We start from the raw sequence: 144,179 nt of genomic DNA on the forward strand, positions 1-144,179 counted from the left end.
TGATGGATGAAAGCAAATGAGAAAGCCCATGTCTTACATCCTTGCTAGCATGTCAGATGTTTTAGCAAAGAAGCATGAATCCTTAGCCACGGCTAAAGAGATTAAGGATTCATTAAAAGGAATGTTCGGGCAACCAGAATGGTCTCTAAGACACGAGGCAATCAAATACATTTACATTAAGCGTATGAAGGAGAGGACCTCTGTTAGAGAACATTTTCTGGACATGATGATGCACTTCAATATTGTTGAAGCAGATGGTGGTGCCATCGATGAGGCTAATCAGGTTAGCTTTATCTTAGAGTCTTTTCTGAAGATCTTCATACCATTTCATACAAATGCATCCCTGAACAAGATAGAGTTTAACCTGACAACCCTTCTGAATGAACTCCAGTGTTTCCAAAATCTTACCAAAGGTAAAGGAAAAGAAGTAGAAGCAAATGTTGCTACTACAAAAGGAAAATTTAAAAGAGGATCGTCCTCTAAATCTAAAGCTGGACCCTAAAAATCTAATAGAAAGATTGAAAAGAAGGAAAAGGGGAAGACTCCCAGGCAGAACAAGGATAAGAAGACTAGAGAAAAAGGTAAATGTTACCATTGTGGTGAAAATGGGCACTAGCTGAGAAACTGCCCAAAATACCTTGCTTAGAAAAAAGCAGAAAAAGAAGCACAAGGTAAATATGATTTACTTGTTCTCGAAACATGTTTAGTGGAAAATGAAAATTCTACCTGGATATTAGATTCATGAGCCACTAATCATATTTGTTTCTCATTTTAGTAAAGTAGTTCTTGGAAAAGGCTTTCTAAGGGCGAGATCACTCTCAAAGTTGGAACTGGAGAAATGATCTCAGCTAAAGCAGTGGGAGATTTGAAGTTGTTTTTTAATGATAGATATATCTTACTTAAGAATGTCTTGTATGCACCTCAAATGAAGAGAAATTTGATATCAGAAATTTGATATCTATCTCTTGTTTGTTAAAACATATGTATATAATTTCTTTTGAAATTAATGAAGCATTTATTTTCCAAAAAGGTATTCATATTTGTTCTGCTATGCTTGAAAATAACTTATATAAGTTAAGACCAACACGAGCAAATTTTGTCTTAAATACTGAGATGTTTAGAACAGCTGAAACTCAGAATAAAAGACAAAAAGTTTCTTTCAATGCCTTCTTATGGCACTTAAGACTCGGTCACATTAATCTCAATAGGATTGAGGGATTGGTTAAGAGTGGACTTCTAAGTCAGTTAGAAGATAACTCTCTACCTCCTTGTAATTCCTGTCTTGAAAGAAAAATGACCAAAAGATATTTTACTGGAAAAGGTCTTAAAGCCAAAACACCTTTGGAGCTCGTACATTCGGACCTTTGTGAACCAATGAATGTCAAGGCTCGAGGAGGATACAAATATTTCATTAGTTTCATTGATGATTATTCGAGGTATGGTCATGTTTACCTAATTCAGAACAAGTTTGATTCTTTTGAAAAGTTCAAAAAATATAAGGCTGAAGTTGAAAATGAATCAGTTAAAACAATAAAGACTTTTCGATCAGATCGGGTGGAGAGTATATGGACTTGCGATTCCAAGACTATTTGATAGAACATGAAATCCAATCACAACTCTCTGCACCTAGTACGTTTCAGCAGAACATTGTATCAGAAAGAGGAAACTGAGCTTTGTTAGACATGGTTCGCTCTATGATGAGTTTTGCTCAATTGCCAGATTCTTTTTGGGGATATGCTTTAGAAACAGCTATCTATATTTTGAACAACGTTCCATCTAAAAGTGTTTCTAAAACACCTTATGAGTTGGAAAGGGCGTAAAGATAGTTTACGTCACTTTAGGATTTGGGGATGTCCAACACACGTGTTGGTGCAGAATCCTAAAAAGTTGGAACGTCGTTCAAAATTATGCCTATTTGTAGGTTATCCAAAAGAATCAAAAGGTGGTTTATTTTATGACCCTCAAGAAAATAAAGTATTTGTATCGACAAATGCTATGTTCTTAGAAGAAGACCACATAAGAAATCATCAAACTCGCAGTAAACTAGTATTAGAAGAAATTTCCAAAAATTCTATAGATAGACCTAGTTCATCTACTAAAGTAGTTGATAAAACTAGGAATATTGGTCAAACACATCCTTCTCAAGAGTTGGGAGAGCCTCGTCATAGTGGGAGGGTTATATGACAGCCTAATCGTTATTTGGGTTTAACTGAAGCTCAAATCATCATACCTGATGATGGGATAGAGGATCTATTGACCTAAAAACAGGCAATGAATGATGTGGACTGTGACCAATGGATCAAAGCCATGGACCTCGAAATGGAATCTATGTATTCCAATTCTGTCTGGACTCTAGTAGATCAACCAAATGTTGTAAATGGATCTACAAGAGAAAACGAGACCAAGCTGGTAAGTATAGACATTCAAAGCTCAACTAGTGGCAAAAGGTTACACACAAAAGGAGGGAATAGATTATGAAGAAACTTTCTCTCCTGTTGCCATGATAAAGTCAATTAGAATACTCTTATCCATCAGCACTTTTTATGATTATGAAATTTGGCAGATGGATCTCAAGACAGCCTTTTTGAATGGAAATCTTGAGGAGAGTATCTATATGGTCCAACCATAAGGGTTTATACAAAAGGATCAAGAACAAAAGGTTTGTAAACTTCAAAAATCCATATATAGATTGAAACAAGCATCTAGATCCTGGAATATAAGATTTGATAATGCGATCAAATCTTATGGTTTTGAACAAAATGTTGATGAACCTTGTGTTTACAAAAGAATCATCAAATCTACTGTAGCATTCTTAGTTCTGTATGTAGATGACATTCTACTCATTGGGAATGATATAGGTCATCTAACTGATATTAAGAAATGGCTAGCTACGCAATTTCAAATGAAAGATTTGGGAAATGCACAATATGTTCTTGTTAACCAAATAGTTCAAAACCGAAAGAACAAAACACTAGCCATGTCTCAAACATCTTATATAGACAAAATTTTGTCAAGATATAAGATGCAGAATTCCAAAAAGGGTCTGTTGCTGTACAGACATGGAATTCATTTATCAAAAGAACAATATCCAAAGACACCTCAAGAAGTTGAGGATATGGGTAACATCCCCTATGCTTCTCCTGTTGAGAGCCTGATGTATGCAATGTTATGTACTAGACCTGACATTTGCTATTCAGTGGGGATAGTTAGTAGATATCAGTTCAATCCTAGACGTGATCATTGGACAGTCGTTAAAAATATTCTAAAATATCTTAGAAGAACAAAAGACTACATGCTTGTGTATGGTTCTAAGGATCTGATCCTTACTGGATACACTAACTCCGATTTTCAAACTGATAAAGATGTTAGAAAGTCTACATCAAGATTAGTTTTCACTTTGAATGGAGGAGCAGTAGCATGGAGGAGCATAAAACAATCTTGTATTGCCGACTCCATTACGAAAGCTAAATATGTAGCTGTCTGTGAAGCAGCGAAGGAAGCAGTATGGCTTAAAAAGTTCTTAACGGATTTGGAAGTTGTTCCAAATATGCATCTGCCAATCACCTTATACTGTGACAACAGTGGTGCAGTTGCAAATTCACGAGAACCTAGAAGTCATAAACAAGGAAAGCACATTGAACAAAAGCACCATCTGATCAGGAAAATCGTACATCGAGGAGATGTTACAATAACAAAAATTTCCTTCGAGCAAAACATGGCTGATCCGTTTACAAAAGCTCTCACTGCTAAAGTGTTTGAGAGCCACCTACATGGTTTAGGTCTAAGTAGTTTGTAAACTAGGACAAGTGAGAGATTTATTGGGATTATGTCCTAGTTTATATATGTTTATTGTACTCATATATATACTCTTTTCTCTTTATAAAATTCTAACTTACTTGGAGTTTTAGTCCAAGTGGGAGTTTGTTGGAATTTGTGTCCTAAAACTCGTACTTTGTTATTTGATTCAATAAAATTTATTATTGAATGCTATAATCTTAAAACCAATAAATTAAAATCCCAAGGCTATTTTATTGAGTTTGTCAAATACACTTAAACTTTATGTAGAGACTTAAACATGGATTAAGTTCAAGTTAATAGCCCAAATAGTCTATAGTGTATGAATAAGGTTGGGCGCCTTATTTTGAATAAACACTATGGATGCGGCCCGCTCCGTAGTTAGTACAAACAATGTAATCCTGAATCGTTCATGTAGAGACATAGGAGTGGGGGCATCCTATGTAAATGGTTTGCATAAGACTGAAACTACGAAGTAGTCACTTTTTGTTATAACACCTTAAACTATAAACTGAATATTTCAATTATGATGACCTAGGTAACTTGATCTTAATCCTAAACTAACTATGAACTTTTGTTCAATCGGTAGTATCCTTAGATCTGCATAGGTGAGGGCAGATCATCATCGCTAGCCCAATAAACCTCCCATTTCAAGGATAAGACCGAGTGGATAGCTAGGGACATAAGGTGCAAGATGGAATTCACTTCTATCCATTTTTAGGATAGTAGATAGGTTGTTCCCTTAAGGACTGAATTCAAGTCTTGAACAAGGGGCCCCACCTTCTCATTGGCCCGAGAAGGATTCAGGTTTATAGGTTAGACCTTAAACTAATTGTTCAATAGTGGATCAGTGGGTCTTAAGGAACAAGATGTAATCTCGGGGGTAAAACGGTATTTTGACCCAGCCAAGATTAAGAACAACCTGTAAAGGATCAACTTACTCATCATGGTTATATATAGTGGACAGAAATATATTTATAGTGAGGGGAGTGCAACTAAGAGTTTTTAGTGGAATGACTCTTTACTTAACAATGTTGATTAAGCTTGGTCTAAAAGAGTTTAGTCAGTTAATTTTGAATCGTTGGAGACCATGATCTATAGGTCCATTAGGTTCCCCTACTAGCTCATATGGATTCAACTAAGAACAAAATGTTGAAGTAACTCGATTTGTTCGAATTAAGAAAAGAGAGAGAAACCAACAAATATATAGGATATAAGTCGGTAGAAATAAACTTTAAGCTTTGTGTTTAAATATGATTTAAATAAATATGAATATAGATTCATATTTAAAAGCTTGAAAAGTTTTGAAACGGCCAAAGTTGTAAAAGTCAACTAGTTGACTTTTAACTTTGAGAAACAAAACTTTGACCGGGTTTATATCAAATATAATTTGAATTTTAGAAAAATGAATACAGATTCATACTCGGGAGGTTGAATTAGTCAAGACAGGAAAAATAGTAAAAAGTCAAAAAGTTGACTTTTGACTTTGAAAAGTCAAAGTTTGACTTTGACTATGGTCAATGACCAAAATACCCCTTTGACTAATTATTTTATTAATTATCAGTTAATGAGAAATGTGGCAGATTATTGTGAATTTGAAGCCACTAATTCCATTAAGAATTAATGGATTAATGAGGTGTTGAACATATATGAAATAATTTGCATCTAATTTGCATGAATATTTTATATAAAACATTTCTCATTATAGAATGAGAGAGGATGATGTTCTTCTGAAAAACCACCTAAATGATACACTACCTCCCTTCTCTTAAAGTTTTACTTCACAAACCGAGTCCCACAACTTTGTTTTTTTTTTCCTGAGCATAGTAGGTCAACTTGGTGGTTGTCTTTGTTCGTGATTTTCAGGCCGAGAAGAAAAAAAAAAGGATAAAAGAAGAAGTTTAGAACAATAAAAGGTAAGTTCATAGTTTACCTTTTAGGCTCTTCGTTTAGGTCCATCGCATAGCATGTGCATGTTGATTTCTAAATTGTTTAGATGCATATAGAGTAAAGCATGGTCTTTTTCCTTCCGCTGCAACATGTCTCTTGTTGTTTTTCCTTCATAAATTGCTTAAACGATAAAATTAAATTGATCAAGATTCATGCCTCTTTATAAATTAAGAATCAAAAAATGTGTGGGAGAAATCGCTTCAATTATGCAATTATGATGCTAAAGAAATTGATGCTTAGAATTGGAATGAAGACCAATCAGGGAGATTTCTTTGATTTCACAAAAGAAAGGCTCATTGCATGCTTATGTATGAGATTACAAATTGAATTCAAGAGAATTAATTTGCCCAAGAAATAAAATGTAAATGAATACAAATTGTAAAGAAATCAGTGTGGAGCCAACAATCTCCATCTAGATTTGAATCAAGAATTAAAATAGATAAAAAATTATGAAGAAAATAAAAAATATATATATTTCTTGAGATTTGTACATTGCATACAACACAAAATTGCTAAAATTGATCCAGAATTAATATCCAGAAAATTGAGATCAAGAAAACAAGATACAAATTCTTGAAGAAAGAAATAAAATCACATGTAATTCTCGTAGAAAAAATTCATCCTCAAGTGAAATTTCCAACCCAAATCTCTTAATTAAATTGGGAGAAAATATGACAGAAAATAGAGTGGAAAATTGTGGAAAAAATGATTTGGAGAGAGTTTTTGGTAAAAGATTGTGTTGAATTTTAGAATTGATTGGGAAATTAGAGAAAATTAAGGTATATATATAAAATAAACGGAGATAACCATCCTCAAGATTCCAAGCCAGGATCTATCGATGGAAGAAAGGATATTTTTCGAATTTTTTCTATTTAATTACAAATTTGCCACTAACGAAATCTTCAAAGAAAATAATTTGCTTAGATTAGACCAAGGTTCGAACACGGGATGTCTGAGGCATACACATCATATGAAGGCGACACGTGGCGCGACGGGAATGGGGCAGGCCGACTCGCGTAGATTGAGACAAAAAAATTTCTGAATTGTTTATGAGTCTGTTGAGTTTCAAACCGTTGACGTGGGGCTCTAAAAACTTGATGAAAAATAATACACGACTAGCATTCGATTTTGTGATATTGGAGTGGATCGCGCGCGAAGAGTAATTTGAATCTTTTTGAATATTTACTAAATTGCCCCTGACTTTTAAATTCCTCGTTCTTCTTCATTTGAACTCTGTTTTAGGTGATTTTCATTGCGTTGGGTTCGTAACAGAGTTTACTTTCATATTCTATGCAAAGTTTCAAAATAATTAAAATATGTAGGTTATGGGTTGAGAATAGAACTATTATAAAGAAGTCAAGAATTGCCCCAACAATCTATCTGTCATATCCCACCACGAACACCTACTTACTCGGCCCAATATGTGGCGTTAAGTCAACCAATTTTGCTCCCCTTTTGAACAACACCAGATGCCCCTGACTTTTAAATCCTTTTAACATGCTAAACGTCTTGAGTAAAATAAAGGTTGATGCAACGGTCTAACACCAAAATTCATAACATAAATTAACCCAACTTCTTTAAATAAGTTCGCTTTACAACACAAGGCTTGTTATCAGTATACATAGACATCATTTTAAACTAACAAAAAATTTACAACTAAAAATAATCCCTAAACTTATGTACAACACAAAAGTAAACCTAAGTATTAACCAACAGTAACAAAACTATTAATAACTTGGCACAACAAACTTGGGGAGAATGGTCAGGCTCTCGGAGCACGATCTCTACAAGAAAAGTGGAAAATATTTGGAAAGGGTGAGCTAAATAGTTCAAGAGTGACGATTTTGTAAAACATACTTTAAAATAAATAACCCTAATCTTTTAGGTAAATTATTCATAAAGCATATCATGAGGTAAAATCGTGAAAACATCTTTATGCTAAAGTCTTTCTGACTTTCAAATACTCTTTTATCTCTGTATATTCTACACCGAGGAAAACTCGGTCACAATAGTTTCTAGCTTGACCTATCGTATGTGATTTAATTATCTCAGTCAAGATAGCAGAGCGCCTTCGGTCTTACTCTCCTTCCAATTCTTGGAAGTAGCTAGCTAAGTGGTCAGCAAAGCCCGATACCCCAGACTGTGCACATTGACCGTCGAGAATTTGGTATATAGAATGTGATGATTTTCTCTTTAAAAGTTATTCTCATTAAACTCATGCTTCTCAAATATTTTTCTAAAATAGTAAACAATCCTATCTTAGAAACTCGAGTTTGCTCATAAATCATTACTTGCAAATCTAATAAATACATGTTTTATTAAAAGCTTTCAAATTAAGCATACACAAGTACTTTTTTTAAACTTGCTTGCAAATCAAGATATTAGTATAGCTAAGTAATCAAACAAAGCATATTTACATGGTAGGTTGTAAATCATATTTAGAACCGTCATTTAGAAATCATGTTGTCACTCAGTGATGGTAGCTTAAACCCTTGGTTTGTAAATCTGCCCGATCTCCTCTTAACCTGAAATAACGGAAAATAATTCCCTTTAATTCCTTTTATTCTTAAAAATATCGAAACTTTACTTTAAATTTCCTAAAATATAAAAAACAACCCAAAAACACCCATTTAACATGGTTGGCGCGTAGAGGATGGGCAGCAAGGCTGGCACGCACACGCATGGCCTGGGTAGGCCTGTCGCGTGCTAACCTTGCAAGGGGGCATGCCACGCATGCCTTGCATCTTGTGTGGTCCTTCTAGCGTGGCAGACTTGTTCATGCGCTTGCTTGGCCACGTAGGCTTCCTCGTGGCTTCCTTTGCAAGCTGGCTGTGAGTCTAATTAAGCTCAATGCACACACTAACCTCTTTTAACCTCAAAACACACACCCATTTGGCCTAGCAACCCGTCACACTCGACCAACCACCAACACGGCCTAGAACTCACTTTTTTTTGCCAAAACATTAACTTCACATTAGAGCTTAATATCTTATAATCCAAAACCCAAATGAAAATATTTTCCTCTCTACAGTTGTTGCAAAATATCTTAAATTTCTTACCTCGAAACTTACCTAAAAACTGCTCGTAATGAGTTCTATAGCCTTCTTGAGGTGAAGACTGATCGAATTTCTCCCAAGAAAGACCTTTGTTCCTTGTTTCAACTCAAACTAGACCTCCCTGTCTTCAAATTTAACTAGCAACCCTAAATTAGAAAAGACTCAACTTGTGAACTTTTGGGACTGATTTCAGAGAAAACACATGATTAATTTGGGAGAACTTTACATCAGAATTAACCTATTTATACTAAGTGGTGCATGAAAGTTTCTTGACACCTCCTACTTGCCGAAATTTAACCTATGCATGCACATGACACTTGGAATCCACTTAACTGGCTGACCATCTCATCCAACTTCACTCAAAATGCCTAAGCCCAAATAACAAGAAAAATGCCTTGTTAACCTCTCTTGTCCAAGCCGCAAACCTCTTCTTACATAACCATGCCTTCCACACCTAACTTTCATGTCTTTCTTGCCTAGTCAAAGTGTTCGGCAAACCTCTAAAGACATGCCTTGTTGCATAGCAAGACTATCTCTCCAAGCACACTCAGAGGTTTCTTTTTCCATCCTTCTCGACCATACACACACATGTTGCTTGCCACCTAACCCACCCTCTTCTCACCCAAATAGAGGTTATTTCCTCCTCATCTGGCTTCCTACCAAGGCTAAAATGCTTACACTATGGACTTAGCCAAATTTCACCTTTTTCCACTTTAACTCCTCTTTCACTTTAAAACCAATTCTTCTTAATTCTCATTCTTTTTACTTACCATGACACCCTTTCAATGATACTGCTCAAGTCTACTTTCCTATCTTTACTTCATTTTAAAATATCCTTTCCCACTCTTTGGAGAATCAAAGTTCCTTAGGATTCGGGGTTTACACTATCACAATTATTAATGAGGTGTATGCAAGTAGAGTAGGATCCAATAGCCACAACAGTGTTTGAATCTAGGACCAGGGATTTCATAGCTCAATTTGCCTACATTGCAAATGACTAAACTTCAATAGCCACAACGGGATTATCTTCACGTATTGCACACTTTATCATTTTGTATATATAAATGATCAATTGTTCTAAGTGCCTCCTAGCCCCGTTAGTCCTAGAAAAATTCGTAATATGGATGTAGTGATAGAATTTGTTTAGAGTTTTATTATTGGTAAGGATTGTATTCCATTATAAAGCTCGTGAAGAATTCCTAAATGTTATTGGTTATCATTTCATACAGGTTTAGAAGGATGACATGGTTCTTAACCTCTTGATACTTCCTTCAGGTAGTGACTTACATAATTATCCTCCGGTTGCAAATGGAAGTATCTTCTTGCAAGTAAGTATCTAGTTTTTTTCAATCCATTGCCAAGAAGTATATATTTAAGGCCAAAGCTAGCTATTTTTCCTTTTTATTGCATAACAAGAGAGTATTAATGTTTGTAGGGGAAGGCTAGTTCCATCGTTGCAATAACCCTTCATCCCAAGTCATGATGGGAAGTAAGATCATATCTATTTGTATTTACTATAATTACTCTAATGTTAATAGATTTCATTTTAATGGTTTGTATTATTGAATGTTCTTGATGCATGTTCAGCTCCAGGTAACAAACTGTCTACCTTGCCTCTCTCATTAATGGAAAAGAAAGGCTCATTGCATGTGAATTGAATGAAAGCATGGTCAAACGCTTACAACATACTATTAAACTATCCGGTGCTTCTAGTATCCTTTGTTGATAGTTTTGTCTGTCTCGATTTTTTATACCATATAGCAAGTCTCTATTTATTTGGAATCTTACATTAGATTATTTTTTTTCTATTTGGTTTAGTCACCTTACATGCGAGCCTGCCATTTTAATGGGTTGAAGCCTGACGCATGACGAGTAAGGCGATGATCTCATTTGTGCCATTACCAACTATTTCCCTAAGTTACACGTTACCTTGATTAACCTTAATGGTTTAAGATGTAGACGTTTTGCATGGGAATTTCCTGAATCTTAATCTAAAAGATCCTTCATTATCCATAGTATGCACTTTGGGCTTATATGATAGCTTAAAAAACACCCATGGGCACAACACCATTTAAATTAGTGTTTGTTAAACCATGTCGTCTTCCTATAGAATTAGAACACAAAACTTTTTGGGCTATTAAAAAGTGCAACTTATCCCTTGAAGAAGCCAACAAGAATAGATTGTTAGAACTTAGTGAGTTAGAAGAACATAGACTTGATTCTTATGAGAACTCTAAGATCTATAAGGAAAAAACCAAACTTTACCACGATAGAAAGATTCTTAAAAAAAGAGTTTAAATTAGGGGAAAAAGTGCTTCTTTATAACTCATCTTTATCTTTCATGTCAAGCAAACTTAAAACCAAGTAGATTGACCAATTTGTTGTTTCTAATGTCTTTGACTATGAGGCACTTGAGATTATAAGTGAGAAAATAGGAAAAGTTCTCAAAGTAAATGGGCATAGACTGTAACGCCCCGAAGATCGAGGTAAAATTTTAGTATTTTATGTGAATTTTTCGGGAATTTAGGATTTTTTTGTAAAGCGATAAAATAATAATATAATATTTATTTATATTATTATCATTAGGTAATTTATCATTTTATTTTAATATTAATAATTTTTTTTATTTTATTTATTATTTCTTATTTATTTAAAATACTAATATTATTATTTAATAATTAATTATTTAATAGTAATATTTTAATATAAACTTTAATTAATTTCATTTAATATATTATATTATATTAATATTTTATTATTAATAATTATTATTATTATTTAATTTATATATATATATATATATATATATTTAAAAAAAAAAAAAAGAAAAAGAAGGGAAACCCTCGCGAGCCCCCCATCTTCTTTTCGTCTTCACCATCCTCGCGCGCCGCAGCCATCTCTCTCTCTCTATTCCGTTTCAGCGCCGCCGTCCACCATCCCTTCTCCGTGCACGCCGCGTCTCCACCTGCCCCGCCACGTTCCGTCTCCCTTCCGCCTCCAGCGTCATCAGCTTCATCGTGTTCGTCCGCCGCGGCTCCCCATCCATTTCCGATTCGCTTCCAACCGCCGGCAGCCGATAGCCCTCCCTCTTCCTCCGTCTCTGTCACCGTCGACAGCCCCACTTCAGTCTGTGTTCCCAACGCAGCCCTGAACGCCGAGGAGAGCCACCCACGTCCGCCGTCGACGTCTCACACGAGCGTTGTCGGGTGGAGCAAAAACCAGACCCGAGCCACGGATCCGATTCGAGCAAGCTGCGGGCTAGAGCCGAGTGAGCCGGGTGAGCCGAGCCGAGTCGGGTGAGCCGAGCCGAGCCGAGTGAGCCGAGCCGAGTGAGCCGAGTGAGCCGAGCCACGAGCCGAGCCGCGAGCCGAGTGAGCCGAGCCGCGAGCCGCACTGAGCCGAGCCGCGAGCCGAGTTGAGCCGAGCCGCGAGCCGAGTTGAGCCGAGCCACAAGCCAAGCTGTGAGCCGAGGCCAAGCCGAGCCGAGCCGAGGTGGAGCCGAGCCAAGCCGAGCCGAGCCGAGCCGAATGCCTTCAAGCCGAGCCGAGCTCCTTGTTTCACCAAGCCACCTAAGCCTTCATTCCTCCGCTCCGGGTCACGGTGAGTCTTCGGTAAGGATTGTTTTCGATGAATTCCCTAATGTTGCTACATCCGATTAGAGTTTGAATATTGGAATAAGATATGGCCCTACTTTTCTCCCTTGAAGGTAGTACAGAGTTGACGCTTGAGTTCTCGGGTCTCGCGGTAGGCTTGTTTGGAGGTAGTTTTCCTTTCCTTGGGTAAGTCAACAGATGTCGCTTCTGACCTTTTAAAACGACTTCTACTAAAGTCATCAACTAAAACCTTCGTGTTTCGTTTAGGTGGATCTGTTGAGCGTGGATTCGATCGAGGGGCATAACCGAGTATCAGGTAAGGGTTTTCCTACTACTGGACCTCGGGTCGAGGCCGGAAACGTAGTAATGCACAGGGGATTACACGTTAGTGACTATACTGAATAAGTGTATCTGTGTTGACTGATGAGCACTGTTATTATGTTTCTGTCTGATGTAACTGAACTGCAACCGCTAATTGTAGATTGAGATTTTAGATTGATGGACGTTGATCATGGGATTAGACGGGGAAGGACAGTGAGTTCAGTTGGTTATTTAGCTGTTTGAGTCTTGGGGCTCTTCCATAATTGTATACGAATAGTTGACGCGTATAGCAACTGAGGGTGTAATGGTTTAAGCTTATACTACCTGGCCAGTAAAGCCTTTAGGGAAATTGTAAAATGATTGATGATTGTGGTATGATTGTGGTAGACGATTTAGTATAGACCGAGGGGTAACGGTTAGCTTCATCTATGGGGTAGTGTGCCTTACTGATATGTGCATCCTTCGGGAGCACTAGACTGATGTGTGCATCCTTCGGGAGCACTAAACTGATGTGTGCATCCTCCGGGAGCACTAGACTGATATGTGCATCCTTCGGGAGCACTAGACTGATGTGTGCATCCTTCGGGAGCACTAGACTGATGTGTGCATCCTCCGGGAGCACTAGACTGATATGTGCATCCTTCGGGAACACTAGACTGATGTGTGCAACCTTCGGGAGCACTAGACTGATATGTGCAACCTTCGGGAGCACTAGACTGATATGTGCATCCTTCGGGAGCACTAGACTGATATGTGCGTTCTACGGGACCACTAGACTGTTATGTAGGGTACCCCCGAATAGGAAGTTAACTGCTGTCCCCTAACGGGCCCAGTAGTGGGTCCCTTACTGGGTATGTTTATACTCACCCTTTTCTCTTCTTAAACTTTTCAGGTAAGGGCACAGCGAGGGGCAAACCGACGAGAGGCAGGAAGGACGCGTGAAGGCCATATGGACGCGTCTGGTTTTCTTATCGCTTCCGCTATGTATTTTGTCAGAATATTTGACTTGTGGTTTTGAACTGATAACTTGAGTTTTTATTTGAGACTTTTATGATTGATTTAAAATAGGGCCCGAAACTGTCTTTTTGTAATGTTTCTAATGCTTTTAATGAATCGTAACTGGTCCGTTTTAAATTTTATGTCGAATGGTCGAGTTTTGGTATTTGGTAGTGACCTCAGCTTAGTCCGGAAAGTTGGGTCGTTACATAGACTCAAAATCTTCATTGAAGGAGAACCCACATCTTCTTAAGTGTGCAAGATCACTCTTCCATCCTACCTACACTTGTGTTGTTGAAAGAATAAACGGTCTAGCAACCCGCCTGAAAAATTTGCACATCTTAGAGGCAGCCAAGGGTCAATTTTACTTGCTTTCTTTAAATTCTGTCTTTTTTTCAATTAGAAAGTTTTCTTTCTTTTTTCAGGAATAATCTTACCCAAACAAAACTTTGCATACAAATAAGGATTTAATGCTTTCTCCATACAAGCTTTCCACCAAGCAAACATCAAGATACATCTAGGGGAGTACACTGTTCCCTTTTCCTTTCTCTTTCACTTTACTTTGCTTTTCAAAAGCTTTGAGGAAAAAGCAAATTTTTAAGTGGGGGTGGATAGCATGTTTCTTGAAAATTAGCTTAGCTTGCATGTGTATGAATATGGGGTACTTTTAAAAAATAAAAAATAAAAAATTGCATATCTGCCCAACCTTTAAGCTGAGCTTGGATTTGTGAATTGTCACATTTTGGATATAATTGTCATATTCTGGATATATTTTTTATTTTGAATATTCTGAATAGATTGAGAATAATGAGTTGCTATCTGTTTTTTTAGCCCATTTTAGCCATACCATATTGAGATATGAACGCTTAAATGATAATGATATGTATGTTGTGATTGAATCATTGCATGTATTTTACTATAAGTGTATGGATACATTTCTAGCCTTGTCTTCTTTGTTGCGTTATTATGATATGTCTATGATACACTTAGTCCAAATCTAGCCTAGATAGAGTTCAAAAAGGATAGGAGCTTCTCTTTAGAAATTGAGAAGGTTTTAACACTTTTGTCTTGTTAATATGAATTAAGAACCTCTCGTCTAGCCACAAAAAACTAGGTCCTGTAAAAAAGATTAGGCATTGATGAAACTTATTGTCATCTCGAAAGGAGCAATCAAACTAGAAACTAAGTTTAGATCAATAGAAAGGTAGCCCACTTATTCTAGCAAGGCTTAGTTACCGCACTGCATACCAAAGAAAAATAGAGAGTCTTGCAGAAAGAGCAAATGCATATATTAAAAAAGGTGAGGTAACCAAGAGCTAAAAAATAATACAAAAAAAATGAATGCAGTATGCATAAGAAGAAAGCTCGTAAAAAAGCGAGAAGTCGGGTAGGTCAAGTAATTGTGTTGGGTTCTCTAACTATCAGAACTTTTGGAGGAAAACTTCACTTTTGACCTAAGTAAAACCAGACAACATTCTCGTAGTGTTCTAAACATAACATCTAGTTGGACGAGGATTTTGAAAAGTGGAGGAATCCTTCTCAATCCATAAGTAGGGGAAAACAAGTCTAATGTGTTTTCAATCTTTTCATAGCATGTCTAGCATCAAGTAGCAAAACTTGAGCATCTTTCTAAAACGTGCTTGTTCCGGAATGAACTTCGTTAAACCCAAACCTTAATCGATAATTTGTAATCTCTTTGATAATTTGAACTAAGTTAAAGAATAGATTTGGATAGACTGTTAAGACATTGAGTAACGTCGCTTGGATGACTTGTTATAAATATATCACCTATATACTTGCATGATTGTTTGTTTTTCTTCTTAAGTTGATGTTTGCTACCTGTGCATGCTGCATGGCTGTTTGATATTAGATATTACTTTGCTTGGAACGAACAAAGCTTAAGCGACAATTTGCTGGGACAAATATTAACCCGTTTAAAGATAGCTTAATTTCAATCTATATCATGCATATGTTTATTATTTTGATATTTTTATGAAGAATATGCAAGTAGACTCTGATACGAACCCAACGACACAAAAATCACCTAAATCAATGTTCAAACGAAGGAGAATGGATAAATTGAACATTAGGGGCAAATTGGTAAATGTTTAAGACTCTATTAACCCCTAATTTCAAAAAAAAAAAGAAAAAATAATCAATCCACTATTTTTCCCCCAAATTCTCTCAAAACTCTCCCAATTTCAAGAATCCTATCTATCATTCTGTCATTTTTTTCTCTTTGCAAATTAAATTCTAGATTTCTTGATGACGGAGGGAAAAATTCTTGAGGAAAGTGGGCTTAAGTTTAATTCTTTCTTTGAGAATTTATCTTCTTTAATTTTTCATGTAATTAGGGTTTGATTTAATCTTGATTTTGATGTAAATTTTTGTTGGAATGTCTAATTTTTTTTTATCAAGAATTAAACCCATGTCTCAATTTCAATAATTCTTGTCAAATTCATTCTTGATTTTAATTTTGATTCAATCTTTGTATATGCAAGATACTTAGGTATGACGATTAGTGCAAGACTAATTAGATTACTTTTCTCTACACAAAAATTTACTTGATTCTAGATTGTTTCTCACCAATTCTTGAAATTGAATGATGCTTGATGAATTTCCTTTGTTCTTGGCATTTTCTTTGAAATTAATTGCATATTTTTTTAGTGCACAATTAATTCCCAATTAATTCTTGATTTTCCAAAATTCTGAAGGAAACTTTACTTTTCTTTAAAGAAGAAGTTAAGGGTTTTAGTTAATATCGCAAGAATTAAACTAATTTCCTATGACAATCATCTCTTTTCTTGTCTTCTTGATCAAAATTCTTCCAAGATCAAGCAAGGTGATTGAAGAATCTTGAATCAAGAACCCCTCTTAATTAAGCATGGTTGAATTTTTAATCGTATTTGATTCAATGATAAGAATAGATTAATAGTCTACGCCCATTCCTCACTTTTCTTATTGAGTTTCAATCTCTAATTGCTTTTTCTTGTAAACTAACTTGCAATTTAAAGTTTCCCTTAATTCTTGGTCCTTATTGATTTCCCAAAAAAAAAAAATTCAATGCTTTTCTTTTATTTTTATTACTAATCTCATGTCTTTGAAGCTTTTATTCAAGAAATTTTACTTAGTCTCACTCTCTTGTGTTCGAAACCCATGCTTGCACTTACCTACGGTAAGAGTAAAAGTAAACTACAAACTTCTATTTGTCAAAGCGAATCTAGGTAAGCACCTTTTTTCAAAAATTTTAATTTTAATTTCTGAACATACTTGTGTTTAATAACGAATTTCCTACATTGCATAATTCTTTACGCATACAAAATCACCTTTGTCATTATTCCAATGAAGTTATGATTTGCGGCTCTAGGTTGATAAGCCATCTTTTAGCATGGTCGACTAATGAAAAGCACGAGGCCCTAGGGTTTAACTATTCTTCAGTTACTTGTGAGGTCTAAGGAATTCACAAGTCCATGAAAAATCTCTAGGATGCTTAGGTCGATCCTCCCCATTTGATCCTTTAAAGTTCCCCAAGGGTTATCTCTGGTGCCTCCTCTCCCATTGTATTGTTTAAAATATTCTCTAGGTCGGCTGTAAAAGTCTCTCTAAAGGTGGTTCTACTTCTATGTGAAAATGAGATTCTAAATTATTTGAGCTACTGGCCTTTTTCTTTTAGGGGGTTTGCAAAAATAGCAAAAAAAATTATGATAATAGGGCTCATTCACTACATTTTCTAAATTGCAAAAACAGTAAATTTAAAAGTTGATAGCCCTCTAATAGTCGTCTGATATATTTAATTACTTGTCATATTTGTCATATTTGCAATATGCAAAAAAAAAGAAGAAGAAAAAGGTGTTATGGGCTGCATTTTTCTAAATTTTGTTGTCATCTGATGCAATTTTCCTTTTCTTTTCTATTCTTAGTTTCCTCTCGTGCAATGTAATATCTTCTACAAATTCAAAACTAGATGCATTAGACAACCTAGTCATGCACTAAGGAAAGCAAAGAAAATAAAATAAAATGCAAACTTTTTTATATGTTTTTCTAAATTTTTTTTAGATGCTACAAATGTAGAATACTTTCTAAAGATATATATCTAACAACAAAATATGCAAGCAAGAATCCAAGAAAGTAACCACGTCATCCCACTCCTTGACAACAGTGCCATGTTTGACAAGGCATGAAAAGTGTGTGTAATATGTAGGTGGTAAGGTCACTTAAAGAGTAATCATGCAACAATATATGCTAATTATATATTATGGAAAATGAAATACTAGTTGCAAGTGAAAAGATTAGAAAAGGGTAGAAACTTACCAATTCACCTTGGCAAAAGATTATTTGTAAAGACCCTTACTTATTACCGTATGTGGTGGCAAATGAGGGTGTTGAACCCAAAGGAAGTGGAAGTGATACTAAATTGAATTCAAAGTAGGAAATATTGTTAGACAAACTAAGAAAGCATTAAAAGATTAAGCAAGACATTTAAAGAATCATGTTGTGACAAGTAACAAAGTAAATTTTAAGTTGTTCCAACTCAAGATAATAGAATTATGTGGAAAAACTACTCAATTAATAAAAGTGAGGCAAGAGTATTTGGGCATTTGAAGGTTTTCTTCATCATTCGGGACCTAAAAATGCCAAGTAAAAATTGAGAGGTTTTAAAGGTTCTTGGTCAAATTAATCTTGGAATCAAATTGCTTGACCACCAAAATTAATTTGTTCAAGATCCACATCTTTTTACATAGCAAGAATCGAACTAATATGCATAAAAGAAATTGCTTCATTCACATATCATTTATTTAACAAAAAATATAGGGCATGAATCTATATTCCAAGAAATAGCAAAGCAAAAGATTGCCAATCACAATACTAGAAAATAGTGCTAGAATTAAAAAGATCATCATTCAACAATGTTTACTTTAAATTCACGAAAATAGCATATTGTATACTTTAAATTTAATGACAAATTGAGTTCGAGAAAATTAAATTGGCCAAGAGAAAAGATATCATTGAACACAATTTGTACATAATTTAAAGTAATTCTAGAAATCTCAATTCAAACTATGAACAAGATTCATTAAAGAATCAAGAGTTATCAAAAACTAAACAATTCTCAACTTTATTTCTCTAAAATCAATAGATTGCATATAAAGAAAAATCTTGCTTGAATTTGCAGAATCATTACTTCACAAAAAAATGAACTACAAACAATTTTATAATAGTTCTTGAAGAAACAATGCAAATATTATACAAACTCTTGCAAAAAAAGTAAAAACCCTTAAAACAAAACTCAACCCACTACTCTTTACCTCAAAAAAGTGTTACCCCTCCATGAGAATCACAAAAATTGATGAAGTTTTATAGATTTGGAATGGGATTTGAGAGGGTTTTGGAGGGTATTTTGAATAGTGATTTTTGAGTGAATTTTTAGTGGGAACTTGATGATTGAGTGAATGAGAGTGACGGGAGATATTTATAGGATTTTAGGGCAATGGAAATGTAACTTTCGATGAAAAATGGGTAAAAAAAATGGTGAAGAAGACATAGGAAATTGACTTAAAGCGTCAAATTGGGTATTTCACGCAGATTTGAAGAAGTAGCACGCATTGGACTTGAACTAGCAACCTAGAGGACACGCAGATTGGCCAAAACGACATCGTTTTGGTGTTTAAGAATTTGAAAATTAAATGATGCCCCTTGGATTCGAACGCATGACCCGAAGGACGCACATGCTTCTTTTTTAGTAAATTATAATTGTGCCTCTCAAATCCAATCTGGGATATCCTCCTTGTTTTGGCTCTGTTTTAACTGCTTTTCATTGCGTTAAATCCGTATCGAAGTCTACTATCACATTCTGCATTAAAATATCAAAATAATGAATATATATCTACACTATGGATCGAGAATAAGCTTGTAATAACGGGGTTAAGAATTGTCCCAATAGTGCATGCAAGCAAGGTAAGGCTTTAGGCGTTTTGGGCATGAGGTGAAGTGGAATCCTGTTGCTAAGGTACGAAAACACTTAGATTTTAGTTAATAGGGGGTGTGGAGAGGCAACCACACAAGCTAAAGGTGGCATTTCAAAGCCATGCAAAGGTTCTTATAAATAGGTCATTTAGATATAGTTTCCATTTTACTCGTGCGTTTTCTCTTAAAGCAGTCCCAAAAGCTTCCATTTTGAGTCTAGTTTTTGAGATAGGGATGCCAGTTTAAGAAGGGCAAGAAAGATATCAAATCGATTGAGGAAAGAGCAAGAGATCATTTTCAAAGGAAATCTAGACAATGTTGAGCATTTCGAAGCTACAGAACTCAATGCTTGGGCTTTATGGCTAAATTTGGAGGTAAACTTGTTAAGACATTTCTAAAAAAGAAAATTTTCTTATTAAAGTTATGGATTTTTAGTTATTAACCTTCAAAGATGGGATTAGGTTCTAGATGGAAATCATGCCATCTAGGCAAGTGTGAGTGTGGGTCGAGCATCAAAACGCAAGAGGTTGTGTTGCGCGAAAAAAGAAGTTAAAGTGGTCAAGTGAAAATTGGGAAAATTTATAGGTCGAAGACTTAGATCGTATCTGTGAGTGGAAAAATAAATTTCAAATAAAATTTTCTATACGTATTTGCTAGCCTTAAGTTTCAACATACTTTGAGTTTAATCTTATTTACGAGTTATTTCTGAAGCATGTGAGGTATTTTAAACTATTTGATAAGCATGAATTTTCTTAGGTGTATGCTTGGCTAGCAAAAGGAAATAACATTTAATTATGAGCATTTGCATTTATGACTGTATTTGTTAAACATAAGTTTTTGTGTTTGAGATTTGCTAAATGCAAGAGATTTCTGAAACATGCTGAGTTATTTTTTCAAAAGTTTGACATTTAAACATGTTTTAGTCTATAACAAGGTATCTTGTTATTACTGTAGCCCTAGGGGGTAGGACTTAATGTGTAGAGGAATTTTGAGGTAAGGACACCTTGTTGGGTTTTATGTCCTAAAACTCGTAGATAGTAAATATAATTTATTGACCATTATTAATAAAGTGTTATTATTATAATTTTAATAAAGCGTTATGGACTATATTATAAGTTTGTCTTAATAACCTAAATCCAATAAACTAACATCCTAAGTTATTTGATGAGTCTTGAATAGTATGTAGAGACATACATGAGTCAATGTTCGAGATACAACTTAATGGGTCTAAAGTTTGAGATACAACGTTTCTAATGAACTTATCATGCAACTAAACTTATGCGGTATACTCTATACATTGTGAGAATATGCATAATATAATTTATCCTATTTATATTTACACTAATTCCTTTGGTGGTGCAAGGTGAGCATGGCGGTGTGATGAGATGGACAATGAACTCAATATACAAGAGTGGAAGGAAAGAATGTTTAATTAACTAATCGCAATGGATTGTACTTTAATAGTTCGAGACGATACGAATCATGTATTAACTTTAGAATTAAGGCGGGCAACCTTTCAATGTCTTTACCATACTTGCTCGCCTTTCGGGATCCAAATACTTAAAGTTAAGCTATGATTTTTATCTAAATGTCTTGTTTGTATTATCAATAATTTATCATTAATTAAGGCGAGCAACCTTTCGATGCTTTCGCCGCACACATTAACATCTCTGCGATTTATGCAAAGGACGAATTCGATGACAAGATTGCATTACTACAATCTCCTCACTGCTTGCTTAGTTAACTACGTGCTCTCACTTGTCAGGCGTGATTGCGATCAATATCATTGTCTCTCTCAAATACATAATGTGTTGTCATCCGCGTTTAACTAAACAAAATGTATAAAACAAACAATAAGATTCTCTAGTATTAAAAACACATTTCATTACTCATAAACTAATTAAACAGATTAAAAATGGAAAGTATAAGAGAAATTGAAGAATGAAAGAAGTAATGTAGCAATTTTATAAACTTCAGGCATCTTGTCCATAGAGTACATTTTACAAAGCAATACAAGATAAACTGAAAGTGAAATACAAAGAAATGCATCGAGCTATAGAGTATGACTTCTCATATCCTTGGCTCTTATTTTTGCCTGTTTCTTGAGGGAAAAATGGAGGGGGAAGAACTCTCTCTCTCTCTTTGTTCTAAGCTCTCACCTAAAACTCAAAGGAAGAAGAAAGAATGGACGATATATGAACTTGCTCTCCAACCAAAGAATGCACCCTTGATTTTGAAGTACATGCCCCTATTTATACACGAGGAGTGATGTTGACAGGATATCTATGAGTCATTAATGCTCTTGAAAAGTTGCATCGACGTTGCGTAGATGTCATTTTTTTCCTTTCTCTGACATTCACCAACCAAATTTGTCTGATAGTGCATCCGATCGCCTAGCTTGACTGCTTGTCTCTACGTTGGTTGAATATGTTTCCTCACTAACGTTCTATCGCCAAGCTCTACTTCTTTTTGCCTATTATCATGCGATAAAACATGTAAAATGCGACAAAACAGAGATAAAGTTCTTTTACAAGACGCGATAGACAAGATTTCATTATTTTTCTTTGTTTTCTTTTATTCTTATGTGATAAAACTTCATTATTTTATATAAAAGGCCATAATAATTTATATTTCTACATGTTATCAATCGTATTGATACTACCTACACGATCGTGTATCATTTCCTACACGACCGCGTTCATGATCATTTAGAAGAAGAATTACACATGCGCGTGATTAATCACATGTTGACTATGACATTTTTGGTATTTCACATTGTGGGCCTGTGAGCTTTTTCCGTTTCAAACTTGTTCTATACAGTATAAATATTTTACTGGTTTGTTATATTTTTAAAAAACCCCTTTAGATTTAGTATATAATTTTTTTTCCTTACAACAAGTAGAGTTTTTTTTTTTGTTAATTTATCTTTTTAAAAAAATTATTGAATGTTATGATTTAGATTTTTTCAAAAAAATCTAATTTGATGATTTAAATGAGAATTTACCTAGAATAATCTTATAACCATCAAAATGGATAAATCATATATTCCTCTCCATACCCACTTTTAGATAGTATGGATGTTTAATGTTCAATATTGGGTCCATCCGTGATTTATGTACTGTGGTAGATCGATAGAATTTATGATATATATTATGGTTTATTTCGAACATTGAGCTGATATATGATTTACGTACTGTTGTATAATTAATAAAGATACTTAGTTAAGCAAACATCTTAATATGATGTTTTACGGTACATTTAATCATATATTAAAGGGTAATTTTCATAAATGTAACAAAACACCAAAATATTCACAGGCCCGTGTAACAAAGCTCATCAAGTTAGTCATTTTTAAAATATTCCAGATATGCCCAATCGTCTTTCTTCTCCTCCTCGCGGCAATTTCTTTCATCGTTTTTCACCTTCTTCATTTTTTCCGTTGCGATTTCTTTTCATGTCTTTCTTCTTTTCCTCTTTTTTTTACGTCGTTTAAATTTGGGTAACCAAATCTAAACAACCGTATATAAAAAATAGTAAAATTTAAAAGATCATGTATAAAAAATATTTTTTTCCTCTTCTTGTTTTACGTCGTTTAAATTTGAGTAACCAAATCTAAACGACCGTGTACAGAAAATAGAAAAATTTAAAACATCGTGTATAAAGAATCTTGAAAAAAATCATTTAGATTGGAGTAGCCAAATGTAAATGATCGTGTCAAAAAGATAAACGATCGTATATAAAAAATAAGTCATCGTGTAGACAAATCTAAATGATGGTGTACCAAAAAAATTAAAAAAATCGTTTAGCAAAATCTAAACGATCGTGTACAAAATTTTGAGCTAATCTAAACGATCGTGTACCAAATTTTGAAAAACAATTATTTAAATTTGGGTTCAAATCTAAACGATAGTGTAACCAAATTTAAATGTAACAAAATTAAACGATCGTGTAACAAAATCAAACGATAGGATTGAAAATTAAATTGTAGCCATATTTAAACGACCAAATCTAAACGATCGTATACCAAACAATAGCCAAATCTAAACAATCGTGTATCAAATATATTAGGCGCGCGTTGTTGACGGCGTGGTTGATGGGACATTTTTGGTATTTTCTACGGTGGGCCTATGGGTTTTTTCCATTTTCGGCTAACTTTATAGATTTTGTTACACTGGCCGTAAATATTTTAGTACTCCCAACGCTAAAAAACGTCAGCGAAAATGAAAAATATGTCAGTAAAGGATATGTCGACGTACATCAGGCGTCAGAAAGAACGTTGGGAGAAACGTGTCGGCAAAGGTGGCGTTGGGAATACCTCTTTCCCTACGCCACCTTTCCAACCCACCTCGCGGCATCGGGAATGCCTCTTTTCCGACATTTTTTTCCTGACGTTTCATTGCGTCGGGAATTCCTTTTTATATATTTTTTTAATATTTCATTTCTATTTTTTTCCTTAAAATATTTTGCTCAAACATTCACAACGATGTTCGGATTGCTAAAATATTTTTCTCGACGTTTTGGATTAAATTAAAATAATTTGAATATAAATTAAAATAAATTGAGAAATATACAAACACAAATTAAAAAAAAGAATTAAAATTATTAATACGAATAAGTTCACTACAAAAAATATAGTTCTCGTAATACAAGAAAACACAAACATAACAAAAAGTCTCCCAATGAGGTGCGTATGCGTCATTCTACACCTTCGGTCCTAAAAGTGATATAAAAGTAACTAAGTTTAGTACATAATCATATATTGCAAAAACTTAAGAATAATAGAGACATATTTACGTACCGCAGAGCTAGGGATCATGTGGTGGTCCCTATTGTGCACGAGTTAATTCTTCTATCATCTTTTTCATGCTTTCCACCTGTGAAGCTAACGCTTGGTGATTTCTATCTTGCACTTCAACCCGTTCCAAAGCTTCATGAAGTTTAGCTTGTAATTCAATCTCTTTTTTTGTGGACTGCGAACAAGATGTTGACGAACTGATTGCACTCGCCATTCTGCGGGCCTTCAGCTTAGGTCCCCAACCAAGGCCTTTTGAGTAGCCTGGTCGTCTACCCAACACCTGATCGCATATCTCATCCTCAAAAAGTGGCTGACTACCCTCTAAGGTAGGCTGAGATTGGAGTTCTAACATTTGATTCTGTGACAAATTTAAAAACTATGTTAGGTAATGCGCAAAAATATATAATGAAAGTGGATAATTAATAAGGGCATAACTTACATGTGCATCCTCAGCGGCCTGCAACACAGACATCCTAGCTCGAACGTGTGTTTCCCAGAACAACTCCACACGATCGACCGACTCCCCTTTTCTCTCAGCGAGCTCGTACTATCGTTGTAGAAACGACTTGGACCCGCTACTATGATTGTAAGGCTGCTTCTATCTAGCAGCCTTGTTCGTCCATGATTGCTCCTGCATTAAAACAATTATATTGTTTATTTCTTATACATATTAAAACTTGTTATCATAATTAATCATGAAAAATACCTGGAATGCACGGTTGATATAGTGGTCGCAAAGGAAGTGCCAATCCTCATCATGTCCAACCAGTGCGTTTGGTGGGTTGGCACGAGCCTCCTCCGGGTCGCTATACTTTTTGAAATGTCTGTGACAGTCGGTCCGGAACTCTTTAAAGGTCATGAGCATCTGATGCTCAACAAACCTGTTCATTGCTTGATCATTGAAATCAAGCACAAACAATCGCTACACATTACAAACATAACACATTAGATTGGTTAAAGTTAGATATGTTTCAAATGAAATCATATATAAATGTGTAGTGCACTTAATTACCTGGAGGTCGCCCTTGACGACCTCAATGTATTCTCTCCCAAAGTCCGCCCACTTAAAATAGCGGACGAGAAATATCTTTCGCACGCACACGCCTATCGCCTGGCTGAAGTGAACGGCATGTAGGGAAATAGGCTTCTCCGCTCGAGGGGCGATCGTCATTGGAATGCGCCCATTTATTGCAACATGACGCTCTAACTCCAAGAGTCGAGACTGCGCACGTCTCCTAGGATTCGTAGTCGCATGTTGTTGAGAAGAAGATCCTGCTCAATAAATCAATAATAACATATAAAGTTAGAAAAAAGAACATGAAATAATTGTAAGTTAAAATGAAGAAAATTCTTAGACTCACCCGTATTGTCACCCATAAATGATGACCCTTCTGCGATGTTATCTAAATCGTCCTCAAACTCGATGAACATATCGTCCGTCTCCATAAAATTATTACGTCGATATGAAATAATGGCTGTGGACATAGAAAACAAACATTCAATAAGAAAATACGAACATATAGCTTGAATCAAAATATATAAACTAGATAAATATGTGAGTACGTGGGTTGTCACTATAATTCATCATCGCTTGCATGTGATAAGTGTTCATCCACATCGTGATGAAGTCGTCAGTGACATGATGCATAACCGGTCTTTCAACGATTGTGGGATCAACGTCATTTCTGCATAGAGTTTCATCCTCGATGTGGTCATCCACTTGATGGCTTACAACAACTTCTAGTATATTAATATGGTCATTCTGAACATCCTCCACTTCTGGCACGTCCCATATACGCTTATTTTGGATGACTTGCACAACTTTTCAATTGCTACCATTTTTTGGATCATCTACGTAAAAAACTAGATGTGCTTGAGTTGCAAGAATTACAGTTTCCTCCGTGTACCAAAAATGGATATTGACTTTTGTTGAGAGATTTGTACCCTACTTCAACGTGTGTTCTTTGACTTTTGTTTATGTCGTTGTCATACCACCGACACTTAAATAGCCATACATTTCTTCCTGATGGATATTGTACATGCAACACTTCATCCAGAACACCGTAGAAATTATTTTCGCTAGTTTCACTTGCATCGCTTTCACCAATGACCATTATTCCACTGTTTTGAGTAGTACGTCGGGAATCAAGTTCAATAGTGTGAAATCTTACACCACCTACGATGCATCCATTGTAACAACGAACGTTAAAGGATGGTCCCATCACTAAAGAGAAGAAATCATCAGATAGGTTTGCAGACTCACGCAGTTCTAACGCCTGAAATGAATATGAGAATCATTATAGACTTCTCACGTGCTTAAATACGTTAGTTCTTACATGTCACACTTAAATTTTTTATATACATGTGCTTGAAACCATTCAGGGAATGTCCGTTCATGTATTTTATACAAGTCCATAGAATTTTGAGCATGTTGTCGTTGGAGCCTCAAATGTTTCCTAATAGGGATGAGTTTAATTTCTGTAAGAACAATATATAATAAATATTTAAAAATTACGAAGATGAGGAATATGCTTACTTGCGATACTCCGATATTTCGTCAGCATTGTTCACTACGTACCAATGGAAGAGTCGTTTATCTTCCTGTGATATAGCACGAACACTTGATGCACATAAGGGTTGTACTTTCTGCTTGATAATTTCAAAGTCACCAATTACCTCGTCCTCTACAATGGTATCATCATTTCGCTCATCTCTTGTGAATCGAGTCTCTATACCACGTAGGTAACGTGAACAAAAGGTGCTTGATTCATTCATGACATAGGCTTCTGCAATTGACCCCTCAGGACGTGCTTTGTTTCTAACATATTGCTTTAACGTGCGTAGACTTCTTTCAATCGGATACATCTAACTGTAAGAAACTAGACCAGTAATCTTTGTTTCATATGGTAAGTGAACGACAAGGTGTACCATAACGCTAAAGAAGGCAGGTGGAAATATTCTTTCCAACTTACAAAGTATGATTATGATATCTGCTTGCAATCTGTCTAGATCACTTACTCTTATCGTTCTGGCGCACAAGTCACAAAAAAATTACATAATTCAGTTATAGCAGTGTATACATTCTTTGATAAGAATGATCGAATACCAATTGGTAGCAATCGATGCAATAAAACATGACAATCATGCGTTTTTAGTCCTGATATTTTTCCCTCTCTTTCATGCACACATCTCGATATATTGGAAACAAATCCATCGGAAAACTTAACTGATTTCATAAACTTGCAAAACTCTACTCGTTCACAGCTAGTCAACGTGTAGCTCGCATGTGGCTTTACCAATCGATTACCCACTTCTACAAGATGTAAATCCTTTCTTATCTTCAGATCTTATAGGTCCAACCGAGCATTCGTGGTATCCTTCGTTTTCCTTTTGATGTTCAATAACGTACCAACCAAATTGTCACAAACATTCTTCTCAATGTGCATTACATCAAGTTTGTGACGTAACAGTAGTCTCGACCAGTAAGGAAGATCGAAAAAAGTATTTTTCTTCATCCAATCAAGAGCTCTCTTTCTTTTCTTATCCTGTATTAAAGGATGTTTACTCATAATTAGAAACTCCAACTGATCTAGTTGTTCTAATATTTCATGCCCATTCATCACCACTGGAGGAGCCTTACGCTCTAACTTTCCATCATGTAGCCTACTTCTACACCACACGTGATTCTGTGGAAGATAGCGTCTATGTCCCATGAAAGATATTCTACCTCGTATCCCGAAGGACGATCTATCACCCATGCATATACGACATGCCTGATACCCCTTCGTACTCCACCCTGATAGGTCACCATATGCCGGAAAGTCATTAATCGTCCACAACAAGGCTGCGTATAGCTAAAAAAATTGACCTGTAAGAAAGTCATACGTACGCACCCCCAAAGTCCATAACTCTTTCAATTCCTTAATCAATGGTTGGAGATACACATCAATTTCCCCTGGGAGATTTAGGACCGGGTATGAGCAGTGACATAAAGAAATTTGTCTCTTTCATGTATTTCCATGGTGGCAAATTGTAAGGAAGTAACACAACAGGCCACATACTGTACAAGGTACTCCTTTGACCAAATGGGTTAAACCCATCTCAAGCCAAGCCCAAACGCACCTTCCGTGGATAAGAAGCAAAATCAGGAAATTCAAAATCAAAGTGCTTCCACCCCTCTCCATCAGCTGGATGTCTCAAGACATCATCTGTTTCAACACGTTCATCCCTATTCCATCTCATGTCAGTAGACCCTTCTTGCGATACAAACAAGCGTTGTAATCTAGGTACCAAAGGAAAGTGGTGCAATACCTTATGCAGAATTTTTTTCCTCTATTATGATTAACCTTGTACCTAGCCTTGCCACATGTAGGACAATGTTGCAAATCAGCAAACTCTTTTCAATACAATACACAGTCATACTTGCACGCGTGAATAGTCTCGTATCCCAAGCCCAAGTCACGAAGTTTTCGTTTTGCTTCATAAAATGAACTAGGAATAGTACAACACATTGGAAACGCTGCTCTTAAAAGTTCTAACAACATGTCGAACGACTTGTTACTCCAACCATTTAGAACTTTCACATGCATCAACTTAACCAAAAAATTCAACAACGAGAATTCAGAACAACGAGGGTACAACTCATTACGTACTTGATTCAATAAGTCCTGAAATATATTATTTGTTCTATCTTCATCTATATCTACCCCAACATTCATCAACATTTCATCTTCCAAACAAAACCCCTCTATTTCCTCTTCATGTTCAATAGGGGCTTGTAAATCATTTAGCATACCAAAGATATCACCTTCTTCATTAAATTGCCTACTACTAATTCTTTCATCAAAAGAATTACTACTAGTTCCTTCCTCAAATTTTTCTGTACCTCTAGAGTTTAATGACTCTCCATGATACACCCATTCTGTGTAGTAGGGGTATTCAATTAGTCAGTAGATGTCGTTCGACACCATCTAATGAGCTCCAATTGAAATTCAAACATCTCTTGCATGGACACCTTAATCGTCTGTAGGCATCAACGTGAAACTTGATAAATTCTAAAAATTGGGTCACTCCATGTCTATACTCAAGGGAGAACTTATTTCTAAGTTTCATCCAACCCTTATCTATATTTTAAGTCCCTAAAACATAAATAGGTTTGATTAGAAACAAATCTCTCTCAGTCTTTCACATCCATAACTTACTCCCCTGAATTTTCACTATTTTTCAATAACTAACTTCAAACTATAGAGGCTACCATAACTGCAAGATAGCCAACACAACCTAATTATTAACAACAAAATATTTCAAAATCTTCGCATCCTATAAACCCCTCCAAACTACAGAGGTTACCATAACTGCAGGATAGCCAACACAACCTAATTATTAACAACAAAATACTACAAGCTATCCTACTACCACCCCATGAAACCAGCAAATTCAAAACAAAAAAGGCTACCATAACTGTAGGATAGCCATCCCAAACATAAACAAATTCAAAACAAAAAAGCTACCATAACTGAAAGATAGTCATCTCAAATCAACAATAAAAATATTTAACACAAACAGGCTACCATAACTGCAGGATAGCCAAAACAAATCTTAACACACATATTACATTTTCAATTCAAAACATAACTAACCCCTCTACAAATTTGAATGTAACCATAAGCCCCTACAAATTTAAATGCAACCATAACCATCCCCCCCCCCCCCAAAAAAAAAAAAAAAAAATTCAATTTTCAATTTAACTTAAACCCCTCTCCCCCAATTCAATTTAACTATTAACCCTCTCCCCCTTCCAATTTAAATTTTCAATTCAACTATAAACCCCCTCAATTCAATTTTCAATTTAACTATAAACCTCTCTTCCCAATTCAATTTTCAATTTAACTGCAAACCCCCTCCCCCCAATTCGATTTTAAATTTAACTACAAACCCCCTCCCCCCAATTCAATTTTCAATTTACCTATAAACCTCCCCCCCCCCCCCAATTCAATTTTCAATTTAACAATAAATAACCCTAAATCCTAAACTATTCAAATTTCAATTTAACTATATTAACCCTCCCAATTCAATTTTGAAATTAACTATATATCATAAACCCTAAACCCTTCAAATTTAAATTCAACCATAAATTACACATATTCTATACAAAAATACATTTAACAAACAAAAATCTATTCCAAAAGAAAATCCTAAAATAATTCTCTGAAAAAAACCCTAAAACATAAATTTAAACTAAACATATTTTAATTTTCCACTTACCTAAAGTGGCAGACGGCCACAGAACAGGGGCGAGGGAAGGGTGCGGACCGAAGGCGAGGAACGGCGGCGGAACGACGACGACGGAAGCGCTTCGATCTCTTCTCTTTTCCCCCTCGGCTTCGATCTTATCTCTTTTCCCCTCTCGGTTTTCTCGACGCGGTACCGTGTGTTGGGAAAACCCCCTATTCCTGACGTCGTTCCTGACGCACTGTGCACGACGTCGGGAATAATGTATTTTTTAAATTAATTTGGCCTTTCCCGACGCCTTGTGGCTGATGCGTGTTTTATGCGTCGGAAAAAAGTGTATTCCCAACGCCTCTCCCGATGCAATGTTCATAGCATCGAGAATACGCTTATTCCCGACGTTCTTTATGCCGACGTCTTTTTTGGCATCGGGAATCCTCCATTTTCTTGTAGTTTATACTTATGAAAATTTTCTCTCTTTTTTTTTAATTTGTTTAAGTCCCCAAACTTAAAAACCAAAAAAAAAAATTATTTTTGGTATCTCCAAATAAAAATTTGTTAACTCTTTAATGGAAATGATGATTTGGTTTCTATATTTGATGATTAGGTTCTAGATTTATTATAGAAAAATTTTCATGAAGGTAAAAGAACACCAAACTATTTACGGCCCATGTAACAAAGCCCATAAAATTAGCCATTTTTTAAATATTTCAGGTCTGCCCTTCCGTCTTTCTTCTCCTCCTCGCTACGATTTCTTTCATCGTCTTCCTCCTCGTTGCGATTTCTTTCGTCGTCTTTCTTCTTTTCCTCTTTTCTTTTTTTGCTGCGATTTCTTTCCATCATCTTTATTTTTTTCCTCTTCTTTTTATATGTCGTTTAATGTTTCCATCGTCTTTCTTCTTTTCCTCTTTTCTTTTTTTGTTGCGATTTCTTTCCATCATCTTTATTTTTTTCTCTTCTTTTTTTCCTCTACGATTTCTTTCCATCGTCTTTCTCTTTTCTTCTTCTTTTTTACGTAATTTAAATTTGGGTAACCAAATCTAAACTATCGTGTACAAAAAAATAGCAGAATCTAAAAGATCATGTATAAAAAATCTTGAAAAAAAATCATTTAGATTGGGGTAGCCAAATGTAAACGATCGTGTAAAAAAAAGTAAACGATTGTGTAAAAAAATAAACCATCGTGTAGATAAATCTAGACGATCGCATATCAAAATAATTAAAAAAGTCGTTTATCCAAATTTAAACAATCTTATACTAAAGAATCTTGAAAAAACAAATGATCGTGTATACAAATCTAAACGATCGTGTAAAAAAAGTATAGAATCGCGTACAAAAAAATCATTTAGTCAAATCTAAACGATTGTGTATCAAAAGAAAAACGATTTGCCTACCCAAATCTAAACGATCAAATCTAAATGATCGTGTAACCAATTTTAAACGTAACCAAATTAAACGATCGTGTAGTCGAATTAAACAATAGAATTAAAAAAATAATTGTCAAATTAAATGGCCAAATCGAAACGATCGTGTACCAAATATATTACGCGGGCATTTTGTACCAAATATATTACGCGCGCATTGTAGACGGGACATTTTTGGTATTTTATATGGTGGGCCTATGAGTTTTTTCCGTTTTCGAAATTGTTTTATATAATGTAAATATTTTGCCGCTTTGTTCTATTTGTGAAAAGACCCCTTTATTTGGTTCGGAAGTCAAGGAGAACTGAGAACTCTCTTTCATTCATGAGATCAAGCGGGGACCGTAGATTGCAAGATCATGAAATACCTGCCCTCTCAATCTACTCTCCACCCTGACCTGTTTTCAGAAATTCATAGTGCATGCTTTCCCTTGAGGTGGGCGCCTACAATACTCAGCCCTTTCTGACTATGAAAAAGAGGAAGAAGCATATCATACCAGGCGAGTTTCAAACCCTTCGCTGAGCCTAATTGTAGGGATCAAATTAGACTCTGACTGTCGAGACTGAATCCATCCAACTTCATGAGAGTGCACGGGGCGCGGGCTAGTCCTCCTTTCCCTGATCCTTCGTGATCCTTTCTCCTCTTCTATTGGGGAGTTTCTTCCTCGTGCCTCTACTTGTACCGCTACGTGGGATTACATAAATTGATAAAATAAACAAGAGAGTTTACCAATTTATTTTACAAATCAATTATACCAACACAAACACATAATCAACGTGCTTGAATCAAATAAACCCAAAAAATATAATAAGTACAACCTATATATAAACAATAAACTCTATGAAATTGCAAATTATATTCCATGTAATGAATTATAGAACCAAAAGAAAAACAGAGAGAAGAAAGAATTTAGAGGAAGAGAAAGAAGCACCTCAATGAATCACAAACTGTCTCAAACTCGAAGCATTAAAAAAATATATGAAAAATGCAATTACATCTATAATAAGTTGAGAAAGTAAAGTAGAACATCAATGCCTAAAAATAGTTGCAATCAAAATCTTGAAGGCAAAATGACTTTTGGAATTCTCCAACAAAGCATCAATTTACCATTAGACGAATAATTAAAAATTTAAAGTTCTACATTTTTAAAAGTATATATTATTTTGGCAACCTAGTCATCTTTATCATTGTGTTAAAAAGTTAACATAATTTGTCAAGATACGATATTTTTAAAAGTTCAGAAGCTAAAATAAACATTTGTAAAAGATTAAGGACAAAAATAAAACAATACAGCTAATTTAAGAACTAAAATAGAATTCGTGATTATGAGATAATATAAATTTGAATAATACTAAGATTATAGTTTATTTCTTAATATGAGATATTCAATAAATTATAAATTGTAATTAGATTTTAATCTAATTAGGACCTATTTATAGGATCCTTATGACAAAAGAAAAGAGTCCCATCAATTGGATTCTCATGTATTCTATAGAAAACACTTTGCAACTTTTCTCAACACCCCTCCCAAAATTCTCTCCTTTGACAAACTCCCAAAATTCGATCATCGCCAAGAGATGTAGTAAGGAAGGTGTACGTAATGTAGTATTTAAAGTGTGGTTAGCATAATAAATTAATTAAGTTTTTGGGATTTAGATTTAAAGTTTTATGTTGATAAGAACAATGTAAGCCCCCATTGCTTCTGGGAATTATTGAACAAAGCGTAAGATGGTGGTAAAGAGTTGCTTTTATTAGAAGATTTGAAACAGAAGAGAAAACGGAGCTTGAAATTTTGTTTTGGAAGAATTAGTGAATAAGCACTACACTACAAAATCATAGGCATTGATGAAATGCAATAATAATACTAATAATAATAAAATGTTCCAATGAGGTGACCTAAAATGTTTCTTGTAGTTATGAAGTCCTAAAATTAAAATGTTTTTTAAAAAATTATTGCAACTTCTTTTTTTTTTCTTTTAATTTTAAGAATGTCATATAGGTTAAGCCGAAGGAATTCTAAAGACATGCACCTTTATTTCAAAAATAACATATAAATCCGCAAAAATTTCAAATGATACAAGTAAATGTCAAATTCTTTTAAATAGTAACATAGAGACCGGAAAAAAATTGCAAGATATAATTGAACAGAACTAACTTAGATGTTATATATGTATGTAACTTTGTTTATATACAAAGTTTAGACCCAAAACTGAACCACTGTTCTCAAACGGATGGATGGATTCAAATATAGTACTCACCGGGTTCTGCACAAAGACAGATACCGATAAACGGAGCTGAAAGCATTCACTTCATTGAGCATGGCGGAGAAGACCTGGACATTGTTCTGCTCTCTCCATTTCGAGCTGGCTGTTGAATCACACACGGTCGAAAAGCTTGGGGTTGAGCATCTATAGAACATCGGATGAGTAGAAGCCAAGTAATGCAGTGAAGAACAGTTCTAATTCCAAATGAGAGGATTTTTAAACTGGTTAGCCATTGCCTCCTGAAGAAACTTGACAATGGATGTTCGTTCAACTTCCTTCTCCTTTTTGAGTTCTAGATGTCGAACCTGGATATGCAATGTGATTTATGAGAACAATGCCTTTGTGCAAAATAAGAGAGCAGGCAACAACATACAGAAGACGACTGAGTTAGGAGAACTTATTTACATGCACAACTAATTGAGTCGTTTAAAATGGTTAACTTGGACCATTATAAATAGTCAAGCCCTCCAGAGGGTAGTACTTCCAAAACTTTTCCATCTTATTTGCAATACAATAAAGATTATTTATTTATTTATTTATTTTTAAAAATGATACAGAAATTTCATTAAATAGATGAAAAGAGAGTAGTGCTCAAAAGTACCGATGATTACAACAAAATATTAACAACGTAAAGACCTTTCTGCAAATAGAGAACCAAACTGAACCAAATAAGGAAACCAAGACAGAACAGACTTGTTAAATCGTAATATCCCATAATCAAAACACAGGATAAATTTTGATCAAAAGATTCATCTAATTGCTTTGATAATGATCACCCATAAGAACCAATGCATAGTGCATAACAAATTGCGTAGATGCCTCTCACATTTATAAGTGGAAATTCATCCCAAAGCAAAACTGCGAAGTACCTGACCTCAGTGGGTACAAAATATGCAGGGGCAATACCAGAAGGGAAGGATTGCCAACACATGATCAAGTCCGAGATTAATGAATACTGAATTTCATTTTTATCTTTGAAAAGCATGATTAAGGTGAATAAAGATTAAGAACACTAAATTTCTGTAACACAAATGACCAGATTTTTCTTTATAATGGTGTCATCTTGAGTACACACTAATTATAATTGTAAGTAATTAAAGAAAAAATAGCAAATTGTTCACATGTCATCAAGTCTTTCTTTAAGGTAAAATTGAATACTAGAGAGGATGTAGGATGACACCAAATGCATTATAAAGTGTGCAAGCCATGAATTGATACACCTTCGCATTATAATCAATGGTGGAATGAAGAACTAGTTTGACTAATGCCTTCACTTCCGACATTTTAGCTTTAACTCCTAAATGCTGCTCCAAGAAGTAGAAATTTAGATTAGAAGTTTTACCTTTACTGAACCTGTGTTAGATACACCAGAGTCCGTAATAATAACAAGACATTTTATGTCATGCTCGTTAGCATATTCATATTGCTCCGTGAAGCTGGGATCAGGTGTAGGGACAAGCTGAGCCTGATCAAACAAAAAGGCACTTCTCAATATGAACAATTAAATAGACAGTAGATTATCCGATATACTAATACCAACCTTAATCTTCTCCTCCCATAGCTCCACAACAAGTTCCATGCGTTCCAACAATAGTCCACCCCCTCCTCGTGAACAAATCAGGACACTAGTGCTCCCCTCATTTCTGAAAAGTTCACAACGGAACAAAATGATGATATAGTTGATGTGTTATGGCGAGAGTTTTTTGTATGTTCTGTTATTGTAGTTTCTTACTTAATCCCAACTCATTGTCTGTTTTGTAAGGGTTAGCACACGTCTTTAGTTTGTTTAGAACCAGTCCAGCAGGTTGTAGGTTGGTTATCGAGTACACCTATATATTCTCAGCTATTCTGTTTTGTATGTATTAATTGACATTTTGAAAAAAATTCTTCTTTGCTTTACACTAATTGGTCAAATGGCTGCAAGGTTTCTTCGACTTGAAGCAAAGCCAACCACAGCACCTGATCTTACTCAAAACAAAGAAGCAGAGACACCAGCCACTCTCTGTGAAATCCATGATTAGAAGCTTGCTGTCAGTAAAGACTTGGGAAAGATTAAAAAGAATGATAAAGGACCGATTTTTACCTGATCAATATGAACAGATGGTATAATACAGTTTGTTGCATCGAAACATGATTTTTTATTGTATTAAGGCCCTATGGAGATCAACACAGTTTCCTTGAGTGGTATTCTTATCACGCGGGTTGAAATTTTGGACCTTGGATTTCTTAAAGGTTAGTACACTTTTTCAGTCAATTAATTCTAAGTATTGTGGAGGCTTTTGGATCTTTCATGAATATTTGTTGGGTGTCTACTGTATTTGAAGCTTCTGAGCAAAGATTTCTTTGGCTGGAATTCACCCCATCGAGAATAGGTGAATTTAAAAATCTACTGTTGATCAAAGCTCAAGAGTGGCTTTAAAAATCTACTTGATGATTTTGACCGTAGTAGAAGACTAAATGCAGGTATCCAGGAGAATTTTATTTGCTTGATTCAAAAGAAAGAAGATGTGGTTCTCGTAAAAGATTTCATACCTATCAATCTTACCACCCTAACCTATAAGGTAGTGGCCAAAGTTGTAGCCAAATGGTTGAAATAGATTATGGACACAATTATTAGCCTTTTTCATTGGGGGAAGACAGATTTTAGATCCAGTGTTAATTGCAAATGAGGTAGTAGAAGAGTATCGTGCCAAAAAGAAAGGGTGGGTTTTGAAACTTGACCTTGAAAAAGCTTTCAACCGAGTGAATTGGGGATTCTTAGAAAAGGTAGTGTACAGCAAAAAGTTTGATTCCAAATGGTCTTCTTGGATATTGGGTTGCTTGAAAACCCCCAGATTCTCCATATTCATCAATGGTAAGCCTCGAGGCCTATCTTGGCATCTGGAGGAATCAAACAAAGAGACCCACTGTCCCCATTTTTATTTTTTCTTGTTAGCGAGGTTCTGGGAGCTCTTATAAACAAGCTATTTGAAAATGGGCACTACGAACGCTTTGTGATTGTAAAGGAGAAGATTCATATCCCTACTCTTCAATTTGCTGATGATACTTTTCAATTTTGTAAGTGTGATAAGGAAATGCTTATAAAGCCAAAAAAGGCAATAATGTTGTTTAAATAGTATCAACAGTTGAAAAATTAATTGGGAAAAATCTGCACTTGTGGAGTTTCTTTCGTAAAGAAAAAGTTAGTAGATGATTTCCAAATCAAAGTGTTAGAAATAATGGGCTTGGGTCTTGTTGAAAGCCCGAGGGTAGTTGAGATTTACTTTGCCCTATTTTTTTTTATTATTTTAATTAGGTTCGTTGATGCAAAGCAAGGAGTTAGCAATTGAGATTTACTTAGTTTTCACTAAAATACTCTAAAGGTGGCCTCTTGACTAAGGAGAGCTCCTACTCCTAAACCCGAGACATCTACAATGACTTCAAACTGTTTATCAAAGTTAGTTAATTTTAGAACGGGGGGCTAGCCAATGCCTTTACAATTGCAAGTTGTCTTCTTCGATTTGTCCCCATTGAAAACTATCTTTCTTTAAACAATTTGCCAAGGGGGCTGCAGTAGTGCTGAAATTCCTTATAAACCTTCTATAAAAGGAAGCTAAGCCTAAAAAGCATTGAATATCTTTTGGAACTTTTGGTTGAGGCCAAGAACTAATAGAATCAATCTTCTTAGAGTGACAGCAACACCGTTGCAACTTATGATAAAGCCAAGAAAATGAATGCTATAACACAAAAATTCACATTTTTTAAGGTTAATTTACCGCTCATTTTCCTGTAAGACAGTGAAAAGTAAATGGAGGTGTTTGAGATGATCTTCTTTAGAGGAGCTATAGATAAGTATGTCATCCTTCTTGATGGGTCTTGAAGGTGTGGATGAGCTTCCTTGAAATTTCTAAAAGAGTCCATGGGATTAGTTTTTTGTTGTTGTTTATCCCAATTATTCTTTCTTTGATAAGTCTTGGTTTTCTTGATCTCATCACTCTCTTCAATCTTGGATGCCAAAGAAATAGCATCAGAAAGAAAAGTAAGTTGATGTAAATTGATAATATCTTTAATTTCATGCAACCCGTGAACAAATCTAGAAATTTGTTGGTGTTCGGTTTTAGGGAGATTGTTGCGAGCACTAAGTCGATAGAACTCTTATGTGTAGTCCACGATATTTCAAGAGCCTTGGTGACATTGTTGATATTGATTGTAGAGTACTTGTTGGTAGTTGATTGGTAGAAATCATTTTTTCATTAGCCTTAGCATCTTTGGTCAGCCTCTAATAGTTGCCTGTTATTTTGAAGTTGATCCCACCAAGCACTAGGGTCAAGTTGGAGCTTGAAGGCCACCAACTGGACTTTCTTGTGTTATGGGGTATTGGCATAGTAAAGAAAAATTTCTACATTCTTGACTAAATCAAGAAATTTTTCAACGTCCATTCGGCCATTGAAAGTAGGAAGATCCACCTACATTCTTATTTCTTGATCTTCTTGAAAATATGGTCGAAAACTGAGTCTTCCTTGTGGTTCTTGATGAATATTCAACAAGTTGTCTTCATCGGAAGAGTCGGAATCATCCGAAAGTAGCCTGGTAAGTTGTTTCCATAGAGTTTATTGTTGTGGATGTGAACAGCTTGGTTTCTTGGACATTCTTCATTTGCTGCAGCATGGTTTCTTGGAGGTTAAATTGCTTCTTCTAAAGGTTGTACATGAATTCGAGTGAAGAGGTTAGTAAAATCTACTATTGATTGTTGCTTATCCGATTGTCCTTTTTGGATTTCTTCAATGGCTTGTTCCACCAACTGCAAGCATCGGTTTACGAAGGCTTCCATGTCCATGGTTGGGAATGGTGAAGATTCAAGTTTCTTTGGAAGGAAGTGAACTAGGATCGAGCTCTCTGATACCAATTGATGCAAAGCAAGGGAGATTTTATGATAATACCTCAAGATGTGATTATTAATGAATATGGGAGCCTTTTATAGACCAAAAGTTTAACAAAAATTAGTTAAAAGTTAGTTATTTTTTAACTAACTCAAGATACAAGAATAATAAACCTAAACTTAAATCAAGAAACTTAAAAAATAGCTAAAGAATCATCAAGAACTTAAAGAAACATCAAGATTCTGAGATGCTCTTACATCATTCGTGTTGCCTATAAATATTTTCCCTTGGTACGTTTATTATTATTAGAAAATAATAAGAAACATCTATACCGTGGTTTTTCTTCCTATATTAGGGTTTCCACGTAGACCTTGTGTTTTTTCTTCGACTCTAATTTTTAATATCATATCAGTGTCCCTAGACAACTTGACACTTGATGGAACTCTAATGGGAGAAACAACCACCGGGATCAGAGTCGCCATCGCCGCCGCCGTCGATGCTCAGATCAGCAGCAGCATGGAGGTTCTGTTTTGCCATTTACAGAATCTGCCAGCCAACCCTTCCCTTCAGCCGCAACACTTCGACGAACTTCCTCCCTCAGCCATAGCTTTATGGCCAACCTCCCTCCTCAGCCGCACGGGATGCACGGTGTCTACAACACTACTCGATAGCAGCCCAATTGCAATTGGATATTGGGCTTCCTACATGTGCCACCATTGCTTTTACACACACCACAACTCCATTACCTCCGGCTGCAGACCAATGTCTGGCCGCCACACATTGTTTTCGCTGCTCACATTCATTCAACTTTTGAGGGTGGTGAGTCTTCGGCACAATTAAATCCTCACGTACAAGCTTTAGCTCTGGGAATAGCCCAAAAACAATTGGACATGCTTCGACAACAGATTGCGGCGATTGAAGTGACATTATGAGCCACTTCTACCAACCCTAGTCCTAGCCTTCATACAGTCTCATCAATGTATTCTGAAAATCCAGTAACATCGTTTCCCTCTTTATCCTCTTTCTATATGGCTAATACAGTGGCACAATCAGCATAACATTTTTCAAGAAAAAAGCTAAATGACCAAAACTATTTTTTGTGGTCCCAATCTATCAAAATGATTCTTGAAGGACGCCACAAGTTTGACTTCATGACAAGTGAGATACCTCGTCCTCCAACAAGAAACCCTCCAAAATGGTACTGGAAAGGGGAGAATTCTCTTATTCGGTCCTCATTGATTAACAATATGGAACCAAAATTGACAAATCCTTACTATATGTTACAATTGCTAAAGGATATTAGGGACACGACTCAAAAGTTGTATTCCAAGCATCAGAACACCTCACAATTATACATTCTGCAAAAATAGGTACAAGAATGCAAATAGGGGACAATGCATGTGATATCCTTTTTTAACACTCTTCTATCTTACAAGAAATGGACCTATGTAGAGAAATTGTTTGGAATTGTCCTAGCGAGGGGATACAATACTCCAAGGTCAAGAAGGTTGACAAGATTTGTGTTTTTCTTGCTGGTCTCTAGCCTAAGTTCGATATTGTCTGTAGATATATACTAGACCAGAGACCTATACCCTCCTTAATGGAGGTTTGTTCTGAGCTTCGCCTTGAGGAGGATCCTACCAATGCTATAAGTAGTCTCACAACCCCCACCATTGATTATGCCACCTTCAGTGCAAAATCCCTTAGTGATGACAGTGAAAGGCACAATGGGAAACCGATCCCTATCTGTGAGCATTGCAAAAAACAGTGGCATACCAATGAGCATTGTTGGAAGTTTCATGGTCATCCCCCGAAGGAAAGAGACGTTCTTCCATTGACAAACAGAACTCGGGACGGGCTTATGTGAGTGAGTTTGCCCGTCCTTCTCAGCCACTTGGGGATCCCAGCCCGACTACACTAGGAATTATTGCCCAAACAAGTATATATCAGACCTTTAGTCTTATTAGTGTTGATGGATTTCCTAGACTCAAAATTAAATCACATTTGCCCAGACAAGTGTGTTTCCTCTTCTCTTAGTTTTCCCTTTTCTTCTCCCATCTTCTCTACTACGAGCACCATCTCTAAGGATATTTTTTTCCTTAATTTCTTCTCTTTTTCTTGTGGATCTTCTTTGTTTGTTAGCTTTTTGGTAGATATTGTTGTTTTCTTTAAGCTTATATTATTCATTAAATTCTTTTTATTTCTTTATCTCTTTTCTTGTTTAGTTCACCAAAAGCATTGAACCGACAAAGTCAACCAACTGCTCGTGGTCAATGTCGGTTGGTCCCACAAATGTCATCAAAACCGATTATGGCCCCGATGAAAACCGATACATCGATGGTCGGTGCCGTTTTGTTTACCCAAAATCGACATTGACTAATGATCACCCCTAAACCTAGGAAGGAAATAGAGGAAGCACATGACCTTGATAGAAAAGAAAGCCTACTAACTATTTTCAGTTAGTTGGTGTAAGACCTGCGTTTTGATAAAAGGATTTTTCAAAAAGGCATTTTGAAGTTTTAGGCATTTTGAAGGATAAAATGCGTTGAAGCTAGGCGATGTGATAAGAAAGTACACGTTCAAACTCAGTGAAGCAAGGAAGAAGGCATTTTGGTGTTGCATCGCAAGCGAAAAGAGTTATGAAAATTCAGGAAAATTTCCTAATATTGATTATATTAAACTGCCAATTCACCCAAAAGCTTAAGCTAATAGTTGAAGACAAATTTAATTATATATCACCAACACTCCCCCTCACTTGTGGGCTTGAAATATTTGAAAGGCCCAACAAATGAAAGTCAATATCTCACTTGTGGGCTGAAATATTTTAAAAGGCCCAACAAGTGGAAATTAACTTAAATTGGGGAGGAAACGACAATGCAGGGACTTGACGAGAAAAAGAAGTTCCGGAGTTAGGCACTCAGAAAAAGGAAAACTTAGTTTGTGAGTGATTTTCTATAAGAAAGAATAGTGTTCTAAAGCATTCTTTATGAGTTTTGTATTGTTGTATCACATGTTTAATTTTTTTAATGTTCATGAGAAAGCACGAATGTTTTCTAAGTTAAGGTTTCACGTTTGATGATTGTATGAACTCTATGTATGCGATTAAACCATTACCTTTATTCCTATCATAAGCTAGCTATTATGTGCAAATAATGAGTCAAGACAACCATGGGGTGAAAGGACCACATGACGGTAAGAAGTTGGCCAATGCGTTGGAAGGAGTGTATTGAGTTAACAGCCTGAATAACAGGAAATGAATCGAGAAATTCTCCCACGAATGCAGATGATACAAGAATCACAATAGTCTATGCGTGGGAATAGTTCATGTTCTTGGCGAAAGGAATAAGTAGAAGCTAATGTGAGTGTTTATGTTTTAAAATAGGCGTTGTGAGCCTATTTATGGAAAATGAATTGATTTGATTGCATTGTATGCTCCAAAAGGATTTCTAGAACCTCACTCACTAAGTATTTGACTTGCATTTTAAGTTCCCTTCCCAAGTATCAAGACATTGAGACCAAGTTAAGGGTAAGGCAAGCTAGGCGTTTAAGTGTGAGTCAAAAGAAGTTGTACTAGGTGTTGGAAGCCTTTTTCTTATAGTTATTTGTATTCAAGAAGCATGTATTATGTATTGGAACACAATTTGTTAAGTAATAAAGAGAAGTTGTTTTGTTATCATGCGTTGTGTTTTCTTCTCGCTTAGTAGTTCTAAGAGTTCAAATTCAACCTAAGCGTCAAGTCAAAGGTTTAAGGTTTAAGACCGAGCATTCTAGCGTTTTACCCAGAAGTGCCAAGACTGCTCAAGTCGCGTTTGCCTGCCGCAACGCTAGGGTTAGGACGCGTGGCGGGACGGGGCATGACAGTTGGCCATTTTGGTAGAGATAAAACATTGGGTTTGGTTTCACAAAGATATTTTTAGCCCAATTAAGGAAAGATGTTAGAAAATTTGTCAAATGGATGCTTCATTTCTCGAACAGGCAAATAAACTTCCCCGAATGCCAGTTTATATAGTCCATTACCTGCTCCAACGACTACTTGAGAAGACATCCATGAATTTTGTCCTTGGATTACATTGCACTCAAAAGAATTATTCTTTAGTCATGGTAGTGGTCAATCGTTTTTTTTTTAAGAAGGCTTATTTTCTTGTAGAAAAACTCATGATGTAAAAGACTATGCAAAGCAACAAAACGAAATGTAAAGATTATAAACTGCACCGGATGGGTTTCAAATCTAGAGCAGATTGCTGAATTATAGTCTCTAATGCAATGCTGGTCCCAACGCCGCCAGGAGGGCTACTTTTCTAGCATTGAAAAGGAGCAACATATCTTAAATTTGAACAATAAAGATTACATATAGCCGAAATAAAAAGTCACAAGAAAGCAAGTTTCAAATCTTCTGAACAAAAATATGAGAGGTCAAAACATAAGTGCATCAAATGACAATGAAATCTAAAATTAGAAACAAAGCGTTTTGAGAGTTCATGATCAAAACCTATAACCAATGGATCCAAAAATTCTCTCTGTAAATTACAGGTCACTCTTTTAGGTGTTTCTTTTTGGCACCTCAATTCTTTTCTTCTTGTACTTTTCATTTATTCTTGACCTAAACTCCGAACCTCAAGACCTCATCAGGAATAAAACTCTAATTGACCTAATAAGACCTAGCATTTAGATCCTGTGGAGTGAATAAAGGTTTGGACAAAAAGTACCCTGTATCTTTCCATTTAGTAGAGTCATATGCATAACATGTGTGCAAGGGTGTCCTAAAATAAAGAAAATAAGAATGAAGGATTACTTAAAATATATACCAATATACATGCTATAACAGTTGCCGATGAACTAGCAAAGTAACAAACATCCAGGTCCAGGATAAACATATTGTCCTTACAAGAGGCCCAAGGGAACAAATATTCCAAATTAGTTCAAAGTTAGGATACATCCCAAGTCCTTCTACCAAGGTTTAGAAGCTAGGTAAACGCAAACCTATGACTAGGACAGCCCTTCTAATGACACCCAAGCAAAGCAGTTTAAGTTTATAAAATGTATTTTAATTTCGTAGGAAGTATTTCTGGCTCAGATTAAGGAGAAATAGCCAGGGTTAGATTGTCAAGCTCATTAACTATTAGGTTCTTTTTCCTAGAATCTAAATCATATTATCGCTAGAAAATTATCTTTTATCAGTTTTAAATGATCCTCTTTTCTGCAGCATTCTTCTGTGCCAATATTAACTTTGCTGCATGGATGGAGCATATCAACATAATAGAGAAAGATAAATGAAGATAACTCACATATGAACGGCTCCACATTTGTTGAAGCAAGTAGTCATAGCGGCCACCAATAGCAAGCAATGCACCTTCGGGATGTGATCCAGGATTATTTTCTTTTGTTAAGTATACCTAGTGTAGTTACAACTTAGTTAATGAGACTAAGTCGAGCAAAATACTGCTTGATGTATTACACACTTGGAGAACATAAAATCTAGATTATTTCGATGTATTTCAGAATCATGCCCAATTAACACAAAATAGGCCACTAGAAAGGCAGGCCTGCAAGTGGCAACTAATACTTCAGTGCCAAAAGTGCGTGGATGAGAAGGGAGCTGAAGCTAATAGGTGGGAAGGTTTTCAAAAATAAAATAATAAAGAGAATTAAAATAAAATAAACAATATATGATTTCATCGGGAGACAAGTTCAGTAATCGGCTTTTTGTGCAAATCTTCACAAATTAAGGCCAGCGCCATTAGAAACCATCTAAGTAGTTTTTTTCATAACCTTCTCATTAGGCATACAACCAACATTTATGGGTTTTCCAAATAAAAAAATAAATACAGCAAAGGTCATCCATTGCATTTTCCATACTTGGGAAGGAGGGAAGGAAAACCTGGTACCTGGAAAAATATGTCTCGATGATAACCCTCAGTTGGTGACATTAAGGCATCTATGTAAACATTTGTTTCAAGCCTCCACACTCTCAAGTAGTTGAAAAGGTTTAACAATTCATCAAGTGCTTTACGCATTGGTTTATCTGCAATATATCCATAACAAGGTTCGAAACAATTCGTATCTTATTCCTAATCTTGAACTGTAAGGACATATAACCAACTAGTTGCAACAATACCCGTTGGAAGTGCTCCCCTCAATCTAGGAAGTGCCTGATCCACTGCACCGCAGAACCTAAAAACTACAGTCTGCAATCTATTTACAACAGCTTGTGCTAATTTGAGTTCCTGTAGCAAAATTTCTCCCTCAGAAATAATAGAGATACAAGTTCATGTTAAATGTTCATGAACATGATGGAATGCTGTTTAAATACTAAGTTTGCTCCAATACTTTCAGCTTCTTTTGATCCTTGTTCTTTCAAAATGTCAATTTGTCCCTATACCTTTTAAAACTAACCATTTTGGTCCCTTTCATTTTTTTTCCCCCACTTTTAAGGGGCAAAAAGAGTCACTTTCTAACATACCTAAACTAGAAAAACTTCTTTATTAATAACAACTCAAAGTACAAGAGAGTTATACAATGAGTGTAATAAAGAACCCTAGAGAGCAATAAGCGAGGGAGATCAGAAGGTGGTAATTTCAGGGGATCATTGCAACTCTCTTAGCATTTGGAAAGACTTCCTTCCTTCTTTGTACATTTCATCACCTCCATGTAACCCACTTTCTCTTGCAAATACTTACATATATATATCAAGGCTTATTATAGAATTCTTTAATTATCTCAAACCTAACCTGTAGTAGTTGGCGCCTTATCACAACCCACTTTGATTTCCTCTCAGAAGATTGAGGGCGTAAGGATACCATCATAGAAAGTAGCTGCATTTACAAGAGAGCTTCAGCACGGCCATAAGAAAAAAAAAACAATTAAACAATTATAATAAATAAAACCGTCAAATCGCCAATTGATCAAAAAACTTAAGTTGATGAATTATGGTAAATTTCATTATATCAAATAATAAGTGAGGAAGAAATGTCCAAGTGGAAATCAATATTAAATGGGGAGGAAATGAAACTACAAATGTTTGAACACAAAATCTCCTTCAGTTCTGCTTTGATACCATGTTAGTTAAATCACTGATTAACCAGAAAGCTTAAATTAATGGCTTCTGGTAAACTCAATTATACCAATACTGAAACAGAGAATTAATTTACCTCTGCCACTTTATGTCTATGTTCTGCCTTAACACCAACCCACGACCAAATAGCATTCAACAGATCTCCATGATTTAAGTGTATATCACAAGAATCTGAATTAAAATAATATGAAATAACGTCCACAGTCACCTGTAATATTAGCATATAATGTGAGAACTTTTTGCTAAAAAAAGCAAAATAATGAAAACTTTCTGCTTCTTTCTCTCGAAACTTCAAATATTCCGTAAGGTGATCAATATTTAGAATCTCAAACCAACTTATTCCACATATAATAATTACAAATTCTCATAGAACATTCAATAACCACTCATACACTCTGATTCATCTAAAGAAAACAAAAAACAAAAAACAAAAAAACATATCAAAACAGAAAATAAGAACCCAAAGCCAGAACTCTAACTTAAGAAAACGGAACTTTTCATTTCTAAAGTGAAAAGAGAATAATTCTCAAAGCACAAGGAAAAAAAAATAAATTACCAAAAGAACCAATACAAATACACATAAAAGAAAATGACTATATACGAGAAATGAAGTAACATTGACCAAAGTGAAGAAGAATTAGAGACAAGGGAAAAGATGCTACCCCTTTTTTTGCTCGTGACTGATGGACTTTCACACTTAAATCGTTCAATCTATTCTAAGAAGCTCGTAACAGCTCAGTAATTTTTGGAGAGAGATTGTGCAATAAATGCTGAAAATCCAAAAATTTCTGATCTTCCATGTACTAATAGATTGGCTTGTGCTTTACTAATTCCTCTTTGGAAGGGGCTCCTCTCATTCATGCATTTTGTTTTTCTTTTGAGTTTAATATATTTCTCTTGTTTTCCTTTCAAACAAAATTAAAATTTCGAGTCCGAGTTCATCAAATTTGTACCCTAGCATCTGATCTGGACTCTTGATATTTCAACCCCAGGATCCACGGCTTAGAACAAGATCAACCTACCATGGATGTGGAACCCACCTCCACCCCAAGCTGTGGATCAACACTTTCATGATGCATGGTTTAAATGCACCAAAGTCGTTTAGCCTCCACACCCAACCCCAATTTGTATTAATTGGTATACTTTTGTACCTCAGTTAGTTTATTTATTTTTCTATTTTACTTTTGTGCCTCTATTTGGAAGTTTGGTTCTTTGGACACTTGATTTTTCTGACGTCAATTGTTATTTTTCAAAAATTAGGCTACCTCCTTCATTTTCACAGTTAAGTAAACAGTCAGGCATATGGAATAGTTAGGCACCCCAGCTGCCACCAAATGAGTGTCCAAATGCATTAAACCAATGGAAAGTGTACCTTGATAACTTCTGCCTCAGTCAAAGCCGATGTACCCCCAATGATATCAAAATCACCCTGTTGGAGAAAACAAACAAAATGCATATGACCATAGCACTGAATTATAACATTTTAACCAAGAAAAGCATAGATATGGACATGAAAATGAGACAAGACCATGAAGTTACCCAACTTTCAAAAAGACTGGAATAGGAGCACCATAAAGACGTGAAATTATAGGATTTTACAGCAAAGTTGCAAAGAAACCAAAAATTCAACAGAGGTAACCCTAATTGATTGTCAACTCACTCAACACCTATATCTCCAACTAGTGCTACTTTAGTTTATAGTTCAACCTCCTCACTTTGAGTAACAGAACCAATTCATCTTACAGCATCACATTCGTTGGCCTCATTTCTAAATTTCCAAGTGCCTTAGTTTTCTTGTGGTTAAATGACACGTTTGGTCCTTGTTCGATTAAATTTCTCAAATTGATCCCTGAATTTTAGAAAGTGTCTAAATACCCCTGAATTTTCAATTTTCTCTATGATAAATCCATAAATTTTGAAAATGTCTATCAAATTCTCTAAACTTTTAATGTTATGTCTAATAAGTTCCTAACATATCAGAAATTAAAAAAAATAAAATAAAATAAAGCCCTTATAGATATGAGACTGAATTTTATGTATAATAAGATCCTAAATTTTCAACTGCCTTTTTTTATAAGGAAACAATACTTCATTGATATTAATGAAAAGAGAAAAAACTCAAATTACAATATCACATGAAGCAAAAATTAAACTGAAAAAAAAAACACAAGCCTAAATAAAAGGTACAAAGGGTGCTGATGATCTTATTATTTTTTAATAATTCATAAAGGTACAAAGGGGGAAAATTTATAGGCAACATGAGCCTAATTAAAAGAACAAAAAATTAGGGCAAAGTAAATCTTAACTACCCATGGGCTTTCATCAATACCTAAGCCCATTATTTCTAACAAGTTGTTATCAAGTTCATTTTACTTTTACAAATTGCTGAATGTCCGATTTTGTTTCCTTAGCTAAAGTCAATTCAACTCTACAATAGGTATTAACTGTTAATTGACCCCTAAGGATGATACACAGCCTCCACTAGTCATTTTGCTATATTATAACTTGAACATGTGCACTTGCACGTTTGAACACATCACCTTGGCTACACTACATCCATCTCCATGTAGCTCACTTAAAAGCATGTCGTGGCAAAAAAAACTTTTTTTTTTATTTAAGTTAGTATTTTATCTCCATGTGATAAATGATGGGCTACATAGAGATGGGCGTGACCCAAGTATTACTCTTTGTAAAATGAATGAGCTCTGTTGACCCAATAGTCAACTTTCTCCTTATTGGATAATTTGTTACCGGAAACATAATTCAACACTTGGCTAAAAGAATTTTTTTTTTCTCGAAGTAATAAGTAAGAAAAAAATAAAAAACCACAAGACATGTAAAAGAGTACCTGAAGGTATCGGTTTGGAGGTGAATGTCCAATTGCTCTTCTATAGACGTACGATATATCATATCGTTTAAATGAAGATTTCTGAATAGAAAATCAACAAATCAATTCATGTTCTACAAAAGTACAATTTAAAGTTTTACTAACATAGTGGATGCACAAAGAAAAAAAGAGAAATGACCTAAAAGAAATACAAATCCTATGGTTAGATTTTTCTTCTTCTTCTTCTTCTTCTTCTTCTTCTTCTTCTTCTTTTTTTTTTTTTTTTTTTTGTTGGTTTCCTCCATTTGGAAAGCTTTCTTCTAACAAATGTGATGATATGAATGAAGGAAGGTAATCCTATCGTTATTTGCTTAAAGAAGTATGATGCAATCTTCAGAGTAAACTTCTTTCTCGAAGAAAATCTCAAACTTCTCATTAAAATAGATAAAAAAAAAAAAAAAAACCAATGATGAAACTTGTTTCCTTTTAAAAAAAATTAAAACAAAAATATATGAACTTCAGTGAAAATAAGACGAGAAATCAAAATTACAAAGAAACTATAAAAGCATTCCAAGCTCACTATTTCTGTTAATCATAGGACTCTTAACACTCCTTTTCATTTATTCTTCAATTTGTCACATGTTTATCTTAACTACTATTTTAAAAGTTAAACAAACGTGATTGCTATGCACCAATTAATTTCTTAAATGCCAACTAAAAAAGGTCATAAGAATTGCAACAGGGAGAAACAAAAATTTTCATTTTTTTTTAAAGAAACAAAACTTTTCACCGATGAAATCGAAAGAGGATAATCCTCCAAAATACAAGATAAAAGTAAAAGTATTGAAAACAATACAACAATAACAGAACAATACAAATCAAAGTAAAGAAGAAAATATAAAAGCAGCCCAATTCAGAAAAGGGTTGCTTTCAAAAATAGAAAAATAAACCAACAATGTTACAAAACCCAGCAAAATTTCAAATTCTATCGATGATAGATTCTGACATTTTGCAACATTTCTAAATAGTTTCAATAGTTTTATCATTTGAAATAATTTCCATTCATACAAATATCTTGAATAGAAAAGTTCACGAAAAACTTAGAAAAGGAACACCAAGACAAAGCATTAAGTCTTAACATATTTGCTACTGGACTTCAAAAATTCGATACAAAAGTCATTTAATATCATATAACTCGGTAGGAATTTTATACATCTATGAAATTAGACATGGAACGCAATTTTTCCCCCTTTTAATAGGAACAAAGAACTTCTTGGCTTCTTTTTGGTTGTCTTTGTTTTTTTTTATTATTATTATTATTATTTTGGGGTTGTGTTGTCTTTGCTGTCTTTCCTTGTATCCTTGAGCATTATTCTATTTTCATTCTCCTAATGGAAAGTTCCATAGGCTTTTCTAAAAGTTAGAACAAAGCACTATACACTTAAAATAACAATAATGTGTTGGAAATTCTATATTAGTATATACTTATTGTTCAAATATTTATCCTTTATTGCTTTTATCTTTACTTATTTGTAAAAGGTCTTTCTACCATAACACTTCCAGCACTCCAAGAAGCAGCGTCTGATGGGATTTAAAGGAACTGTACATCGCGGTACCGATGGTCATACAATCCATGCAAACATTGATATCGGTGTAATTATTGCCGAAGAACCTCCTTATGGTCAGTGTCTTCTTTAGGTTCCATGGCTTTGCCTTGTGTTTGGTTAACTTTTGAAAACAAATTTTTTTTTTCTTGGTGTGGAAGCACTGATGTTAATGTTGGTAACAACTAACAAAGTATCTTAAGCTCCAAATAATAGATCTTTCTCCTATATAAGAAGACCTACATTGCATATATTTAATTTTAAGGAAAAACAATTTAAGTCTCTCAAATGTAAGTAAACGTATAACAAAAAGTACCAAAAACACTATATCCCAACTAGTCAAAGTCTCCCTAGCTTTCACTTCGATCCTTTAGAAATCCAGACCCTAAATAAGGCTATATCCCTTTCGATTATGCTAGGGGCAGCTTTGCTAAGTCTAGCACTCTCAGAAAGCACTTCTGCTTCATTAGTTAGACTAAGGGAAAGTTCCATTGCCTAATTCATTGACCATGGAAGAGTTGCTGCCTATGGCATTGGATAAAACATTGATAGGCTTTCTTATTTTTAGTAGGTTTAGTGGCTTTCCTTTTCCTTTCACTTTAGTTTCTTCCATTATTTTGTTCCTTTATTTCTTGCTCCTACCCTAGGCTTTCTTCTTCTACTAAGAGTAACCCTTGAAATATACATGAGTACAAGAGGGCCAAGAAGTTACATCAAGGAACTCCCCTACAATCTGAAGACAGAATTCATCAAGTGAATCATTGTCTAAAGTACAAGCATGATCATTCTACAGCTACTAGTTGAGCAGGCATTATCATATTGGACTAATCTTTTTAGGATTAGTGCAGTCAAATCCATGATTTCAGATTTTGGCTTTGAAATAAACCAATAATTTGAAGACAGGTCCAGAGTTTGGGTGGAGCGTTTTGATTTTGCGTCCTCGCTTTCAATGTTGTTCAGCCATTTCTTCCTTCTAATATTGTTAAACTATGGGATCACAATATTTTATACTTTCTTTAGCTTACTTTTTGTTAGATGATATGTAATTTAAAATGGTATCAGAACAGGTGGTTCAGGGAGGTCCTGTGTTCAATATTGTTATTTCCTCCCCATTTTTAATATTGATTTATTTTCACTTGTTTGGTCTTCATATTTCAAGCTCAAAAATAAGGGAGAATATTAGATCCACGAGCTTAAGCTCTTGGGTCAATCAATGATTTAAGATTTTTTTTCCACTCCAACGAGTTTGTTTCCTTGGAATAATTTTTTAGCTAAAATTACATAAATGAGAAGTACATATCTTATTCAAAAAAACTAACAAAAAAAAATCAATTTAAAAAGTAAATTAATTTTGAGAGAGAGAGAAAGAGAGTAGATACCTGACTGGAGACGAGCCAATTAAGAAAAGGCAAACGCAGCTCATGACAGAGTTCTAGTATATCTCCTCCATGGCTCAAAAGTTTGACCGTGTTCCTTCAAAAGTTGTTTGAAAAGATTAGCCAAATCTAACGTGTAAGAAGCAAACTATGAATTTCTTGAAGAGTACAAACAGTTCGATGAAACATAAAACCTATTGATCTGCGTAGACCCATCCAACAAATACATGGAACTTATTTCTAAATGCTTTGCACAATGCAGCCTGAACATCTCCCTTGTGGCATCAATAACATGATCACGAACTTCAGTGCCCAAATCCGTGTACTGAATAGTGGCAGTAATACAATCATGTCTGTCATCTTTCATAACTAATGTCTCTTCATCAAAAATAGCATTAACAACTCTGTCATATATACTTGAGTCCTCCGATAGTTTCATTGTCCGTAGAATGTCTAGACATGAAGAAAAACTGCTCAGTCAAGCTGGCCAATCAATATTCAAATAGAATATACTTTCTTTCATATATAAATATGGTATTACCCAATTATTGCCCAATTATTGCCCAATTATTACCCAATTATCCAATTAATCCTATTCTTCTTACATCACTGACAAATACAACCACATGACTTGAGTGTGAACCTAAACCAGAAAATACTAACTAGAAGATGAAGATATAAATGCATTCTAATTTAAACTAATATCTTGAATAGAGTAATCTGAAAAGAAATTGGTCAGAGAGCACCATGAAGAAGAATTGCCACGAGCAATTTTATAACAGTCAAACCAAGGAAGTGGCTTGTCATGAAAAATGCAATTGCTCCTTTCAAACAGTAAATCTTTTTTTAAAAAATGTAAATACAGCTTCTCACTGATATGATGAAAAGAGTCTAACACTCAAATACAAAATACCAAGAACAATGCACGGAAACAAAACTAGTAATATACATGATCTTTCTCTTTTTATTCAAATGGAAACAAAGCTTTTAATCGATACATGATTTAGATCAGAGAAATAAAAACATTCCAATTCACACAGATACTTTGTATGGAATAATTAGCATAAACTTTAGAATGAAAACACCAAGAAGCCGTCTTTTGAAAAGGAAACCAGCCTCGACTTGTCTAACTTTCTATGCACTTTATCAATCATGGGCGGCCAAAAAGTAACATGTCTCAAATAACCCCAATGGAAGCCCTAAATATAGAAAGGGCATCTTTTCCACGGAACAGCCCATCTTTTCAGCCATAAGTTTCAGCTCATCCTCTTTTCTTTTCTTTTTCTTTTTTTTTTTTTTAATTTCATTTTTTGAAAACAAGACATAACTTATTAAAATAGATTATCAAAATCAACCTTGAGCACTTCGTGATGCTTGATTAGCCACTGCTTGTGTTTAGGGGGAGAAGGCTGGACAGTAACTTGATGAGTTCTAATCGGATTGGCTCAAGGACTGGCTACCTTGTTCCCGGAACTTGTAGCTGGAAAGGTAGTACTAGAAGACTTGACCATCTCTACAAAGGTAGGTCCGTTCGCTGAAAACTGTGGGGAGGACTTTGGGGAATTACCTGAAAACCAGCTAGTGTAATGGACCTTTTCTACAAATTTAATCAGGATGTTACGAAAGGACCACCATCCTTTCAAATTTTCACCGGAACAAACTACAATATTGGAATGTCCTCCTGAATAGGACCAATAGTCACAACTAAGGATCCGTCCGGAATTTGCTTGAAACTTAGAGACTTTTAGCCGGCCTCTATCAAGGTCTACGTGCTTTTTAAAGAAACAGTCAGCTGGAGAGTTAAGGAGTTCAACAATGGCTTCCTAGAACCATCGGACTTTTCTCATTGGTGTGCTTTTCTCATCCTCTTCCACATTGACTCCACACAAGGTGGATTTTTCCCAATTTATCCTCTGCCAAGAGCACCATTCAAAGAGTGCAATTGTATCCTTCAGTTTCGTTAACATGCTTTCATCATACTTACAAAAAAGAAGAGTATTGTCTTGGAATTGAAGAATCGGAATAGGAACCTTCTATTTACCAACTACAAAGCCTTCATAATGCCCGTTTAAACCTAGCTTATTCAAGAAAGTTCCCACAACCTCGCTTACTAAAAGAAAAAGGAAAGGGGATAGGGGAATCTTGGCATTTTTAGGCAGCCCATAATCCAGGATATCCATTTCTAGTCAAAAAAAATTCTGTACATGACTTTTTCAAGGAAATCCCAATCCACACGATAGAAGGCGTTTTCAAGGTCAAGCTTCAAAATCCACCCTTTGTTCCTCTTAGCTCGATATTCTTCCACAATTTCGTTTGCAATTAAGACTGGATCAAGGATTCGCCTACCTTCAGTGAAAGGGGCTGATGATGTTGGCCATAACAGATTTCAGTCTTTCCACTAAGACTTTTGCTACTACCTTGTAATTTGAGGTTGTGAGGCTGATTGGTCTGAAGTCCTTTATGAGGACCGCATCCTCCTCCTTTTGTATTAGACACAAAATATTGCTGCACACAAGCATTGAGCCTTCCATTCTCATAAAAATCTTCAAATAGAGCAGTGAAAGACTCCTTAACCAAATGCCAATGTTTTAAGAAGAATTCAGCCGTGAAACCATCAGGGCCCGGAGCTTTGTTCTTTCCAATGGCTTTTAAAGCCTTGAAGTTTCTGCTTCAGTAGAAGTGGTGGTAAGAGCCACATTCTGAATTGGAGTAATACACGACCAATCAAAGATAAGAGGTATGTATCTTGGCCTTGGAATTTCCAAGAAGACGTGTTTGAATTGGAATGTTTCTTTAAGATAACACTTTTGAAGAAGGAGCCTTATTCATAAGGACAGATTTCTCTTTTCTAACCCACCAAAGCCAAAAAATGGAGGCCCTTTGAAGATAGAGGATCAAAGAAGGCCCTCCTTGCAAAGTGGATTTGGCGTTCCACCAAGAAAAGGAGGTCCTCTGGATATATATAAATCAAGACTCAATATGGTTCCACCATTTCGATTTAAAAACTTTAGAAAATTGTTGCATGTCTAGTAAAAGTCTATGGGATTACATTCTAAAATCAAGAGACCTTGTCTATGGAAATATACAATTTGTCATTGGTAATGGTTCTTCGACATCATTTTGGCATGATTTATAGACAGATTGCAGAACAGTTATCTTAGTCATCCATATACATCTAAGTCTATTGTTACTTTGTTTGTTAAAGAAATTATTAAATTACATGCGTTTCCTAAGTCCATTATGACAAACAACAATAAGATTTCCATTAGTTACTTTTCGAGCTATTCAGGCCTCAAGGCACACAACTCATGCAAAGGACTGCCTATCATCCCCAGACCAACGACCACACAAAAATTGTGAACAAGATTTTGGAAACTTAACTACGTTGTTTCTATGGGGAGAAACCCAAGCAGGGATCAGAGTGGTCAAGTTAGGTGAAGTACTGGCATATCATGTCATTTCACGCTTTAATCTTCTTTTATTAATATTAATAAAGAGACTCCCTTCTGTTTAAGAAAAAACATGTCGTATCACGTTGCTCTCAAAACAAAGTCGTTTCAAATTTTGTATGGTTGTGTTAGATATTATATTAAATTTGCTTTCACCCATCAATTTAAACTTTTGAGTCAATTGCTGATTTAAGATGGTATCGGAGTAATGTGATCCAAGATGTCCTACTCAAACTCTTGAATTGTTTTTTTTTATTATTTTATTTTATTTTATTTTTGAAATGGAGACAAATTTCTTTATTTATGATATAAACTCAAAGTACAAGAGAGTATACATTGAGTGTAATAAAGAAGCCTAAAAAGTAAAAAGCAGGCGGGATCAGAAGGTGCACCCTGACATCTCAACTAGGTTGAAACCCCATTAGCATCAAAACATCAAATCCCAATTGAAACATGAAGCAAAACGGACGAAGTACAGAGGGCCAAGGTTGCATTGTTTATTTCCTCCCTACTTTTTAATCTTGATTTCCACTTGTTATGTCTTCTCCATATTTCGAACCCAAAAGCAAGGGGGAGTGTTAAATATTATATTAAATTTACCTTCACCCATCAGCTTAAGCTTTTAGGTCAATGGGTGATTTAAGAGGTGGTTCCCCTCCAACCTTAGCGTTTTATGGGAGCCAAAGGACTTCAAATGCCACCCTGGATGAGAAGTTAAAAGTGACATTGTTTTGCAGAACCTCAAAAGTTGGGATGCGTACCATTTTGTAGGGTCATTAGGGTTGGAGGAACAATATAATTTAGTGACCACTCGAGAGATATCCATGTGAGATTTGATCGTTCCTAAGATACTATGCATCCTTATGAGCTTATGTTACAGTCTCTTTTGTAATTATCCATTACATCTTAGTTCTTTTCATTGGAGGCCACTTTGTACTTTGTCTCTCTGGACTTATATTTTGTATTCCCTAGTAGTCTTTCCTTTCTTTTCTCGATAAAAGCCTAACTATTCATTAAACAACAAATTTATAATGAAAAGCTAAAATGATGTTCAACAGAAACAAACCCTAAAAAGAAGTGAAAGAAAACTACAAAAATAACCTTTCTTCCTTAGTTTTTTATTTTTCTATAAAGAAAATTTATGCTTTTGGACTCTAAGAATGATTTAGGGTGTATTTGGGTCTCGAGTTTTCAAACTCAATAATTTTACCCTAAGAATTGCATTTGGTAGCATTTTTGGTCCTTTTGTCAGTTTATCTTTTAATTAGTAAGAAAAAAACTAACGAGCATTTATTTTCTATAACAAGAGTACCTTTCCTAATTTTTTAATTAATGAATTTTTAAACAAAATCATTTTTCTCTTCTTTTTCTTTTTTCCTTTTTTCTTTATTCTTCTTTCTTCCTCTCTTCCTTCCATCTGCTTCCATTGTTCTATTCTAAGCAACTGTCATCATCAATCGTGACAATGGCAGACGATGGTTGCTCTGCATGGAAGAAGGGAAAAATGAAAGGAGTGGGAGAAAGAAAAAGGACAGGAAAGATGAAGACCTCCTTTTAACTTTTGGCTTGAAAAAACTTGAGGTCACACTTGAGCGTATACAAAAGACTACAAACCACATAACAGAATAACCAACTTACTATCTAACAATTGGTACTCCATCCTTGGAGGAAAGGCATGCTGGAGAAGTTCCAAGGCTGAAGGACGCTCAGATGGACTCTGAGACATTAAACGTCGTAACAATGATGCTTGTTCAGAAAATTCAGCGACCCATGCAGCTGGCAGGTCTCCTTTCTGCTTTAAATCAGATAGAACAACGTGTCTTTCCATCGCAGTTGCAAAAGGGTGCCAGAGTTCAAAAAACACAATCCCTAAACTGTACATATCAGCCTGTAATCCACAAAAGACTCAACATCAACCAACCATGCCCAGATACATGAAAATATAATTGCCAATTCAAAGTGAACCTAAGTAGAAACTTACTTTTTCATCAATTTTTGGCCATCCTTGTTCAATTTCAGGGGCTGTGTAAAAGTAGGTCCCAACTTGACCAGTACCATCAATTGAAACTCCAGTTGTATCGAGAGGAACACCAACATCCTGATCTAATTGCTCCAGCTTCAAGAACTTGGCTGAAAAAACAGGGACAAGATAGTGATTTAGCTCAAACAGCTGGAAGACTCATGAGCCTGTGAGCACTAAACAGACACGTCAGGAAGACATTATCATCCCAGCGGCTTTGAAAGTGTCAAGAAAAGAGAGGGGTTTGCCATTGCAACTTATGTACATCAAACAACGGTTCCTATAGTTCTAATCGATATTCAAATAGCTAGCAATACAGTGCCATACACATGAAACAGATAAAGATGATTTCAGATCGCAAGATCTTCTGGGAATGAGACCATGATTGCTCCACTCTTTGTTATAGTGAAAAGATTCTATCAATACCTTGTTCCAACAATATCTTTTATTTTTTTGATCTTTATTGGTGCGTCCGGTAGTACCCTTAAGTTTGGTTGGCTTTTGTGTTTGCGTTTTTTGGACTCTGTGGGTCTAATATAATGGTTGTAATTTCAGGGACACTTTCTCGTCTTTTGATCATTTATGAATTTGGTTGTCTACCGTGTTTTATTGGTGTAAAAATAAGCATTCATTTAGTCATTTTAGTTCAATTGGAGATTATTGTTGTAATCACCTACAGGTGTTGGAATTTCCCTTATTTCATTTATCAACCAAAGATTTCTTTATAGATAAAACTTATAAAAGATATCAAAATTTGGGGAAAATTATCCCAACTTAAGGGTACCAGTTATGTTTAATCTTAAGCTTTTAATTTTGTAAAATTGGAATGAGTGATTAGATTTGTTTTGATGATTGTGGGTACGCCAACTTGCACTCATCTTAACTATTTTTTTGAGACAACTCCTTGACCTTATATATTTGCTTTTTAATTTTTCATCATCAACAATTCCAACTAGCTATGATATCTTGTTTTGGCCACAGCAAATGATATCATTTTAATTTTTCACCGTCAACAAATTCCAACAACCCACCCAAGAGACCAGAATAATAAGACTGCAAGAATGTGCATAAGTCTCAAGCTTGCCTTCCTGCATACTGGCCATGTCACTTTTCTACCAGAAGAGTCTTACAAGGAAAAGTAAGCTCACAGTAAGAAAAATATAAGCGTAGAAAGTTAACATCGCATTGAAGGACATAAATCATACCAAGACCAAAATCCCCGATTTTGATATCATTGCGGGCATCAAAGAATATGTTACTTGGAGTTAAATCTCGATGAATGATCCCTTGTCCGTGTATATGTGCCAGACCTTCCACAATTTGATGGAATAAATGCCATGCTAATTCTTTATCAAAATGAGTATATGATTCAAAAACCTGGCGGAGAGTCCTTCAAACAATAGAAAGGAGCAAGACAATAATGTGGACAAAAAATTAATGCCAATAAATCCATTTTAAATAATCCAACAAATAGCATCTGACTAGCAATACGGTGAAGACAGTTACAACAAAAAAAAAAAGAAGCAAGCAAGAGACTGCAATTAGTAAAGAACAAATATTATAAACTAAATGATGTAATTCAAAGTTGAAGCTAATTTCCAAATGAATTCTCTGCCAAAAATGGCTAAGAGATGGGGTATTTATTGAGAGGTTTGAAAGTTTGTTACAAGGTAGTTATGGGGGAGTTGTTACAAAACAGTTAGGATGGTTAGGGAGTTAACTAATCAGAATAGCTGATTAGTTTTAACTGTATTAACTATCTTTATTCTACTTGTTACATCATTCCACCCCCTTACAATGGATTCACCCATGAGTGCATTAGTCAGCCATTGTGAAGCCGTCTGGTGCGTGGTATGGTTTTAGGTCAGCAACGTTAAATACTGGGTGTATATGTAGGTTCGGCAGTAGTTCTACTTTGAAAGCATTATCTCCATACTTCTCTAGGATGCGAAATGGGCCAAGCTATCTGTCTTTTAGCTTGTTGTAGGTGCCGGTTGGAAATCTGTTTTTTCGAAGGTGAATCATTTCTAAGTCGCCTTCAGAAAAGTTGGCTTGTCATTCTTTTCTTGTCTTTTGTTCTTTTATAGGAATTTGCAGTTTGCACAAGGTGATTGTGGACTTCTTTATGGAGTTTTTCAATGTTCTCTATCATGCTTTTTGCTTCTTTATTGAGGTCCACAGTTGTGGGGAGTGAGGCAAGGTCAAAAGTTAACCATGGTTGTTTGGTGTATACAATTTCAAACGGGCATTTGCTGGTTAAGCGGTTCTTCGTATTGTTGAAGGCAAACTCGGCTTGTGCAAGAGCTAGATCCCACTGCTTAGGTTTTGTTCCACTTAGACAATTAGGTTGCCCAATGTTCTGTTGGTTACTTTAGTCTATCCGTTTGTCTGTGGGTGGGCCATGGTATTGTATTTTAAAGTTGTGTCAAATTTCTTCCGTAGAGTTCTCCAAAGTGGCTTAGGAATTTGACATCTCTATTGGAAACAATGGTTTTAGGTACCCCATGTAGGCAAACAATCTCTCTAAAAAAGAGGTTGGCTATGTAGATTGCATCAACTGTCTTCTTGCAAGCTATGAAGTGAGTCATCTCGCTGAATCTGTCTACTACCACAATTACTGAATCATAGTGCCTTTGAGTCTTAGGTAGCCCGACCACAAAGTCAACTGATAGATCCTCCCAAATAGAGGTTGGAATAGGTAGTGGTGAATATAATCCAGCATTGTTGCATAAACCTTTAGCTCTTTGGCAAAGAGGGCATCCCTTTACGAAGTTCTTTGAATCTCTCCTTAGTTGAGGCCAGTAGTATCTTTTGGAGACGATTTCAAATGTTTTATCTTGCCCAAAATGTCCAGCTAATCCATCGGAGTGAGCTTCTTTCAATAGAGCTTCCCGTAGAGAAGTGTGAGGGATGCACAATTGTTCTCCTTTGAATAGGAAGCCGTCAACAATGTGGTAGTCATCGGTCTTCAAGTAGTTAGAGCATTTGTACCAAATGTCTCCAAAGTCAGTGTCTTCTTCATATAGACAAGGGAGGTGTTTAAATGCCACAATTTCTGAAGAGAGAAGTGTAAGCAAGGAACTCTTTCTGCTGAGGGCATCGGCTACTTTATTTTCTTTACCAGCTCGATGTTTGATCTCAAAGTCAAACCTTTGTAGGAAAGAAATCCAGCGTGCATGCATTCTGCTGATGTTTTTTTGACATCGAACATATTTTAGGGAGAAATGGTCGGTTATAAATACGAACTCCTTGGAAAGTAGGTAGTGTTCCATTGTTTCAATGCTCGAACAAGGGCATATAATTCCTGCTCATAGGGACTCCAAGTCTGTCTAGATGGGCTTAGTTTTTGCTAAAATATTCAATTGGATGTCCTTGTAGAGATAGGACAACCCCAATTCCTGTGCCACAAGCATCATCTGCTACTTCAAATGGTGAAGTAAAGTCTGGTAGTTGCAATATAGGACTGGAAGTCAACTTTCTTTTGATGTCATCGAAGCTTTCTTGTTGTATTAGGGTCCATTTGACGTTTCCCCTTCTCAAACAATTAGTAAGTGGTGCTGCAAGTGAGCAGAAATTTCTGATGAACTTCCTATAACAGGAAGCTAAGCCAAGGAAGGCTTGTATCTCTTTAATGGAAGTTGGAGTTGGCCAAGTACTGAGTGCTTCAATCTTTTTAGGTTCCATTCTTATTCTTCCTTCCTTAATCATGAACCCGAGAAAGGCCATCTCCTTTCATAAGAATGTGCACTTCTTATGGTTGATGTATAAGTGTTTTTCTGTTAGGACTTGAAAGAGTTTTCGTAATCACTGTTGGTGTTGTACACGAGTATATCATCAAAATAAACTACAATAAATCTGTTGAGGAAGGGATGAAGCACTTGGTTCATTAGCCTCATGAAGGTGCTAGGAGCATTAGATAGCCCAAAGGACATGACTAGCCATTCGAATAAGCATTTGTTTGTCTTAAAAGTTGTTTTCCATTCATCCTCGGGTCTAAAGCATATTTGGTGATAGTCACTCTTCAGATCAATCTTTAAGAAAATGGTGGTTTTGTCAAGTTGGTCTAAGAGATTACCAATGCGTGGAATAGGAAAACGATACTTTACTGTGATTCGGTTAATGACTCTATTGTCTAAACACATTCTCCAGTTGCCATCCTTCTTTGGTGTGAGTAAAGCGGGTACAGCACAAGGGCTCAAACTCGTTTTGATATGTCCCTTTTTTTAGTAAGTCTTCAATGTGGTTGTGGAGGATTTGGTATTCTTCGAGGCTCATTCTATAATGAGGTAGATTTGGTAGGGATGTACCTGAAATAAGATCTATGTGATGTTGTATATCACGAAGAGGTGGTAGTCCCTCGGGTTCTTTCTTTAAGTGTGGAAATTCATCAAACAGCTGCGGTAAACTTTGGTTCCACAACCTTAGGTAGTTCTTCTTTGGACTTATGTTGACAATCAGCCCTAGAAGATCTTGTTCTCTTTCTTTGAGTAGCTTTTTCCCGCTAACAGTAATTAATAGATGCCCTTCAGTTTTATGGTGTTTTGCTCCTTCACCATGTCTTTTTGTTAATGGGGGTAGAACTACTTTCTTTCCCATCCAATGGAATTCATATGTATTTTCTCTCCCTTTATGTAAGGCTCGAGTACCATATTGCCAAGGTCTTCCTAGAAGAAGGTGACACACGTCCATCTCAATGACATCACATGCAATTTGATCTTTACATCCACTCCCAATGGAAAGAGGGATTGTACAGATTTCGTTAACCATGGCTTCTCCTCCTTTTTTCACCCATGGATTTGGATGAGGTTCAGCTTTCAAATTCAAGGTAGTCACTAGTTTCTTTGCCACAAAGTTCTCCCTACTGCCGCTATCTATGATCACTATTTAAAGCAATAAACACGAAATCAAGCTTAATGGAAAACCCGAAAACCGAGAGAAAAACCACAATGTTCTTAGTTTTATTATTTTTTGATAATCATACAATAGGTACAAGAGGGGAATAAATAGAAAAGTACAAAGAGATAAAAAAGGAAAGAATATTTAGGGTAAATCTCCCCAATTGGCTAAACCCACTAATTCTAACACTCCCCTCAAGTTGGGACGTAAATATCAATGAGGTCAAACTTGCTAACACAAAAGTCGAAGTTTGGTTTGAGAAGTCCCTTCGTGAAGACATCAGCAACCTGTCGGCTCGAAGGGAATTACGGAATGCATATGCTCCCACTGTCAAGTCTTTCTTTGATGAAATGTTGATCAATCTCAACATGTTTAGTTCTATCATGTTGAACTGGGTTGTTAGCAATACTAATATCGGCTTTATTATCACAAAAGAGCTTCAATGGAATCTCACATTCCTGAAAAAGATTAGACAGGACTTTCTAGAGCCAAATTTCTTTACATATTCCCAAACTCATAGCTCTATATTCAGCCTCAGCACTGCTCCTGGCCACAACACTTTGCTTCTACTCCTCCAAGTTACAAGATTGCCTCAAACAAATATACAATAACCGAAGGTAGGCTTTCTGTCAACAACAGATCTTGCCCAGTCCAAGTCAGTATATGCCTCAATGGTCTTTCTGTCTATCATTCTAAACATCAACCCTTTACCAGGTGTCGTTTTTAAGTATCTTAGAATTCTTTTGACAGCTTCCATGTGTTCCTTATAGGGAACCTGCATAAATTGACTAACACTCACAGCAAAAGAAATATCAAGACGAGTATAGGATAAGTAAATCAATTTACCCACAAGACGCTGATATTGTTCTTTATTAGCTATAACTTGATCATCAGAGTTTTCAAGTTTACAGTTGAATTCAATAGGAGTGTCAGCAGAATGACATCCCAACATACCTGTCACAGTTAGCAAATTAAGGGTGTATTTTCTTTGAGACACGGAGATGCCTTCTTTAGATCTAGCCATCTCCATTCCAAGGAAATATTTCAAATTTTTCAAATCCTTGATTTCAAATTCATTACCCTTTCTCTGTTTAAGTCGACTGATTTCTACCTGATCATCTCTAGACAAAACGATGTCATCCATATAAACTATGAGAACTAAAATCTTCCCTGTCTTTGAAACTTTTGTAAATAAAGTATGATCACAATGTCCCTGACTGTACCTTTGGGACTTGACAAAGGTAGTGAATCTATCAAACTATGCTCTCGGTGACTGTTTTAAACCATATAAGGATTTCTGGAGCTTACAAACCTGCTGATCAAACTGGGCTTCAAAGCTAGGTGGGAGGCTCATGTAGACCTCCTTTACTACATCTCCGTTCAAAAAAGCATTTTTAACATCTAGCTAATTTAGAGACTAATCTTTGTTTACAGTAACAGAAAGAAGGGCTCTGACAGTATTCAACTTAGCAACAGGAGAAAAAGTTTCTGAATAATCAACACCATAGGTCAAAGTAAACTCTTTTGCAACTAACCTTGCCTTGCGTCTATCAAGTGTTCCATCTACTTTGTATTTGAGAGTGAACACCCATTTGCATCCCAAAGGCTTATGTCCCTTAGGTAGAGCACAAATCTCCCAAGTGTTATTCTTTTCAAAAGTTTTCATCTCTTCCATGACAGCATTCTTCCATTCAGGACACTCTAAAGCAATGTGGATATTTTTCGGTATTATGGTAGAGTCAAGACTGGCAGTAAAGGCTCTAAACTATAGTTAGAGATTCTTGTATGACACGTAATCAGAACTGTCATTCTCACTCATTGTATTATTAGTGCAAGGTTCAGTAGGATTTTCCATACCTTGATCTCGAAGAGGTTCAGAGTCTTGGACTGAAGTCGGCGGCTGACTAGTAGGGGACCCGACTTCCTTTCTAAGATTTCTCCTGTAATACGTTTTCCAAGGAACTTGGTTTGTGGGTAGGATTATAAGATGAGGATTAATATCAGACACGGTACTAGGAATAGGTTCGATAAATTCAAAGGTGTTGTTAGACTCTTTACTCATACTCTCCCCCTGAAGATGGCTAATGGAAAAATAGGGTCAGTCCTCACAGAAAGTAACATTCATAGTGACAAAGTATTTTTCCTAGACAGTGGGTGAAAACATTTATAACCACCTAGTGAAGGGGATACCCAACAAACACACAAGCCTGAGCCCGAGGGGTAAATTTGGTCTGATTAGGGCCAAAATTGTGGACATAAGCGATACACCCAAACACACGAAGAGGAACCTCAGAAACAAGACGAGTAGAGGGGTAGGACTCCTTAAGACATTCTAAGGGAGTCTGAAGGTGGAGGATACGAGAAGGCGTTCTATTGGTTAAATGAGCTGCTGTAAGAGTAGCCTCTCCACACAGGTATGAAAGAAATGAAATGGAAAGCACAAGGGAACGGGCTACTTCCAGAAGGTGATGGTTTTGTCGCTCGGCCACTCCATTTTGTTAAGGAGTGTAGGCGCACGAGTTTTGGTGAACAATCCCCTTAGAGGCTAGAAATTCACTAAGGTTATGGTTTTGGAATTCTCGACCTTCACTCCGAAGAATAACAATTTCGTTATGGAATTGTGTTCCAATGGTGTGATAGAAATTTTAGAAAATAGAGGAAATTTCATATTTATCGGTGATAAGGTAGACCGAAATAAGACAGATATGATCATCATTGAAACAAACCACCGTTTCCCATATGAGGTGGTGACTTTGGAGGGACCCAAAACGTCACTATGGATAACGGTAAACGGTTGTATGGGTTTATATAGTTGAGAAGGAATAGAAACCCGATGGTTTGTCCGAATGCACACATCACAAGATAACGAGGAAACATCTATCTTAGGAAAGAGATAGGGAAACAAATATTTCATATAAGTAAAATTCAGGCGACCCTACCGAAAATGCCACAACATAAAGTCATGTTCAGAAGTGCTAAAATAGGAAACTAGTAAAATAGTCCTAGAGATACTACTTCCGGAGGTATCATCATCAAGGATGTAAAGTCCCCTACTATGTCGGGCAGTGCCAATCGTCCTCCCCGAACTCAAGTCTTGAAAGCAAACAAATTCTGGTAAGAAAGTAGCTTTACAATGCAGCTCACAGGTGATCTTACTTATATATAACAAATTGTAAGAAAGCTTAGGCACATGCAAAACATTCTGGAGAGAGAAACCGTCAAAGAGAACTATTTGTCATTTTCCAGCAATCGAGGCTAAAGAGCCATCAGCTATCTGAATTTTCTCATTACCGACACAAGGGGTAAAGAGACAAAATGCTCCGAAAAACTTGTCAAGTGATTTATGGCCCCCGAGTCCAAGATCCAAGGATTCTTCCCATCATCACTAATAAAGCCGAGGGACTGGGACATACCTGACTGAGCAATGGCGCTTAGAGTAGGAAAGCTAGTCTGGCTAGCAGTAGGGCCAGTTGGCTGAGAGGTGCTTGTAATCTCCCTAACATCGATATGCCCTAAGTTTTGTTACTCGTTAGAGGAACATTTGTTACCTCTTGAGGGCCATCCGTGGAGTTTCTAAAACTGATCCTTGGTATGCCATTGTTTCTTGCAGTGCTCCCAAATGAGAATTGGTTTCTCGTTATTCTTTTCATTATCATGGGTAAGGATCGAGCACTAAAGGCAACAGAGTTAGTTATATAATTTGAAGGCACATTAAGACGCAAAATTACCGGGTTCTTGGAATACATCAGTAGATCGGTTGATTTAGATTATGCCAAGGATGCACCTACTTCAAAAACAGCTCTCCTGTAGGTTTGGTTAATCCCGAGACCACAAACATACGACTGTCCATAACCGGAGGGTGTCGATGACTCGCCCGCTTCAATCCCCAATTGGTTATGGAGTTGGTAACCCCCGTTCCTACAGAAGAAAGATTGTTGTAAAGGGTCGATGGACAGATTTGCATTGCTGTATAGATTTGACAGTTTTGCAGTTTCCTGTCCGACGGCGATGGGCAGAGCGTGCGTCGGCGGAAGATCGGAAGGGTGAGATGGTTGGACAAGCGACAGCGAGTAGAATTGAATGGGATGGGCAGTGAGATTAACGGACGGCGGAGTGTGGGCCATGCGCCCGACAAAGGCAACGCGTGAGGTTGTTTCTGGCCAGAAGGTTGTGCGGACGGCAGCGAGGGTTAGCCCATTGCGATAGATTGGTGGCATCTAAATCCTTTGGAGTAGTTTTTCTATATGATGTCAATGGCGGCAATGGCAACTTCTATTTTGGTTTGGTTTTTTCCTAAAACTTTTCTAGGGTTTCGTTGTTGCTTTGCTCTGATACCATATTAAAAGCAATAAACACGAAACCAAGCTTACGTGGAAACCCGAGAACCGGAAAAAAAACCACTATGTTTTTAGATTTATTATTTTCTGATAACCATACAATAGGTACAAGAGGGGAATAAATAGATAAGTACAAAGAGATAAAGAAGGAAAGAATATTTGGCGTAAATCTCCCTAATGGGCTAAGCCCACGATTCTAACAATCACATCAAATACTCTTCCATTTATTGTGCACCTTGTTTTGAATAGACTATGGCACTGAGGATTTTTCTCTTCTTTTGCTCTTCTTTTGGGGCAATGAGTACCCTTTAGATGACACAAGAGATTCTATCTCCATCATCAACTTCGATTAATTCAGTTTCTTCTTCCATTTCCTTGTTGTTTTCGCTCATCGAATCATCTTCTTCATCAGCCAATGCTATGGTTTTTCATTGGGGGCAGGTATTAGACAAGTGACCAGATTGGCCACATAGCCTAATGAGGGTCGAGTGTAGTTGTTTTGGGCCTTGCCTTTGTTCACAGCTTCCTTCTTTTTATCATTGGCCAAGTCTTGAATTTCAACTTCTTTTCCTTTTGCTTGTGCTGAAGTTGAAGGTTGATCATTTGCTTTATAGGAATAATTCGACCTCTTAGTTGAGGTTGCCTCCCAAGTTGTCTTCCGGTTTAAATTCTTGGTTCGAATAGCATTCATTTCTTCTACTGTTTCTACAAAAGAGATTGCTTCAAATAAGAAACGAAATGGTTGTAGCTTCACCTTTTCTTTGATATCAAATCGAAGACCCCCTACAAATCTTGTGATTTGATGTTCATTTTCACTCAAGTTGGTCCTTGCACTTAGGCGATGGAACTCCTCTATATATTTAGCTACTGATCGCGTACCCTGGCGGCAGTTCTGGTCTGATTGTACAAGGTTTGTTCATAATTTGGAGGTAGGAATCATGTCTTCAATAGCTTCTTCATTTTTTCCCAAGAGGAGATGGGCTGCTTACCACATCTTTGCCTATTAATCTCAGTTGATCCCACCACACCGAAGCATCAGCTCAAAGCTTTAAGGCTACTAAATGGACTATCTTTCGTTAGGGAGTATCCATGTAGTTAAAGAAGTTTTCAGTGTTCTTCACCCAATCCAAAAAGGATTCTATATCGCGCTTGCCACTATATGTTAGAAGATCAATCAATCATGGTATACTTCCTTTCGCTTGCCACTATATGTTAGAAGTTCCAAACGTTCCCCTATTCATCGTCACTTGAGGAATCATCTTTTTGAAATTCTTACCATGTTTCTTGATTTTCTTCTTCAAAATACTGTCGCCGATCATCACGAAATTTCCCTCTATGGATGCCCCATTGATTATTGAAGTTCCTCTGATTTCCTCTTGCTCGTCGGCCTCTTCTATTGCAAAAATTGTTGCCGTTCAGACCATTTGCTTCAACTCCCGGTGCCGCTGATGGTTCATCCATTCGTCGGTTAAGAATTTCAAAACTTTCCAGCATTCTATCAAATTTGTTATGACGTTCTTCCCAGGAATCCTCGACGGCCAGCAAGCGAATCGTTGATGTCTTTGGAGAGAGGGCAGCGATTTCCTCTGCTTCTTTTTGCTCACAGTCATCCCCCGCAGCTGGGTTTACTGCTCTCCAGCCAGCCATTCGTCCCTCAAGATCGAGGCTGCTCTGATACCACTTTGATGTAACTCAAAGTTGGAGTTAATTTCCAAATGAATTCTCCTCCAAAAATGGCTAAGAGATTGGGTATTTATTGAGAGGTTTGAAAGTTTGTTACAAGGTAGTTATGGGAGAATTGTTACAAAACAGTTAGGATGGTTAGGGAGTTAACTAATCAGAATAGCTTATTAGTTTTAACTGTTTTAACTATCTTTATTCTACTTGTTACATCACTAAACTTAGTCAAAATTCACATTTATGTTAACCTTTTGAGCCTCAATCATATTGAGCTTTCTATGAATTGAAATAAAATCCTCACATTCTGAAAGAAAAAACACTAGACAAGGCCCATTGTATGGTAGATGCAAAAGAAGAAGAGGTTGCAAAACTTAAGAAAAGTTCTACCTAGGGCAATACTCCATTTGGATATAGAGATATGTTGATTCCATCTTATTCTCATGTTCTGCATCAGTCGCACTCACACCTTTATAGCTGAAAGTAGAACTCAATGGAGTCATCGAACCCCAAGCCGCCTCACCATAAGAGTCAGAAACTCCAATTTCATACCAAGCCTGAAAGGTTTGAATATTAATTTTACAAGACCATTTATACTTGAGAAAGCACTTTATGGAATACCTTTTCAACTAAAGTGTAAAGTACATAGTTCATCATAGAAAAGGAAAACCTTCTCTGGAATCTACATGAAAGATAAAAAACTAGGACTCCTTTGGGATTAATATTTGAATATTTAACTCAATGAATATCTCTATGTACACCATTGTAAATTATCTCTTTGTATTGTCGATTCATTTTTTTAATGAAGAGCCTCGTTTCCTTTTTTAAAAAAGAAAAAAAGAATATTTAACCCAGTGCTTTAACACACAATGGTGTGACATCTACCTATACATTCTACGCTAAACATTTTCTCAACTAGATGAAACACACTATCTACAAATGGTGTAAATTGTGATGCTGTAAAACTCCATTTTCGAACGTGTGTAGGAGGAAGAGCACAAGTAGAAATATAGTTATGAAGGGTTTTAAGTAGTGGTTTGGAAATGTTTGAAAAAGAGTTCCAACTATCCAAGTTAGTTATGGTGGTTTTTCCTTTTATAAATCGTATTTTGGTATTTATGCATTGTCTTATATTTTGAGTGGTCTAAGATATTTTGGGAGAGAAGATTGATCCTCTCAAATTAATCATCGATGTAAGTTTTAGATTTCATATTATTTAAGGGATTCCTATCAAATACTCTCCCAGCAAGTAAAATGAATCTCTCAAAGTAGTGGAAGCATTAAATAATGTCTCAAAGCACTACTTGTAATACGAAAATAAATTTTTAGAACACTCACCTGATAATACCGAACTACATGTTGATGTTGCAAACGGGAAAGAGTGGCCACCTCCCTAATACCTCAACAAAATAAATCCATGAACATATTTCACAAAGTATCAAACTACGAAATAAAGTTGTGAATGAAGTATGAAAAGAAAATAAATAAAGTTGTGAATGAAGTATGAAAAGAAAATAAATAAAGTTGTGAATGAAGTATGAAAAGAAAATAAATAAAGTTGTGAATGAAGTATGAAAAGAAAATAAATAAAGTTGCGAATGAAGTATGAAAAGAAAATAAAAGGAATATTTGGATTTGGCAAGCTCTCCTTATCCTTGGTATAGTACCAAGCTACAATGGTGATAGCTTTAACATAGTAAGCAAAGACCACTCCAGCCAATGTGTTCCTATTGCAACATCCAAGAATATAGATAATTACCAATTTGCTCCCGTGGGTGTGGCATCTCCCTCACAATTATATGAGAATTATCGTTTAACAAAGTCAGAAAGGGATCTTCTAGAACATCTCTCTTCAAAAGAGTGTACATGAAGAGCTCCTTGACAATGTTCCTGCTCCCCTCCTTCAATGTGCAGACGACACACCTTAGTCTTTTGCAAGTTTGATGAAGTTTGCTTGAAAACTTAAAAAAAGACGCTTGAAATCTTTTAGTGGTGTTCCGGGCAAAAGATAAACTGGGAAAACTAAGCTACATGTAAAATTAATATCGAGGAAAGTAAGATCTCCTTAGCGGCATTCATGCTGAATCGCAAAATAGAAAAACTCCCTTTGATGTGTCTAGGTCTTCCTTTGGGAGGATATCCAAAAAGTGTTCACTTTTGGCAGCTTGTTTTAGACAAAGTATAAAAGAAGTTAGATAATTGGAAGTGATTCAATCTTTCGAGAGGAAGACTTACTCTTTGCTCATCAGTGCTCTCCAATCTTCCCACCTACTACATGTCCACAATCCTCATGCCAGAAAAAGTCTCTAATTCCATTGAAAGATCCATGAGGAACTTCTTTTGGTAAGGAAACAAATGGTAGCAAGTTGGAACGCCTAGTGAAATGCGAATTAGTTTCCAAATCCCAAGGAAAGGGGGGCCTGGGGTTGAACAAGCTGAAATTTAGAAACATGGCTCTTCTTGCCAAGTGGGGATGGAGGTTCATGGCAGAACAGAACTTTCCACGGTGTAAGGTGGTTTCATACTATTCATGGGAGTAGCCTCTTTCAATGACAGACAAGTGGCAAAGAAAATTCAAGTTTAAGAAGCCCTTTGATAGATTCTAGACAGTGGCCAGAGTAGAAAGGTTGGCAGTTTTTAAAGTTGGAAAGGGTGACAGAATTCTGTTTTGGTTGGATCCGTGAATGGATAGAATTGCTTTGAAGACCAGATTTTCAAGACGGTACAGAATTGCTAATGTAAGAAGACTAAGGGTTAATTGGGTAATTAGGTGATATTCAAGGTTAATTCCTCTTTTACCCCCACTTGTAATAGAACTCTATAAATAGGAGTCTTCTCCTATTGTATGAAGCATATTATTCATTTCTAATAAAAGGTTCACCATCTTGGTTCTTAGAGGGTTTCTCCTTGAGGTTACTTAGTCTACATCAATTACCCTATATAATTTTCTATTTTGGGCCAAGTCACATAAAATGCAACAAAAGATTTCAAGCATGTGGTCTATTTATAATTTTAAGACCATCTTAAGTATAGTTTTTTTTATGTGACTTGGCCCATATGGAAATTATGAGAGATTTACCCTATATAATTTTCCATTTTTATCTCATTGTAGTGTTCTATTTATTCTCCCCCTTTGTACTTATTGTAATTATCAGAAAATAATAAGAACAAAAACATCGTGGTTTTTCTTCCGGTACTTAGGTTTCCACGTAAATCGGTGTTTTGTTTGTTTATTGGTTTCAATAGCCCTTAATCCAAAAGGCTTGGTTTCAGAACATTGGGGCACCTCCACTTCCTTTTGGTCTCTTAATTTTAGAAGATTGTTGAAGGAGGTTGAAATCTCTGATTCAACTTCTCCTGGGCTCCTTGGAAACGACAAGATTATTCGATATTAAGCATAAAAGAATCTGGTCACTGGAAACTAATATGGTTTTTTCAGTAAAAAGCACCAGGTTACGGTGGTCATTACAACAGTTACAACTTGCAGCCAAGAAGAAGCTGCCACTTCAAGAGTTTTATAAGAGAAGTTACAATATCATCAAGCTATCAAACAATTTGAACATCTTATCATCCACTAAATGGGTTAGTTTACTCTTTCTTTTTCCTTTTTCGACAATAAAAGGGAAAATAAAATGCAACAAAAAAAAACTATACTTAAGATGGTCTTAAATCACTAATTGATCCAAAAGCTTAAACTAGTGATAAAGGTAAATTATTTAATTATATATCATTTAATACTCCTTCTCACTTGTGTTATGGGCGTAGAAGGCCCAACAAATGGAAATTAATTTTAATGGGGGAGGAAACAACAATGCAAGGGCTTGAAACACAAGACCTCCCTAGATCACCTGCTCTGATACCATCTTAAATCACTAATTGATCCAAAAGTTTAAGCTAGTGGGTGAAGGTAAATTGAATTATATATCATTCAACACCAAGGTATATTCTCTAAATCTCCTCCAGTCTGAGTTTACAGTTAACTATCCAGCTTTAAATCTAACTTGTGAACTGTGAGTTTCTCTTTGGTTGGTTTCGACATTCTACGATAAATTCACTGTACTTGTAGATAAAGAGTGAATGCCCTGATAAAAGTAAGAATGGACTTCATTGTCAAGACTTTAGGCATTAAAAAGATTGCATCTAAATTCCCTACTTTGGTAATTCGAATTAGTACCAATTGACTTCGAAGTAAAGTTTCATGTTTCTTTTGCATTGTGTTTAGCCGTCATATAAATCCAGTAAAATGGAATTTTCATCTGATTTTATAAATAAGAGACGTCCACCAGGTAGAGCAAGAATGGATTCTCCATCCCCCTACACATCCCCATTTAATTGCCCATTTCCGTAAAATTCCCTCCTAAATTTTGTGGGGATCTGGTTTCCTGTTTCACCTTTTGGTTTTTCCTTTTAAAAAAATAATAAATTAAATGAATTATTTTGAAAATTTGTCAATCAAACAGTTAATTTCTTCCTAAAATTTATCATTCATATGGTTAATTCCCCACAGAGAATCCTATTTTAAAAAGAAATTTCTTCAACCTTCTAATAGAAACAAGATAATATTATCTATCAAGTTACCTAATTATCTATAATTACATACATACATATAATTTAAATGTATAACCAAGTTATCTAAGTCAATTAGGCAATACATCTTTTAATTTTAATTTTAATTAATTAATTATAGTAGTAGTAGCAGAAATAAATAAAAAGTTAAATGAAGTGGGGTAGGAGCAGTGACAAGGAATATATTCCTCGTCCCGTCTTCAATTAGCTCTCATTCCTCACTTGTTCCCTGCCTACATGAGGATTCCCCGCCATATTAGGGGTGCATCCTCGCAGGGGAAAATGCATCCCTACTTGTAAACTATAATGACTATACATTTTGAAATAATTATACCTTAAGATGCGATCATTGACTGGCAATATTTTGTCCTTGAGGCGAATTTTTTTCACAGCATAATGTCGCCCATCTAATTTATTCTTGCACAATACCACGTGCCCAAAACCACCATGACCTGTAACTCAGAATAGTCATTAAGAAAAATATCTCGCTACATTAATAGAAAGAAAGAAAACAAAAATAATAATCATAACAACAATAAAAGCAGAAAATCTTATGTTAAGAAGAAAAAGAAAAAGAAAATTGACTGCTGTGAATCACCACAAAAAAAAAAAAAAAAAAAAAAAAAAAACTATGCTCTAGAATTATTAAGAATAATAATTTTGGTCTTATTCACAATGAGAAAATTTGCTTACTTAAATGAAAAAAAGAAAAATAAACAAAAACATGACAAATATAAAAATGTAAATAAAAATAAAATCTACTAGCAAACATGATACAACAAATACAAGAAGATACTATTTAAAAAAAAAAAAAAAAAGGAAATACTCAGCATTCGCCTCAGATTGATCAGTAGCTTTAGAAGTCTTTCAGTTAACACGTCAGTTTTATGTTTGGTTTTTTATTTTTTATTTTTTTATTTTTTTATTTTATTTTTTTTTTTTTTTTTTTTTTTGTGAAAAGGATACCACACTTTTCGTCAAGATGAATGTAAGGAGACTGATACTCCAAGGTACAAGGGTAACAAAAAAGTATTACAAGAAACAAACCAACAATGGACATAAAGTAAAAAATATACAGAAGCAATGTGCTCTATTGTTAAAAGGTAGGGAATGCACATTACTCTTGCAACAATCTTCTTTTTTATAAAATGTTTAATAACCTTGATATGTTATGCCCTGTCAAGAAGGATAAGATTGTGGGCAATGAAAATGGCTACCTTGTTGTCATATATACACGAGGGAATCATCTGAGGCAACTTCAACTCTTCCAATAATCTTTTTCTCAATATACCCTATAAAAGTCATGGGCTAAACCTAAGAAGCATGGGTATACGACACAATACGGACAAAGTGACATTTCATTTTTTGAACTTTTACTTGAGATTTTATTGAGCCTTTTGATTCATTTGTAAAACGACCTGTTTACCAAATTTTTCATTTCCATGAGTGTCTGGACCAGCTTACACACACCTCGACTAATCTCATGGGACAACCCACCTGATCCAACAACATTTAGGTGTCAAGGAAACTTGTAGAAAATTAATTCCAAGGTAAGTGACCACCATGGATTGAACCCATGACTCTATTTTCTTGTACTTTCTTCAACTTTCTATCACAAACATGCCATCCTTTAATAACACACTTTCAAATTCTTCAATTTTGTAGAAATAGCATGACCTGTTCATCCATAAGGCCTTTCTTCCCGAAGAGATTAAACAAGAATTTGCCGGAATCTGAATCATTCAACCATTTATCCCCACTATTGTTCTATGAAAAAAATACAAAGAAGCTGTCAATTAACAACGTGAGAAGTTGTCACCTACTACGGACCACATACATTACCGATGGTCAGGAAATTCCATGAGTTCAAGATCAACAATTAAATAATTAAACTACCTCATTCTCTCAATTTTCTTCCAATTAGGAATCACTAATGAGACCACCAGGTTATACTAAAATCTACACCAAGGTTCTTGTTCTTCACAAAACAAGAATAAGGAATGAAGTTCATCTAAAAATGCTCTCTCTGTGTAGTCATTTTGACAATGCACATTGCATTAGTTATCCAAAAACTTTTCTCCATCTGAAATGGAACTTTAATCGAAAGTGCGTAACCTCCTTTAACAAATTCCAAATTCCAGAATTTCCGTCTGCTAACATCCCACATAGTTACAAATTGGAAGCATCTTTTGTATACCCCTTGGAAGGGTCTCTTTTGTAAACCCTTGGATATTTCATTCAAATAGTTTCTTGTTCAAAAAAATACCACATAGTTAATAAAACCACCTGATGTTCCAATGGATTCAACATTGATCCAACTCATATCAATGCTGGATCCGACATTTTATCTTTTCTTTCACACCGCTCATCCCACTCCGTCAAGCACAAACGCCCACTCCTTCACGCACAAACGCCTTCCTCTCAATCTCATCTTTTAAGCTCATGTCGCCCACCTCCTTCTCCCCTAATCACTCCAATGGCTTCCTCCAATTCACTACACCACCAAAACCCCTTTCAGAAAAATTCTCCAAAAAGATTCAGCACTCCAGCCATATGGATGTGCCTGAGACCAGATCCAGACTCCAAGGCTATAAGCATCTTCAAGCAGCGGCCGTGATGTTTGGTAATAAGCTTCCTACTCCTATTATCATTGCCTTGGGTGGTCAATCCTGTGGCAAATCCCTAATTAGATTTCTTCAATGTCCATGAAGTTGAAATGGGGGCACACAGACCCTTGATCCTTCAAATGGTTTACCACTGGCGATTATTTACGTTCTATTGTGGTTGTATTTAGTATTGCTTTGTAACTCCATTAATATACTTAGATCTGTTGTGTGTTTTGAGGTGTCAAATTTACAAGTCATTTTAGTTTTACCATACATGTTTGATCTCATAGAAAATAAATCCAGTGAACTTCAAGTATTGTGATTATGCTACTTGTTTGTCTATATGGAAAAGATCAAGATCAATTTAGGTTTGCAGAAGTTAGTTGTTGGAAGCGAACGAGAAGTTTTACTATTCTTCCAACCCGAAAAATAAGGGTTCGGTTATGTTGCTCTTTCCAACAGGGTTGATCAGGTTGGATATTTGACCAACACAAAATTTCGAGTTGGTCCAAAAAAAGCTCCAACCTAGCCCAGCCCAACCTATAAATCACCCTACCTGGAAGGGTATTGCCAAAATGTTTTCTGGGAGGATTATACCCATACATCAGTGTGGGACTTCTTTGGCAATTTGTTTGGCTTGCAGTGGAGTAAGCCGTTGTCTATACTCTATAGAAGCTTGGCTGGTGGAATTTTTTAAGGGGTGGAGTCCAAAAGACAAAGTAAGATTGTTGTGATCAATGTGTTGAGGGTTGGTTATTTTGTGGCCAAGGAAAGAAATGCTAGAATCGTGTCAGAGAGCACAATTCTTTTGATTGTTTTTTGACCTTGTAAAGTTCATGCCTTTCATTGGAGTAGCCAACACAAGCTTTTTTGTAACGATTCCAACTTCATTTCTTGTTAAGAAAATTAAATTTAATTTAATTTAAAAAATAGAAAAGGTCGTTTTGTAATTTGTTGGGGTAGGGACTCCCTATGCCTTCACCCGCTAGAGTAAATGGTTTTCCTTCTGAATGAATCTTTTATCAATTTTTTAAACCTTTTGGACAAGAAATAAATTTCTTTGCTAAAATGAAATCACATAAAATAAGAGACCCGTCCAATGAGACTGCAAAAGAATTCTCTAACTATATAGTCTCTTATCAAAATCATATATATATATATATATATATAAAAAGAGAGAGAAAGAGAGAGAGAGAGAAACCATCAACATTATTACAAATTGAACATTAATAACACATGCACATGCAAAATGCCATAACACATTACCAAGGGGCTTTAGCTCCTCAAAATCATTAAGATAGCGAGAACTGAGCTGAGAAGATGCTGAGCCACCAAAATCAGAAGCAGTCCAAAACTGGGAGAAACTAGTAGCATTCTAGGTAAAACAAAATGTGGAAGAAAAAAAAAATAAAAGAATTGAATTACAAGAAAGAACAGAGGCAGGAGTATGAAACTAATTTAAATAGAAAGAATTGAAAAGTACCATCTGTTCCTGGAAAGCAGTCTCAAATTTTTTATGAAACGTGGAAGATGGCTTAGAAGCTAAATCCAGAGCCGCTTTTGACAGGATCTGACGACCAAATAGATAAAGATAAGAATTGGGAAAGGACAAGGGTAAGGAATAATTATTGAGCATACCCCCAGATTGTAAAGTTCAGATGCCAATTTTGGCAGAGCATCAGCCAATGGACCTTTAGGGGCACATGCAAGATGGAGCAGATGAACCTAATGATAAAAAAATCAAGCCCGTTCACAAATGGGATTAAGTTCTTTTAAAAAAGAAATTAAAGGGTATAGACAGAAAAATTTAGAAAGTGCGAAAAGAATTACCATCATTATATCCCTATCAGTGGTTTGGGACTCCTGTTCATTACTAAAAGAAGCAAAAGACCACTCTGAAGGCTCGCTTTCAGATCCATGATCATCACCTTCAGCAACATCAGATGTGAGAATAGAATCTAGGCCGGTTATAAGAACTTCACGCTGCAGGAAAAAAAATCCTTCAAGTAAACAAATAACAATGCTCAACAACTGAGCAGTCAACGTGCAAAAAGTAACTACCAACCATACATCAAATCAAGCATAAAGAAACTGTCAACCTTACATCAGAAACCAAAAAGTGTGTACGAGAGAAGTCAATTATTGATCAATTACAAGGCTATTCTTTACTTTTATAACAGGGTTTTTATATCTTACTTCCATTCTCTTTCTTTTTTCTTTTTTTTTTCTTTTCTGAAACGGAGACAAACTTCTTTATTAATAATAAGAACTCAATGTACAAGAGAATTATACAATAAGCGTAATAAAGAATAAACAAGCAATGAAAACGAAGTCCAGACTATTACAATGAGAGTGAAATCCAGACTATTACAGCAAAATTAAAAAACCACCGGAAACTAGAAAAGAAAAGAAAATAGGGCATAAACACAATGTTGGACAGTACAATGGCTGAGCCTTCTTGATACAACAAAAGTACAAATGTGAGAATCAAAAAGAAGGCATAGAAATAAGCTCCATGGAAGTCCAGATAGGGAACACCACATCAGAAGCAGGCCTGGGAAACTGACTGAGATAGAAAAACTGCCCAATTGAGACAAAGGTCTTGAGTGGAGTAATTTTCTAAATTCTTGTTAAGAGAGCACCAAGCTGCTGCATTACGTTCCATTGAATTCAAAATTTCTGAGCTTGGACTTTTCTTGTCATGAAAGATTCGTTCATTATGTTCGAACCACAATTCCGCTAAAAGAGCTTTTAGTAGAGTTAAATAAATCAGCCAGGTTTCTTAGGTAAAGGCGGACCCTCCAATAGCTGAATCACCGCGGAGCTGCTTTGGGACTTCTTTTGAGGAATTTCTACACAATTTAGGGACCTGTAAAGCATGATCCACATCAGGATGTTCACTCTCCGAGGGCATCATCACAATTTAGGGATCTGTAAAGCATGATCCCATAGTGATTTATTTGAGATGCCTGGAGAGAAGAACTACCTCCTAAGAGGAGCATTGATCATTCATCCTTACATTGCCCGAGCAAAAGCCCATAGACATTAGGCCTTATAAATATGGTCATACTTAGAAAGAAGAGATAGAAAAACTGGTAACAGAGATGCTCCAAGCATGGGTGATTAGACCTAGTCGCAGCTCTTACTCCAGCCCGATTCTATCAGTAAAGAAAAATGATGGAGGGTGGAGGCTCTGTGTGGATCATAGGAAGCTGAATCAGATAACGATCTCTAATAAATTTCCAATCCCTGTAATAGAAGAATTACTGGATGAACTAAATGGAGCCAAGGTATTCTCAAAGCTGGACTTGAAATCTGAGTACCACCAGATTAGAATGAAGGAGGAAGCCATTGAGAAGACTACTTTTAGAACTCATAAAGGCCATTAAGAGTTCCTTGTCATGTCGTTCGGCCTCACCAACGCACTGGCTAACTTCCAATCTCTCATGAACCAGGTATTTAAACCATTTCTAAGGAGCTATGTATTAGTTTTTTCTATGATATACTTGTTTATAGCGCTAATATTAGGCCAATGTTACAACTAAGGATCCACCCCGAGTTGGCTTGGAACATCAAGATCTTCGTTCGCCCTCTGTCAACTTCACCATCTTTCTTGAAGAAGCGGTCTACTGTATTATTGAGGAGATCTAAAATAGTATGCAAAGTCCATCGGAGTTGAGCTTCGGAGATTGATATGTATTTGCTAGCTTCCACAAGTCTTCTTTCTCTTTCCAAATACAATAGTGAGATTGATTAACTTTGCAGCTAGCAATTTCCATGTTGAGGGACTCATCAGAGAGGCCTGGCTAATCCGTGGAGAATGGTGGAGGAAGAGGGAGGAGGGAGGAAAGAGAAAAGAGGAGAGAGGGGAGACAACTTCCCTTCTCTTCCTTCATATATGCCTAGCAAATTTACTTCTCTTTTTTTAAAACGGAAACAAGTCTTTTCATTGATATAATGAGTTTTAGCTCAAAGTACAAAGTAATGAGTTGAAATACAATGAGATAATAAGGAACAAAAAAGCCAAAACAAAAACAATTAAACCAAGAGAAAAAGCTATAACAAAGGGAGAATAGCTAATGGCATATCAGGAAAGCCATTATGGAGTTCAAAAGAAATTGGTCAGGACCTTGTTGAAGCTAAAGGCATATCAGGAGGATTGCTGATTATGTGGGATGAATCTAAGTTGTTGGTTATTGAAGTCCTGAAACAAGATTATTCTCTCAATAAAGTGCAGCACAATCAATAGAAAAATCTGTTGGATTTCAAACATTTATGGGCCCACACATTCTCGAGATAGAAACAAAATTTGGCTGGAGTTGTCTCTTCTTTCAGACCTCAGGAGCTTGGTGCTTGGGAGGGGATTTCAGCATCACTCAAAAGATACAAGAGAGATTTCTAGTAGTTAGATTGACAAAGGGGAATGAGAAAATTTCAACAAATTCATTAGAGTCAAAGTTGCTAGAAATTCCATTATCCAACGGTAAATTCACATGGTCAAGAGAAGGAATGTCAGTCTCACATTCTCTGCTGGACAGATTCCTAGCAACTGCTGATTGGGATGAATCCTTTGCTGATACCAGAGTTTCTAAAAAAGAAACTCACTTCTGATCATTTCCTCATCTTATTAGAAGCTGGTGCTTTTGAATGGGGCCCCTCTCCATTTCGTTTTTGCAACAGTTGGTTACTTGATAAACAGTGCTGCCAACTTATAACAAATTCCTTGACCTCGGGAAACCATCAAGGACGGGCTGGCTTTGTCATCTATTCAAAACTTCGAAGTTTAAAGAGCATCCTGAAATCTTGGCATGTGGATATTGAAAGAGACAGAAAAGATCAGGAAGAATCTTTGCTTCAAGCTCTTGCAAATGAAGAAAATTAGAAAGAGTCGTTGAATGTGTCATCCTTGGACAACCTTCTGAAATTGTCTATTAAATCGGACCTTCTAGCAATTTATAGGAGAGAGGAAAGAGATATAATCCAGAAAAGTAAGCTGAATTGGTTAAAATTGGGAGATGAAAATACTAATTTCTTCCATCCCTTCCTTGCTGCCAAAGAAAGACGCAGCTTGATTTCAGAATTGATTGATGACCAAGGTACTCCTACAGTTTCCTTCAATGGAATTGAAGCCTCATTATTGAGTTCTACAAGTCTCCCTACACAAAATCCCCTCATGCAGGCTCCCTTCCTAATCCCCTTGAATGGTCAGTGGTTTCGGCAGAAAAAAATACAAGGCTCACTTCAAGATTCAACCTGATCGAGATAAAATCTGCACTACAACTATGTTAGACCCCCAATCAAGCTAGTTTACCAAAGAAGAAATAAGCTACAACAGAATTAGTTAGGAAAGCAGTTAACAGATTAGTTAGAAATTAGTTAGAAAACACATGTTAAATGTGTTAAGAAAATGTGTATAAATAGAGGATTAATGATAGAAAGAAGATCATGAGAAATTTAGTGACAAGTTGTACTTGATTCTTGAGAAGCAAGATCAAGAGCTTGTGGCAGAATTGATACCTCATCAATTCTGTGTGTTTGTTACTGATTCTAATAAAAGAAGAGTTCATACAGCTTACTTGGCCGGAATTCTATCAAATTGGTATCAGAGCACGTGATCCGACAAGATGGTGCAGACTAGAATCGAAGAACGACTTGAAGTAATGGATCAAGAAATAGCATTGATAAAGAAAGAGCTCGGAAAGATGCCGATCATCGAACTAACCCTGAACGATATCGCGAAAAATATGCAGACGATGCGTACCCAGTCGGACAAACAAGAACAGATGATGCTGATGATAATGGAAACTATAGCCAAGGATCGAACTACCACCAGCGAACGTAATGAAGAGCCCAATGCGCACATGTCTGTGACAAATAAGGGAAAGGAAAAAGAAGCAAACTCCAGCAAATCGGCCGTATCGGGACGAAGCAACTCCGATGACCGAAACGAAGGAAAAACAGAGACCGAAGAAGCCGCAGCCGACCGGAATAAATTCAAGAAAGTAGAAATGCCCGTGTTCGCCGGAGAAGATCCAGACTCATGGCTCTTCAGAGCCGAAAGGTACTTTCAGATCCATAAACTATCTGATTCTGAGAAAATGTTAGTTTCCACGATCAGCTTCGACGGCCCTGCCTTGAATTGGTACCGATCGCAAGAAGAAAGAGAGAAGTTCACCAGCTGGGCAAACTTGAAAGAAAGACTATTAGTGAGGTTCAGATCGAGCCGAGACGAAACAGTATTGGGACGGTTCTTACGAGTTAAGCAAGAATCCACAGTTGACGATTACCGGAATTTGTTCGACAAACTCGTCGCACCATTAAGTGATGTTCCAGACCCAGTCGTCGAAGACACCTTCATGAATGGTTTGTTCCCATGGATAAGAGCGGAAGTAAGAATCTGTCAACCCAAAGGATTAGCTGAGATGATGGAATTCGCGCAATTAGTCGAAAATAGAGAGATCGAGCGCAATGAGGCAAATTTGAATAATCTCGCAGGCGGGAAATATTTTCAGCAAAACACAGTGAACAGCAGAACGCCGGCAAACACCAACAGCGATAGCAAGACGAATACCAACTTTCCCATGCAAACTATCACTTTGAGGAGCTCTAATAATGCCGAAATTCGTAAAGATGCAAACTCAAGAAGATTACCCAACGCAGAATTCCAGGCCCGGAAGGAAAAAGGACTCTGCTTTAGATGCAACGAAAAATATTCAGCGGATCATAGATGCAAAATGAAAGAATTACGCAAACTGAAAATGTTTGTTGTGAAAAAAGAAAGCGAGGAATACGAGATCATTGAGGAAAACGCCGCTGAAGAAAAAACATTAGAACCACCGCAAGAAGAAGAAAAGCAAAAGACCTTTGCCGAATTATCTCTAAACTCTGTTGTTGGGCTGAACAATCCGGGCACGATGAGGGTCAAAGGGAAAATCCAAGAGAGGGAAGTGATCTGTAAGACCTCCCATTATTAATGTGTATAAGAGGAAGGGCAAGAAAGGAAAGTTACAAGACAGCAAGGAGGAAAGAGAGAATGGAAATGAAATAGTGGGTTAGTGGAGCAGCAAGTGGGCCCTACAGGATAATCTTGTTTGTCCTATTCGGCCAAATGTCTTATAAATAGCAAGGGGAGGGTAGCATTCTAGGTATGAGAGATTTATGAGAATGTTTTGGTAAAGAAGAGGGATTGGCGGCTGAGGAACCCTACCTTAGCCTAGGAGAATAGGTTGGTTTGTTCTTTAATGTTTCTTTGTTTTATTTCCTAGTTATTTCTATCATATATCTTGTATCTACTGTTTTTGGCAATATAAATATATAAACACAGAGTGCTGCCTCTGTTTTTGCCATTGAGTTAGTAAAAGAATATAAGAAAGGAGTGAAGTTATCAAAAAGGAGAGCCCCCCGTTAAAAGACTGTCTGATGCCGAATTTAGAGCACGTTTAGACAAGGGTCTCTGTTTTAGGTGTAATGAGAAATATTCTCATGGACATCGATGCAAAATCAAAGAAAAAAGGGAGCTCATGCTCTTTATCTTGAATGAAGAAGAAAGCACCGAGGAAGGGGAGAGTTCAGAGGCACCAAACACAGGACCAGTAGAGATCAATCAGTTGGAAGGGCCAGAAGAAACTATGATAGAATACCGAGCCATCACCAGTTTGGCAACCAAGGGAACTATGAAGCTGAGAGGAATAGTTAAAGGAAAAGAGATTATTGTATTGATTGACAGTGGGGCAACCCATAATTTCATTCATCATGAGCTGGCCACGGAAAGGAAAATCCCCATCAATAGAAACACTCAATTTGGGATTACTATTGGCAATGGCACAAGTTGTAAGGGAGAGGGCATTTGCAGCAAAGTGGAAATCCAGCTTGAAGGGCTAAGAGTAGTAACTGACCTGTTGGTAGTGGGACTGGGAACAATAGACGTGGTGCTGGGAATGCAATGGTTGGATACAACAGGCACCATGAAGATTCATTGGCCATCGTTGACAATGGTCTTTTGGAAGGAAGGAAATAAGGTGGTTTTAAAAGGAGACCCGGCTTTGATAAGAGCAGAATGCTCACTCAAGACTTTAGAGAAAACATGGGAAGCGGAAGATCAAGGTTTTTTGCTTGATTGGCAAGGGTATGAGATCGAAAATGAGGGTGCAGATAGCAAAAACACGAGCCAACCAGGCGATGAAGAGGGATTACCAATGATTCAGTTCTTACTCCATCAATACTCCGACGTATTTAACAGTCCTACCACTCTGCCACCAAAGAGAACCATCGATCATCGCATACTCACTATACCAGGGCAGAAGCCAATCGATGTCCGGCCTTATAAATACGGTCATCAACAGAAAGAAGAGATAGAAAAGCTAGTCATCGAAATGCTACAGACAGGAATCATTAGACCAAGTCACAGCCCTTTCTCAAGTCCAGTGCTGTTAGTCAAGAAAAAAGATGGAGGCTGGAGGTTTTGCGTAGACTACAGGAAGCTGAATAAGATTACAGTAGCTGATAAGTTCCCCATTCCGGTTATTGAAGAACTCTTGGATGAGTTACATGGGGCCACGGTGTTTTCCAAACTAGATTTAAAATCAGGTTACCATCAAATCCGAATGAAAGAAGAAGATATCGAGAAGACTGCGTTTAGGACGCATGAAGGCCATTACGAATTCTTGGTGATGCCATTTGGTCTAACCAACGCCCCTGCCACTTTTCAATCCCTCATGAATCAGGTATTTAAACCTTTTCTCCGACGTTGTGTTTTGGTTTTCTTTGATGATATACTAGTCTATAGTTCGGACATAACGGAGCATGAGAAACACTTAGGGATGGTGTTTGCAACACTAAGAGACAACCAGTTATATGCTAATCGCAAAAAATGTGTTTTCGCTCACTCACAAATACATTACTTGGGCCATATTATCTCAAAACATGGAGTAGAGGCAGATCAGGATAAGGTTAAATGTATGCTACAGTGGCCGAAACCCAAAGATGTGACAGGTTTAAGGGGATTTTTGGGGCTGACGGGCTACTATAGACGTTTTGTCAAAAGTTATGGTGAGATTGCAGCACCTTTGACTAAACTACTGCAGAAGAACGCTTTCAAATGGGATGAGAACGCCACCCTTGCATTTGAAAGTCTGAAATCTGCCATGTCTACCATACCCGTACTCGCATTGCCCGATTGGTCTTTGCCCTTTATGATAGAAACTGATGCCTCAGGAAGTGGATTGGGAGCAGTACTATCCCAGAACAGCCACCCTATAGAATTCTTCAGTCAGAAATTGTCTACAAGGGCTCAAGCCAAGTCCATCTACGAGAGGGAATTGATGGCTGTAGTACTATCCGTGCAAAAGTGGCGGCATTATCTTTTAGGAAGGAGATTCACCATTATGTCAGACCAAAAGGCTCTAAAGTTTTTATTGGAGCAGAGAGAGGTACAACCACAGTTCCAAAAGTGGTTAACAAAGTTATTGGGATATGACTTTGAAATTTTGTACCAACCGGGACTCCAAAATAAGGCAGCAGATGCACTTTCAAGAATGGATCATTCAATAGAATTAAAGGCGCTGTCAACAGGCATTGTAGACATGGAAGTAGTTACAAAGGAAGTCGAGAAAGATGAAGAACTCCAACTCATAACCCAACAGTTGCAGACTAACCCAGCATTGGAGGGAAAATACTCCTTAACAAATGGCAAGTTAATGTATAAAGGAAGAGTGGTGCTGTCCAAATCATCTTCAATTATACCCAGCCTCTTGCACACTTTTCATGATTCTATATTTGGTGGCCATTCAGAATTCTTGAGGACTTACAAGCGGATGAGTGGTGAGCTGTTTTGGAAAGGTATGAAGGAAGACATTAAGAAGTATGTTGAACAGTGTGAAATCTGCCAAAGAAATAAGAGTGAAGCAACCAAACCGGCAGGGGTTCTACAACCATTACCCATACCCGACCGTATATTGGAAGATTGGACTATGGACTTCATCGAAGGGTTGCCTAAAGCAGGAGGTATGAACGTGATTATGGTGGTCGTGGACCGGCTGAGTAAATATGCTTACTTTGTCACCATGAAGCATCCGTTCTCAGCAAAGCAAGTAGCCATTGAATTCATTGATAAGATAGTTCGAAGACACGGCATCCCTAAGTCAATTATATCAGATAGGGACAAAATCTTTGTAAGCAATTTTTGGAAGGAATTATTTTATGCCATGGATACCATCCTTAAACGAAGCACTGCCTTTCATCCTCAAACTGATGGCCAAACAGAACGGGTCAATCAGTGTTTAGAAACCTACTTAAGGTGTTTTTGTAATGAGCAACCAAACAAATGGCATCAGTTCATACCGTGGGCAGAGTTATGGTACAATACCACATTCCATTCTTCAACACGCACGACTCCCTTCCAAACCGTGTATGGTAGACCCCCACCACCCCTGATATCCTATGGAGATAAGAAGACACCTAATGATGAAGTTGAAACAATGCTGAAAGAGAGAGATTTGGCTATTAGTGCGCTCAAGGAAAACCTCACGATTGCTCAAAACAGGATGAAGAAATTTGCGGACTCAAAGAGGAGAGAACTTAAGTTTAAAGTAGGAGATGAAGTCTTTCTTAAGTTAAGACCCTACCGTCAGCGCTCCTTAGCAAGGAAAAGGGCAGAAAAGCTAGCTCCTAAGTTTTATGGCCCATATCGCATCACTGAGACCATAGGAGAAGTGGCATACCGACTTGATCTGCCTCCCGAAGCATCAATTCATAATGTTTTCCACATTTCACAGCTCAAACTTAAACTAGGCAACCAGCACCACGTCCAAACCCAACAACCAAAGCTCACAGCAGAATTTGAATTGCAACTTTGGCCGGAGACAGTCTTAGGCATACGTTGGAGTCCTGAATTGGGAGCCAATGAATGGCTGGTGAAATGGAAAGGATTGCCCGACAGTGAAGCCACCTGGGAATCCGTTTACTCAATGAATCAACAGTTTCCTTCATTCCACCTTGAGGACAAGGTGATTTTGGAACCCCGGGGTATTGTAAGACCTCCCATTATTAATGTGTATAAGAGGAAGGGCAAGAAAGGAAAGTTACAAGACAGCAAGGAGGAAAGAGAGAATGGAAATGAAATAGTGGGTTAGTGGAGCAGCAAGTGGGCCCTACAGGATAATCTTGTTTGTCCTATTCGGCCAAATGTCTTATAAATAGCAAGGGGAGGGTAGCATTCTAGGTATGAGAGATTTATGAGAATGTTTTGGTAAAGAAGAGGGATTGGCGGCTGAGGAACCCTACCTTAGCCTAGGAGAATAGGTTGGTTTGTTCTTTAATGTTTCTTTGTTTTATTTCCTAGTTATTTCTATCATATATCTTGTATCTACTGTTTTTGGCAATATAAATATATAAACACAGAGTGCTGCCTCTGTTTTTGCCATTGAGTTAGTAAAAGAATATAAGAAAGGAGTGAGAATCCTCACATGATCATCCTTATAGATTGTGGAGCCACCCACAACTACAATTACCCGTCAAGGAAACCAGCCACTACGGTGTTATACTTGGATCCGGAACAGCAGTACAAGGCAAGGGAATATGTGAAAACGTGGAAATCCAACTATCAAATTGGAAAGTGAAGGAAGAATTTCTACCATTAGAACTCGGAGGAGTGGATGTCGTACTAGGTATGCAATGGCTCCACTCGCTCGGAATAACAGTAGTCGACTGGAAAAACCTCACACTTACATTCTCTAGTGAGGGAAAACAGATCTCAATAAAAGGAGACCCCAACCTCACTAAATCACGCATTAGCCTTAAAAGTATGATCAAGACCTGGGTTGAACAAGATGAAGGATTCTTAATCGAATGCAGGGCAGTACAAGTTCACACAGAAAATGAACAAAGCAGCACAGCAGCAACAACCATTGGAGATGAACCCCTGCAAAACGTGCTGAAACAGTTCGAAGATGTATTTGACTGGCCGAAAAGACTGCCGCCAAGAAGAGGAATAGAACACCAAATACATGTCAAAGAAGGAACCAATCCAATAAACGTTAGACCCTATAGATATGGGTTTCAACAAAAGGCAGAAATGGAAAGATTAGTAGAAGAAATGCTAGCTTCAGGCATCATCAGACCAAGCAATAGCCCCTTCTCAAGCCCTGTACTATTAGTTAAAAAGAAAGATGGCAGCTGGCGCTTTTGTGTCGATTACCGAGCAGTGAACAACGCCACAATTCCAGACAAGTTCCCAATACCAGTAGCTGAAGAACTATTTGACGAGTTAAATGGGGCAACGGTATTCTCAAAAATAGACCTCAAGTCAGGATACCATCAAATAAGAATGATTGATAAAGATATTCCGAAGACGGCTTTTCGCACTCACGAAGGCCACTACGAATTCCTTGTTATGCCGTTTGGGTTAACCAACGCCCCGGCCACTTTCCAAGCCTTAATGAATAGCATCTTTAGACCATTTTTGAGAAAGTTTGTGCTGGTCTTCTTCGATGACATCCTGATCTATAGCAAGAATGAAAAAGACCACATAGAGCATATTGAAAAGGTCTTTCTTGCATTGAGAAAGCATACCCTCTTCGCCAATAAAAAGAAGTGCAACTTTGGCCAGAAGAAGGTAGAATACTTGGGACATATCATATCAGGAGAAGGAGTGGAAGTAGACTCGGAGAAAATAAAAGCTGTTGCAGATTGGCCATGCCCAACAAATATAAGAGAAGTTCGGGGATTCCTTGGATTAACAGGCTACTACAGGAGATTTGTCCAACATTATGGATCAATAGCAGCCCCATTAACCCAACTACTCAAAAAAGGGGGATTCAAATGGAACGAAGATGCGGAAGAATCGTTTCGAAAGCTGAAGTCTGCAGTGATGTCTCTACCAACGTTAGCCTTACCCAACTTTACACTCCCATTTGAAATAGAGACAGATGCATCCGGTTTTGGAGTGGGAGCAGTACTAATCCAGTCAAAAAGACCCATTGCCTTCTACAGCCATACACTATCCATGAGAGATAGAGCTCGGCCAATATATGAACGCGAGTTGATGGCGGTTGTACTATCCGTACAAAGATGGAGGCCATACTTGCTTGGGGCAAAATTCGTAGTAAAAACGGATCAAAAATCACTGAAATTTTTGCTAGAACAACGGGTCATCCAGCCACAATATCAAAAATGGTTATCTAAACTATTGGGGTACTCATTTGAAGTGGTGTAAAAACCCGGCTTAGAAAATAAAGCAGCCGATGCTTTATCAAGAAGACCACCGGACATACAATTAAACAGCATTTCAGTACCATATTGGATGGACTTGGAAACCATAAAGGAAGAAGTGGAGAAAGATGAAAAGCTAAAGAAAATAGTAGCAAGCTTAAACGAAGAGGACGAAGACCAAACCAGCAAATTCACAATAAAGAATAGTCTCCTGCATTACAAGAATAGACTGGTAATCTCAAAAGCGTCCTCCCTAATTCCAGCCATACTGAATACATTTCATGACTCAGTAGTAGGAGGACACTCCGGGTTCCTAAGAACTTATAAAAGACTAGCAAGTGAGCTATATTGGGAGGGGATGAAATCAGATGTTAAAAAACATTGTGAAGCTTGCGTAACATGCCAACGCAACAAAAGCTTAGCTCTATCGCCAGCCGGACTATTAATGCCACTTGACATACCGCATCAAATTTGGAGCGACATCTCTATGGACTTCATTGATGGTCTACCTAAAGCAAAAGGATGGGATGTAATACTCGTGGTGGTAGATCGGCTCAGCAAATACAGCCACTTCTTGGCCCTTAAAAACCCTTACACAGCTAAGACAGTAGCAGAAAGCTTTGTAAAAGAAATAGTGCGACTGCACGGCTTCCCTACTTCCATTGTCTCCGATCGAGACAAAGTTTTTCTCATCCATTTCTGAATGAATTGTTCAAAATGGCGGGCACTAAACTCAAGAAAAGCACAGCTTACCACCCGCAGACCGACGGACAAACAGAGGTAGTCAACAGAGGACTAGAAACCTATCTCAGATGCTTTTGTAGTGAACGCCCAAAGGAATGGATCCTATGGCTACCTTGGGCCGAGTACTGGTACAACACTACTTATCAAAAGGCACTGGGAAAATCACCCTTCCAAGTGGTCTATGGCCGTAAACCGCCAGCCCTACTATCTTATGGAGAACGAAGAACTTCAAATTCTTCAATAGACGAGCAGTTGAAAGAACGAGATGTGGCCTTAGACGCACTATGGGAGCACTTATTGCTAGCTCAACAACAAATGAAACTATATGCTGACCGAAAAAGAAGACAAGTGGAATTCCAGGTTGATGAATTAGTATTACTTAAAATACGACCATACCGACAAGCCACTCTACGAAGCAAAAGGAATGAAAAACTATCATCACGGTATTTTGGACCCTACAAAATTCTCGAAAGAATTGGTGAGGTAGCGTATAGATTGGAATTACCAACGAACGCCGCTATCCACCCTGTTTTTCATGTTTCGCAACTCAAAAAAGTTTGTAAATCAGCAGACAAATATAGTACCCACACTACAAAACATAACAGAGAAGCTCGAGTGGCAGTCGCAACCGGAAAAAGCACGTGACTACAGACAAGACAAAACCGGGAAGTGGGAAGTGCTAGTTGCCTTGAAGAATTTGCCGGACTATGAAGCGTCGTGGGAAGACTATGATGAAATGAACCAGCTGTACCCTAATCTACACCTTGAGGACAAGGTGAATCTCAAAGGAGGGAGTAATGTTAGACCCCCAATCAAGCTAATTTACCAAAGAAGAAATAAGCTACAACAGAATTAGTTAGGAAAGCAGTTAACAGATTAGTTAGAAATTAGTTAGAAAACACATGTTAAATGTGTTAAGAAAATGTGTATAAATAGAGGATTAATGATAGAAGAAGATCATGAGAAATTTAGTGAGAAGTTGTACTTGATTCTTGAGAAGCAAGATCAAGAGCTTGTGGCAGAATTGATACCTCATCAATTCTGTTTGTTTGTTACTGATTCTAATAAAAGAAGAGTTCATACAGCTTACTTGGCCGAAGTTCTATCAAACTATTGGGTAAAAACAAGGCCCCTGGTCTAGATGGATACACAGCTGAGTTTTTAATTAGATTTTGGGATCATTTCAAAGACAATTGTCTTACTCTTTTCAATTAGTTTTATGAGAATGGGAAGTTAAGTACGTGTGTTTTTTAGAACTTCATTTGTTTAATCAAGAAGAAAGAAGATGCAGCAAGGGTAAAAGACTTTAGGCCAATAAGTCTTTACAACTTTAATTTATAAGCTGATTGCAAAGGTACTTGCAGAAAGATTAAAGAAAGTAATGCCAAGTATCACGTTCCTACACAAAGCGGTTTTCTGGAAGGTCGCCAAATCTTGGATCCTATTCTCATTGCAAACGAAGTTGTGGAGGAATACAGGATCAGTAGAAAAAAAAAAAAATAAAGACGAAGAAAGAACACAAGATCATAACGGAAAACCCTAGTACAGAGAAAAAAACCACGATATATATGTTTCTTATTATTTTATGATGATCATAAAGGTACAAAAGGGAGAAAATTTATAGGCAACACGAGCCTAATTAAAAGAACAGAGAAATAAGGCAAAGTAAAACTTAACTACCCATTGGCTTTCATCAAGGCCCAAGCCTACTATTTATAACAATAATAAATTTCATAAATGCATATATTTAAGTGGTCATACCACATGCCACTTAACTTGGATGACAAACTCTCAAGATCACATTGTAGCAATCTCAAACCGTTACCATCAAGAGTTTTCTTTTCCAAAATCTGTAGGCACAATCTATTATTCAAAAATTTCCTACTTTTCCATCTATGAAGCAAAAGCTTTTGCCAACACAAAGTCAGGTCAAGAGAACAAAACAAAAGGAAAAAACTATGAAAAAAGAAAAGGACATAATCTCAATATTAGTGAAGTGGTTATCCAGCATAAGAATGTAACAACCTGAAGAGGGCGAAACAAAAAAAATATAATAATAATTAATGAATGCAAAATAAAATTTTGTCAAGACGCAGGTAAAGTATACAATTTTAACAAGTCAAACAACCAACATCAAGTATAGTAAACCACGCCCAAGAATGCTTACCTGCTTCTCACCTTCATTACCATCTTCATTCCTCTGTACAATTGGTGATCTTGAATTTGAAGAATTTATGCTCTGACTGTCACCTTCAGTTTCTTCTTCGAGGGTACCTAGGTTAGAGGAAGGAGACAATAATTCACCTCGTTTTGAATTTTGTCGTGTTAATAAGTTTTGAACTTTATCAAGCTTTTTTTCTTGGACTGTTCCTAGTTTCAAGCTTTCTGCTACAAGAGGTTGTGCTTGGGAGTTGAGCTTCTCGTCCATGTCAAAGCTCCAGCTCCATAACTCCCCTGAACCACTGAAGAGGTCTATATAGCCATAAACATAAGGCCCTTTCTTCTCATTTGAAGTTATCTTGTCTGGAAGCAGTTGAGAAGTGCTCGCTGTATGAGAACAGCCAACCTTGCACAGTAAGTAGAAAAATCACGATCAGCAGACATAAAGAAATAAGAAAAAGTTAAGATATATAAAATGCACTTGAATTCATATGAAACAACCATTCAAGTTTCTTCTTGTAACCCTTTCATGGAAGGCGCAGTGTAGGCTGTGCAGCACTTGCTCCTGTCTATTGGCTTTCCGGCTGAAGTTCTTTTGGTAGAATCGAGAAATATTTTTAGTTTACCATAGCATTTGCAGAATTGTGGTTCATTAGTCATTATGTAGAGGATTAGCCCACTTGTATAGAGTTATCAGATGTCATATGTTAGTTCCCTTCGAACCTAAAATTAGTGAGAGATTATTCCCCTTGGCTGGCGCATGTGGCTGCCATTCTTATAACTGTGAGTCTCTGATTTATGATTTTGTTTCTCTATATTCTCAGCATCAGTCTCGTTTCACCTTATCAATAAAAAATTGTATTTCCCTCCTTATTTGTATATTTAAGGGCGTCTTCCAAAAGATCACATAGGTTGTAGACCGGAAAAAGTAAGTTCTCTCCCCTCTCCTCTCTCCTCCTCCCCAGTTAGCCAGCCCTCTCCGCAATTATTAGCTGCAAAGTTAATCAATCACACTACTGCATTTGGAAAGAGAACGATAGCTACATTATTGAAGATGTGGAAGCCAATAAATCCATATCAATCTCTAAAGCTCAACTCCGTTGGACCCAGCTTACCATTTCTAATCTCCTCGTTGGACCCAGCTTACCATTTCTAATCTCCTCAAAAACCCAGTAGAACGTTTCTTCAAGAAAGATGTTGATATTGACAGAGGCCAACTGAAGATTTCCAAGTTTCAAACTAATTCGGGTTGGATCCTTAGTTGTGATCTTTGGCCTTATTCAGGAGGTCACTTCACCCTTAGAGTTTGCTTCGAAGTTAACAAGCAAGGCTGGTCATCCTTCTGCAAAATGCGGGAAAAGTTCATTGATGTAGTTGGTTATTCCATATGGATTTTAGACAACTCGACCAAAGCCCCCTTTCAACCACCGACATAAAAGCCCAGTTATGTCGAGAAGGTCAAGTCTAAAATTTCCAATAAAATAGTACCAAGGCCTGGAAAAAAGGAACCCAGCCAAACTTCCAATTATCAAGGTAAACTTCATGATTCTGGCCATCATCCCTCCCCAATTCAAATGCAAGGGTTAATTAAGAACCATGAAGTGATCAAGATCAACTTTGATAAACTATGGGTTATATCGAAACTATTTGCTTTCGACAACTGGAGGATGATTCACAAGATACTGAAAAAGAACTTCCAAACCAATATTGTTATAAATCCCCTTTACGATGACAATGCTTTTATCAATCTTGATCAAGGCTCCCTTAGTGACCTCATTGGCATGGAAGGAAAATGGCAAACATGGGGAAATTTCCATCTTAAAGTTGAAAATAGGATAACTTGAAAGACAGTAGACCACTCGTGTTGAAAGGATATGGAGATTTGGCTTAAAGTTAAGAATTTTTCCCTTGATTTCTGGGTAGAAGTATTTTTTAGGCAATTGGAGATCATTTCGGAGATCATAACAAATAGCCACAGAAATCTTGAATCTTACTAATGGTAGTGAAGCTCCAATTCAAGTAAGAAGAACCTCCGCGGTTTTATCCCTTCAACGATTGAAATTTCATACCAAAAGAGGGGAAACATCTTTTTACATTTTGGTGATTTTGAATTTTTAAACCCCCAGTTTCCAAAAAAGCCCCCAGATTGCAGGATGTGTACAACAATTCCATTGATCGGGTGAGAATAAGAGACGTCTTGTATGATGAAGGCTTTGATCTCTCCTCCTTCCCAACAGTACTAAATGTCCCAAAATCAGTATTTGCAACCCTACCAAGGAATAGAAGTCCATTTGAGCCTCTATAGCATTTTTCGACCACTTTATCAGCATCGGATAAGATGACAGGATCTAGCAAATAGGTGGCAGCCAACTCTATTCAGGGAACCTAAATAGTCTCCTCTTTTAGATAATGACATTCCTAATGACCACAGCTGTCCCAAAAAGCAACTGGGGCCCACAGGTATTAACCTAATCTTCATTAATCCAGCTGCTGAAGATCTAATGAGAGAGAGATAAAAGGTAAAAGCCTCTAATTACCATCATGAATAATTATGCTATATTCTCCAAAGTAATCAAAGAAAACTCTTTCCCTCCCACCCAACGGCTCTCTTCAAATCCGGCCACCACAACTCTTTCTCTCCCTTTAATTTCTGAATTCTGTAAAGGCCTAAATTGGCTCCGAAAATCCTCAAGCATTATATCCGAAAGCAAACATCTTTCAACAACTTATGGACAGCCTTATTAAAATTTGAGTTGAATGGAGGATGTGCTCTCAAAGTGTCATGCCCTTTTCCAAATTACTTAACACAACTTAAATAAAACTTAACTAAATACCACGTAGCAGAAATTAAATCAGTAAACTTCTCTTATTAATTCCAACCCAACAGTTTCTACAACAGAACAGGACATGATACAAACTTTCTCAACAAGAATTAAACAAAGAAATGTTGAAAGTCTTCAAAGTCTTCAACCTTCAACGATCGTTTAGGTTCCCAGTCCAATCATGTAGCTCCTTGACCGATCACTTAGCCCTACTCACTTATCCTTTCAAACACAATCGCTTAGCTACCTAAATGATCACTTACCTGTCTACCCGATCGCTTACCTTTCTAAACGATTGCTTTCCTCATACAACCTGGGGAGGAAAAACTTAAACATAAGTCAAAAGACTTAGTGAGCAATGCTTTTGAAAACCTTTTGGGAATAAAGTTTGTAAATCATTTTCGTTTAACACAGGTTCACTGTCTAAATTCAATAACACATTTCAAATCATAAGTATACATTAGTTTCACTTATTCCTTTCGCCAAGACATGAATCATTCTCGTGCATAGACTATTGTGATGGTCTTTTAGTCAACAGCATTCTTGAGAATTTTCCGATTCATTCCTTGCTGCTCAGGCTTCCTAGCGGAATACACATCTTTTATGTATTGTCCAACCTCATTCCACCATGCAGACCTTCTCTACATGACTGCCTTTACTCGTTATGTGCACACAACAGCTAGCTCATTGATAGGAAAAAGACTGATGGTTTGTACATAATTACACGGACCATTTCCCACTCTTATTAGAAGTTAGTGCCATTATTTAGGGTCCCTTTCCCTTCCGTTTTTGCAACAGCTAGTTACTGTCCAATGAGTGTAATATATTAATTGAAGAAACAGTATCCAACTTCACTTATCATGGTTGGGCTGCTTTTGCTTTTGTTTATAGGCTCAACATTTGTACTGCTTTGTTTGTCCCATTTCCCTTTCTTTATTTCTCTGTCTAGACTCTTTGTATTAGGTTGGACTATATCTTCATTGTATTTTAGCATATTTTATTTCTAACTTTAATTGGGATATGATGTCTTGGTCTTAAGGGGGTATCAACCTAGTTGAGATGCCCGGGTGCACCTTCTAATCCTCCCTCGCCTACCGCTCTCTAGGCTTCTTTATTACGCTCATTGTATAACTCACTTGTACTTTGAGTTTTTATTATTAATAAAGAGAACATGGGCTTCACGTGTTATTTGCAGAAGATTACAACCAGCTTTTTTAGGTGGAGACAGTGAGTCATTTAGATCACAGCCTTTTGCATTAGTAACAACAATGTCTTCATTTCGGTTGCAAAGAATTCCCCATCAATCTATGAGAGGTACAGCTTCAAGGACTATCTTACAACATTTTGTTGTTAAGGAAACTCGTAGGAAATTAATTCCTAGGTAGGTGGCCACCATGGATTGAACCTATTAAATCACCAATTCACCCAAAAACTTAAGCTAGTGGTTGAAGGCAAATTTAATTATACATCACTAACACTCCCCCTCATTTGTGAGCTTGAAATATTTGAAAGGCCTAACAAGTGGAAATCAATTTTAGTTGGGGAGGAAACGACGATGCAAGCGCTTGAACACAGAACCTCTCTGGACCACCTGTTTTGATACCATATTAAATCACCAATTCACCCAAAAGCTTAAGCTAATGGTTAAAGGCAAATTTAATTATATATCACTAACAGAACTCTTAGTTAGATATTGGGACTATGTCTCCCTTTTTTACCACTAGGCCAATCCATGATGGTCGTAGAGATTTGTATTAGTGGCAATAAAAAGAAAAATACATGGGTTTTCAAGTCTCATGCAAAACACCTATTCAAACTAAGAAACATAGCCGAGCACTTTGTTGAATTTTGCTGTGGTGATACCCACAAAACACTAAGTCCAATAAAATAACATTTCTTGGCAAATTCCCTTTCCTGGTTGCTTCAGAAATTTCAGCCCTGTCTTCATGATTTATAAAAATCCAACTTGCCTCAATAGAAAAGGCACAGTTTCATTATATCAACCAAACTCGCTATTATTTTATTAGTCAATTCTTTTTGGGAGTTTGGGACCCGGAATGCTGACCTTTTTTTGGGAGAATTGAGTTAGACGTTATTCTATTAAAAATAAAGTCTAGAATTAATATGCTGGAGTTAGGAAGTCAACATTTAGGTGCAGAGTTGTAAAATGGAGTTTCTCGATACATTTGTAAAATAGAGAAAAAGGAGAAAATGGAGTTACTCAATAAATCCTTTATTTTTTTGTCTTTTGATGGCTTGTATTTTTTAGCATTAGACTCTTTTCATAATATCAATGAAAAGAAGAACAATGTTTCCTTTTTCTTTTTTTAATAAAAAAGACATATATCCGATGGTCTAAAGTTACTATCCCAAAAGAACAAGGTGGATTAGGCATCACAAAAATCAGAGACACAAAATTTGTTCTCCTATGCAAGTGGCTTTGACGTTTCCATTCAAAGCCGAACTCTCTATGGAGAAAATCATTTTAGCTAAATACAAAAGCACCCATCTTGGGGCCATACCAATGAAGGAAAATATAGCAGCATGGAAGCCCCCCTGGCGTGCCATAATCGAAGGATTAGATTGGTTTGAAAGCAAGTTTAAATGGAAAATCAACAACTAGAAAATCTGTCTTTTTGGCATAGTAATTGGAGTGACAAAAGCCCCTCTCCCTTACTGCTCCTAGGCTTTTCGCTATATCCAAAACCCAAAATGCCTCGGTTAAACAGGTTTGGGACAACAGGTCAAGCGACTAGGACATTATACCGAGAAGACCTTTAAATGAAAGAGAAAGCAATAAATGGCAGCTCACCAAAGATGTTTCTTCCTGCTATATACCCAGACAAAGGGCCAAGTAAACCGCGTTGGAATCTAAGTGGGAATAGTATGTTCTCTATTGCATCAGTCAAACAGCCTTTATATAATGATTCCATGACTGATGAGCAAAGATAGAGCCATCGCTGTTCAAAAACTTGTGGAGATTTCCTATCCCAAAAAAATGAAGTTCTTCACGTGGACTATCATTCATGAACGGATCAATACAATGGAAGTTATCCAAAGAAAGTATCCAAACTCATGCGTAAATCCGAATTGGTGCACTCTTTCCAAATCACACAATGATGAAATGAACCACCTTTTCATTTACTGCAAAAAGACAAGGACTCTCGGGGAAAAACTACACTGGCAAACTGGATGGTTCCCTCAAGGTGGCAATACAAAATCACTTTGCTTATCTTTGTGCACTGCCAAGCTTGCCAACAGAAGAAACATAATCATCTTCAATATTGCGGTAGCACTCTGTGGACGATTTGGTTGGAAAGAAACAACCAAATTTTCAATGACAGACAAACAAGCAGCAATAACTCTGGGAGAATATTTGCAATTTGATTGGTTTATGGTCCAGCAAACACCCTCTTTTCAAAGATTATAATCCATGCACAATTTCTCTCAATTTTAATGCTTTATTAGATTGATATCATTGTATCAATGGGCTTAGCTTTAGCCCTTTGATTTCTACACTTGTTTTTCTATCATCATTAATAAAAAAAGACATATATCCAACTTGCCTTCCAGTAGTGGTTACTATGTTAGGAGCTTTTGGTTGGTCTACGGTAATGTTTGGAAACATTAATGATATTTTTGCACCAGTTTCCGTAGCACATCCTTCCAAATGGTGTAAAGATGACCTTATGGCTTGCGATCAATAGTCTTTTTCTGGAATCGTGAACCAAATGGAAGAGTTTTGAGGGGTACTCGAGTTCTGATAGTTTTATGAAATTAATTTTGCTTCCAGCTTCTTATTGGTGTAAATGCAAACACTCATTTAATGACTAGTATTTCTTTCTTTTTTAATTTCTGACAGGAAAGCTTTCTTGAAAAACACCTCTTCGTGGTTGTCTGTCTATAACCTCCCTCTATTTCATTCAGGAAGAAAATTTGTTTCTCCCCTAAAAATAGACTTTGAAAAATCCAATTATCAGGAAAATGATATTTAATGAAATTTTAAAGAAGAAATTATTTGGATACATCGTTTTTTAACAGAAATTTAAACATATTTTTTGTCATTTTCTTTTTTCTTAAACGAAGTTGAACATATCTTACTGATTCATTTGATTCTCCTATAGTCACTATTTCTGACAAGAATTCCTGAGCAGCCTCTGCCAAATTGAAAATCATGATCCTTCCATCTCGAGCATTATAATTAGCCTGGAAAGTACAAAAAATTGTTATCTTGTTATGAAGATTCAAAGACGGGGAAAACCATAAATTTTAAGTATATTTATCAACAATCAACCACAGCGAAGGAAACTTCTAAAATATATGGCGTATGAAGCAATGTAAAATCCAATTGTGCTTTTCCAGATTCTTTAACTTTTATTTTTCAACAAGATACGGAACTTTTTAATTAAAAAAAAGAAGAAGAGATTATTGTTGAAGAAAACATACTCCAAAATAAGTGAAAAGAAAAAAAACAATAAAATCACCCCAAGTAAGCATAGAAAAGGCAAACCAGCAATCAAAATAAAACTATTACACAAATCAGAAAATTGAAGAAATAAAAGCTTTCCAACTGCTGCGGTGAATCTCAAACAACCAAATAACTTCGAGAGAGAGAGAGAACACCAAGATGAAGATTTAGTGGAAAGCTAATTCCTTAATGTTGTTTTTTAGAAATGGAAACAAGCCTCTTTATTAATGATAATAATGAGACTGAGCAAAACAAGCCTCTTTATTAATGATGATAATGAGACTAATGTTCAAAGCACAGGAGAAATATACTAAGAGCTGAAAAGGACTAAAAGAACCAACGAACTGAACAAAAACTTCTAAACCCCCGAATAAACAAAAGAAAACAAAATACAACGCAAACTTAAAAAATGAGCCTCAAATTGTATGTGACGTTCTTGATATGGAAGCTTGTCATATCTTATTAGGAAGGCATTGGCAATCTGATCTACAAACTATTCAAAATGAAAGGGAGAACACATACAAATCACCTACGCCTAATCCCCCAAAATCCAATGGCTTGGCCACCACTCGCTGCCTTCGTAGAGGAGATTCTGCTAGACCCCCAATACTATTCACATATAATAGAAGAAATAAGAAGATTCATGAAGCCAATGATGGGGGAACACGTGGGATTAAGGGGAATAGCCATGAAGCCAATAAGGAGAGAGCACGTGGGGGAATAGAGGAAAGCAAGGAGAGCGGGGACCAGCAGGTGGGGTCCACAGTTAGTTAGTAGTGGAAATTAAATAGAGCAGAGAAGAGCAGAAGGGATACAGATAATTTTGGGTAGAAAAGAGAGAGAGGCTGCAGGCTCCTTTGCGAAGGAGAGAGCAGGGTCCAGGTTCCTTTGTTCTTGTTTTCGTTTACTAGTGTTTGAGCTGGTCTTTGAGTAATTCCAGATTGTTAGTGTGTTTGTATTTTCTGCTGTATTAGGCTACTGCTGTTCTCTTGTTGTTAAGACTTATTGTTGCGCATTGTTATTATATCAAAGTGTTGGGTATCTTGGGCTGTACTTATTTTGTTGAAGTTAATAGAACAGTGTGATACCGGTTGGTAGCCTAACAGATTCCTTCCATCGTCAGCCCCTTCTCATAAGAAATCCCTTCAAAACTTCTCCCAAGTCTTATTGACAATAATGGGCAGCCCAAACAGGGAAAGAAAAGGTTGTTGCAATATTAACTACATAAAAACCTTTGTTTCAGAGTTGCCATTGTCACCATTAAAATAACAATTTATCACTTTAACCCTTGTATTCTTTCATTTTTTTCTCATCGAATGTTGTTTCCATTAAAGAAAAAAACAATTGATCGCTTTAAGGAAAAAAATAGGGCCTAAGGGAGTGTTTAAAATAATATTATGAATTGGTACAATTACTGAAAGAAATGTCATATCTACAAAGGTACTTTTAAAAGATTAAGAAATAATCAGGTACATGTTTCATCAAATAACACCTAGCTTGTACCTGTTCGTGGAGAAGAGAAAGCAGCTTTTCAGTGTCACCTTTTTCCAAACCTCTCTCCGGGGTTATAAGCAACTTTGGGCATTTGTATGGGTATCCAGGCAAGTACCTAACTAATAACAAAAAGAAATACAGATTTAACTCGGCAACTCAAGAAGAAAAACAAAAATAAAATTGGAAACAGCCACACTTCACCGAAAGAAGAGCAGATACATCTCGATCTTCGAACCCCATGTCATTTGAATATGGTCTGATTGCCAAGCAAAAATTGAAGCTCAAGACTAAAATATTCTAATTCGTTGATATAGAAAGTACGGTAGAATATGAGGCATACTTAAGTTTGATGGTAACTTGAGGAGATGGGCCAGTGACAACTTTGCAGTCTTCTTGAAAGATCGCACACCTAAAAACAAAATAAAGTAGATTTTGATTTGTAGTTTTTCTTTCTTTTGGAACTTTGTCTCCTCGACATGGGAAGAGGATACTAGCCCTCTGAAACTATTTCAATTTGTATAACAATGCTTTCGTTGAGAAACATGAAAGAATGCAAAAAGGCACACAAAAACACAAGCCATAAATAAGCATACTTTCATATCCTCAAAATTCCTCTTACCCATATTTTATATCGATTCATTCATATCCCGCTTCTAAACTCGGGTGATACAGTACTTATCGTTCAAAATGATAAAAGAAGGAGGGTAACCAAATGCCAAACAATTAGAAATCAGATAGTGTATGACACAAATGAGATCCAACTGGTTGTAATTTATCATTAAAGATTGGTTTCATAGGAGTTGAATCTAATAAGGGAGAATAACATTGAACAATGAACAATAAATGAGTAACAAGTTCGCCAATGAACAACTTTGCTAGTAGATAGAAGCATGGAGCAAACACCATTAACATAACAAAATCACTTGATGTAAAGAGGCACTTACAAGGCAGTGATCTCTTCTGTGATAAGGTCGCTCTCTTCACCACTGAACGAGTAATCTGTCAGTGGCGTCCTTCCCTTGCTCCTCTTCCCACCCCTCCCCCCACCACGCCGCTTCTTCTTCGAACTCTGCCCCATTTCCAAGTCCAAACATAAAACTCGACCCGTAACCTCGCATTCACAACTCCACGAGCATATTTCGTGGAAAAATACTCATGACCATGCCATATCTCTCTTCCATTTCACATCAACCTCTCTTACTCTCGCATAGGTTTAGTCAAAAATTCAATGACAACCATCATTAAATACATATGCATAACAATAACAATCGAAGTGAAAACCTTCAGCTGATCCGACGAAATGAAATAACCTCAAAGTGGAAAAACTGAAGTTCTGTGGCGTTTTGGAGTGAATAGAACGAGGGACACACGTGAATGAAGCAGCAGGAATACGCGGAACAAAAGTCAGCGGAGATTGAGGTAAAAAAGCAGGATACTCTGAGACGGTAGGCAGCTGATTTTGATCCTGTTATGATTCTAAATTCGGAATTCGATTTCTGGAAGACTCCGTCGTTACGTGCGTGAACAGGTGAGCTCCTAAGAACCATCCGTCTTCCAATGCCTTCATTGGCGGCGCCAAAACCAAACAAAAATTGTAGGATACACTTTCGGAATTTTGAGGAAAATTGGTCTCTTCCAACGAATTCAATATTCGTCTTTTATGAAATGTGATCCTTTTTTTTATTCGAGGCCATGTTTGTTTGTATCGCCTATTTTCCAAATTGCAAATACATTTTCGGGGATAAAACGACAAAATATTTACGAGGGGCGTTGGGGATAAATTTGGCTGTTATAATAGTTTATGAGTTACAAGGGGTCTTTTTACAAATAGAATAAAACGACAAAATATTTACAGTCTATAGAACAATTTCAAAAATAGAAAAAACTCATAGGCTCACCGTGTAAAATACCAAAAATGTTCTGTCAACAACGCGCCGTAATATATTTGGTACAAAATGCGCACGTAATATATTTGGTAGACGATCGTTTAAATTTGGCTATTGTTTGGTACACGATTGTTTAGATTTGATCGTTTACATTTGGCTACTCCAATCTAAATGATTTTTTTCAAGATTATTTATACACGATCTTTTAGATTCTACTATTTTGTGTACACGATAGTTTAGATTTGGCTACCCAAATTTAAACTACCCAAATTTAAACAACGTAAAAAAAGAAGAAGAAGAAGAAAAGAAGAAGAAAGACAATGGAAAAATATCGTAGAGGAAAAAAAAGAAAGGAAAAGAAAAAAGACGATGGAAAGATTAAACGACTTATAAAAAGGAGAGGAAAAGAAGAAAAACGATAAAAAGAAATCACAATGGAAAAAGAAGAAGAAAAGAAAAATACGATGAAAAGAACTCACAGCGGAAAAAAAAGAAGAAAGACAATGGAAATATTAAACGACGTAAAAAAGAATCGAAAAAGAAGAAAGACGATAGAAAGAAATCGCAGCAGAAAAAAAGAAAAGGAAAAGAAGAAAGATGATAAAAGAAATCGCAACAAGAAAGAAGACGATAAAAAAAATCGCAGCGAGAAGGAGAACAAGATGGAAGGATAAACCTGAAATATTTAAAAAATGACTAATTTTATGGGCTTTGTTACACGAGTCGTAAATAGTTTAGTGTTTTGTTACCTTCATAAAAATAGTTTAGTGTTTTGTTACCTTCATAAAAATTTTCCTATTATAACTTGCATTTAGGATGAAGAATATTATAGCATGTGTTATTATAATTGGGATTCAGATTATAATAGATTATTAGTCATTTTTTTAAATATTTAGGTTTGTCATTCCATCTTTCTTTTCCTCTTCGCTGCAATTTTTCTATCGTTTCTTCCTTTATCTTTTTTTCTTCCGCTGCGATTTCTTCTTTTCCTTTTTTTTTTTACGTCGTTTAGATTTGCGTAACCAAATCTGATGTCTTTCTATCATCTTTCTTCTTTTTCTCTTTTTTTTTCATGCGATTTCATCCCTTCATCTTTCTTCTTTTCCTCCTCTTTTTTTACGTCGTTTAAATTAGGGTAACGAAATCTAAAAGATCGTGTACAAAGAATCTTGAAAAGAAATTGTTTAGATTGAAGTAGTCAAATCTAAACGATCGTGTAAAAATAATAAATGTACCAAAAGAATTAAAAAGAAATCATCTAGGTAAGTTTAAACGATCGTGTAACAAAAGAATTTTAAAAAGATCGTTTAAACAAATCTAAACGATCATGGAATCTTGAAAAATTTTGTTTAGCCAAATCTAAACGATCGTGTAAAAAAAATCGCCCCAAATCTAAACGAAGCCAAATTTAAACAACCAAACTAAACAATCGTGTAACCAAATCTAAACGATTGTGTAACCACGTCTCCCTTAAATAACAAATATATAAATCAAATTTATAAACACCTAAACCAACATTCAAGTGATCAAAAGAACTTGTATCTAGTGGTTTCGTAAGTATATCAGCCAGCTGAAGATTTGATCGAACAAACTCAAGAGTAATTTTTTTCCCTCTATAAGCTCCCTAATAAAATGATGTCTAATATCAATGTGTTTAGTTCTACTGTGATGTACTTGACTTTTAAAATTATCAATTGCACTCATGTTATCACAATAGAGTGTCATAGTCTCCTGTTGAATACCATATTCTTGGAGCATCAGTTTCATCCAAATAAGTTGAGTACACCCACTTCCTGCTGCAATATATTGTACCTCTACTGTAGACAATGAAACACAATTTTTCTTTTTACTAAACCAAGAGATTAAATTGTTTCCAAGAAAGAAACATCCTGTTGAAGTGTTTTTTCTATCATATGAGCATCCTGTCCAATCTGCATCACAATAGCCAACAAGAATTAAATTTGTATCATAAGAGTATAATACTCAAAATTCGCTTATACCATGGGCATATTTTATTAATCTTTTAACTGTAGCAAGATGTAAAACACAAGGATTAGATTGAAATTAAACAACTCATTAAATAACAAGAGAATTTCATTAGTTCTTTTTGACAAAATTCCAACATACATTATTAAAACTTTCCATGTCATGCTTGATTTTTCTAAACTTGCAATTCTTTGGTTCTCTGTTTTACTTTTGATTCCAATGAATTGTTAAATTTTAAACATAGTTGTTTTAATTTTTCATGTTATATTTTATTTTTTCGGAACTTACAATCTTTATGTCGTTCCATTCCAATTCCAATCTCCTATTAAATTTTCAATTTTGCAATTTTTTCCAATTTTATTCCATGTTTGCTTTTTCTTACATTTCATTCCCTTCCTTTTATGTTAGGTTTAATTTCAATTTCAATGTCATGTTCAAGTTTTCGATTTTCTTACTCATTCTAACTTTCTATCATATCCCATGTTTGTTTTGCTTTTTCAAATTACATTTTTTTAATGTTATGATTGATGTTAATTTGAGTGGCATGTTAAATTTTCAAATTCAATTGTTTATTTAAATTTACACATATAAAAAAAAATTCAAGAATATTTAAGGCCCTCGTAGAAAAAGAAAACAAAAAAGTCTATGAAGCTACCATTTATTTTCATAATTTTCAGATTTGCCTTTATTGATTTTGAATTTTTTTTGTTGAATGTCTGCCCATCTTCTTCGTATTATTAGTTCTCGTTCTTTATATCCAAGTCTTCTTGTTCAGATTTCTTCATTTCTCTTCCAGAATTTCTTCCTTCTTTGTCATCTCTCATCTTCGACGTCATCTCTTTATTCTTTTTTTATTATAAGGTATTATGTCCTTCTTCTTCTTTCTTCTTCTTTTTTTACTACACAATCGTATATCAAGATTTAAATGATTGTTTACCTATATCTAACGAAGATCATTTAGATTTGATACAAGATCGTGTACCAAGATCATCTAAATTTGGTACAATATCATTTAGCTTTGGTACAAGATCTTGTGCTAAGATTGTTTAGATATTGTTACACAATCCTTTCATTTAGATTGGGTACAAGATCATGTACAAAGATCGTTTTACCAAGATTTAAATGATCGTGTACCAATATCTGAACGATCATGTCTCAAACTTTTTGCACGCTTGTCTGGTCGATTAATTGGGGAGAGTGTCGACATTACTATGTCGGAAGAGGCAAAGCCAACCAAGAACCGAACGACCTTGGCCACAAGTTTTGCCCGATGTTGACTAGCACAAAACGTTGGGGAAAATCTTAAACTCAACGTTTGGTTAATGCGTCGACAATAAGGCATTGCCCACGTCAACATGTTCGTCGACAAAAGGGGATGTCCAACATGGCGTTGAGGGACCTTGGCCTGACGCCACTTCAGTAGAGGTATCCATTACTGATGCCATGTGTGCGTCAGGAAAACCTTTTTAAAATATTTTATTTATTATTATTATTATTATTTTGCTATTGGATTCCGATTCGATTTAAAAATCAATCAAATTCTAAAAACAATTAACGTAAAATTATTAAAAAAGAATTAAAATATCAAATCAAATTTATATTAAAATTAATTCAAATGTTAAATAGTATAGTAGGTTCAAAAATTACATGAAAAATAAAAACTAAAAACTAAATCTACTAAGCGCCACGGACGTCAGTTTCCCTATGCTAACCTATAATGATAAGAAATTAAATTTAGATATTTATCACCGATAAAAAAACTAAAGAATTTAAAAAGTCGAAAAATATGTACCACAACGGAATCAAAGTCCTCTCTGTGCTCAAGTCAGTTTTTCAATCATCTTCCTCATTTCTTTCATCTGTCGGGCACTTTTTTTCGTGTTTTTAGTTACTTTCTTCCAATGCTCGCTCTGTTGTTCAATAGATTGTTGAGCGTTGTCAAGCCAAGATTTTAGCATGGTAACCTCCCTAGTCTGTACTGCTTACTCATATGATGAAGATGAAGAGCTTTTTGGGAGTTTGGCCTAGAGCCCCAACCAAGACCTTTTAACTATCCCAGTTGTCTACCCAAAACTATCTCGTATATCTTGTCCCTAGAGAGTGGTTGAGAATCCTCTAGGGTGGCTTAGGACTGGAGTTCCAGCATTTGATTTTGCAAAAAAATTCTTTATTAAGTTAAACTTATAAATTAAATGTACGAAATAAGAGAAAATATTTTCTTAAACTTACATGCACATCTGCGGTCACCTACGAAACAAACTGGCCATCGCAAGTGTGTGTTTTTCTGAACAACTCCATCTGATTGACTGGATGACCTCGTTGTTCAATGAGCTCATACTGTCGTTCTAGAAACGACTTGGATCCGCTAGTGTGGTTGTTGGGCTGCTTCGCTCTAGCAGCCCTGTTCATCATTGATTGCTCTTACATGTAAACAATCAAAATGTTACATACAAAGTGAAAAGATAAACAAATGTTTGAGAATGTTAAAAAATGTAAATCACCAGAAACTGTCGAGTAGCATAATGATCGCATAATAAGTGTCAATCTTTCACATGATTCCTCAATCTAGGGGGTGGGTGGACACGTTTTTGTTCAGGATCATTGAACTTCTTAAAATGGCGGTGGTTCTCTCCCTTGAAAATCCTTCCAAGTGGTGAGCATTTGATGCTCAACAAATCGAGTAAGTGCAGGATCTACGAAATCCAACACGTACCATCACTACAAAAGAAAAGTACACATGGATTAGGTTTCCATATATATACGTAGGTAACATATAGGTACGGTAATTTAAAAACTTACTTGTAAATCATCTTTCACAAGCTCGATTTACTCCGAAATAATGTCAACCCACTTAAGGAAACGGATTGAAAATGTATCCTGCGTCAACACACCGACGGTATAGCTGAAGCAAACGGTATGTGGGGAGATCGACTTATCCCATCCTAGAGCGATGGATATGGGAATCTTTAGATTTTGCTGCACGTATCTCTCTCTTTAACTCCAAGTTCCTTAAGTGTTACTGTCTCCTAGGAGTGCTAGTACTAGGTAGAGCGACATCTATGAAAAAAAGAAACGCATAACTCCATGTTTATGCAATTAATTGTTTATGTAATGGGACTAACCTGATGTGTCGCCCAGTGAGAATGTTCCTCTTGCATTATTGAATGTGTCGTCGTTAAAATCAAAAAGAGCATCAGTCTCATCGAAATCGTTGAGGAATGACATAGTACCTGTGAAAAAGTTAAACCAAGATTAATTAAACAAATGAGAGTATTTGAAACTAAATATATAAAAAATGAAATATATGTGAATACGTGATTCGTCATCGTTTGATCTGCTTTAAATGTATAATTGTTCATCATCATCATTTATGAAGTCGCACACGACATGACGCACAATCATCTTTCCACCACTGTAGGACCAACGTCTAGTCTACACAGGGTGTCATCCTCAATGTGTTCAAGCACACAGTGTCCAACAACGGTTTCCAGTATTCAGTTGCTGATCCTCAACATCATCCACTTTAGGGACATCCCATATACGTTTATTTTGGATCAATTGAACCACTTTCTAGTTGGCACCATTTTTTGGGTCCTCGATGTAAAAGACTTGTTGTTCTTGGATTGCGAGAATGACTGGTTCCATATTAAACCATCTATACTTGAATAGCCAAACACGTCATCCCATCAGATATTGAATAAAAAGAACTTCATCTAATACACTGTAGAAATTGTTATCGGCACTTCCACTGTCATTGTTTTCACCGACTACCATGACTCTATTGTTTTGTGTTGTGTCGAAAATCATACTCTATCGTGTAAAATCGTACCCCATCGGGATGGATCAAATGTAGGATCGAACGTCAAGTGTAGGTCCCAGTGCGAGTGAGAAGAATCATGAGAAAGGTTTCTCTCTCACTTATTTCAATGACTCGAAATTGTTGTGTTAACTAATCTAATTCTAAAATAAGCCGATACCAATTCTCAAATTCTTGTACTGTACACACCTAATTTTTGAACCAATCAGGAAATACCCATTGATGTCTTTTGAATAAGTCGGCATCGCTTTGAGCTTGACGACGTATCAACCTCAAGTGTTTCCTAAAGTACATTATGGTTAGTCTTTGTGACGACTTATAACTTAACATAAACTTAAAGTGCTAATGGAGTATATAGTTGAGAGTACATACTTGCGGTACTCTGCATTTACATCTACATTGTTCAAAATGTACCAATGTGCAAGACGTTTCTCTTCCTATGACAGAGATCATGAACTTGTCGTACCTAATGGTTGTACCTTCTGCATGAACACTTTAAACTCACTAAGTACCTTGTCATTGAGAATGCTATCATTATTTTGATCATCTTGAGTAAATCGAGTTTTAATCCCACTTAGATATCTCAAACAAAAAGTACCTGATTCATTCATCACATTTGCTTTGACAATAGACCTCCTCAGGATGTGCTTTATTTCGAATAAACTGTTTCAACGTGCATAGACTTTTCTCAATAGGATACATCCAACTATAATTAATTGAACCAATGAATTTTGCTTCATATGGGTGAACAACAAGGTGTACTATTATGCTAAAGAAGGCAGGTGAAAATATTCTTTCCAATTTGCAAAGTATGATTATGATATCTACTTGCAATCAGTTCAAATCACTTACTCTTATCATTCTTGTGCTTAAGTCATGAAAAAACTAATAGTTCAGTAACAGTGGTGTACACATTTTTCAGTAAGTATGCTCTAACACCAATTGGTGAAGTCAATGAAGCAAAACGTGACAATCGTGGGTCTTAAGACCTGATATTTTTTCATCTTTGTCATTCACACATTGTGAAATATTAGAACAAATCCATCAGGAAAATTAACTGATTTCAGGTACTTACAAAACGCAACTCGCTTGTCGCTAGTTAACCTGTAACTTGCATGAGGCTTCACCAATTTATTACCGACTTCTATCAAATGTAATTCCTTTCTTATTTTTAAATCTTGAAGATCCAACTGAGCATTGGTAGGATCTTTCGTTTTGCCTTCAATATTCAACAATGTACCGATCAAGTTGTCACAAATATATTTTTCAATATGCATTACATCCAATTTATGACGTATTAGTAGACTTGACTAGTAAGGAAGTTTGTAAAAGATACTTTTCTTTGTTGAATTCAGAGCTCTCTTTCTTTTCTTATCTTTCAGTGATGGATGTTTACTCATCACTAGAAACTCCAGCGAATCTATTTGTTCTAAGGTACAACTAAAGGAGGCCTACACTCTGCAATTCCATCATGTAGCTTACTTCTACGTCAAACATGGTTATCAAGAAGATAACCCCGATGTCCTTTGAAATCTATTTTTCATCTTATCCAAAATGACGAGTTATCTTCCATGGATATGAGACATGCCTGATATCCTTTCGTAAGTCACCATATGCTGAAAAGTCATTAATCGTCCACAACAAAGTTGCATACAACTGAAAGAACTGACCGGTAAGAGAATCATACATATGCACACCAAAACTCAACAACTCTTTCAGTTATCAATCACTGGTTGGAGGTCCACATCAATTTTCCTACCAGGAGATCTTGGACCTGGTATTAGCAATGACATAAAAGAAGAAGAAGAAGAAGAAGAAGATGGGCTCTTTCATGCATTTCCAAGGTGGCAAATTTTAAGGAATTAACATTACAGGCCATATATTATACGTGATACTCATATGCCCAAATGGTTTAAACCCATTAGAAGCTAATCCCAAACGAACGTTTCATGAATCTGAAGCAAACTCAAGAAATTCATAATCAAAATGCTTTCATCCTTCTACATCAGTTGGCTATCTTAACACATCCTTTGTTTTGACTCATTTTTCTTATGCCATTTCATGTCAAACGAGTCTTCTTGCGATATAAACAATCACTATAATCTCAGTACCAATGGAAAGTGCCACAATACCTTGTGTGGAGTTATTTTCCCTCTGTTAGGACTAACGTTGTACCGATACTCACCATAAGTTGAACAATGTTGCAAATCCCAAAACTCCTTGCAGTACAATATAGGGTCATATATACAAGCATCAATATTATCATATCCCAGGCCCAAGTTGCGTAATTTTCATTTCGCTTCGTAGAATGAACTAGGGATAATGGTACTACACATGGGAAATACACGTTTTAACATTTCTGATAATATATCGAAGGACTTGTTACTCCAACCGTCGAGAACCTTGGCATGCATCAATGTAACCAGAATGTTCAGGGATGAAAATTCTGAACAACTAGGGTATAGCTCACTACGTGTTTGGTTTAATAACAACTGAAATATGTTCGTCGTCTCTTGTTCTACACCACTATTAAATGACATGTCATTTTCAAACCTTCCTCCATTTCTTCTTCATGCTCAATAGGAGCTTGTAAATCATGATACCTAACATTTCATTGTCTTCAGGAAAAGGGTTACTGCTAGTTCCTTCATGGAAATGGTCACTGTTAGTTCCTTCATCAAATCTTTCTATACCTCTATACCAGTTAACTACCTCTCCATGATACACCCAATCTGTAGGAGGGGGATATTCTAATAGTTAATAGGTGTCGCTCACACCCTCTAATGAGTCCTAATTTGAGTTTATACATCTCTTGCATGGATAACTAATCCATCTGTATTGATCGAGTGATACTTTGCAACCTCTAAAAATTAAGACATTCTTTTTCTATACTAAATCGAGAACTTATTCCTAAGTTTCATCCAACCATTGTCCATCGCTAAAGGCCTAGAACATAAATAGGTTTTATTAGTCTTATATTCCTCCTCTCAAATGCTTAAACTTATTTCATGAATATGTTACACCTCACAATATCCAATATCTCAACTTTCAGTACATCTAAGTTTAAACTAAAAAAGCTACTGTAACTGCAGTATAGCCAGAAGAACCTAATCACATATAACTACTTCAATCTTTCAAGGCTACCTAACGCTTCCAACTAACAAGCTTTAGAAGTTACCTAACACTTCCAACAAATTATAAACCACTAAAGGCTACCATAATTCTAACTAACACTTAATTCCAACAAACAAAGCATAATCACAAATAAAAAACTAAAGCTTACCATAACTATAGGATAACCACAATAAATCAATAAAAAATTTCAAGTATTTAGACTATTTCAAAAATTTTAAAATTTTCAATTTCATCAATTCAACAATTTCAATATATTTAAATTATAATTTCAATTGGGCCGCTCTATAACAATCACCATTTCAATAATTTAAACTCTAACCTTTTACAAATTTCAATATTCCATTTATACATACAATTTAAATCATAAACCATTCATATACATTTTTATTCATAAACTTCCAATAATTTCAATATATAATCTACACATACAATATAATATCAATCATACATTTATTTATTCATGCAAAAAATTCCATATCAATAATACATACAATATTCAATCTATACATACAATATGGATATAATATACAATCTACAACGTACAATCTATATTTTATTCATGCAACAAATTATAAACCATACATTTATTTAGAAAAAAAAACAAAAACGTATCTTTATCGGAATGTAGGGTCATCGGCATAATACGATGACGGAAGGAGGACGGTGGACGGCGGAGCATAATGGCGGTGGGCAAGGAGGCGATGGACGACGATGGCACGACAGCGATACGACGACGACTTCTATCTCTCTCGTTCTCTAACTCTTTCTTTTTCGTACGTTGTGTGTTCTATGAACACATAACTCTTATTTACAGGGGTTCTCCTGATATAGCCCGAAAACGTGCGAGAATCCCTTAATCCCTACATCATAAGTGAAAACATCGAGATTACTTGGGATCAATCTTGACGTTTTACTTATGACATCGGGGAAAATTTCAAAAAATCTTCAAACGTTATAGTTTCTCCCGATGTGGTCAACCTTTATGTCGGTCAAAGACGGACCATTCTTGATGTCTCCCTTATTACGTTGGAAAAAAGTTTAAATAATTATTTAAATGTCCAGTTTTCCACGATGTGGTCAATGTTGACGTCGACATCGTCTGACACTTTTCCGATCTAATGCATGTAGATGTCGATGAAAGCTTTAATTAACATAATAATTTCCATTTTTTCCCAATGCCATGAAAGTACTTGTTGGGAATGCCCCCACAATGGACGACATGTACTTTTATGGCATCGAGAAAAATGGAAATTATTATTTTAATTAAAGCCTTTTCCGACGTTTACGTGCATGGCATCGAGAAAAACTTAAGTTGTCCCGACATCTTCAACAATACGTTGGGATAGAGGACCATGATCGACATAGGCTTTACGACGTCGATGTAAGCTTTGTTTCCTGACTTTTTGTCTATCTCGACACGTTTTAGTGCTTCAGGATAACTTTGATTTCTTCTATTTTTAGGATTATGATAAATATGTCTCCTCATGAAAAATCAATTCGCACTTTATTCAAACATGAGTAGAACTATTAAATTAAAAAAAATCAAAACAAAAGGTATATTATTTAAACTTAGACAAAAAAACATTACACCCTCGAACATACACATATGCACTTCAGACATATTATATCAACTCAACACCCCAAATAATTTAAATTAATGACCGATACTTTAAATACCAATTACAAATTTACATGTCTCATCAAATTAAAACTAAATACATGGTAGTTGGCAAAATCAAATGATGTCATTTGTCTAAGAATTGATCCATCGGGCAATTCCAGTTTGTTCCATCAAATTATGTCATGTGGTGATTGGGCTTGAAGCTAGGTCATCTCAGCTTGGTTATATGTTTTTAAAAGTATTTTTTATACACAAATCACATTGTATTTTTATTTTACACAAAATTTTATAAAAACTATTTAAATGGTAATGCATTTCTTAAAAACAATTCATCATTTCTCTGAAAAGCTCAACCATGAAAGGATGCTACCATGATTGTATCTTCTAAGGTTCTTGGTCACTTCTTTGTTTGAAATCATATGATATCACTATTATGGACAATAAACCTCCAAATATTGCTACAATCGTATGATATTGTTCACTATGAGCATTGATCAGCTAAATGTGTATGAATGGTAATAATGTAATTTAGTGTGATCTAGTGCAAGCATAAATTGTGAAAAACTAATCAATTTGGTGGTATTTTAAGTGTGGTATGCCAAGTGACTAGTCTTTTAAGTCTTTCTAACACGGTACAACAACGCAAAACTACTGATGGCCGGTAGAAATAAGAGACTTTTTAGTCATTTGGAAAAGTGTAAAAGTCCATCGTTTCTATTTTAGCTATTACAACAAAAATGCGAAAAACATAACTAAAACTAGGAGAAAGCCTCACCAATTAACTAAACTTACAAATAAAAAAATACAAGTCAAAATTTAGCGTGAAAGCATAAGATCTTTAACAAGTCAAAATTTAACGTTAATTAGTTTTAGTTTTCATCATTAAAACTAACAACTAATAACAACTACAATTATCGACAATTCAACCGATACCTATACTCCAAAGCCATGAATAAACTTCTTGTGTTAACCGATCCTTCAATCAATGTCAGAACTATTGCAAATAAACTAGTGTTTTTAGCACGTGCAAGCGAGTGTATTTTCAAAATATTGAATCATATAACATATTATTTTATGACTTCTTTCAATTCTATAGTGTAAATATTTGAACTCATTGTTACAATGTGGCTCGATCTCATCTCCTTATATATGTGTGTGTTAGAGTGAGAATGAAAAGAGACTATTTTTTCAGTTTTGGAAACATTTTTTTATTGAATGTTCTCTTAATTTTAGTTTAATCAAACAATAATTAGAATTTGGTTACAGTTTTTTCCTTGGGTTTTCATTTCCCATTTTAAAACATTAATCGAGATCAATGTATAAAACCATTTACGTTAACTATGTGCAAATAATTGATAGTTTAATCGTTTCTATCCTTTTAATTATTGTATTTATTTGTATGTAATTATATCATTTATTTCTTAAAGAATTGATATTCATTTATATTATGGGAAGTGGGTTTTCTTTCTTATATTCTTCCTATATGATATAACAGACCTAAATACAAAAATGACATGAATAAATAATTAATGGTTTTTAGTACTAAATTAAAATGTTCTCAATTAATTTTAACATTTAGGGTGCGTTTGGGGAAGGGTTGATTTAGAGACGGGTTAGTGTTATGATAAAACTAGTATTATGTTAAACCTAGTTTTATCATAACCCTTGTTTGGGAGAAGAGTTTAGAAATGTAGTTTTATGATAAGAGGTGTTTGGGAGAAAGGTTATGTGGGAAGGGTTATGATAGTGTTATGAATAAGATGTGTTTGGGGGAAGGGTTATGTGAGAAGAGTTATGGGAATTTTATGATAAGATGTGTTTGGGGGAAGAGTTAGATGGGTAGGTTTATGTGGAATTTATGATAAAATTTATTTGGGGAAAATATTATATGAGTTGGGTTAATAATTTTTTTATGTAGTATAATATTTTTTTAAATTGGATTGTAAATATGATAAAAAAGATTATTGCATACTTTTTTACGAAAGCGCCGAACCTATCTTATTGCAAATAATTTATTCTATGTGTAATATTATTAAATTAGTAAAGACAATTGTCCAATTTCGAATTAATTTATGAACATATTGTGAAAGAAATATTAAAAAACATTATTTAGAAATACAAATTAATTGTTTGCTATTTGTAATTAGCGATAACGACGCCCCCTATTTTAAACATATATAATTACGTGGTACAACGCCTACATGAAATTTTGAAAGTTTATCCAATTGCAAATTTAATTAAAGCTTATCTATGGACGGTTATGAATTGTTTGTTACGAATTTGCAATTTTATTTTATTAACTTTGTAACATAATTTGACCTCTCATTTATATGTTTGAATTGATGGTGGTAAGGAGTGATGTAAATTGGTATTTATTATGAAAAATATGATTTTACGTTAGCTAATTTGAAAAATACATTAGTTGATTACTGTGGTATATGTTAAATATTCCCGTTATACTAATCTACTTACATTATATAGTACTTAATTGCATGATATGAAGATAGACGAAAGTTGAAAAACATATTGATATTACATATGTAAAAACTACGTAAAGAAGATATTTAAACTACATAATGTATACACATTAGAAACCAAATGCAGTTTAACAAAACATTCATAATAAATTCATACAAAACCCATAAAAATAAATTACAAAAAAATATTGAAGTTCGTAACAATAGAAAATAAATTACGATCCTTAGTGTAAGTGACCATAATATATGAACAAAACAATTAAATGCCTACAAACGACAATTATAATAGTACCTCTTAAAAGAGTATACTCGTGAATGGTGAGATCCTGCATAAGATAAACATCATTGTTAACATTTATACATAAGACAAAATATAGAAGAAAAAATATTTGAAAGAATACATATGCATACCTTCAAAGACGACCAATACGACCCAAAATCAACATTGATTGACTAAAGGCATTAATGCTCAACCTGGACAGTTTAAGAAAATGCTATTTTTTTTTTGAAATTGGTAGCCTCAGAGTTTTGAAATCCATTCAACATAATGAATGAAATTCCATAGTAGTAGAAACATCAAAAGCGAATGAAAAAAAGACAAAGAAGCATATAAGGTAAACATCAATACAATAGATGAAACAAGTACATACAAAAGAGTGCCTAATTGAGAAAGTATGAAAAGGCAAAAACAAGGCATAAACATAGGTCGCCAAACAGTGCACAAACATATGAAAGTGGTTAAAAGCATTTACGTAAGAAAAGTATGAACAAGCAGAAACTACGATTACAAAAAAGTTTGAAAAGGAAAGAGCGAAGCAACTAGGGTAGAAACCGTAAGAGAACAAGGGAGAAAGTGTGATGAAAAAAAAGCATGAAAATGTTAGAAATATTTACCTTCGAAAGATTAATTTGGAATACAAAGGAAAGAGCCAAACAATGAGAAATATATACATTTTCCCAAAGAGTACAATACAGATTAAAGGACAGAATATTCATGACAATTTGGAGGTCACTATATTGAATACAATTGGGACAAAAATAGACAATAGATATATGTGAAAAATTAAAAAAAAAATTGCATAAACCAGACTTCATATAAACCAAATCAATGAATGAAATTGAGAAAAAAAAATTTCTGAAATCTATCATCAATTGACTACTCATCATCGGCTGTGTTTCAAAAAGAGTAATGAAAAAGAAGTATACCTCCCTACCATGTTCGGGTAGGACCAATTGTCGGCGAAGACAAAGCATCGAATATGTTCTACATCAGTCCAGGGCAAGGTTGAACGGTAAATTGAACACCGAGCGTCAAAGAAGGGTTGCTTCAAGGGTAAGAAGCACATGCGTGTTCACACAGAACACGCAAAGAAATTCAAAAATGGTTTCGATTTGGAGGCAGCATAGGTGGAGGGCCGCCTTCAACAAACCCCTGTCCATTTTCGAAAGTGAGAGAGACGGATGAGAGAGATCAAGATCGACAACTTCCATTTCGTGTATGAAACCCCTTTTCGAAAATAACAAGGATAAGCGGATTTTCGGGCTGAAAGAACAAAAAATAAACAAAAAAATACGGAAGCTTTCAAGAACGTAATGCAGACAATAATGGAAGGCGAAAGTGAACGAAGCCGAAAAGAAGAAAAAAATTTCACCAACGGAGCCGCAATGACTGAGGCGTAAACACGGAGGCCTCAATCGAACCTTATACACGGTTGAAAGAAGGTGAAAACACGGAGGTGAAAGTGAAGGAAGAAGATGAGGCATAAACATGGTTGAAAGAAGGCGGCAACATGGGTTGAAGGAGGCAGCAACACGGGTGCAACGAGGCGCAACATGGATTAGAAAGGAAATTCGGCAGGGGGGTTTCAAAGAAATTTTTTTATGAAACTAGTTTATGGAAACCTTAAAACTAGGGTTTCCATAAACCGTGCGCCAAACGGGGGTTAGGGTTGGGCTAACCCAAGCCCACAGTGCTAACCCTAATCCCAAACAGCCCCTTATTATGTTAAACCTTCACTGCATATACATATATAATAACTCTCTCTCATTTCAATACATCCAAACGAAAAAAAAAAAAATTTTCCTCCCACTTTCTACCTGGTGTTCTATCCCCCTTATGTTTTTATTCTAATTTTGTTTTCTGAGCAAGTAGCCTTTAGAGTATTGGTATTCCGTTCGGTTTCAATGCAGCTACAAATGAAGAACAGATGGTGTTTTATCTTGGAGATGACGAGGCAATTCCACAATTGTTTGCATATCGAGTAGAACCACGAAGTGTCTTAAATAAAGCGAGATCCATGACTCAGCCATACTACTAACAAGTTTTTATGTTGCAGATTTATTCTTTCGGCGTATAGCTCCACCAAAGTGCAACAAAAATTTTAAGACGTTTCTTCTGTTGCGATGACTGATACAATTCAATGCGACATGATGACCATAGATCTCAATCAACCATTCCTCTTTGAAGGAACTCATTTTAAGCACTGGAAACAAATGATGTTGTTCTTCTTAACCTTTAAAAGTTGTCGCCACTTGTACTACCTTACAACTGATAATTCCAACCAAAAATCCAACTGAGGAGCAAATTCAAAGCCATGATGCATGGACAGGGTCAGATTTCATATCTAAGAATATAATTATGAATGGACTTATTAATGAGCTTTATGACTTCTACAGTACCATGTCCACCGCAAATAAGAGGCTTGATCTAAGAAATATGCAGTAAGTCGATATTGCGCTACCAAATGATTGATGATAGATCTATGAAGGTCGAATCACATGAGTTGCAAAAAATTGGTCATAAAATAATTACTGAAGGTATGCCACTTAATGATCAATTTTAAGTTGTTATTATTAACAAGTTACCTTCACTGTCGAAGGATTTTAAGAATACTTTAAGGCACAAGACAAAAGAGTTCTCACTGAAGGGTCTGATCACCCGACTGAGGATTGAAAAGGAGGTGAACATTGTTCCTAGGAAGAAGCCCACTTTTGTTCTGAAACCACACCTAAAACCAAAAGGAAACAAAATGAAGGTTCAAAACTGAGGTACTAACAACTAGAAGAATTCTTAGAAACCCAATCCAGAAGTACGGTACAGATTGTGTGCTTTAATTATAATAAACATGGACACTTACCTAGAAACTGTACAAACAAGAATCGTCCTGCTGCATAGGCGAACATGATAGAAGAGCATTTAGTAGTTATAATCACAAAGATAAATGTGATCGGGGGGTTTGAAGGTTGTTGACTAGACACTGGTGCATCATGCCATGTCTGTTATGACTTTAGTCTATTTAAAAAATATAACGAAACTAAGAACAAGAACTTTCTTCTTGAAAACCACCACAGAACCAAATTAGTTGGTATTGAGGAAATGGAGCTGAAGTTCACATCTGGCAAGACACTCATCCTGAAGGAAAGTCCTGAACACTCCTAAAATTTAAAAGAACGTGGTCTCGAGCTATCTTCTCAACAAAGTGGGTTTCACTTAAACAATAGGATTAGATCTCTTTACTTTAACTAAAAACAATATATTTGTGGGGAAGGAATATGCAACTGATGATATGTTTAAATTGAACTTAGCTACCCTGAACAATCTCTTAGTACATCATATGGATGTTAAGATTGTTTTTCCAAACGACGATTTAGAAAATCAGATCTATATGTAACAATATGAAGACTTCATAATTCATGGTCAAGAATTTAAAGTTTGTAAGCTAGATAAATCCCTCATGGCCTAAAACAAGCTCCTAAGCAATGACATGAAATGTTTGATAATCTAATCATGTTTAAAGGGTTCAAAGTAAATGAGAGTGATAAATGCATCTACTATAACTCTGAGAATGGCTTATGCACTATCATATGCTTATAAGTAGATGACATGTTAATCTTTGGATCAAATTTGCACATCATAAATGATGTAAAATCAATGCCGAGTGAAAATTTTGACATGAAAGACTTAGGAGAAGCTAATGTAATCTTAGGTAACAAAATCACTAGGACTGAAAAGGAAATTTCTTTGGATCAATCCCATTACATAGAGAAGATTCTAAAGAAATATAACTATTTGGCTAGTAAACCAACCTGTACACCCTACGATCGTAGTGTTAAGTGTTAACCAATCTAAGTATGCGAGCATTATAGGAAATATGAGATATGTTGCTGACTACACTAGGTCAGATATAGCTTATGTTCTAGATTTACTATATAGGTTTACTAACAGACCTAGCCTTTAATGGTGGAATGATGTAGAAAGAGTAATGAGATACCTTAAAGAAAACTCAGAACCTAGGATTACATTACCAAAAGATTACAGTGATGCTGCTTGCAACTCCCTCTCAAATGACTCAAAGGCCACAAATGGCTATATTTTTAATATAACAGGAGGGCTGTTGCATGGAAATCCAAGAAACACTCTTTTATCCCCGTCAATGATGAAGTTAGAAATGATAGCACTAGCTACTAATAGTGAAAAAGCAAGTTGGCTTCAAAGCTTGCTATCGGAGATTCCTACGTGGAAAAGATCGATACCAGCCATACTGATCCATTACGATAGTACTACAGCTATCGTAAAAGTTTAGAATCGTTATTACAACAGCAAGAAACGACAGATATGTCGTAAATGCAGTACCATTAAAGAGTTTCTCACTACTTGTATAGTAATAGTGGATCACATACAGATTAATGATAACTTTGCTAATCCTTTGATGAAAGAATTAGCTAAAGAGAAGGTTTTCAAAATCGCAGAAAGAATAAGACTCAAACCTATAGAAAACTAAATCACCTATAAGCTAACTTGAAAGACTGAAGATCCCAAAAAACAAATTCAATGGGTAATAAATGACCACACGTGATATGAAGAATCGTGCTAAAATACCTAGGAGTCCCAATTTTATGATACATCGATCAGCACGACATCTTGAAGTGAATGAAAAGGCCGAACTTAGTTCTTAATGAATTCTATACTTGATGTCATGCAGGGTGCCTAGCTATAAGGGTACTTTTGATAGATTCACCTTTGTGGATGTTGAAGTGAGGGTCACTTCCTATTTAATTCTAGGCAAATTCTCTAGAGCGTTCAATAAACTAAAATATACGTGCAAGGCCTTAAAGCCTGATAGTTTAGAACTTCACTTAAATAATATTGTGTATGCAATGTTGTTAGAGGTAAAGTTCAAAACCAAGGGTTACTTTACAATATTCTAAATCATTGTCACTATGTAAAGGTTCAAGTTGTAAAACACATTTGCTTCAACACAATATTACACAAATAGGTATTGCTAGGTGAAAATGTTTTTTTAAAAAGTTCAAGTGGAGGACTGGTTAGTAAAAAGTTAATGAGGGATTGTTGAAGAAAAATTATTTCAAAATTAATTTCGAAACCTTTTTCTCTTAATTAATTTTTGACTGTTACAAACATTTCCACTATTATGAACATTATCGTCCATTTTTTATCGTTAAGAACGTTAACGCCTGTATTTTTTCGTTTCATTCATTTCGTCTTTTAAAACTATTTTGTCTGTTAAAAACATTACAATCGTTACGATTATTACATCGTTTATCATATTGAACCTCTACTATATATAGCATACCTCCTTATCATTTCTATGCATCAAAACAAAAAACAAATCTCTCCTCTCACATTCTACCTCGTGTTCTCTCCCTCCCTTTATGTTTTTGTTCTAAATTTGTTTTACGAGTAAGTACCTTTAGAGTGTTAGTATTCCATTCGGTTTCGATGCAGCTTCGATGAAGAACATGATAAATTTAAGACATACACAACAGAAATGTAATCGATAATTTACCCTAATTGCACCTAGTTAACATGCATAACCTTAAACTATATATATGAATCAGAGGTTTACAAGAAATTTTACCTTTGTAACTCAATCTACTCGATGATCTTTACACAATCTTGATCGGACCACCTAGTCACCTACTATCCTCCAGACTTAAGATCGGGTTGTGGGACCTAATAGATGGAGAAATCAAGAGAGAGATTTAAGAGAGAGGAATGGAAATTTAGGAATGGTAAAGGATTGGAAAAAACCTTGGTGATTTTTTTTAGATAAATAAAAAAAAAGGCAAAATATTTTTAATCTTTGAAAAACCCTCTTTTTATAAACAAATTATATGCAAATTTGCATGTGATTGAACCACTAAAGCTCAACACCTCACAATCCACTAAAAATTAATGGAATTATTCACCATTACATTTTCTCTATTGATCTTGGTGTCATCATAATGATCCTCCACTTAACCCACTAGGAGTTAGTGGGATTATCCAACAAAATATTGGGTTTTTCCTATAACTTTAGTCAAGGGGCAAAATGGTCATTTGGCCATTCTAGTCAAAGTCAAACTTTAACTTTTTAAGTCAGAAGTCAATATATTGACATTTTATCATTTTGACCTTCTTGATAATTTTGACCTCCTTAGCATAAATAAACATTCATTTTCTTGAAATTCAAATCATATTTGAATATATCGCTCGATCAAAGTTTGACACTTAGAGTCAAAAGTTAACATTTTGACTTTTTTCAACTTTAACTATTTCCATCATTTCTGAGCTTCTGAGTATGAACTCGTGTTCATATTTTTGATATCTAAACCATATTTAATCATAAAGCTCTATCTCTAATCTAATAACTGGCGATTATATCGCATATACTTGTCAGTTTCTCTCTCTTTGCCTAATTCAAACAATTTGAATCAATCCATCATATTGTTATAAGTTTATTCCTTATGAGTTAATAGGGAAACCTAATGGACCTATAGATCATGGGCTCCAAACGATCCAAGATTAGCTAGTTAAACCTTTTTAGACCGAGCTAATCAATATTCGTTAACTAACGGATCATTCCACTAAAGTCTCGTAGTTGTACTCCCCCCACTATAGATATATTTGTGTTCATCTGATGTAACCATGATCAGTAAGTTCATCCTTAATAGGTTATTCATAACTTCAATTGGGTCAAAATATCGTTTTACCCCCGAGACTACATCTTGCATCTGAAGTCCCACTGATCCACTATTTAACAATTGCTTTAAGGTTTAACCTATAAACCTGAATTCATCTCAAGCCAACGAGAGGGTGGAGCCCCTTGTTCAAGACTTGAATTTTGTCCTTAATGGAACAACCTGTCTATTAACCTTAAAGCGACTAGGAGTGAATTTCGTCTTGCACCCTATGTCTCCAGCTATCCACGGTCTTACCTTTAAAATGGGAGACTTATTGGACCAACGCTAATGAAATGGCCTCACCTATGCAAATTAAAGGGTGATTTCGTATGAATAAGAGTTCATAGTTAGATCAGGATTCAGATTAAATTACATAGGTCATCATTAATCAAAATGGTTAGTTTTAAACAGTAAATGACATTATAATATAAAAGTGACTATTTCATGGTTCAATCTTTTGTAAATTCTTTACATAGAATTTGCCCATTTTCGTGTCTTTACATGAATGATTCAGGAACACATCGTTTGTACTAATTACAAAATGGACCACATTCATAGTATCTCCAAAATAAGGTGCCTAACCTTATTCGTATACTATAGACTATTTAGGCTATATAATCGAAATTGATCCACGTTTATGTTCCTACATAAAGTTCAAGTTCGTCCAAAATAGCCTTGGGATCTTAGTTTATTGGATTTAAGATTATAATATTTAATTTTACTAATAAATTTTCAATAACAACTTTATTGAATAGAATTTGATTACAAACTATGAGTTTTCAGGACATAAATTCCAACAAACTCCCACTTGGACTAAAACTCCTAGTGGGATAAAACAACATTGAATTTAACCATGAGAGAGAATAATACATATGAGTACAATAAACTTATGAATATAATAAACTAGGGCACATGCCAAATAAATCTCCTACTTATCCTAGTTTACAAACATCGTAGACTTAAACTTTGTAGGTGACCCTTAAACACTTTAGTCATGAGGGCGTTTGTAAAAGGATCAACAATGTTTTGTTCAGAAGATATTTGGGTCACAATAACGTAACCACGATCTACAATATTTCCTTGATAAGATGGTACTTGTGTTCGATATGGTTACCCCATTTATGGCTTCTAGGTTCTTTTGAATTTGCAACTGCACCATTGTTGTCACAATATAAAGTGATTGTTTGGAACAACTTTCAGGTCTATCAAGACTTTTCTGAGCCACACTGCTTCTTTTTTCACTTTGCAAGCTGCTACATATTCAACTTCCATTGTGGGGTCAGCTGTACAAGTTTTCTTTACGCTTCTCCACACTACTGCTCGTCCATTTAGAGTGAATATTGATCCTGATGTAGACTTTTTAGCATCTTTATTAGTTTGCAAATCTAAATCGGTGTATTCAGTGAGGATCAGATTCTTAGTACCATACACGAGCATGTAGTTTGTGCTTCTAAATATCTTAGAATATTGTTAACTGTAGTCCTGTGATCACGTCCAGGATTGGACTGATACCTACTGACCATCCTTACTGAATAGCAAATTTCAAGTCTAGTACATAACATTGCATACATCAAACTTCCAACAGCGGAAGCATAAGGAATATTTCTCATATCCTTAACCTTCTTGAGGTGTCTTAGCGCATTTTTCCTTTGACAAATGAATTCCATATTTGTACAATAGCAAACCTTTTTTGGAATTCTGCATTTTATATCTAGATAACATTTTGTCTATATAAGATGCTTAAGACATGGCTAGTGTTATGTTTTTATGGTTTCGAGCAATTTGATTTTTGAGAACATATTGTGCATCTCTCAAATCTTTCATTTGAAATTGTGTTGCTAGCCATTTCATGATGTCAGTAAGATAACCTACATCATTCCCACTAAGTAGAATATCATTAACATATAAAATTAAGAATGCTATAATGGAGTTGACAACCTTTTTATAAACACAAGGTTCATCAACATTATGGTCAAAGCCAGAAGACTTGATTGCAGTATCAAATCTTATATTCCAGGATTAAGATGCTTGCTTTAAACCATAAATGGATTTTTGAAGCTTACAAACTTTTTGTTCTTGACCCTATTTTATAAACCCCTCTGGTTGAGCTATATAGATACTCTCTACAAGGTTGCTATTTAACAAAGCTGCTATATTTTGAATAATGTTCCCTCTAAAAGTGTTTCAGAAACACCTTATGAGCTGCGATAAAGGCGTAAAGGAAATTTATGTCACTTTATAATTTGGGAATGTCCACCATACGCATTGGTGCAAAATCCTAAGATATTAGAACATCGTTCAAAATTATGTCTATCTCTGTAGGTTATCTAAATGAATCAAGAGGTGGTCTGTTTTAGGATCTTTAAGATAATAAAGTATTTCTATCGAAAAATACCACATTCTTAGAAGAAGACCATATCAGGAATCATTAACCTCATAGTAAACTAGTGTTAAATGAGATTTCCAAAGATGTTATAGGTATTCCTTATTCATCAACTACAAATATTCCTAGTTAATTAATTTTTAAATTACAGATTATACTAATCATCAACCATGTACAACAAGGTTCAGTTTCTTCTTTCTGATACAACATTCTGTTAAGGCGTACTAGGTGCAGAGATTTGTGGCTGGATTCCACGTCTTTTAAATAATCTCAAAATCAAAAGTCCATATACTCTCCACCTCGATTTGATTGAAGTATCTTTATATTTTTACCTAATCTATTTTCAACTTCAACCTTATATTTTTTGAAAATCCATCTTACAGAGTAACGTTACCCACATGGATGAAAATCCACCCAGTAATTCATTTGAGTAACCTGAAGCCATACAATCAAGATACAGAAGACCTGCAGCGAAATGTCATAGTACGCCCAATCATCGACCTTAGTCAGATAGAAGATAAAGATGTTGAAGAAATTCTGGTTGAGCGAGTAAAAAAGGGCAGAGAACTATAAGAAGGATCCACGAGTATCTGTAAAGTGGAGAACCTTCTTGTGGAAGAAACCAGTTGGGAACGTATCGAAGATCTAGAAGCCTCGACCTAGAAGATAGAAGAATTCAAGCTTTGCTAGTCGACATGGACGTCAACTGTTTAGGTGGGGGAGAATGTCACGAACATGCTTGTCCAGGATGTTATTTGCCTATGGTCACAAGTCCAAATACTCCTAAATCATCTTGTCTTTATGTTTTCTTCTTTGTTTAATCTATTGCTTTCATTTTTGTGTTGTCGACCTAGGGTGTGACATTTCGGCATTTTCATATGTAAGCCTGCCAAGGCTAAAAATGTTCAAAATGTACTATAAGGGAGGCATAATAGTTGAATCCCCGATCAAGCCTTGTCTCACTCTTTGCAAGTTAAGCTTTTCTTTGTAATTGACAGTCTTCAATGCTTTCATTTATGATATTTTGAATGATTTCCTTTATCTCTCACGTTTTATAAAACGATTTTCTCAAGAGCGTGAAGAAAGGCTACATCGTACCATGATGTTGTTTGCAGTTTTTTATTTTTATACGGCTGACTTGTTGATCGAGCAGAATGAGTGTTGAACAATCATGTTTGAAAGGTTACGATTGTGACATAAAGCGAGCCTCCAGAATCAGACGCTCAACCTTATTCATACATTATAGACCGTTTGGGCTATATACTCAAACTTGATCCACTTTTATGTTTCTACATAAAGTTTATGTCTACACTAGATAGCCTAGGGACCTTATTTTATTGGATTCAAGATTATAGTATTCAATTTTTACTAATAAGTACTAAATAACCACCTTATTGAATAGTATATAATTTAAACTACAAACTATGAGTTTTAGGACACAAATTTTAACAAACTCCCACTTGGACTAAAACTCTGAGTGGGATAAAACAATGTTGAATTTAACCATGAGAGAATAAAAGAATAAAACATATTAGTATAATAAACATATGAATACAATAAATTAGGGCATATATACAAATATTCTCCCACTTGTCCTAGTGTACAAACTTCATAGACCTAAACTCTTTAGGTACCTTAAAACACTTTAGCCGTAAAGGACATTGTAAACCAAACAGCCATGATTTGCTCAACAAGTATCGAAGTTACTACAACGTCACTACAATGCATAATTACCCAGATAAGGTAGTACAATTTAACTTGATACTTCTTCACACTACTACTTCTCCATTTAGAGTGTATAGTGATTTCGATGTAGACTTTCTAGCATCTTCAGAAACCAAAATCAGTGTATCCAATACGGATCAGATCCTTAATACACGAGCACATAGTCTTTTGATTTCCTTAAACTATTTTAGGATATTCTTAACGATAATTCTTCCCTTTTAAGTAGTCATGTCAAGTCTAGTACATAACATTACATACAACAAACTGCCAACAATGGAAGCAAAGGGAATATATCTCTTATCCCCAACTTATTGAGGTGTCTTAGGACATTATTCCTTATACTTTTGAATTTCATATCTATAATGCAACAAACTCTATTGGAATTTTGTATTTTACATCTAGACAATATTTGTCTATATAAGATGCTTGAGACATGGCTAGTGATTTGTTATTGCGGTTTCGAACAATTTGAATCCCCAAACACATTACGCATATCCAAATCTTTTATTTGAAATTGTGTAGCTAGCCATTTCTTGACGTTAGTTAGATAAGCTCCATCATTCATTGCCTATTTATAAGTTAATGGATCCTCTAAACAATCATTAAGTATAGTGACTTGGTTTTGATAAAACTAGGTAACAGTCAAGCAGATGAACAACCCTCCCACTACTTCGAGGAACTTTCAACTCTTGAGAAGATGTGACTAACCATATTCCCTAGTTGTATAAATTATTTTAGTGGATGAACTAGGTTTATCTATAACATCTTTTGGAAATTTTATTAAATACTAATTTACTACGTGGTTTGATGATTAATTCCTTATAAGATTTTCCTCTAAGAATGTGGCATTTGTGGATACAAATTCCTTATTTTCTGGAGCACCAAAGACCAAAGCTTATCATAAAGCGAACCATGTCCAACAAGGCTTAATTTCTTCTTTTTGATACACTGGTTTGCTTAAGCGTACTAGATCCAGAGAGTTGTGACTGGATTCTGTGCTCTATCAAATAGTCTTGGAACCTTAAGTTCACATACTCTTCACCTCGATATGATCAAAGCGTCTTGATAGTTCACTAGAAGAACTATATATGGCTTTTAATTTTGGTTGGAAAGGATAAAATCTGATCTTTAATCTCGCTTTTTAAAATACGGTTATTTGATGTCGATTTTAAACTGATATCAAATAGGAAGGATTAATGTTGATTTAAAACCAACATTAAACATCCACATTTTAAAAAGCGATATTAAACCTCCTCAAGCTTTAATTTTTTTAATTTTTTAATTTTTGTAACATTAATTCTTCCTTACTCTCCTCACTTTACTCATTCTTCTTCCCTCTCATCTCATCTAACCTTAAACTCCTCAAACCCTCTCTTTTTAATCATTCACTCTTCCACCATCCAACCACCACCACTAAAGCATATCCACACCGCCGTGCCATCCTTCATGGCCAGTCGTTGTTCGTGCCTAGCATCACCGAAGATTTGTCAAAGATCTATCGAACCAAGTCGCACCACCATAGTCGTGTCGTCTCAGATCATCTCACTTAGATCGTCCTTCATGCCCACCACCGCTGAAGATCGTCCTTTATTTTCTTCTCTTTCAAACTCTTTCGTAGTCATCACCTTTCTTTGGTGCTTTGTGTCATTTTTTTCACAGATCTAGCTTCGTCTTCTTCTCTATCAACATCTCAAAGTTCATAGACTAATAGATTTAATGTAGATCTGCACGTTGACCATGATAATACAAGAGAAAGGGATGTATAGATTCAAGTTGCACTCTTTTTTATTGTCATATGCTAGTCATGTTATAATTTTGAGTCTTTATATTTCCTAGGCAAGGTATTTTGTAGATGAGGTGAAGGACAAGAGTGGAAAAGATATTGATGTAACTTCTTGGGCACAAGAATTTGTTGAAGATGTTTCCAAACAAGAAAATGAGTTTGTTAGACAAACACCTTTTAAACTTATATTTCTTATGTAGAAGACATTCTCATGTACCAACTAATAATCATTTTCAGAAGGATTGTTCTCATGGAAAGATGAGGGTCCTTGCATAATTCAAAATTTCTTAAAAATATTGTCAAGGCTTAGGATATACGTGAAGTGAAGACTCATCTGCCTGCTGTACATCAATCTCTGGGATGTATAGCTTAGACAACAATGCCTGGTTTTGAAAGTAGGCAGAAGGAAATTGAAGAGTTTGAAAAATTTGTGAGATAATCGATAAAACCTTTAGTTAATTCTAAAGTAATGATCTGTTGTAATAGTTAGATGAACAGTAGAATTAAATAACACATAAAGCTTTGGCAACTCAGTTCGGTGAATACGACCTACGTCTTGAGAGCTTTACACAACTTAGATGAGTAATATTATTAACATTCACAGTTGTCAATATAGATCAATATAACAAGGAACATTCTTCTCATGTATATGTCTTTAAGTACAAAATAACTTCAAGCATTGATGCTCTCCCTGAATGTATGGATGAATCTTCTTGAAGATAACTTCACTTCAGAAGGATGTTTCTGTCTTGGTAACTTTTAACATCCATCTGATAAAGTTTGATTTTTCGAACACATGATATGCTAAGTATGAGGCGAATAGCTTCAAGTCTAGCTACAGGGGCGAATGTTTCATCAAAATCATCTCCTTCTACTTGAGAATAGGCTTGTGTAACCAATTTAGCTTTGTTTCTTGTTATAAATCCCTTCTCATCTGTCTTATTTTTTAACATCCATTTGGTTCATATGATATTTGCCTCATCGGGTTTAGGAATCAGGGTCCATACATTATTTCGTTTTAATTGTAATAGTTCCTCTTGCATTGCATTTATCCAGAATTCATCTTTGAGAGCTTTATTGACTGATGGATCAATTCTCAGTCATGTGTCTGGAACATCCACTATCAAAATATCATGCATCAGTTGAGGATGAATGGTAGTAAAAGCAATACTACATTTTTCTGAATTCTTGACTCTCCATACCTTATAACTTCTTTTTTTATGATTAAATGAGTTAAATTTTTGCTACTGTGGACGATGAACAACTTTTTGGTGTTGAAGTTTGTAATTCTGTACCGCATAACATAAATGCCGAATATGACCTCTCTTACGATAATAATGGCAAACCCAGCTAGTTACTTTTGATGAAGAGCTAACAGTTTTAGTTTTAGCTGGTTGATCAGGATTTACACCTACAGTAGCAAGAACAAATTTTATACCATTATTCTGATTGATTATCTTTTCAGATGAGTTAAAGTCAAGACCACATCTGTTTGAAATAGACTATCCTAAATTCAAAATTGGATCTAGATTTTCTGATCCTAAACTTAACATTTTCACTGACTTCATAGTCTGATCATATTCTATTTGAATCTTCTTTAATTTTTGTTTTAGGGAAGATATAACTGATAACAATCGTTCATTTTCTTCCAAAAGATTATGTATTTTTTGTTTCTGCACCACTCTAGCTGCTAAATCTTATTTCCATTTTATCTTTAACTGTTCACAGGAAAGACTGTTTTCACTTTCTTCTTCAGAATCTTCATCTTCAGCTAAAGAATCAGTTTCTGTTATATTAACAATGAAAGCACTAGTAAACCCATCCTCTTCCTCAATATGATCAGTTTCTTCATAAGATAAGGTAGCACAAAAATTCTTCTTTTCTTTCTCAGAAATGTGGGACATTCAGCCTGATAATGACCAACTCCACCATGATCCTTGCATTTGAATGTCTTCCCTTCACCATCCCTTTTGTGAAAATTTTCACTATCCCTTATTTTAAAATTAATCGAATTCCTAAAGTTGGACCCAGTTGAATTCATATTTTGGAACCTCTTTACAACTTTTGAAAATTGTTTTGTCAGAAGAGCTATAAATTCATTTACATTCGCTTCACTTGATAGTTTGTTATCAATTGACTCTTCTTCATAGATTGATTTAAACACAATGCCTTTACCTTTCTTATTTTCTCTATTTGATATGACTATCTTGAAAGTAATAAGAGAACAAAACAGTTTTAGTGTAGTTATATCATGTGCTTCCTCTATAACTGTTACCTTCATATCAAACTTTCCAGGTAGAGAACACAAGTAATTAACTGTTGTAATAGCTAGATGAACAGTAGAAGTAAAACGAAGTTTTGGTAACCTAGTTCGGTGAATACCTCCTACGTTTGGAGAGCTTTACACAACTCAGATGAGTAATATTATTAAGATTCACAATTGTCAATATAGATCAATACAATAAGGAACATTCTTCTCATGTATATGATTATCTTTAAGTACAAAATAACTTAAAGGATTTAGACTCTCCCTAAATGTATGGATGAATCTTCTTGAAGATAACTTCACACTTCTCTTGTGTTCAAGGTAAACTCTTGATCATCAAATCTTTTTTCACATTACTCATCGACAATCTCATCACAGATCAACATGTTGAAACCATAGTTAGTTAATCATACTACTTTCTTTTGTTCACAACTCTACAACACTTTTTCGACTAAAGAAAAACGTTTTGTCTTCGTCAACTACTTTAAGCTCAGACTCCGTATATATATATATATATATATATATCTCCAAGGAAAATCTCAAAAAGATATTTATAAAAGATTCCTAAAATAAATTAAGATCTTTTATATTTTTGAATTTAAATAACTCATTAAATAATAAAAGAATCTCAACAATTCTTTTTGACAAAAATACCAACAGAGTTTATTAAAATCCAGATTCTCAATTGTGATTCTGTGAGTTTCTATTACTGGGTTATGTCTGGTATTTCCTGAGTGTCACTCGGTAAGTAGATTCACGATTGCTAATGCTTCTATTTCAGAAAGTTGGAGATAATGAAAAACTCTCTTGGAAGAATAGAAATGAGCTTGCCTATTAAAGGTTATTCACTTTTGGGTTGCTTCTTTATCCCTCACTTGCGCCCACATGCGCACACACATACAAATTTGCAACCATTTGTGATTGAAGATGATTACTAGTTAACATGAACTTTTGAAATTTATTTTTTTTCCCTCTCTAGGCCTTGTACTTTTCCCAAGAAACAAATATTTGCTATTAAGACATTGGTCAAGAGCTATTTACCTGTCAAGGATGCTCACCTCAGTCTTAGAATCAATACTCTTCTAGAGATCCTTGTCAACATTACTTGCCCATGGTGAAATTTCAAAAGATATAAAATCAACGTAGTCACGTCAATATTTGAATAATTTTGATTAACATTACAGGAATGTCTTGTATAACAAGCCTTTGTTATATGAGGTTTGAAAGGTACTAAAGTCTTTCCTGTTTTACAGTTCAGTTGATAAAGCCCATTTAAAGCTTGCATCTGCTAAGGAAATTCTTTGACTATCTAAGTAATGGGATGATAAGATACTCATTAGTACCTTTCACTTAACCATAGAAACACTAGGGGCTAGTCCACAAAAAGTTTGTCTTTCAAACTACCATATTTTTATATCTTTTCAATTTCTTGATGTGGTCTGATTTCATATAAAGTAGTATGGAAACTTATTCTTGTCATTATCGTGCTAAAGAAGGGGTTTATTTGTGAATGTAAGTTTAATTGGTGCTTTATATCACGTTTACTCAAGTTCAGAAAGTATTCTCGAGCAAAGTTCAATACATAAAAGACAGAATGTTGGATGAAAAATATGCATGTGCATTCTTATTTAACATAAATGGTCCCAATCCATCTGAGTTTGGTGAGGTAAATTACACTAGACATGATTGGAGCTGTCTTTTCATTCATCAGAGAAAATACACATCTCATTCCTCGGTTGGCTAGGATTTCATTTTTTGTTAATTTCATGTGCTATTTGAATTAACAGGAGAAACAAAATCGGGCTAATATTATTAAAATGCATCACCAAGTTAAAGCACGGAAACTATCAATGCAATCGGAAACCAATTAGCTACAGCTTGTCCGGAATACATATTACCATACTTGGTTCATGCTCTTGTTCACCATTCATGTTCAGATGTTGATGGATGCTAGTATGTCAAGGCATATGAACTAGTATATAGATAAGCTTATATCATATTATGATCATATATGTTAGAAAAGACTATCTTAAAGAGAAATATATATTAAAAGTAGGGTGTAAAGAAATAAAAGAAAGATTTTAAAAATTAAAAATAATAGAAGAGAATAAAAAAAAAATAAAAACAAAAATAGATTTAATAAAAGGAACAAAACAGAAGAGAAAGAAAATAAATAAAAACAAAAATCGATGATAAAAGAAAAGTAATGTGGATAACTTCCCAGAACTAATAATGTGCTGAACCATGTAAGTTTGGTAAGTTTAGAGAAGTATACCCATCCCTATATAAGTGGTTTTGTGAGATTCATTACGAACTATGTATTATTGAATTATTTATCTTTTTTTTTTTGGTGTTAAGTTTGATGAAAAAGTTTGTAAAGTTTGATGAAAATGTCTGTAAAGGTCTACAAATATAGACATGAAGCCTTTTTGATGTTTCACTCTTTGTTTTGGTTGCCTTATTCTCATTTTGTTTAAGGGCAGGAAAATATACCTATTTATTGAAAGCAATTAACAACAACCCGAGACTTACGTGGAAACCCGAGAACCGGGAGAAAAACCACGATACTTTAGTTTTTATTATTTTTCTTATGAACAAAATACAATAGGTACAAAGGGAGAATAAATAGAGTACAATAGGAATAAGAAAGAAAAAGATTTAGGAAATATTTAGGAAATAAAATCTTATATTTTATTCTTTCCAAAAGTACTAATTCTAACACTCCCCCTCAAGTTGGGAGGTAAATATCAATGAGTCTCAACTTGCTAACGCAAAGGTCGAAGTGTGGTTGGAGAAGCCCCTTGGTAAGAACATCAGCAATCTGTTGGCTTGAAGGAATGTACGGAATGCATATGCTTCCACTGTCAAGTCTTTCTTTGATGAAATGCCGATCAATCTCAACATGTTTAGTTCTATCATGTTGAACTGGGTTGTTAGCAATACTAATAGCGGCTTTATTATCACAAAAAAGCTCCAATGGTGTCTCACATTCCTGATGAAGATCTGACAAGACTTTCTGGAGCCAAATTTCCTCACATATTCCCAGACTCATAGCTCTGTATTCAGCCTCAGCACTGCTCCTGGCCACAACACTTTGCTTCTTACTCCTCCAAGTTACAAGATTGCCCCAAACAAAGGTACAATATCCGGAGGTAGACTTTCTATCAATAACAGATCCTGCCCAATCTGAGTCAGTATATGCCTCAATGGTCTTTCTATTTGTTTTTCTAAACATCAACCCTTTACCAGGTGTATTTTTCAAGTATCTCAGGATTCTATTAACAGCTTCCATATGTTTCTCATAGGGAGCCTGCATAAACTGGCTGACAACACTCACAGCAAAGGAAATATCAGGACGAGTATGGGATAAGTAAATTAATTTACCTACAAGGCGCTGATATTGTTCTTTATCAACTGGAACTTGATCATCAGAGTTTCCTAGTTTACAGCTGAATTCAATAGGAGTATCAGCAGGACGACATCCCAACATACCTGTCTCGGTTAGCAAATCAAGGGTGTATTTTCTCTGAGACACGAAAATACCTTCTTTTGATCTAGCCACCTCCATTCCAAGGAAATATTTCAGATTTCCCAAGTCTTTGATTTCAAATTCATCACCCATTCTCTACTTTAGTTGACTGATTTCTGTTTGATCATGTCCAGTCAAAACAATGTCATCCACATAAACTATTAGAATAGCAATCTTTCCTGTCTTGGAAGCCTTTGTAAATAAAGTATGGTCAGAGTGCCCTTGACTGTACCCTTGGGACTTAACAAAGGTAGTGAATCTGTCAAACCATGCTCTCGAAGACTGTTTCAGACCATATAGAGATTTTTGGAGTTTACACACCTGCTGACCAAATTGGGCTTCAAATCCTGGTGGGGGGCTCATGTAGACTTCCTCCACAAGGTCTCCATTCAAAAAAGCATTCTTAACATCCAGCTGGTATAGAGGCCAATCTTTGTTCACAGCAACAGATAGCAGGACTCTAACAGTATTCAATTTAGCAACTGGAGAAAAAGTTTCTGAATAGTCAATACCATAGGTTTGAGTGAACCCCTTTGCAACTAACCTTGCCTTGTGTCTATCAAGTGTACCATCTGCTCTGTATTTGAGAGAGAATACCCATTTGCATCCTACAGTTTTATGTCCCTTGGGTAGAGCACAGATCTCCCAAGTTCTATTCTTTTCGAGAGCCTTCATCTCTTCCATAACAGCATTCTTCCATTCAGGACACTCTAGAGCAGTGTAGATATTTTTCGGTATTATGGTAGAATCAAGGCTTGCTGTAAACGCTCTAAACTGTGGAGAGAGATTATCATAGGAAACATAGTTGCAAATGGGATGTTTAGTGCATGATCTGGTACCTTTTCTCAATGCAATTGGAATGTCAAGAGAGGGATCATACTCATCAAGTTTTCTTGTATGACCCTGTTCAGCTTCATCGTTACTGGTTTCTATTCTAACCTCAGTCTCATCATCACGGTTCTTTTCTTCCATATTTTCAAGAACAGCAACATCAGACTTGTCATTCTCACTCATTGTATTATTAGTACAAGGTTTTGTAGGGTTTTCCATACCTTGGTCTCGAGGAGGTTCGAAATTTTGGACTGGAGCCAGCGGTTGACTAGTGGGGGACCCAACTTCCTTTCTGAGATTCCTCCTGTAATATGTTTTCCAGGGAACTTGGTTTGTGGGTAAGATTATGGGATGAGGATCAATGTCAGACACGGTAATAGGAGTAGGTTCAACAAATTCAAAGGTGCTGTTAGACTCTTCACTCACATTCTCCCCCTAAAGATGGCTAACGGGAAAGTAGGGTCGGTTTTCACAGAAAGAACGTCCATAGTGACAAAATATTTCCTAGACGGCGGGTGAAAACATTTATAACCGCGTTGGTGAAGGGGATACCCAACAAACACACAAGCCTGAGCCCGAGGGGTAAATTTGGTCTGATTAGGGCCGAAATTATGGACATAGGCGGTGCACCCAAACACACGAAGATGAACCTCAGAAACAAGATGAGTAGAGGGGTAAGACTCCTTAAGACAATCTAAGGGAGTCTGAAGGTGGAGGATACGAGAAGGCATTCTATTGATTAAGTGAGCAGCTGTAAGAATAGCATCTCCCCACAGGTATGATGGAAGGGAAGTGGAAAGCATAAGTGAACGGGCTACTTCCACAAGGTGTCGGTTTTTTCGTTCGGCCACTCCATTTTGTTGAGGAGTGTAGGCACAGGAGGTTTGGTGAACAATCCCTTTGGAGGCTAGAAATTCACTAAGGTTATGGTTTTGGAATTCCCGACCATTATCACTTCGAAGAATTGCAATTTTTGTATGAAATTGTGTTTTGATAGTATGATAGAAGTTTTAGAAAATGGATGGAACCTCGGATTTATCTGTGATAAGGTAGACCCAGGTAAGACGGGTATGGTCATCAATGAAAGTTACAAACCACCGTTTTCCCGAGGAGATGGTGACCTTGGAAGGACCCCAAACGTCACTATGGATGAGGTTAAACGGTTGTGTAGGTTTATATGGTTGTGAGGGAAAAGAGACTCGATGTTGTTTAGCCCGGATACACACATCACAAGATAGAGAAGAGACATCAAGTTTAGAAAAAAGGTGGGGAAATAAATATTGCATATATGTAAAGTTTGGGTGGCCTAGTCGAAAATGCCACAACATACAGTCTTGTTCAGAAGTGCTAAAGTAGGATGACAGTAAACTAACCCTAGACAAACTACTACATGAGGTATCATCAAGGATGTAAAGTCCCCTGCTATGCCGGGCAGTGCCAATCGTCCTCCCCGAGCTCATATCCTAAAAATAAACCGATTCAGGTAAGAAGATAGCTTTACAATGCAACTCACGAGTGATCTTGCTTATAGATAACAAATTGTAAGACAGTTTAGGGACATGCAAAACATTCTGGAGAGCAAAACCGTCAAAGGGAACTATTTGTCCTTTGCCAGCGATCGGAGCTAGAGAGCCATCGGCTATTCGGATTTTTTCATTACCGGCACACGGGGCATATGAGATAAAGTGTTCCGAAGAACCTGTCAAGTGATCTGTAGCCCCCGAGTCTAAGATCCAGGGATTCTTCCCATCAACGCTAATAAGCCCAAGGGACTGAGGCATACCTGACTGAGCAATGGCACCCAGAGTCGGAGTCTTGGTCTGGCTCGCAGTAGGATCAGTTGATTGAGAAGTGCTAGCAGGTGTAGTCTCACTAATGTAGGCACGTCCTGAGTTATGTTTCTCGTTGGAAGACCGTTTCTTACCTCCTGGGGGACGACTGTGGAGTTTCCAACCTTGATCCTTGGTGTGCCATTGTTTCTTGCAGTGCTCACACACAGGAATTGACTTCCCATTATTCTTGTCACTGTCATGATTTGAGGATCGAGCGCTAAAGGCAGCGGAGTCAACGGTAGGGGTAGTCAATACACCCATGGCATTAGTGCGATCCTCTTCCAGGCGGACTTCAAAACAAACTTCCATTAGGGAGGGAAGAGGTCTTTGTCCGAGTATACGACCACAAACATTATCAAATTTGGGATTAAGTCCTGCAAGAAAGTCATAAACACGGTCAGCCTCTTCAAGTTTAGCATATTGTGTACTGTCATTTGGTGTGTCCCAAACTGTCTCTCTGCACAAATCCATCTCTTGCCAGAGGAGAAAGAGTTTGTTAAAATAGGTAGTTACGTCCAGGGTCCCTTGTTTGCAATTATGGACCTGTTTTCGCAGTGTATATAACCGAGAGGCATTCTGTCGTTTCGAGTAAAGGGTCTGAGTTGTATCCCACAAATCTTTTGTTGTGGCTGCATATAGTAGAGGCTTGCCGATCTGTGGTTCCATACTATTAATCAGCATGGACCGAATAAGTGAGTCCTCTCCTTTCCAGAGTCGTTCCAAGGCGTCTCCTGGTGGAGGACGTACAGTCTCTCAAGTTAAGAAGCCGAACTGGTATCGACCTTCGAGGAACATCTTTATTGATTGGGACCAAGAAAAATAATTTTGACCATTTAATTTTTCGCCTGAAAAATTCCCTGTAGACGAACCCAAAGAGCCAGTTATATAATTTGACTGTGAATTAGGGAACGAAGTTACCGGGTTCTTGGAATACATCGGTAACTCGGTTGGTTTGGAATGCGTTGAAGATTCGCCCACTTCAATGTCCGATCTGTTTTGGGGTTGATCAATTCCGTTACCAGAAAACAGCGATTGCTGTAAAGAGTCAACGTACAGCTGCTGCTTACTGTACTGATTTGACAGATTTACGATTGAGGGTTGCTGACCGGAGCTCATAGACGGCGCGTGAGGATGCGGATGGCCGGAAGGGTTTGACGGTTGGACATCCGACGACGCATAGAAGGGAATGGGATGGGCGGTGACGTGAAACGGCGGCGGCGCGTGGGCCCACGCGCCGGACACGAGCGACGCATGAATCATCTTCTGGTCAGACGGCGGCGCGTACGGCTGCGGAACCACTCTCGTTGGGTAGATCGGCGATTTCTGTAGGTTCTGGAGCAGTTTCTCCATGGCGGCGGCGATTCCGGCGGCGGCGGCGGCGACGGGTTCAGTTTCGATCTGGGTTTCTCCTAGGTTATTTTCTAGGGTTTCGTTATTGCTTTGCTGTGATACCATATTGAAAGCAATTAACAACCCGAGACTTACGTGGAAACCCGAGAACCGGGAGAAAAATCACGATACTTTAGTTTTTATTATTTTTCTTATGAACAAAATACAATAGGTACAAAGGGAGAATAAATAGAGTACAATAGGAATAAGAAAGGAAAAGATTTAGGAAATATTTAGGAAATAAAATCTTATATTTTATTCTTTCCAAAAGTACTAATTCTAACACTATTAATGAGATTTTTGAAAATTTGAGATGTAGTAAAGAGGGTCTTACCAATAAGGTTACTCAGGAAAGGTTAAAGATTTTTTGCCACAATAAGCTTGAGGAAAAGAGGGTAATGCTTCATTTAGGTCACCAACAATTCTCTTCAACCATTTTAAATTGCGTTTTTTCTGCTTCGAAAATTGAAAAAAAAAATTGGGAGACGGCTCCAAGGTTTAGGGAAAAAAGAGAAAGGATGTTGAGTTTTTAATTGACATCCCCTCTTTCAATAATGTTTTATTATTTTTTCTAATTGTGCTTTTTCCATAATTTTACATCATCTTGATTCCTGAATGTGTAGTGATTCCTAATGTTGTTGACACTAATGTTTTTACTCCTTATGAATTTCAAGTTGTCCTAAACATTTGTTTTGTGGTTTCTTTCAAATATGGTCTGTTGTTGTTTGATATTTACTCTCATTAGTGCTCAAAAGCATATCCAGGAGCTTACTCAAGGTCTTGTCAAAACATGGTAATATGCTAGTCCTCAAGTATTTTTTTCTCGTCTCTTTTATACATGAAATCTCATTTAGTTTTAGTGATGCTAGGAGTTTTATTAGGATTGGATAAATGATTTTCGCTTATACTATGTTCTTTCATAATCTTTGTTGTTTCGGATTGTGTACAACCAAACTTTGAGAATGGTCAACAGCCAAACATTGTACAACTTATTTTTAGTGATTTTGTATTTTACTCTTGTATTTTAGGGACTATTGTAAGACAATAAAGACTCCTCAAAGGACCTAAGGAACCCAGGTTTAATTTCTTTTTCTTTTACTTTTTGGTTCTGTCTTATCTTTTATTTGCCTTGATCTAGTGTGCTTATGTTTAAATGATTGAAGATTTGAATGTGTTACGTTTTGAACAAGTAATCAATTTTGGACTATTTCTACCTTATAGACTTGTAGGCTATAAATTTGGTTTAGCAAACTGTGTCGCTTAGGGAAGTCAAGGAATTAAAGAAGCATCTTTCCAGATGGGATCATAGGTTTGCTCTTTTTCTACCTAAAAGACTTGACTTTGATTGAAATAAACTTTTTAGCTTGTAGCATTTTCATTTTATCCTTGAAATTTTTTTTAGTGTTCCTGTTCTTGTAAATGGTATTGAGCTAGTCAATTTAATAGTTAAAACTTCTCGCTTTCTTTGTTGTTGGAGTATCTAAATGATCACTTTCTTTGTTGTTGTAGAAAGTTAAGTGATCGTGTAGATAGACAGGAAATCGGGTTGAAAACTATGCAATTAGGTAGAAAGCTAAATGATCGTTGAAGGTTGAATATTTAGGATTTCTTATTTAAGTATGGTATTAGGATCTTGTTTTAAGTACTGCTCTAGAATGTATATATAAACGCAATATTAAGATTTCGTTTTGTATATACACATGTAAAAGAGAAATATTATAGTTTATAAAACAATATGAATTTTGTTGATTTGTTGGCGTAAGAAAAAAAATATTTATGTACATGGTCCCATAATGCCGGGTTTTAACTATTTGGCGTCACAAAAATAAATGGGCAATAATGCAAAAATTTAATAAAAACAAATTTGTAAAAACATACCAAGAAGATAAGGCTTTAATGTTGGTTTTAAACTAACATTATTGGGGATTTATGATGTCAGTTTTAAACTGACATTGTTGGCCTCTTTACTGTTGGTTATAAATCGACATCAAACCCCAACCGACATTAAAGGGTTTTAATAATTAATACGATCATAGATGTTGGTTTAGAACAGACATCGTACCTCTTTAGTGTCGATTTTTTAAACCGACATCAAAGCCTAACCGACATTGAAGGGATTTAATAGAACTATCATAGATGTCGGTTTAAAGCCTAGTTTTTTCCTAGTGGTTTTACCTTATGTATTCTCAACTTCAACGTTATTTTCTCTTAACTTTTCAAGAGAATCATACTTGTGATGCAATAGGTAAACATGACCAAACTAAGAATAATCATCAACAATATTGATGAAATATGCATACCCCCTTCTTGAACTTTGACATTCATTAGTCAACATGAGAGGTCCGAATGTACGAGCTTTAAAATTATTTTGGCTCTAAGACTTTTCCCAGTAAAAGATCTTTTGGTCATTATTTCTTTTAAGATAGGACTCACATGAAGGTAAAGAGTTATCTTTTAACTAATTTAGAAATTTAATTACTCTTAACCAATCTCCTAATCACATTAAGATTTATGCATGTGACCAAATCTTAAGTACCATATATAAGCCTTAGAATAAATCTTTTTATCTTTTATACTAAATAATTTAGTACTAAAGACAAATTTTGCTTTAGTTGGTCTTAACTTATATAAGTTGTTTATAAGTATAGCATTACAAAATTGAATACCTTTTCTAGAAAGATGAACCATTCATTGATTTCAAAAAATATTCTATACATTTGTTCTGAAATACAAGAAATAATTATTAAATTCCTCAACTTTTGAGAAGCATACAAAACATTTTAAGTATGATATATCTATTAAAATAACTTCAAATCTCTCATTGTTTCAGTTGAGAGAACCTCTCTTGTTCCAAACTTTGAGGATGATCTTGCCTTCTACAAGCTTTTCAAGAACTAATTTTCTTTTAAATGAGAAGTAAATATGATTTGTGATTCTTGAATCTAGTATTTAGGTTAAAGTGTCATATTCCACTAAGCACGTCTCAACAGCTAGTAAATCCTACTCACCTTGTGCTTCCTTCTCAGGTTTCTTTTCAGGAAGGTACTTCGAGCAATTTCTCAACCAATGTCCATCTTGTTGAAGTGATAACATCTACCTTTTGCAACTTTCTTTTCCTTACTATTCTTGGAAGTCTTCCCGTTTCTATTCTTCTTCATTTGTGAAGGCCCAACTTTAGTTTTAGAGGACGATCATCTCTAAAAAAGTTAGGAGATAATAAATAAAACCTTTAGTTAATTCTAAAGTAATTAACTGCTGTAATAGCTAGAGGGACAGTAGAAGTAAATAGCATAGATAGCTTTGGTAACCCAGTTTGGCAAATACCACCTATGTCTGGGGAGTTACACACAACTCAGATGAGTAATATTATTATGATTCACAGTTGTCAATATAGATTAATACAATAAGGAACAATCTTCACATGTGTATGACTTTCTTAAAGTAAAAGACAATTTAAGAAATTAGGTCCCCTGAATATATAAGTGAATCTTCTTGAAGAAAACTTCACACTCCCCTAGAGTTCAAGGTCATCTCTTGATCACTACTTCTTCTTTCATATTACTCATCAACAATCTCATCGTAGATCAACATGTTAAGACCATAGTTAGTTTAATCAAACTACCTTCTTTCACTCACAGCTCTGCAACAGTATTTGGACTTGCCACACAAATCGTCTTTTAGCATTCGTGAGTGAAAAAACACATATCACAAGTTCCGTAATATATACATATCTTCAAGAAAAATCTCAAAAAGATATTTTCAAAAGATTCCTAAAATAAAGAAGGATCTTTTTATCTTTTTGAAAATGAATAATTCATTAAATAACAAAATAATCTCATTAATTCTTTTTGACAAAAATTCCAACAAACTCCCTCTTTTGTCAAAAATAGGAGATTTCTTTTCGAGTTCAAGTTCGTGCTTCATAGAAGCTTCCCATAGTGCAAGAGTCAGGAGATGGCCATTTTTCAATCATATATCAACACACCGGATCAACTCATTCATCAAGAGAAAAATTATCCATACAATTTTGACGATCATTATTTAATTTCTTTAATTGAAACAAAAAAGATAGGAGAAAAAAGTCGACAAAAAACATCATATAAACTCGTATGAGCTTCTTACATTCTTTAAAAAGAAACAAATTCAAAATATCTTCAAAACTTCAACAGAAACAACTTTAAAAACAGCTTCAAGATATCAACAGCTACAACTACTCCTACCCCCTAAGTTCACAACTTCTCTCCCTTTGAACTGAAAAGAAACACTACTCCTGATTTGGAATATCAATACTAGAGAAGTGTCTTTAGGTGTAGAACAAGTGAATCAACCTCCAATCTTCTATCAGACAGCAAATTAATAGATGTAGAAAGAGCTCAAGACTCAATTGTAAGCGTATTAATTATCCTGGAGGCCAAATCACAAGGAAGAATGAACCCTTCATCATTTTTATCTACATCATCAGTGTCAGACACATGGGGGTTCCTAGAGGTTCTTATATCATGTTTTATGTCAAAAACATGACTTCCTTGAAATAACTTGCAGCTTAATGACAATGTTTTTGGGTCAGAACCAGGAGCATCCTTTACGGTTAAGATATCAACATTCAGATGGACCAGAAGCCTTGAGAAAAAACGAGGCAAAAGGATAGGAATGTTAACACCAAACATTCCTACATTTCTCAAAAGCTGATTATATATAAAGAGGCCAACATCCACAGAATCATCATTGCAGATTTGATAAACAAAAGTCCCTAAAGCAACATAAACATAAGAAGCATGTGAGGAAGGAAACAAGTTAGCAATGCAATTGTTATGAAGAATGGCATATTTGATACTCAATGAGAGAGCTGGAATCCCATTCACAGGCCATACAGACAGAGTTCCTCCAGACAGTACCAAAGCCAAAACATTATTGGATCAATGTGAAGGAGTAGAGGTAGATTCCATAGTGTTTTCCAAGAACCCATTGATTATAGCAGGAGAAATCTTGAACTTTGAGCCTCGAATGTGTACTGCCTGATAATCAGGACTACTAGGATTGTTGAATTCTGAAGGCAAATTGACTATGAATTCTCTTATCAATTCAGGGTAGAACGAACCTACATTAGAAATAGTCTTGGAAAACCCTGTTTTAACAATCAAATCCATAACTCTTAAGCAAGAATGATGTTTACTAGACACATTCACTTCATCTGCAATACACCTCTGCACTACAAACTTCCATCGTTGTACACTTTCTTTGAGATGAAATGAGATTCCATCAATGGGGACAGATGGAATATTCAGTGGAATCTTCTTCCTCCCAGTTTTTGTAATAACCATACGACGACTCTGTTGTATTTTTTTCCTTTTGGTTTTAGGTCACATGAGGTTGTTCAAATTCAGTTTGAGGAACATTCACATTAGGTTCAACATCATCAGGTGCACTATTGTCAGTTGGTTTAACATGCTCACCAACATTTTCATCAAGGTTCTCACCAACATTATGAACAATGTTCTCACCAACATTGTCAGTAGCCTAACCCACGGGGTTAGGATCAGAAACAAATGGTTGATCAACAGGTGAACTGGACCGAACTGGAGTTCTAACATGTGGAGAATGACCAGATTGTTCAATGTTTTCGTTTGTGGTAGAAGGCTGACCAGATGCTGGAACAAATACATCTTCAGAGGAATAACTACCATCATAATCAACTGAATGGACAGGAGCATCGATAATCCTGGTCTTAACTTTAGAAAATAGACCCTTCTTTAACAATCTAGCTAGTGAAACATCATCTCTTTCATCTGAATCCATTTCAGACATATGAGACTCAAAGACAATCGATTCAGATTCGACATTCTCAGCAGAAATACTAACAACATTCTCATTATGCACAAACATACTTGAGCTATGAGAAAGAGTTACTTGATTCTTTTCAAACGACAGACGATAGGGTCTTCTAGAAGGAGTGCTTTTAAATCGATGACCCCTTATTCGAATGTCATGC

The 144,179-nt window shown here is 35.9% G+C and overlaps 2 protein-coding genes and 1 long non-coding RNA gene across 13 annotated transcripts; all 3 read right to left on the minus strand.

Annotated features, from left to right (window-relative positions):
• Positions 1 to 24,299: 24,299 nt before the first annotated feature.
• LOC127148570 (uncharacterized) lies at positions 24,300 to 32,799 on the minus strand. 2 transcript variants are annotated; one of them, XM_051082652.1, is made up of 7 exons: positions 32,617 to 32,799; positions 25,832 to 25,945; positions 25,483 to 25,742; positions 25,177 to 25,392; positions 24,910 to 25,101; positions 24,474 to 24,828; positions 24,300 to 24,389 (listed from the first exon to the last, which is right to left on the minus strand). In XM_051082652.1, the coding sequence occupies exons 2-5, from the start codon at positions 25,914 to 25,916 to the stop codon at positions 25,069 to 25,071; spliced, it is 594 nt and encodes a 197-aa protein (XP_050938609.1). In that variant the 5' UTR covers positions 25,917 to 25,945; positions 32,617 to 32,799; the 3' UTR covers positions 24,300 to 24,389; positions 24,474 to 24,828; positions 24,910 to 25,068. The 2 variants fall into 2 exon arrangements, with proteins under 2 accessions (XP_050938609.1, XP_050938610.1); XM_051082653.1 differs by lacking the exon at positions 32,617 to 32,799 and adding an exon at positions 30,735 to 31,014.
• A 1,461-nt stretch (positions 32,800 to 34,260) lies between these two features.
• On the minus strand, positions 34,261 to 102,197 carry LOC103488674 (eIF-2-alpha kinase GCN2). Of its 10 annotated transcripts, none has more exons than XM_008447517.3 (29): positions 101,512 to 102,195; positions 100,908 to 100,976; positions 100,764 to 100,823; positions 100,577 to 100,682; positions 98,707 to 98,811; positions 91,802 to 92,189; positions 77,504 to 77,601; positions 77,312 to 77,398; positions 77,157 to 77,243; positions 76,940 to 77,048; positions 73,402 to 73,519; positions 69,840 to 69,894; positions 68,892 to 69,058; positions 58,797 to 58,981; positions 57,553 to 57,701; positions 57,210 to 57,459; positions 52,317 to 52,575; positions 52,126 to 52,219; positions 49,164 to 49,244; positions 47,688 to 47,744; positions 46,392 to 46,523; positions 45,972 to 46,055; positions 45,359 to 45,467; positions 45,129 to 45,265; positions 44,529 to 44,636; positions 43,456 to 43,541; positions 35,925 to 36,027; positions 35,727 to 35,849; positions 34,261 to 34,689 (listed from the first exon to the last, which is right to left on the minus strand). In XM_008447517.3, exons 1-29 carry the CDS (start codon positions 101,643 to 101,645, stop codon positions 34,579 to 34,581), a joined length of 3,651 nt encoding a protein of 1,216 aa, XP_008445739.2. In that variant the 5' UTR covers positions 101,646 to 102,195; the 3' UTR covers positions 34,261 to 34,578. The 10 variants fall into 10 exon arrangements, 8 of the variants coding, with proteins under 8 accessions (XP_008445739.2, XP_008445738.2, XP_050938661.1 ...); XM_008447516.3 differs by having other exon boundaries at positions 77,504 to 77,656; positions 91,791 to 92,189; positions 101,512 to 102,194; XM_051082704.1 differs by having other exon boundaries at positions 77,504 to 77,656; positions 91,791 to 92,189; positions 100,787 to 100,823; positions 101,512 to 101,592.
• A 4,477-nt stretch (positions 102,198 to 106,674) lies between these two features.
• On the minus strand, positions 106,675 to 108,427 carry LOC127148612 (uncharacterized). The gene is made up of 3 exons (XR_007819701.1): positions 107,239 to 108,427; positions 106,941 to 107,157; positions 106,675 to 106,859 (listed from the first exon to the last, which is right to left on the minus strand). It is a non-coding gene; the product is annotated as an uncharacterized LOC127148612 (long non-coding RNA).
• Between the last annotated feature and the right edge of the window lie 35,752 nt (positions 108,428 to 144,179).

This window comes from Cucumis melo, chromosome 3 (genome assembly GCF_025177605.1).
Source record: "Cucumis melo cultivar AY chromosome 3, USDA_Cmelo_AY_1.0, whole genome shotgun sequence".
NCBI classification, from domain to species: Eukaryota; Viridiplantae; Streptophyta; class Magnoliopsida; order Cucurbitales; family Cucurbitaceae; genus Cucumis; species Cucumis melo.

What these genes read in the sequence shown, in the direction of transcription:
- LOC127148570 (XM_051082652.1), bottom strand. Translation starts at nt 25,916, where the DNA reads ATGGAGACGGACGATATGTTCATCGAGTTTGAGGACGATTTAGATAAC. An exon ending in ATTTATGGGTGACAATACGG is followed by an intron (nt 25,743 to 25,831) that starts GTGAGTCTAAGA and finishes TTTATTGAGCAG; the next exon opens with GATCTTCTTCTCAACAACAT. An exon ending in TCGTCAAGGGCGACCTCCAG is followed by an intron (nt 25,393 to 25,482) that starts GTAATTAAGTGC and finishes TGTAATGTGTAG; the next exon opens with CGATTGTTTGTGCTTGATTT.
- LOC103488674 (XM_008447516.3), bottom strand. Translation starts at nt 101,645, where the DNA reads ATGGGGCAGAGTTCGAAGAAGAAGCGGCGTGGTGGGGGGAGGGGTGGG. An exon ending in AATCGGGGATTTTGGTCTTG is followed by an intron (nt 57,702 to 58,796) that starts GTATGATTTATG and finishes CTGTTTTTTCAG; the next exon opens with CCAAGTTCTTGAAGCTGGAG. An exon ending in ATCGAGACATATTTTTCCAG is followed by an intron (nt 44,637 to 45,128) that starts GTACCAGGTTTT and finishes TAACTACACTAG; the next exon opens with GTATACTTAACAAAAGAAAA.